The sequence below is a fragment of the Coptis chinensis genome, chromosome 1, assembly GCF_015680905.1.
Source record: "Coptis chinensis isolate HL-2020 chromosome 1, ASM1568090v1, whole genome shotgun sequence".
In the NCBI taxonomy this organism is placed as follows: Eukaryota; Viridiplantae; Streptophyta; class Magnoliopsida; order Ranunculales; family Ranunculaceae; genus Coptis; species Coptis chinensis.
The window spans coordinates 32,090,351-32,234,529 of NC_141456.1; the positions used below are offsets into that span (position 1 = coordinate 32,090,351).

The 144,179-nt window shown below is 36.6% G+C and overlaps 4 protein-coding genes and 1 long non-coding RNA gene across 11 annotated transcripts; 3 read left to right on the forward strand and 2 right to left on the reverse strand.

The window, feature by feature from the left end:
* The first annotated feature begins 12,984 nt into the window (after positions 1-12,984).
* On the forward strand, positions 12,985-28,235 carry LOC147523506 (TRAF-like family protein). Of its 3 annotated transcripts, none has more exons than XM_086598897.1 (11): positions 13,309-13,444; positions 13,859-14,592; positions 14,852-15,325; positions 15,466-15,767; positions 17,700-18,431; positions 18,990-19,268; positions 19,478-19,639; positions 19,775-20,713; positions 20,812-21,027; positions 24,149-24,409; positions 27,782-28,235. In XM_086598897.1, the coding sequence occupies exons 2-11, from the start codon at positions 13,887-13,889 to the stop codon at positions 28,124-28,126; spliced, it is 4,416 nt and encodes a 1,471-aa protein (XP_086455023.1). In that variant the 5' UTR covers positions 13,309-13,444; positions 13,859-13,886; the 3' UTR covers positions 28,127-28,235. The 3 variants fall into 3 exon arrangements, with proteins under 3 accessions (XP_086455017.1, XP_086455023.1, XP_086455020.1); XM_086598894.1 differs by having other exon boundaries at positions 13,417-13,542; XM_086598891.1 differs by having other exon boundaries at positions 12,985-14,592.
* Positions 28,236-28,377: 142 nt separating this feature from the next.
* Positions 28,378-32,117, forward strand: LOC147523507 (uncharacterized). Its single transcript, XM_086598903.1, has 4 exons — positions 28,378-29,873; positions 30,680-30,787; positions 30,870-31,471; positions 31,561-32,117. Exons 3-4 carry the CDS (start codon positions 31,184-31,186, stop codon positions 31,642-31,644), a joined length of 372 nt encoding a protein of 123 aa, XP_086455029.1. The 5' UTR covers positions 28,378-29,873; positions 30,680-30,787; positions 30,870-31,183; the 3' UTR covers positions 31,645-32,117.
* Positions 32,118-32,368: 251 nt separating this feature from the next.
* LOC147523508 (uncharacterized) lies at positions 32,369-33,471 on the forward strand. The gene is made up of 3 exons (XR_015196513.1): positions 32,369-32,535; positions 32,630-33,041; positions 33,138-33,471. It is a non-coding gene; the product is annotated as an uncharacterized LOC147523508 (long non-coding RNA).
* Positions 33,472-40,845: 7,374 nt separating this feature from the next.
* Positions 40,846-56,183, reverse strand: LOC147523509 (ENTH/ANTH/VHS superfamily protein). 5 transcript variants are annotated; one of them, XM_086598923.1, is made up of 16 exons: positions 55,983-56,183; positions 55,378-55,503; positions 55,227-55,296; positions 46,459-46,556; positions 45,913-46,054; positions 45,736-45,836; positions 45,337-45,420; positions 45,124-45,174; positions 44,956-45,021; positions 44,743-44,808; positions 44,511-44,591; positions 44,306-44,383; positions 43,432-43,587; positions 43,232-43,307; positions 42,743-42,861; positions 40,846-41,479 (listed from the first exon to the last, which is right to left on the reverse strand). In XM_086598923.1, exons 2-16 carry the CDS (start codon positions 55,474-55,476, stop codon positions 41,123-41,125), a joined length of 1,644 nt encoding a protein of 547 aa, XP_086455049.1. In that variant the 5' UTR covers positions 55,477-55,503; positions 55,983-56,183; the 3' UTR covers positions 40,846-41,122. The 5 variants fall into 5 exon arrangements, with proteins under 5 accessions (XP_086455049.1, XP_086455041.1, XP_086455048.1 ...); XM_086598915.1 differs by having other exon boundaries at positions 43,432-43,590; positions 55,983-56,079; XM_086598922.1 differs by lacking the exon at positions 55,983-56,183 and adding an exon at positions 55,894-55,958.
* Positions 56,184-96,152: 39,969 nt separating this feature from the next.
* LOC147523510 (large ribosomal subunit protein uL2) lies at positions 96,153-100,574 on the reverse strand. The gene is made up of 2 exons (XM_086598928.1): positions 100,030-100,574; positions 96,153-96,658 (listed from the first exon to the last, which is right to left on the reverse strand). The coding sequence occupies exons 1-2, from the start codon at positions 100,467-100,469 to the stop codon at positions 96,319-96,321; spliced, it is 780 nt and encodes a 259-aa protein (XP_086455054.1). The 5' UTR covers positions 100,470-100,574; the 3' UTR covers positions 96,153-96,318.
* Positions 100,575-144,179: the final 43,605 nt, after the last annotated feature.

Sequence of the window (144,179 nt, forward strand, 5' to 3'; positions counted from 1 at the left end):
TGGATCCAAATCGCAGTCATCCCCTCCACCACACCAGCCACCACCAGTTCTCCTCCTCTACTTCTATTCCAACGGTTTGACTCCTATTGAAAAACCCTATAGCTTTAATTCACACCAACACCGATTTTGGCAACTGTCGAGATCCCTCTCCAACAGATCTCGACCGCCATTGATGGCTGTTCAAGCTCCCCACAGCCCTCATTCGACAGCCCTCATCCCCTTAACCAAACCTCATAATCCCATCACCAACAATCCATTCAAATTCACAACCAAAACCCCAACAACAAAGTTTAAATAAAAACTGGGCGATTTCTTGTCGGCTGCCATTAACACCCTCTCAAAGCTTCGATAGCACCCATTCTCCAACACCAAATCATCCCCAATCATCAATCAACCAATGCACTTCACCCATACACCCCGACAGCACCCATACCAACCACTCACCCTCCACCAAATTGCGAAGACGCCATTACTGAATATTTCAAGCTTCACAGCCACACCCCATAACCCAACAATCCACAATCAATCAAAAACGAGAAAGCGCATCTACAATACATAGGTCGACCACGAAATTTACAGTAACCTTTAATCAATGGATTTCTCGCATTTTATCAATAACTTTGGACAAGTTTTCCGGAGACAGAGTTGGTTCTTCAAACAATAATCAATATGGTAAACGTAGTTAACCCAAAATAACATGCCGTACTAAAACAGAACCATAACACACCAAAACAGAATCCTAATACAGTATCTCAACAGAAACGAAATCGACAGTAACAATAATTTTATAAAATAAAAATCCATCAAAATATCTACTCACCTGTATTAAAAACTACATCAATTCTTCATAGTCCGAATCGTTGCGCTCCAACTCTCTAGCAAGCGAGCCGCCTCCATTTTATTTTATTTTTATCTAAAAACCCTATTCTCTGGAAAAATATGTATATATACCTGGGTTTGAAACCTAAGCCCAACACAAACTCGAACCCAGAAATCAGGCACACGTATCCCAAATCCAATCCAACAAATTTTAAATAAATTAATTAATTAATAAATAAATAAATATGTATTTTAAATACGGGCATTACATGCCTACATTCTTAACTATTGGGGAATTGGACCCATACTGCCAAGGGCACCACCAGTCAACTCACTATGCAAATGGCTACCACCATCTCTATTTTAATTAAAATGAACATTGATGGTGCTGTGAAGGAAGCCCAGGACTTGCACGCATTAGAGTTGTGTAGAGGGATAATGTAGGTCAAGTTCTAGGGGCCTTGAGCATGAAAATTTAGAACACAGCCAACTAACAAACTGAATATTGCGCCATATTGTAGGGAGTTGAATGGGCAGAGACTAATGAATGACTTGATCTTTGGATTGATTCGACTGCACTACAGCAATGCATCATTTTGGCATTGAAATGGTATCTGCAGGTGCCGACTAGCAAAGTCGGTAAATCCTTTGGATTATGATACCAGAGGTCTGGGGGTCGAACCCCGCCAGCATCAAAGAGTTACTGACCTCATTTAAAACAGGCTTGCCAATCAAAAAAAAAATGGTATCTTGGCAACTGAACAACAGGTGGCGGAATAGGCTTGGAGCATTGAACCACGTAGTTATCTCCTCAACTCGGTGTTTCAGTTGGTGTTGATGCCATTTAGACTTTTGTTGGTTGGCCTCTGCTTCGTACTTGAGATTTAAACACTCTTAGAACTTAATGATAAAAATATACATCAAATCTTTATGGGTGCGCTGTAGCAATCCCAAGTTAGGTTCTCCTTTTTTTTTTCTTTATAAGTGCATTGTTGATTGGAGACAGTAGTTATCCTCTCAGGTTTTAATGTGGAATTTTTTATTTTAATGTGGAATTTTTTATTAGAGACAGTTGTTATACCAAGTACATACCCTTTCATTTCGATTATCACAATTTTTATAATAAATGTTAAATTTTATTATAAAATTTTTCGGTTTTTTTTTAGGGATAGTAGGTTGTTTAAGGTTCCTGTTTATGCACCTGCAGATTTTTTTACGTTACTTCACGACCTATGTTTCTTTATCTTAATGTTGTATGATGCAAGAACAATGAAATTTATTACATCCTCCATGGGTGAATGTATAGCATTGACGAAGCTCCAAATAAATGGTGGAGGTGACTATGGGTAGATTCCAACTATGTGGCAGCAGTAACCATCAAGGATCTCCTTGACAACCATACCACTTCAAGGGTTTAGATATATTGAATGTAAGATGCACGACAAACAGTTAAACAAGTCATTCAATTAATAGAGTTGCTAGAGTACGTGGGATTATGGGTGCACTGGCATCTAGAGCCTTGGTTATAGACTCTTCCATGCAATACACCCTCACCCATTGCCTGAGGGAGGGCCCAGATGTCATAGCGCAGGTACAGCCTACGGACTTTAGAAATTTGGTTTCAATTAAATTACCTAACACAAATGTACTTCACTGTTTACTATTTTTTAGTTTTACTTCACTGCCTGTGGAACTATGTGCGTGAACTCCATTTGTAAGCTTTCTCTTCCAATCAAGAAATTAATTGATATCATATTCAAGTGCATTCCATTTCAATTTTAGTGTAGTGATTTGCGATACTCCGATAATGAAATGAAGCAATTTCCACTGATACTTTGATAATGAAATGAAGCAATTTCTATTGTCTTATCTAATGGTGGACACTTTGCTTTTATTTGTGGCTTAAGTTTTTTCAAATGAGAACCTTTACTAAAGATATTCTGCTAGCTATTTATAGTATGTGGTCACTTTGCCTTTTGGTCTTCCCTACCCAGGTAGCGTAACTTCAATGAAATTAGAATTTTTGGTTCAAGTTATGACCAATTCCTAAAGTTATTTGCTTAGATATGATTCTAAATCCAAAAACATGCACCTCGCACCAATTATGGTATTCTACATTGTGGCCAAATTCTCCCGTAGCTGCACTCGAAGCTTTCTTTGCACATTGGAGCACAAGATATCCATGCCTTTAAAATCACCTGCGTCTAATTGAGGACTATATGTAGATGGGGCCATCAGAACGTCTTAAGAAAATTGAGGAAAGGGAATACTAACTGTACGGATTTGTTAACATTAGTCTTATATCACTTAAAATACAAGGAACTACGATACTACACTCCCTGGAACCATTTGTTTGAACAAAAAACTGCTTCTACCCTGGATAACGAGTGTGGAGAACAAGTAGTAAGAATGGCAGATCAAAAAACAAGACGACCTACATTTCTTGCTATCTTAATTCTTATGTGCTCAAGGATTTTATTTTTCATTGGACACTACTTTCTATTTCTATTTGTATATGTAGACATGATCTTTAGAATTGCAAGTACACGTACTAACTAAGAACAATGAAAAACATTCGGCATGCTTGCATTCTTAACTGTTTGGGTATTGATCCCATACTGCCAAGGGCACCATCAATCATCTCACTTTGCAAATGGCTGCCACCATCTCTATTTTAATTAAAATGAACACTGATGGCGTTGTGAAGGGAACCTAGGACTTGAAAGCATTGGAGTTGTGTAAAGGGATAATACAGGTCAAGCTCTAAAGGCCTTGAGCATGAGAATGTTATTCACAACCAACTACCATACGGAATGTTGCGCCATAGTATAGGGGGATGAATGAGTGAATGGGCAAAGACTAATGAATGACTTGACTTTTGGATTGAGTCGACTCAACTGCAGAAATGCATTCTTTTGGCATCGAAATGGTATCTTGGTAACTTAGCAACAGGTTGCACAATAGGCTTGGAGTTTTGAACCATGTAGTTATCTCCTTAACTCGGTGTTTCAGTTGGTGTTGATGTCATTTAGACTTCTATTGGTTGGCATCCACTCCATAGTACTTGAGATTTAAACATACTTAGAAAACGTAATGATGAAACTATATATCAAATCCCAAGTTATTAGGTTCTCCTTTTCTTAATTTCTTACCTTTATACCTTCAATCTGGTTCTGTGTAACCTATACTTTTCGATCTTCTCTTTCTACTACAGATCTTATCTCTTTGTCACTTCTATATATATATATGTCGAATAAGTTTTGGCAAAATTGCTCTATTGCTGAGTTCATTTGCAGGTAATTAAGATTGAGACTCATCAATAACACTATATAGGGTTAACATTATATTGTGGCTACACTAAAATCCAACCAATGGTAGCAATATTGACAATTATATTTTGTAACTCGGTAAATGCACCTCTTATTTTTCGGTTGACTAGACATAGTTCCAACTTCCAATGTATTACAAAATTTAAACAACATGTAAACTATTGTTGATGAGCACATCATGAATATTTAAAAACACCGGGTAAATTATGACCTCATGTAAAACACTAACGATTGACATTAATCATCAGTCATTAATTCACAAATGTTATCCATTAGTGAGAATATAATTAATGTAATTGCCATCAACGTATAGCAGCACTATAAAAGAAAATGTGTACAAATTCCCACATAGGCCAACTATTTTAAAATACTTGGATGTATAACACACAAACAATATAATGAGCACCCCATAACCAACCGTGCCGTAGGCATGGGTAATACCTAGTATAAAACAAAACAACATTTAACTGCCAAAACTAGCATCCCAATGAGTACAAGCACAAATTCTCTCATTTGTTCATCTTTCATTGCAATCAAGTCTTCTCCAACATCTTCACACTCATCCACTATCACATGAATCCGTTTGAGAGAGATGGAAATAGAAGCATAGACATAGCCTGGATTATAAGCCAGGGGATGCGAGATTATGTGCACACCCCACCCCAAAAAAAAAATATGCAATTTTTTTTTTTTTGTCAGAATGTCTAAACAATAAAAATCAACAAAATTATACATTTATTCCAATTCACAAAACTAGAGTGCGTTGACTACTAAGAATTTAATATGGACTGGTAAAGTTAACTACTTAATTACTAAATCAACAAAATTATATATTTATTCCAATTCACAAAACTAGAGTGCGTTGACTACTAAGAATTTAATATGGACTGATGAAGTTAACTACTTAATTACTTAAGCCATTAATTGATACTATATATATATATATATATATTGTTTTTTTTTTTTTGAACTAACTAGGGGTTAAGGATACCCCGACCTTTTATTTAATGGCAACCTAAAGTCAGTTTCCCTTCTTTATCCCCCTTGATAGTTCATCAAGTTTTTATCCATAGGAGGAATAAAGTACATAGTTTCATTTACACGTTTCTACTTACTTTTGCTAGATAGTCACTTGATTTCCCTCCCTAAATACATGCTTAAAATTTACATATACAAACTTTGAGACCACTTTTTTTTGTAATCAAGAAACAATGATATACCAAGGAGGCTCTTCTTTGAAGCTCAAAATCTGAATGGTTCTCATAGAATCCGATTGCACTTGTAGCGGCTGAATGTTCAAATACCTTCCAACCCTTTCAAGGCCTCCAAGAAGCTCCGATAGAGCAATTTGTCTTGCGAATCGCCACCGAAAAGCCATCAAGACATCACCATTACGATCTCAAAGACGCGCCCCATAGCTAGCACTTCCCCGCTGCATGCGAACCATCTGCATTCAGTGTTGGTAGCTCTTCCTCTGCTCTGTTCCATTTTACCCATGTCTCCTCCACTTTCGGCGTGTAGTTTACTCCAATTCCTAACGATCTCAAAATCCTCTTTGTTGCCTCGTCTTTCCTTCATGTTTTCATCGACTTACCCAAATAGATTTTCATGTTATTCAATACCTTCAAACTCACATCATCACCGATCTAAACCTCTGTTTCTTTAGTCTCCGGTTCCTCTGTCGGATTAGTTGAGCGCGGCGCAAATCATAGCCCGTATGATCTCATTTGCCACCGTGGAGCTCACGACAAATCTGCATTAAGTAGTACCATTCATTGTGAGAAGATTTTACCTTTTCCGCAGCCCCATAGCTATTTTGAAGTTTCTCCATACCGGTGTGAATACTCGCAATCAAAGAAGAGATGGCCCGAGCTTTCCTCATATGCATCCGCGAGGCGAAGACTTTGATATTTCTATCACCTTCTTTTTTCATCGGTCGATTCTGCGTAGGTAAGGCCCCCCGAAACGAAGCCGGGGTAGTAAAGGAATGTTTAGGTAATCGAAAACTTCCCCATACAATCTTGTACCATTTTACCTTGTTTTGGGACATTTTTTTAGTGTCGCATATCTTTGAAGAAATAGAAATGATCTTGGTTGGAGTCCATGTGATCTGGTCTTTTTCAGTGTGAGAATTTATCTCAGTTTCCATAATCCATTTCTTAACTTCACAATCTGGAAGATCAGCTATAGTTCTCGCCCAACCCCCATCAGTGATCACTGCTGCGACCTTTGCATCGTCAGGTACTACATGGCCAAGGAGGTGTCTCGCCTGTTCATATTTGATAAGAGGCCCCGAGCACCATGGGTCATGCCAGAAGCTAGTCTCCTCTCCTTTAGCTATACAGTACCTTACAAACCTCCAAGCAACATCCCGATGCTCCATCACACCTCTCCAAACCCAAGAGCAATCTCGAGGGGTCTTCATGGTCCAAAAATTCTGTTTTTATATGATTATCCCATGACCATCTAACCCACAAACACTCATGTTTCTTTTGCAAATAAGCGGCTTTATTCCAAATGGGTCCAATATTATCCTCCTTGATCTTTATCAATCGATCATCCATGACTAGCATGATGCATCTTTCTAGCCATATTTGATCCCGCCCAAATGAATCTATTACACATCTTTGCTACTCTATCAAGTAATTGTCTTTGGAAGGATGAAGCGTTTGGGCCCAACGACAGAGGAAAGATGAAAGGACGGACTTAACCAATTTGAACTCCCCACCGCCTCTGTTTAGATCTTTGTTCTTCGGTTTGAAATGTGATCTTCTCTATGAGGGGCAAGCATTCCCGTATACCTAATCTCGAGGCCGTAAGAGGTAGCCCTAGGTAGGTAAGCAGGTGGAGTTACTAGAGATGTGCATGGCTGCATTTCGAGTCCTTCTTCCACGGACATACTTCCGATTGAAGTGTAGTCTTTTCATTGCTTAGATGTAATCCCATTTGTTTGAGAGAGCGTGTTCGGGATATCTTTGATAGCCATGACGGACTCCATGTTGCCTTTGCAGAAAGAAGGACATCGTCACGCGAAAACAGAGATGGGATATGGCCAGCTTCTTGCACTTTGAGTGGGCTTTTATTCTGTTCGACTCGAGCCCTTGATTTAGAGAAGCACTTAAAACCTCCATGACAAGCACAAAGAGGTATGGCGAAATAGGGTCCCCCTATCGCAGCCCTCTCTTACCTTCAAAATACCTTCAAAGGCCCCATTTACCATAACAGTAGTACCCGGAGATCGTAGCACATAAGCGACCATTCAATGAACATGTGGGGAACTGAAACTTTTGTAAAATGGCCTCAAGAGCATGCCACGACCAATGAATCATAGGCTTTCTTTATGTCCAAATTTTGATAGCACACCTCTTACGGCCTTGCTTTTCAAAGATAGCCCCTTAGTAGCTCATGAGCTATCGGAAGATTATCTTGATAGTTCTTCCCGGAATAAACGCTGATTGGGAGCAAGAAACCAATGAGGAGATACAAGTCTTCTTCGATACGTTGGTTAGCACTTTAGACACACATTTGTATATGGTATTACAAAGATGCAATGGGTCTAAAAGAGGCAACACTTCGATGCATTTCTCACTTTAGGAATAAGACAAAGGAAAGTGGAGTTTATACCTCCTGTCATCCTTTTATGGAGAAAAATGTGTTTGATCGCTCTTTTTGAAGTCTTCTCAATGGTAGCCCGGCTTTCCTTGAAGAAATAAGCATTAAACCCATCCGCCACGGTGCTTTGTTATCCTCGAACCCAAACAAGGCTTCTTTGATCTCAATATCGTTAATAGGTGATGCCAAGAACTGCCTCATCTCAAGAGAAACCTCCTCCATATTCAAACTATTTAGATATCCGGCATCACATGAAGCCGTGGGCGTAACCCAAGAAGCTCCGAAAGTAATATTCCACAAACGCCTCCGCTACTGTTCTTTTCTTCTCTTTTTACCCCCCAAAGATCGATAGTAATTTCCCAAACATGTTTTTGGTCATCCTCTCCTTTAGAGCATTGAAGAAGTATCCACTACATTTATCACCAAAGCATAACCACTCAATGTCGGTTTTGTGCAACATGTCGGCTTTCAAGTCCGATCGAAAAACAGAGTTTTCCTCTTATTTTTGGATTTTTATGTAAGTTCTCTTGAACTACCTTCGGCGCCTTTCTTGTCTCTTCCACCCTCCTATGGATGTTTGCAGACTTCAAAACCTTTTTGGAAGCGCCTTTCAAGCTCTTTAGCTTTCTTGTTAACATGTAATCGGGGTTTCCATGATCTTCTATTTCCCAAAGACACTTTTTAGCTTAACTCTCAAAGTCTTGATGGAGCATCCGAAGTTGCGAGAATCTAAAAGGTGGGTGGCTTCGATAGAGTTGTGGAAAGATATCACCATAGGGACGGTGATCGGATAGTCCTTGAAGTGAGCATTCCACCTTTGTAGCCAATCTTAACGAGGACCAAGCTGCATTGACAATTGTCGATTTTTGACCATTTCCTCATGTGGTCGTAAGCCTCATTTATTCCAAGTATAAAAGCATCCCATTCTTTGCATGATCAAAAGTCCGGCTACATTCGGGGCATGTTGCAAAAGGCTGCGTTTTCTCTCGGATGAACGGCTCTGTCTCCTATTCTCTCATGCGCCAAACAAAAGCGTTATTGAAGTCCCCATTACACACCATGGGCCATGAATTCCTATGTTTGCCTTTAACTCCTCCCACAAAATTAGTCTATCGACTATTATTACTTCCATAAACCATAGTTAAGCAAAAGGAAAGTCCATATTGCGAGAACGTAACTTTTTTGAATAAATTGGGAGCCTTCCACTTCCTTTTGGATGGCTACAAAGCTACTATCCCATAAGCCAAATTCTACCTCGTTCATTACTCGAGTAGTTGTGGGCGACCTCCCAATTTGGGGCGGGCTATATCAACAATTTTCAAGTACTTGTCCATCTTCACTTTAGTTTCCAAAACCCCATACACCTAATCTCGTTATCCAAAATAAACGGCACATCTGTTTGGCTTTTAACCCATCATTCATACCCCTTACATTCCGGTTTGCAAATTTTCATCATTAGCGAAGTCGATTAGGGTTATTCCGCTTACCACTCCCTTTTTGTCGACCATTCATTTCTCTTCCCATTATTTACTTGCGCTCTATAGTTTTCTTCCTTCGGGCTCTAGTTTGAGCAAATTGTTCCCTCTGTAATCACTTGTAAGTTCCTCGGAGAAACGTTTGAATCTCCAAAAGTTCGGGTTACGCATCCGACAAATCATCATCTTCAAGACCGCAAGTTTTCTTCAAAATATTCCTTTCAAAGACATTCTGGCCGCTTGTAATACGTGTCTACTCATTGGGTAGGGGTTTGGACCACTACCACCGGCCTTCGTCCTCATTGTTTATTTCAAAAGCCGCATTCCACCCTTCCCGGTGCGATCAAGTTTATGTTTCTTTGTCTTTGCCCTTCACTAGTGATTGCTTGGGCTTTTTTGCCATACCACTAGCTGCATACTAGTCGCCATATTTGCTCCCACTACCCCCGAAGTTCAATGGTCGCTGCTCTGTGATTGTTGTTCTTTGTTTCAATTTTTGCACCAAGCTGGCGCCTCGAGGATTCCCGGGTTCAACTTCTCTCATTTGTTTCTATACCTTCATTTGTTTCTCTCGATAATTCGCCCTTCGCCTTTGGGCGGGCCTTTGCACCCAAACTCTAGTGGTTCTATGGCAAACCTTCATGCCCAAATTTATTACAAGTAGTACATGACAGCGGCTTCCATGGATATTCTAGTGGGATAGTAACCTCACGGTTTCCTACTTTCACATTTATGACTTCCTTGTATTCATAGTTTACGGGAAACTCAATACAAAACCGGGCAAAGGACAGCCTTTTCCTTCTTGCAGTGGCATCATCCATAAACATTGGACTCCCACCCACCAAACTTGCAAGATATGACAACCCTTCAAAAGTCCACATCTCTTTGGGTACATCCATAAGTTTTACCCATAGAGGCACCGATGCTACCTTACTCTTTATTTGTCCACCTTTTCCACGGCTTTACAACAAATACTCTCCCTTTGATGAAAATAGGTCCTTCATCAAGGACCATTTGTCTATCCTCCGAGCTAGTAAAACTCATATAGAACAATTCTTTTGTCAATTAGTGATATCAAACTCACCTTTTAACTTCCATTTCTTTTGTAGATGTTCCTTCACGGACAAAAAAGGAGAGTCTTTTGTCCGAAAGTATCCTACAAGGTAGTCATCCCACTCTTTAATGCCTTGTTCTAATAAGTCGATTTGGCGGCGCCATCCACCACCATGACAGAGTGAATTCCTTGAAAGCAACCGTTGACTCAAGTGAGCCATTTCGTCCAAACAAAGCCCTCCAAGAGTTGTTTCTATTTTCCCCATTGATGTTTGTAGGACGGTGAGGGGAGGGTTACTTTCGAAGAAGAAGCCATCTTGTGCTTTTTGCCTTTAGGAACTCTCACCTGTTATCGAGAGGATTTTTTAGAAAAGCAAGAAAGCAAGGGTTTTGCAGATAAGCCTAGGAAGACAAGCTATTTTTAAACTAAAAGTGGTAAAAAAAGAAGACACTAGATCACTGATGAAGCTTAAGTTATGTCACATCCGTTTTCTCCAAACTTGGTCCCCATTGAAACACAAACACAATCATTGAAACACAATCTTTAGATGATTTAGTAATTAAGTAGTTAACTTCATCAGTCCATATTAAATTCTTAGTATATATATATATACATAATCTAGTCCACAAGTCTACAACAATTCAACAAATTATTAACTTCCTATAATGTTATAAGTCTATATAACTTTACTATTATTTAGAGAAAACTATAAAAGATTAACATTGAAAGTAAAAAATTACTTTGTTTTGTTTGTTTTGTTTTTAAGTGGAAATTTTATTGATAATGATAACGAATTTTACAAATAATTAGGGTTTCTGAATAATTGATAATGCAACAAGCTATGCCGCAAGTCCTTTCTGAATTTGTTTTTGTTTTTCATTTTTTCGTTTTTTCTATTTTTCGTTTGATTGTTGTTGTTGTTGTTGTTGTTTTTTTAGGTTGAAATCTGATGCTTGTTTAAGAATTGAGAGTGAAAGAAAAGAGGGAGAGCTTACGACTTTGTTATGGGTGATTAGAATTATACAAACTAATCGATTGGGCTTTGGGCCTTTAGCTATTTGTTTTAGTCTCATTGACCTATCAAACATTCAAAGACACATTTGTCCTTCTTTAATAGTTTTGGACTCAAAATAAATGATAAATGATAATTTTGTAAGGGCAAAATGAGAAATAAAAAAAACGTTGGTTTATTGGAATGTTTTTTATTAGTCTTTCTTTCATACTATTTTTTTTGTTGATTATATTGTATAGTTGTGAAAATTTTGGAGGTGCGGTATTAGAAGTTTGTTAAAAATAATTGGGGTGGGGGGGGGCCAGTCCTGATAGTTTGAAGATTTTTATAAACAGTTAGTTATGTGGTAATGGAGTTTTTCTAATCTCAATGGGTGCGACCGCCCCCACACGCACCCGCTTTATCAATGGAAGAGATGCATAAAAATGGAATTGCCATAAGGTTCAAAACATTCTTTGTATATATTTTTCATTAGCCACTTGAAATATAAAGCCACATTTTAGTATATTACCTAATCTTATATTTATCATTTCCTTATTGTGAACAGATGTGAAAGAGTGATGACGAGCGAAGAAGCAAGTGACACAGATATCGTGAGAGTTCACACTGAGGCACATTTGGACTTTATTAAAGATGTTAACTCTCAGGTTCTGTCGCCGCTGGCTCTGTTATTAAAGACATTAACAATTCCAGAATAACCCAACCCAGTACATTAATATTAATTCTCTTTATATTCCTTTGTTCTTCATTCGTTCTTTACTTGTCGTTTTATTCATTTTTTGTTTTTGTTTTTGGTTTTATTCTTATGTTGTGGAAGTGACGCACTACCTGGGAATTTAGAAGTTGGTACCTCAAAATCACATGATCCAGCTGAAGCAAAATGCGCCCCCTGTTACATTAGGAAATTACTAACTTTTTATAATGTTATAAGTCTATATAACCCTACTATAATATGGAGAAAACTATAAAAGATTAACATTGAAAGTGAAAAATTATCTTGCTTTGTTTTTTTTTAAGTGGAAAATTTATTGATAATGATAACAAGTTTTACAAATAATTAGGACAAGCGTGCAACAAGCTGCGCCGCAAGTCCTTTATAAATTTGTTTGTTTGTTTGTTTTGTTATTATTTTTATTTTGGTTGAGGTTTGATTCTTATTTAAGAATTGAGAGTGAAAGAAATGAGGGAAAGCTCACGAGTTTGTTATAGGTGATTAGAATTATACAAATTGATCGGTTGGGCTTTGGGTCTTCAGCTATTTGTTTTAGTCTCATTAACCTATCAAATATTCAAAAACACATTTGTCCATTTTTAATGGTTTTGGACTCAAAATAAATTATAAATGATAATTTTATAAGGACAAAATGAGAAGTAAAAAAAAATATTGGTTTATTTGAATGTTTTTTATTAGTGTTTTTTTTTATACTATTTTTTTTTGTTGATTATATTATCACTATAGTTGTGCAAATTTTGGGAGTCCAGTAAGTGGAAATTTGTTAAAATAATTTGGGGGTGTGAGTTCTTATAGTTTGAAAATTTTTATAGGCAATTAATTATGTAGTACTAGAGCTTTTCTAATATCAAACGGTGCAACCGGCACCATGTTATATCAACGAGAGAGAGAGGAAGAGTTGGGAGTTGGGGAGGGAATGATGATTTTTTGAGAGAAAGAAATGGGCCGGTGTATTTGAGTATTTGGTGAGGACAAAAGAAAAGATTGGAACCCTCTCCCCTAGCCCCTCCCAGTACGAGACCCCCCACATGTCCCAGTTCCCATACGCACACCCAGACCTCATTCTGTCATTCCCTTCTCTTGTTCATCACCCAACAGCTTACTAAAACCCCCACACGGAAGACGCAACAACAAATTATAAATATCTCACACACGGAAAAACAAAAAACCGGATAACCGGACGAAGACGAACAGAAAAATGAAACCCAACCAATCAGAAGTAGCTTCCCCCTCCACCACGGCCACGGCCACGGCCACGTCATCATACAACAACATCTCAAACCCACCTCAATCATCAAAATCAAGTAATACAACAATATCCCCACCCGAAGAACTAATCACCTCTCGAGACGGTGGTCAAGAATCAGTAACCATCACAAAGAAAAACGATTACTCGGCCACATGTAAATGGTCCGTAACTAATTTTTCCAAAATTAAAGCTAGGGCATTATGGTCACGTTATTTCCAAGTCGGTAATTACGACTGTCGTTTATTAATTTACCCTAAAGGTGATTCCCAAGCTTTACCTGGTTACTTTTCCATTTACATTCAAATTATGGATCCTAGAAACAGTTCTAATAACTCTAAATGGGAATGTTTCGCCTCCTATCGTTTGTCCTTACTTAATCATTTCGACGATTCCAAATCTGTTGTTAGAGATTCTTGGCATAGGTTTTCTAGTAAGAAGAAATCTCATGGCTGGTGTGACTTTACCCCGAGTTTACCTATTCTTGATTTTAAATCCGGTTTTTTGTCCAATGCCGATAACTGTTTACTCATTGTTGCTGATATTTTTGTTTTGAATGAGTCCGTTTCATTTTCCAGAGATAATAATGTTGAGTTAGGGGGTGCGATGACCCTGTCTTCGCCGGCATTGTCCTTGGCGGGTGTGGGGCCGATTGTTTCTTCCGATGTTTTGAGTGGGAAGTTTACTTGGAAAGTACATAATTTTAGTTTGTTTAGGGAAATGATTAAGACGCAGAAGATTATGAGTCCCGTTTTTCCGGCTGGGGATTGTAATTTGAGGATTAGTATTTATCAGAGTACGGTGAATGGGGTCGAATATTTGTCAATGTGTTTGGAGAGTAAGGATACGGAGAAGTGTGTTATGGTGGAGAGGAGTTGTTGGTGTTTGTTTCGGATGTCCGTGTTGAATCAGAAACCGGGGTCTAATCATGTGCACCGTGACTCGTATGGTCGTTTTGCTGCTGATAATAAGAGTGGAGATAATACAAGTCTTGGTTGGAATGATTATATGAAAATGTCGGATTTCATTGGACTGGATTCGGGGTTTTTGGTTGACGATACTGCGGTGTTCAGTGCTTCTTTTCATGTCATTAAGGAGTCCAGCAATTTTTCAAAGAGTGGTGGACTTCTTGGACTGAGGAGTGGAGGAGGGAGGAAATCGGATGGGCATTTTGGGAAGTTTACTTGGAGGATTGAGAATTTCACGAGGTTGAAGGATCTTTTGAAGAAGAGGAAGATTACGGGGCTTTGCGTCAAGAGCAGGAGGTTTCAGATTGGAAATCGTGATTGTCGCCTTATTGTATATCCCAGAGGTAACAACTATACTGCACTGCTTGTTTTATTCTTTCCATTGTTTGATACTTTATAATGGTTTCTATCGATATATCTGAAAAACTTAGATTAACAAGTCATCTATCTATGAAATAACTGGTTTGATCACAAAATTATGTTCGTAATTCATAGGCTCAAACCCACCACATTTTACTGAAACTAATTTAATTAGGTTCTGGAAGCTTAATCTGTGAGGCGGCGAAAAAAAGCTAATGGAACGTTCGCTTGTCCTTGATTCAGGGCAGTCTCAACCACCATGCCACCTTTCGGTATTTCTTGAAGTTACAGATTCCCGGAATACCTCCAGTGATTGGAGTTGTTTTGTGAGTCATCGGTTGTCAGTTGTGAACCAAAGGATGGAGGACAAGTCCGTCTCGAAGGAGTCGCAGAACCGTTACTCCAAAGCTGCTAAAGACTGGGGGTGGAGGGAGTTTGTGACGCTCACCAGTCTCTTTGACCAGGACTCTGGGTTTCTTGTTCAGGACACTGTTGTATTCTCTGCCGAGGTTCTTATCTTGAAGGAGACATCGGTAATGCAAGAGTTTTCTCTCCAGGATATGGTGCCAAGCAATGCAGGTACCCAAATTGAAGGAGTTGGGAAAAGAGGCTTATTTACTTGGAAGGTGGAGAACTTTTTGTCATTCAAGGAAATAATGGAAAGCAGGAAGATTTTTAGCAAATTCTTTCAAGCCGGTGGCTGTGAGCTTCGCATTGGTGAGTTGTTATTGTTGGTTTATTATGCCTAATCCTCAGTCAATGTGCAGTTTTACTTTGTAAGTTCTCTCATGGCCTATTCATGTGAAGGTTATGCATACCGTTCGGTAAATATTCATGCCGTGTTTCTTTCTGTGCAGGTGTGTATGAGTCCTTTGACACAATATGTATATACCTAGAGAGTGATCAATCATCTGGGAATGATCCAGATAAAAACTTTTGGGTCAAATACAGGATGGCTGTTGTGAACCAAAAGATTTCAGCCAAAACCGTGTGGAAGGAATCTTCTATCTGTACAAAGACCTGGAACAACTCTGTCCTCCAGTTCATGAAAGTATCTGATATGCTAGAAGCAGATGCAGGATTTCTGGTCCGAGACACAGTTGTTTTTGTTTGTGAGATCGTTGATTGCTGCCCATGGTTTGAATTTTCTGACCTAGAGGTTAGTATACATAATCTGATATATCTAATTCTTTTTCAGTTTTTCAGTTTTTCAGTTTTGCTTATTGGTTGAGTATCCGTCCTTATGTTTTGTGAAATACTTAATAAGTCATCAAGTCATTCATTAATGGGCTGTGGATAATTTTTGATGTCATTTGATCCGTTAGTCGTACTGAAAAACCTTCATCTCTACATCCGTGGTCATGTGCACTACATTTGATTCCTATGCACTATGAATGTCTGCAGAAATCTTGGATTTACTTGTTTCTAATTTGAGAGTTTTGCCCCAAGATTTTTAAATACTTTTGTTCTCAGATAAAATACAGGTTGCAGATACCCTTAATGCTTCTCTGTATTATGGTGATGTTAAAGGATGTTGAGCTCTTTTGAATGCGGTAATGCTAAAGGATGCTTCTCTTAATAAATTATTCAGATGGTATTCGAGTTTGGTAGCTTAGATGGGTTGGGTGGGGTGGTGTGACACTATAATAAATAAGTGGTGGTTTCATCCTATTTGGGATAACTTAATTCCACGTAAATGCTCACACCTTTCCTTTCTCTTGCAGCAAATACTCCTTATATTATTAATGAAAGTGCAATTCGATATATTATCTGGAGGAAGCAAACAATAGCAGTAAACTGTGATAAACTTATTCAAATACTAAGATACGATTTGCTTATTTTTTTTATCTAGAAAATGAATATCATTGATAGAGGAAAAGGCATGACACAATGCATCCTTAAGATTGATCATAACTAGGTTGCCACCCCTTAGCCCACTCATCATATGCCGTCCTACCCTATGAAGAACGTACACTAGCACGTGACACAAATTCCAATCACTTCTTGATCAGCTGTACAAGTTGGAATACCTTTCAATGGCCCCGTTAGTCCACACTTGTTGTCGTTGCGGTGCGTTCTCCTATAGGGAAGGTTTTTTGTAAAATGCTGCTGCGCGCTTTGTTTTCATCCTGGAAAGAATAGAAGGTTTTATGAAAGAAACATCTCCTGTAGATATATTCATACTTAATGTCAAGATCTGCGTGTGGGTTTGGGGCTTTGGGCTTCTGTAGATACTAGGTTGAGAGCGTTAGGCTAGAGGATCTCATCTTCTGGTGGTATTAAGTTCCTGTGTACTCGGATTTATACCATCTTAGGGAAAATAATACGAAATTTCGAAGAAAATGGACAGAGGATGAGTGTGACCTGAATCCATATTAGACATTCAGGGGGCGAAAAAGTTTACATTCAGTTTCCTCATCCTAATATTGTAAGTGCCTTATATTGGGCAGTGCACCCAACGAAGAAAGAGACCTCAGAAAGGACCTAGAAGGGATCGGGGATTGGTATGGATCGCTGAGGTACGGGGAGCTAATAACAATTGGAATAGTAATAGGAGCTTCATGAGGAGATAACGTTTTATAATGTTTTAATAGACTGCGTCAGCTATTCTTCTTCTTTTGTTTTTGATCAGCAAAACAATATATTATATTAATAATGATGATGTAGTGTGAGAGATTCCCACTACCAGAAGTACAAACATACATATACAGGCTAAGCCTCAACCAAAGAATCCCATCTAAATGTGAGATCTTCCAATTTTAAAACCCCTAACATATGGTAAGAAAGACAACCAAGCCTGCATAAGTGTTTAACATTTGACAATTAGCTGTTGGATATCTCTAGACTCATCATAGAAAGTTCGATGAGAGCGTTCCAGCCATATAGACCATGTAACCGCGTGAGATCTTTGCCAATAGGCGACCGGCGGTGGAGATCAAATCATCTGGCTTGCAGTTGAACCGCCCCATCAGACCTTGGGATGCGTCACCATTATTTTGACTATGGGCTCATATCTAGCAACTTCTGATGATGCTTTTGGGGTTATTATCTTCTCCCTCTTATAAATGTTTGTTTGTATTTTCTGTTTCAGGTTATGGCTTCTGAGGATGACCAGGATGCTTTGTCAACTGATCCTGATGAACTTATCGATTCTGAAGATAGTGAAGGAATAAGTGGAGATGAAGAAGACATCTTTAGAAATCTTCTTGCTAGGGCAGGGTTTCACCTTACGTATGGAGATAATTCTTCGCAGCCTCAGGTCACTCTAAGAGAAAAACTTCTTATGGATGCTGGAGCAATTGCTGGCTTTTTGACTGGGCTTCGTGTTTATCTCGATGATCCCGTGAAAGTCAAGCGCTTACTCCTTCCAACAAAGCTCTCTGGTAGTAATGATGGGAAGAAAGAGGTCACCAGCACTGATGAATCGTCCCCTAGTCTGATGAATTTGTTGATGGGAGTTAAAGTCTTGCAGCAGGCTATAGTTGACTTACTTTTGGACATTATGGTCGAGTGCTGCCAACCCTCTGAGGAAAAATCTGAAGAAGAATCTTCCGATAAATGTACAAAAGTATCTGTAGATAACAATGGAGCAATTAGTCCATCAGAGTCTGGTAGTGAAAATGGAGTAGTAGAATCTGTTCAAACTCCTATATGTGAGAGATTGGACTCTGGCGTTAATGAGAATACCACACATGCTGTGCAAAGTTCAGACATGAATGGAGCTGATATAGAAAGAAAGACAGTTCCTGGACAGCCTATTTCACCTCCAGAGACGTCTGCTGGCAGCCATGCTATAGACAATTGTTCCACTCGAGCCCCCAAGGTAAAATGAATTTGTTTATTTATTTTCAGCATTTGTTTTTTTGATCGGTAAATGATATTATATTGATATAATTAAGAGGAATATATTGAATACCCAAAACTGGCCGGTCTATTTTTTGCTGGACCAGTAGACCTACCCCAGCCTACAGGCTAATAAACCCAAGTAAAGAAAGATAACAAAAGTTACAAGTAGTTGAAAGCACAGAAAGCAAAAACAAACAAGTGGCAGAAGCCCAAAAAAACCGTCAAGCATCCATGCAGACTGCTTCCCATCCATATATTCTGCCTCCGTCTCTGTACCCCAATCTTCTTTACTTTTGTAGGCTATCATCAATATTCATCCTACACACCCACTTCTTCACCAGATTACTCGAGGCCAACTTGCGCGTCTTCTTGTCTTTTTCATTCACCAAACATCTTGCTTCAATTCATCATTCCATCCCCACCCCTTCATATTCATCTACTTAACCCTGTAGTTAACTAATCAACCTCTTAGTAATTATTTTTGAATTCTAATTAGTTACCCATTTACTAACTTGTTGAGCAAGTTGTATTGTAGGCCAAGTGGCCAGAGCAGTCAGAAGAACTCTTGGGATTGATTGTGAACTCACTGAGAGCCCTAGATGGTGCTGTACCACAAGGTTGTCCAGAACCAAGGCGAAGGCCTCATTCTGCACAAAAGATTGCACTTGTTCTAGATAAAGCTCCTAAACATCTACAGCCAGATCTTGTTGCTCTGGTGCCAAAATTGGTTGACCATTCAGAGCATTCACTTGCTGCTTGTGCTCTTTTAGATCGACTGCAAAAGCCTGATGCTGAGCCAGCACTGCAACTCCCTGTAAGATATTATTCTGTTGGATTGTCTGAGATACTATTCAGATGGACATTCTTTGTTTGAATAGATATGCAGTGTTTTTTCTGGTAGAGATAGGTTTTTTTTACTCAGAGCATCCATATATATTTATATTTTTTATGTTTTATATAGATATATTTTTTTTTCTGAGTTGCTGCTTCTCCAATTCATGTGAAAGTTACTTTGTTATCCAGGTTCTAGGTGCTCTGAGTCAATTAGAGTTTGGTAGTGAAGTTTGGGAGCGAGTTTTATTTCAAGCACTCAACCTGTTGACAGACTCAAATCAGAAGGCTGTTGCTGCAGCGTTAGGTTTTATATTTAAAGCTGCATCACAGTGCCAGCGTCTTCCTCAAGCCGTATGCATTAAGCTCAATTTTACATTTTAAGTTGGATCAGATTCCCAAGAAAATTTAATGAGTTAGCCACTTCCCTTGAGATGTTCAAATTTTATAGCTATATTTAATGCAAATCGTTTTGTTTCTTCTTTGCAGGTAACTGTTGTTCGTTCCAGGCTAAAAAGTTTGGGCGCTGAGGTTTCAGCATGTGTCCTGGATGTTTTAAGCAAAACTGTTAATACTTGGGCTGATGTTGCTGAAGTTATTCTAAGAGATATTGCTTGTGATTTTGAGCTTGGAGACAGTTGCTTGGAAGCACCTACTGGACTCTTTTTGCATAATGATAATGACACTATTGTTGAGAATCTGCATATGGTAGATGAGCAAGTCCTGCGCGCAAGTTACCATTTCTCTGATATTTATGTCCTGATAGAGATGTTGTCCATACCTTGCATTGCTGTCGAAGCTGCTCAAGCTTTTGAGAGAGGAGTTTCTCAAGGAGCCATTATGGATCAATGGGTGGCTACGGTATTGGAAAGGCGTCATTCCCAGAAATTGAGTATTAGTTCTAGGTCTGTAGCAGACAGTTCCAAACATAAAAATTTGGTAGGAGAGGGAATGTACAGTGATTCTTTGCCAGTCCTAAATGCTGATTTTACCCCACTTCTTGGTCTTACTGAGACACTGGCACTCTCTAGACACCCCAGAGTGCAGGGTCTTGTAAAAATGTTATATTCTTTATTGTTTAGAATTTACACTGATGAGGGTTATCGAGTGAGGATGTTGAAAGGACTTGTTGACCGAGCCACCAGCAGCACAGATAACTGTCGTGTAGCAGATCTGGATCTTGATATTTTGGTATTCCTGGTTTGTGAGGAAGAAGGGATTGCAAGACCAGCTCTGAGCATGATGAGGGAGGTTGCAGAACTTTCCAATGTTGACCGCGCAGCTCTTTGGCATCAGTTGTGTGCCAGTGAAGATGAGAATATTCGCATTCGTGAAGAAAGACGAGTTGAACTTTGCAATATGGTTGAAGAAAAAGATATATTGTCACAAAGGCTGTCCGAATCTGAGGCAAATACCAACCGTCTTAAGGTACCTAATAATTTATCTGAATTGCTGTTTTTGCTAATGAGAACTATCTTCGTGTATTGCCAATTGAGTAGCACAATTGACAATTTTAAAAATGGCAGGCTGACATGAGAGTTGAAATGGATCGTTTTTCACGAGAGAAGAAGGACCTTTCTGAACAGATACAAGAAGTAGAGAGCCAGCTTGAATGGCTTCGTTCAGAAAGAGACGATGAAAATGCAAAGCATATTTCAGAAAGAAAAGTTCTTCAGGATCGTCTTCATGATGCTGAGTCACAGCTCACACAGTTGAAGTCTAGGAAGCGGGATGAATTGAAGGTAAAATATTTTCTTTCTAATTGCTCTGAAACCTCTAGGTATTTAATTGTAGAATCACATGCCTTGTGTTTATTTGGAAATGCACAAACGTTTGGAATCACCATATTAAGTTTGGGAAAACTTATTTATTGTCTTGATTAGGCATGTAGTATGTTCACTCACTATTTAATTATACTTCTACTGGTTTTATGTGAAAGTTTTGCAAGTTATAACTGTTGTTTGCTACAAATTTCTACCAACAGATACATGTGTGTCATCCCTAATATTTTTGTGAAGTTCATAACTTCATACCAAATACTGCCTGATTTGTTCAAGTATAAATGCCATATTTGTTGTAATTGTTTCATATTAAATTTAGTGCACACTCTTATTCTTTTCTGTAAGTCCAGTTCCATGTTTTTTGTATCTTGCAGTTTGGAATTAGTTGAAGGCTCACATAGTTCAATTAGTTGAGTTTTTTAAAAATCAAACCCTTACCGTAGCAATTTAAAAGAAAACTGTATATTTATATTATGCATATATCCATAGATTTTTTTTAGTAAAACATGTAGTATATATTCTTGAACTGCATTTTACACCACCCCAATTGCAGCACAAACTAATATGGGGACAACTATATCTGAAATAGTCCTCGCCTCATTTCATTACAATAGAATGGATTATAATCAACATATATCTGAATGGGATACCAATGATACTCTGAACTTGCTAGGCATATCTGGAATTAGTTATTGAAAATCAAGTGGCTTGAGGGTTTGAACTTTCCAACTTTACAGGCTTATTGTACTTTGTTGCTTTCTCTCTTCTTATTCTAATTGCCATGTGCATCTTAGAGACTCAGTTTATAAATTCTAAGAACAAAAATTATAGAGTGGTCTTACTCATATTTTATGGTTGCAAGTGTTTGTATCTTAGATTTATTACTGGATATATTTATCGTATTGTTGATAGCTCCACCTTAAGATCATTATGTGAAACATGTACAAATATAACATATAGACTTGATGCAGAATCTGTTGTGCTTAACCATTATTTAATTGTGGTATGATAATGTGCTGTTATAATGGTTTGTGTGGGGTGACGAATCATGAACAGTTTGAGGTGCTATTATTAGCACTTACTGATGACTAAACCTGTAGATTTTACTGAGCGGTAGTAGTCATGTTCTCTTGTGTGCCTGCCACTGTTTACCCTGTGATACATCGTTTGGCCTCCCTATAGTAATGCTAGGTTTCTGCCCATGACTCTGAAATCTGCTCTTAGTCATTGGTGAGTGCTATCAGTAAATACTCCAATTATTATTTACTTAAGGGAGCGGTCATGGTGGTTGAGTTGGCGTTTTAATGTTTTTTAGAGCCTAGTTAAGTACACCCATCTCTCATTATAAAACAAGATGTTTATTGTTTAGTCCCACATGGGATATGTTAAGTCACGTATAAAAATACTTTAAGTCTTGGGCTTCTCTATTTATCACCAATTGGTTTTAAGTTGGATGTCCTTCTTCTACATGGTGTTAGAGCGGGCTATTATTGTTTGCCCAAAGGGCCTGTTGTTTACTCTGTCACCCAAATATGTTGTCCACGTGTTAGACTCAAGTAATGCCACACGTGAGGGGGCGTGTTGAGATGTTTAGTCCCACATGGAATATGTTATGCCACGCATAAAATGCATAAGTCTTGGGCCTCTCAACTTATCACGAATTGGTTTTAAATTGGATGTCCATCTTCTACATAAAGCAAGGGAATAAACTAAGAGAAAAATTATTTTCCTTCAAGCCGACAAAAGCTGATCGTTTACACCATTTGGGCACTATTACACTCGAGTATAGGGCACCTGTGTTCTCTGTCCTTGTCCCTTTCCATCACCGCTGTTACCTTCAAACCTAAGTCAATTGACACGGATACGCGTGTAGGTGTCTGACACAGATACGGAGTATCCGACATGGCAACCTATATAAGTAGGACATGGGGACACAACTAAATAAAACTGAGTTACATTGACACGGATACGTGTGTCCGTATCCAAGACAGATATAAAGTGTCTGACGCGGTGAAATATAAAAAATTAAGGTACATCACATCCAATGTGTCCGACATGAACATGTGGATACATATCAAAACTGATTATTTTTATAGTATGTCGTGTCCCTATAACATAGAAAAAGATAAATACTACGATTGTTTGGTTACACAACTAATTATTGGGCTCAAGTCCTTACGAAGTGATTATTTCAAGTAAATGACTGTGAGAGTGGCATATCATGGAGATGTAACTACAGTTTATCAATTGATTATTTTCTTAGGCTTTTAGGGTATAGAAGAAACCCTAGTTAGAAACAGTATGCACAAAGTGTCTGTGTGTCCGACACAAGTGATTTTATTGAGAATATGAAGTGTCCATGCTACTTAGCTTCAGACTTTCTTTGCCACCACCACCGTTGACCATCCTTTAACTATTGCGGTACTACTTTCTCACACACTCCACTTCCCCCTTTCCATCCTCTCTCTCTCTCTCTCTCTCTCTTTAAAGTTTCCTTGCCTTCACCCGCTTTGACCGTCCATAACTATAGTGGTAATATTTTCCCACTCTTCTTTTTCCTTTCCATCCTCCTTGTCTACAGAGTCTTTCTCTTTTGGCCACTCCCTGATTTCATAAGCAATCCTTCTTTCTCTCTGCGTGCCTACAGAATCAACAACAAAAATAATTTGTAATTATCTAAATAATACGAAGTGTCTACTCTGTGCAACCAGACAAATGTTGCTTGTTTGGCAAACACATGGTTTGGAAGCTATAGCTCTAGATAGAGTTGAAAGGCATAATATTTTGGCAATCTGTTGTCAGACAAGACGAGGATGATGACAATGTTTTATATAGCATATTTCTGTTTCTGGAATTATTTCACATTCTTGTTGTGAGGTGGGCAATGTCAGTCGAGCTCTTCTTCAAACTCCATTGCAAAATCCTTTTTTTTCATTGCAACAATTTACAGCCCCTTTTGACAGTATGACATCCAGCTTGATTTTCTTACAATCTGACAAAAAAGGATAAAAAAATGCATTATAATTTGGGTAACTGTATTTAAGTACAGACATGTATTGAGCTGAATCCTTCAATGGTGCAGAAAGTGGTGAAGGAGAAAAATGCTCTTGCTGAAAGGTTGAAGAGTGCAGAAGCTGCTAGAAAAAGATTTGACGAAGAAGTGAAACGTTATGCTACTGAGACTATGACCAGAGAAGAAGTCCGAAAGTCACTTGAGGATGAAGTTCGGCGTTTGACGCAAACAGTTGGACAAACTGCGGAAGAAAAGCTGGAAAAGGAAGAACAGGTTACTCGATGTGAAGCGTATATTGATGGGATGGAAGCAAAATTGCATGCTTGTCAGGTACTTATTCGCTCTTATCATAAGGAACTTTATTGGGTTATGTTAATTTGTTAAATGAGTTTGTGCTGTCTTTGCAATCTCTCTCTCTAAGACTTGTTTCTATTTCTTTTTTGTCATACATTATAACTCAGAGCGCACCTTGATCTTTATCATTTAGCTTTGAAGTACAATTTGATACAATTACTTCTAGTCGAATCAAATTGTTTTATAGCGACTGAAAAGGAATATGCTCTGAATTTACAAAATTTCTATTATTGTTCATTCATGTTTGTCAATTAACCAGAGCCTTGTACAGATATTTTTAAGAAGTGCTCCCATCATCACTTGTATTTACCAAGTGTTATGCACATCATTAACAGCCATCTTTTAGATATATAGTTGCTTGAGGAAGATCTTTGAATGCAATTAGCCTAGCAAAGTATTTTTTTCTTATGCAATTAACCTGTACTCACCCATTGCGATCGAGCTTTGTTGTTTACCTTGTTAGAATGCAACCATTTGTCACAGTTAATTAATATGTTGTTATATAGTAAAGAGAAGGAAAGAACAAGTGAGAGATGGAGAAGAAGAGAGAACAGAGAGTACAGTGTTTATCAATTTAGCCCTCTCACACAAATATTTATACGAAAAAAATAGGGTGTACATCTAGAGAAGTTTGGTCTTAACAACTTTCGGCCTTATTAGACTTTTCCTTTTCTGGCTTTGCCATTTTGGACACCTTTGGATTTTAAATGAAAGAATTTTAATTGTTAGATATATTCCGCTCGTCTTTGGTATTAGCAACAAACAAACAGATTATGTTTGCTATAAACTTATCCACAGGGGTAAGGAATAGACTAGGCTGAGGTGATCGGAATGTTGAAACTCATAGGAGTGACTCTTTACATTTTCTTTGTTCAGTTATTTGTAAGGGGAGATTCGTGTTGGTGTTAAAATCATAAGAGACAGCGCTTCATGATGATTTTGTTAGGGTTGTGTATTCTTAATCATGCTGAACTAGTTTAATCATGTTTAGAGAACTCATTGTGAGAGCAAAAAGTACAGTTTGTTTATTCTGAAACGGCTCTGAGATCTGTTAATTGGTGCCTTAAAGCGGTCTCTACTTTTATTATTCTTGCATATAGATTGAGAAGTGTAAAACTCAAAATACCATGGACATCGATATTGTGCTACATTTGCAAAGGATTTGGAAACTTCTCGAACGTTTGTGTTATGAAGAAAAGGACGATCAAATGGTTGTTTGTGCTTGTAACGTGTAAACAATGTAGTAAATGAACAAATGTGGCTAGAATGATTATAATGATCTCATGTTAGTTGAATCATCTGGTTAAACAAACTCAAACCCAGGAGGGAAATTTTGCTAAGCTTTACAAGTTGGATAGAGTTGCGATTTTTGTAAGGTGAAATGTTTGTTGATCTGTGCAGTTAAATCGCTACTCGCTTGAAGAGCGAGTAGCGAGTAGGTGTAATCGGTCGGGGATTAATCGGGATTAATCGGACGATTTTTCATGACACTATATTTTTTTACAAATAATTATTAAATATATTTAACTTTGAAATACCAACATAATGAAGCCAATTAATAACCCAATCAATCAATAAACAATTAAAACACTCAATCAACTAAAATAAATATGATTAAAGTGCAGAACTTTACAGAATTGAGGGTTGGTTGAATCGGTGAAATGTCAAGTTCAATGTTTAACATTGAAATAGTGAACACAATTACTCGGCTAATCGGGGGAGTTTTTTAGCCCAATTGTGATTGGGGATTAAATTGTTAGTTGGGTCGGCTAAGCAGCGAGTAGCGAGTACTCACCGATTACTCGGGGAGTACTCAACGATTTAATAGCCCAGTTGTTGATAGCCTGTTACATGGCGTTGCAAAGTAATGCAAGAACTAGACCAGTATGGCGAGTATGCCCAGATACCGGCAGGTTTTCAGTAAGACAAATTTGTTTTATTTATAACTTGTACCTAGTATTTAATATAGAAAAAAATACATCTAGTCAATATGTTTGATTGTAACATAATCTTCCATTTGATTTTAAGTTATTGTTGTTTATTATTTGTCTGGTCGTTGAATTTACTAATGCAACAACCTCTATGAGATATGATTAATACTTGTTTATACTGTTATTTGTTCTACCTAAATATGGTAGATGATGGTCATTTCTTAAAAAAAATCTGTGGAGTAGTCAAAGTGTGTTCTATTTATTTTTTTGCTCGGTGGTCAAAGAGTGTTTTTCATTAAGGAAAAGAGTAAATCTAACCATTCTGTAGAGTTCAATGTTCCGTATAAACAGAGGAGGCCTTGATTTTTTATATTTGTTTGAGAATCATTGAAAGTATGCCCAAATCCGGGTATGTGCATCACAGATTTGGAAGCTGCATATACATCTCCAGATCCATCTTAAAGGGAAAATATAGAAGAAGTATATAGTGTCTTGACGGACATGTTCGTGGACAGCTTATATAGTGTCTTGAACATCTTTTTAATTTACGCTTATTAACTTGTTTAACGGACGACACTATATAAGCTGCCTCAAGACACTATATAACATGTCCGTTTAAGAGAAAGCCTGAAGTACAGGCGTATATATGGGTATATATATTATACAGACTTCGTTCTCTAATGGAGATGTTAGTTTTGTAGAATGCCATTCCACTCTTCCCTTTTATTTCAAGCACACTTTTCTCGATTATCCAAGTGAGATGTTAGTTTCTGTTAATTGCATTAATTCTTCTCTCCCCATTTATTTCACGCACCTTTTCTCCATTCCATTGGTTTTTATTAATTATTTGAGGCTTTATAAATGGGGAGGTTAAGTCAAGCAGGAAAATCGTATATAGACTGTAAGTTGTAACCTTACTAGAAGGGAGGCGGGTTTTGATTAGGGTGGATCCATGTAATAAAACTGGGTCCGTCTTCGTCAATGTTTCTGAATAGCTGGAAGGCGTGATCTAGTTTTGGAGTATGGTAGGCTTGTATCCATATTATATATGCATCATGGTTATGAGCATGATATGGTTATACTGTTCCTTTCTTAGGGATGTGTACAGGCAGGAGAGGGTTTGAAGTAAGCTAAAGTGTATAAAGAGCTTTGGCGAAGGAAAACTTTCCTCCTTAAATTAGAATCTTTTTTTTAGGCATGCTGTTCAAGATGCAACAAAAGGGATTTGAAGCTTTGACCTATGATTTTCGTATTTCTTTATGGCTATAGACAATCGTAAAATTTGTTACTCGTGGATAGAATGTGGTTCAAAAGTTTGAACATCAGTTTTCTTCATCAATCAGTTTGTCTTAGATTACTTGTATAAGAATTATTGCCATGCACTAGACTAAACGTACGCATGTTTTTCTTTTGGCAGCAATACATCCACACCCTCGAGGGTTCACTTCAGGAAGAGATGTCTCGACATGCCCCTCTGTATGGTGCAGGCTTGGAAGCTCTCTCAATGAAGGAACTAGAAACACTATCCCGTATACACGAGGAAGGTCTCAGGCAGATACATGCACTCCAACAGCGAAAAGGAAGCAGTGGTGGCAACCCTCACGTGATCCCCAACACCCACCCCCATTCCCACGGGTTGTATTCCTCTGTACCACCCCCCATGGCCATGGATTTACCCCCTTCCCTCATTCCAAATGGTGTTGGTTCACACGGCAATGGGCATATGAATGGTGCAGTTGGACCTTGGTTCAACCCTTCTTAAATATAGAGCAATAGGTAGATAATCCATTTTCAATGAACATCTGGCTGGCCATTTGTTTTACCAGTAGAGCTCATTAAAAGTTCAATATGAAAGTTTTTTCTTTTTTATCTTTCTTTTTGTCTATCTTCTGAATCATTTAATGGCAAGTAATTGGTTGTAGGCTAGTAGCGCTTGATCCACAGTTAAATGAATAAGTTTTACAGGAAAAATAGGCAGTGCTGTTGTAACTGGAATGTGGAAGAGTGAAAATATAATGGACTAGAAGTTGGAAATGCCACGATTGTTCAGTTTAACAAATATGAAACTTGCGTTCCCTTTTTTGGCCTTCCAGACTATTCTTGTTTTGTTTCATTGCTCCGAGTTTTTTCTGGCCTTCCAGACTATTCTTGTTTTGTTTGGTGTTTTCCCTTTCTGTTTTGCTTTAGCTGTTGCATGTGCGGTTAAAGTTAAAGCATGTCTATGGCTGTTAGGGTCCTGGATAAGCAATTGACTTTTTATTCCTTGATAGCTCGGGTTTTCAAGGAATATTGGTCAGGTTTCTTAATGGTGGTCGTGAACTGCTGTATGTGCAGATCGAAGGGGCACAATTTTCAGGATATTCTATTTGGGTGGGTTGATGGCTTGATGCTGCCGACTTGCTGTTCTTAAGCGGACTGTGTAAGCTCATTTTGTGAGTTTTCTTGTTGACTACCTATTCTTAGGTAAGACGCTCATCAAGCATGCACGAGACCCACCCATGGATAGGAGACAAATAATGACTTGTGTTTTTAATCTATTCAATAGAAAAAGGAAGGCAAAGAATGCAAAATTGAGGAAGACGCAGGCAAACATTCGACTATAGTTGCTGCTCTTGCTTTACCTCGCTCTCACTGTACAAGGGTGAATCCTTCTCTAAACCTGTATAATTATGAAATCCTGCTACTAAAATTTGAAAATCAGTACCAGGAATATGAATGATAATCTCTGATTTTGTTGTTGCTTACTAGTACTTAAGATAGTTTACCAAGAAATGAGGCTCACCTCCCTCATTCAGAACCAGTTACACTAAACCACCCTCAAATCGTCCCAACCCACTAAACCCCCCACTTTTCAAACCGTTTATATATAATCTCTCTGTTTTTGTAAAAATAATTAGTCCTGTTATTGTTAGACCCCACACCCCACATTGTGTTGGGCCGGGGTCTGCCCATTGTGTTGGGCGCAACTTCGAACCATACACCTCCCAACCAAAACACAGAACAAACCGACAAACAGGCAATAGCCAGTCACCACCTTTCGTCAAATTCACAAAAAATCGCAAAAAAACCTACCAAAACCAAAACCAAAAAATTGTGCAAGGACAACTTCTCCAACAATAACGCCTTTTCAACGACAGCAGCAGCAACAACAGCAACAACAACATCAATCTTTACCTTCACATTTTCATCTCTTACATGTCGAACTTCTACTTTCTTCATATTGCCTAGTTTGTTAAAATAGTGTTTGGGGCAATGGTTAAAGTTCTATTTTTATTGATTATTGTCAGTTTTGATATGCCCCACTGTGTTCATATGCTGTTAATTGATCTTTTGAGGGTTAATATGTTGTAGTTGGTGGAGAATTTGGCGGATGTGATTGAAAACGGAACAAGGGAATATTATTTTTTATTTTTATTTATTTTTTGTAGATTAATGAGTCGACTAGCAATTTTGACAAGTGCCAACAACTTTTGAACTTGATTTCAGGATCCATTAGCTCAAAGGCTGTGGTAAGTTATCCTTGCACTAGTTTTTTGTCTTATAAAAATGTGAACTCGTTATGTTTTGATTCCAAGTGATCATGTTATCTCGTTTACTGACGGTTACAAGTGATCATGTTATGCCGTGTGCGTTCCATACTACAAAGATGTAGCGGCATTTCCTGCGACATATGCAGAAGTTTTGACACTTGGGAATCCAGAATATTCCCATCTTCCCAAGCCACCAAAGTGTGTTCACAAATATCATTTTATCAGCTATATTATTTATCTTCATCCTTATTGTCATCTTTTCGTCGAAACTTTTAGAATTTTTGTAAAAAATAGTTTTTCATGTAAGTAGAATGTTTTGAATGTAACTTAACATTGTGATATCTCGACTTGTCGAAATTAGAAATGCATCATATCATATGTTAGGAGCAGTTCAAGTCTTATTATCCACCAAACGGTATATTAGTAAAATGTGGTTGCAGGGCCCAATTGGTTTGGTTGGCACTTGTAAGTGTGAGCACACCATGAACGGGTAGAGAGAATATGATAAAGGAGACGAGTAAACTACCCTAGCCCACGTCCCCACCCCCACCCCTGGAAGGCAAGGCTTACTAGTTAACCCTTTTTCTATTTACCTTGACTGACAAAACAAAAAAGATCTCAGGATAGGAACTAGAATAAGTTCCTACGGCCACGGCCATACATGCTACATTGTGTGGGCTTGATATGATTAGGATCTAGCTATTTCTTTCAAAGTTTTCCATATCAATATTAAGTGAGGAGACATGAGATGTGAATTTATCATGAGTACTGTTTTGATTATCTAGGTTACATTTGTTTCAAGTGAGCCGCTTCCCCCTAAGTTTGCTCATTCCCTCAAGTACGAGAAGTTTACTTACAATCTCTACATCCACAGCTTGCTTCATTTTGGTCAAGTAATTATCATATCAAAATATTTTTATTTATTTATTTATTTTTCCAATTTACTTATTATTCATTTATTTGGATATTTTGTAGCAATGCCTCGAACAAAGAATGTGAATAATGTAGCAAAAAGTGTTTTCATGGGTGCTAAGAAGTTGTTAGGTGGGGGGAGTAGTAGTTCGAGTCGCGGTGACCCACCTGAGAAAAAAAGAGGAAGGGAAACAACCACCTCGGCATCAGTTCGTAGAGGAGATCGGAAAGCGGGATGATCCCAGTAATGTAGTTGTAAGTGGTGTAGAGTTAGAAAATCAAAAGAGAAGAAAGGAGACATTTCCAAGTGATGTAGATGTAGATGTAGATATAAATTTAGATTTAGAAATGTAGATATAGATGACGATGACATAAATATGGATCGTGGGAAGAGTGTAGTTGTAAGTCATGCTGATAGTGAAGAAGATGATGAAGAGGGTGTTGATGATGCAAAAGAGGAGAATGACGAGGATAAGGAGGACGCGGAGGATGAGGAGGAGGAGGATGACGAGGAAGTCCCTGTACCTGTACCTCTAGTGAATATTGTGAGAAAGTCTAACAATGATTTGGAGTTCCAGAGAGGTGTTTATGGAGGTGGCCCTCGTGTGCCACATCTGTTGTATGACTATGCGGTGCACGTGGCTCGCGATGTTTGGAAGGGGCAGGTAATATTATCATATAGTGTCTATTAGTATTTAAATTTTTTATTACGAAACCTTGTGCATACATTAATACTGAGTTTTTGTTGTTTTAGGCGGAGCGAGGGGTGTTGAAGTGTCATGGGCACCTAAACAAGTTAGTACAATGGGATATCGTCGGAGAGTGTCGATTGTTCTAATTTTCACTTGGAGCTTCAAAGGACCAGCTTATGTGCTCTGGTCTTAGGTGTATACAGGCATCAGGATCCTGTGTTGGTCTCTACGTTTGTGGAGAGGTGGCATCCAGAGACCAACACGTTTCATATGCCGTGGGGTGAGATGACAATCACGTTAGACGATGTTTCCCAACTCTTAGGAGTTCCGATCAAAGGCAAAGCAATGACTGGGGACACTGATTTGACCCTGGAACAGACAAAAAGACTCCTCCACAAAGGTCTTGGCACCATGGACAAGATAGATGCGGAGATGAAATCCAATAAGTTCACTTCCAAAGTTAGGATGGATTTCTTGATTAAGCAATTTGCTGGGAAGGTAACGGATGAAGATTTACGTAATGAAAATGGGGTTGTTGTGAAGAAGGCGTCAACCCAAAAAGAGTTGCAGTTTGTTGTGAGAGCTTATCTGTTATTTTTCTTTAGATGTACCACCTTCACCGACATCGCCCTGAACTGCAGTTCCGTTTGTTATCCGAGATCGCTTTTGAAATTTACCGAGATCGAGACTACGCGATGGGGTCTTTGCCTTCACCGGGCTTACTTGTGCGGGTCTTGGGACTGCCACAAGTGCCAAGGTGAAGGGTGTTTCGGCTATTTCACTCTCCTACGGTATTAGTTTTTTGTTTTTCTTTTCAATGTCAATTTTATTTATCTATTACAATGTTAGCGGGTGTCTATATTAATCTAGGCATGGATTTATGAGTACTTCCGGTGTTCGCCATTCCCAAACTTGGACTATCGGTTGAGTATGTGCGTGCTCATAGGTACTTAGTTACTTTCGATCTTTTTTATGCTAGCACAACAGCTGCATTGAAGCATACCCGAGCGGTAATTTATAATATGACTTGTATTGATGTAAGCATTTTTGTTTGTAAATAGTTTTATTTATTAATTGATATTATAGTATGTGGTTAATGATTAATTTCCTCGATCATATGCTTTTTGACAGGTTTTAATGGTATCCCTATGCTGAAGTCCGAGCTACACGCCCGATGGATGAAATAACATTTTTCGAGGGATTTATATGCTTTCTTGATGATGTCGAGCAATACAATGTTTCAAGGGTTGTGCGTCAGTTGGGTCATATGCAGTTTGTACCCTCAGATCCCCCAAGACCAAAGACCTCGACACGAACTACTTCCGGACGCGGGTACGATGTGAAATTTAATATTGCATCTTCCTACTGGAGTAAATGGCAGAATCACTTGATACAACTTGAACATCGAAGACCCATTGCGTCTTATCCATGGGAGTGTGTGAGTAGATACATGAGTTGGTACGAAAACAATAGTCATATTCAAATGATAAACCATGATCATCCTAATCACTACTCCCTACAGAGTCTTCCATATCATAATTTGGTGAGTTAATACGTTACAACGTTAGTTTTTGTTATTTTTTGTTTTATTATTTTATAAATGTATATACTAATGTATTTTTCGTTTTAATTTTGACAGCACCCCATTGTCGATGAAATTTCTCGCTTGCTCGATCAAGGCCTACAATTGGGTGGGACTGCGATTCCAGACGATGCACGGAACGAGTTCATGGAGACATACAATTTGACCCGGTGCAAGTTCATTGGCGGACGATATCGTGAAGGAGCATAGGTGAAGAAGCAGCATATTCTTGAGCATTGATCCCAACTCTTGGAGTTCTAGTAGTATAGGGATGTTTAGGTTTGTTGCTTTTGTTGTAAAGAGTGATGTTGTGATATTTGTACCCAACTTTATGAATACTTGATTTTGTCGTATGTTATTTCAAAATATTATTTGATATTATGTGATTCTCCATTTTATGTGTTTGGTTTTGAATTTGGAAGTGTTAGAATTGTTGGAATATGGAAGTTGAATTTGGAAGTGTTAGAATTGTTGGAAGAGTCCTTGTTGGAATATGGAAGTTAAGAAAAAAAGAAATTGAGGTTCGCCAAATTTCAGTCCCAAACGACTTGGCCACACCGTTTGGGAGACCACACCGGTCAAGAGGCCAAAAAATAGAACTCTATGTTTTTCAAAGTTCAAATCCCAAACAACATGATCACACCGTTTGGGACTTTAGTCCAAATGGTGTGGCCAAGTCGTTTGGGACTTAGTCCAAATGGTGTGGCCATGCCGTTTGGGATTTGAACTTGGAAAAAAATATGAAGTTCTATTTTTTGGCCTCTTGACCGGTGTGGCCAAGTCCCAAACGACTTGGCCACACCATTTGGACTAAGTCCCAAACGACTTGGCCACACCATTTGGACTAAGTCCCAAACGGTGTGGCCATGTCGTTTGGGATTTGAACTTTGAAAAACATAGAGTTCTGTTTTTTGACCTCTTGACTGGTGTGGCCACATCGTTTGGACTAAGTCCCAAACGGTGTGGCCAAGTCGTTTGGGACTTAGTCCAAACGGTGTGGCCACACCGGTCAAGATGCCAAAAAACAGAACTTCATATTTTTTTCCAAGTTCAAGTCCCAAACGACATGGCTACACCGTTTAGACTAAGTCCAAAAAGACACGTTTGAACATCCAAATCTGGTGGTGGTGTTGGGTTACAATCAGACTCTTCTCAAACGTACCTCTAATCTCAGACAGCTGGATCTCTAAAATCGGGTAGATCAAGTAAAACATACTTAGAAAATCATGTCTGTTTGTGTTTCCTAGAACACGTTTCACCTGAGCATGAGACCCTTCGACTCTATTGGTCGTTGTATTCCCAAAGTGAATGTGTTGATCTGTCTAACAACATACGAATTGATCCTTGTAAGGCAACCAAGTCTCTCGCAGATAACTAACAAAATTGGAGCCCTCAACCCTATAGTGTTTTTCCAAAGTAGCAATTTTACAGTTGAAGATATCCTCAGTCCTCAATTTCACTATAGTATTCCACGAGAACTGGCCTTTATCTACAAGTTCTATGGTGGGAAAAAAATCATTGCATTTCTGAAGGACGCACATAGAGATATGCCATCTACAGAGATGCTTGTGCGCGTCAGGAAACACAATATCAGCAGCACTCATCAAGGCCAAGTCTCTGTCAGACACGATCACAGATGGCTTTTCTTCACCCAGCAAGTCGTTAAACTGATGCAAAGCCCACTCATAGTCTATCATTGTTTCGGACTGAAGAAACACTTGACAGACCATGAAAGACTTCCAGGTTGAAGTCACCCCCACAAACTGTACATAAGGCCATCGATACTTATTGGTTTTGTAGGTGGCGTCTATGATGAAAACTTTTGGAAAAGTCCGGGCCATTTTAACACCATCCGGATGGGCCCATAACAATCCCGTTATCTCATCCGTATTTGTATCCTCTCTCACCTCCTTGAAATAATGGTTTTCTGCTAACAACTCACGCAATCTCTGCATTTGCGAGCGATCGTTCATATCCAATGTCCTCACTTTGTGCTTGGCATTATAGACTTGACATATGCTAGATAGGTTATCAGGAAACCTATATCTGATGGACTTCAAAACTTCTTTAGGCTTAACTCTATTTTGAGTCATCTCTGACAAGAACTCGAATTATGGAACGGTCAGTCGAGTAGCAAATACATGTCCTTCAAGGGTCTTCGCCAATGGATAGTTGTGAACACCATTAAGAACGACAATTTTCCAACTATCGACAGTGCCGCATTGGAAAATACATCTTAACTTAAATGGATATCCACGTTTCTTAGTTCCCGTATTTCTCTTATTAGCCTTGGACCTTTTTGTGTGAACGATACACGCCCGAACTCTCGCAAGCTAAATCTAGCCTTGGTACTCGGTTCCCGTTAGCATTCTGCGACTTCCCAATTACCACAACCACATTACATTATTTTCTCCGAGCAGTTGCCAAACCAATTATGTCATTACATGTATGAAATACCTAAAGATATGAAAGAAAACAACAATCAATAAACTAATATAATTTCATTTAGAAAATAAAAGCAAGTGAAAACAATGCCTACTATGTAAATATTTCTATTGTATCCATTGAAAGTGGTTGAATATCATCCACGTCATTCGAGTTTCCAAAGTTCTCGAAACACACCGAAGGATCCTAAATGAAGAACAGTTGTTAATTGATGTATTATGGACCCCGTAAAGACATATCCACACTGTTTGGCTTAAGTACCAAATGCCACAAACACATCGTTTACCACTGTTTGTGTTTTTCTATGTTCAAATCCTAAAACGACATGGCCACACCATTTGGAATAAGTCCTAAACGGTGTGGACACACCGGTAAAGAGGCCAAAAAACAGAACTCTATGTTTTTCCAAGTTCAAATCCCAAATGACTTGGCCACACTGTTTGGGACTTAGTCCAAACGGTGTGGCCACACCAGTCACGAGGCCAAAAAACAGAACTTTATATTTTTTCAAAGTTCAAATCCCAAACGACATGGCCACACCGTTTGAACTAAGTCGCAAACGGTGTGGCCAAGTCGTTTGGGACAGTCCAAACGGTGTGACCACACCGGTAAGTTTTTTTTTTTAAGTCCAAATCCCAAACGACATAGCCACATTGTTTTGGACTTAGTCCAGACGGTGTGACCAGACCGTTTGGTGTGCAATATGAACGACCTAGCCGGGTCGTTTAAGCCTTGGGTGTTCGAATTTTCTCTTTCAGTCCTATATATTACTATACACATGCATAATTACTACTTGTATAATTACTACATGTATAATTACTACATGCATAATTACGTTTAATTTAGATTTACCTTATTCTTATTAAATGCATCATCATCCATTCCTCTATTTTCTTCACTTTGAACTTGTTCTACATTTTCTTCCTGAATGGGGTCACTTGGAACTTGTTCTACATTTTCTTCTTGAATGGGATCACTTGGAACTTGTTCTACATTTTCTTCTTAAATGGGGTCATGATGCATTACATTTTCTTCTTAAATGGGGTCATGATGCATTACATTTTCTTCTTCATCTTCATGTTCTAAAATGGGGTTGGGCTCTTCCATTAGTGTTTAGTGTTTGTGTTAGGATATAGTTTTCTTTATGGTTTAAGGGTTTAAGGGTTTAAGATTTTTGATGGTGGAAGAGAAGAGAATAGAAGAGAAGGGCTGAAAATGTTGCAACAAGTCAAATTCACATTAGTTTGGGAGGTGCCCAACACAAAACAACTTTTGGGGCCAATGACACATTTGTAATAATTGTTTTTGTTTTTGGGGTCTGCCCAACACAATATGGGGTCCGGCAGTAACGAATACCAATAATTAAACCCGGTCTAATTTTAATCTCTTCACCAAAATTGTTTCCTTTTCTACCTTTTCATATATGGGGGAATATGAAAATAAAGATTTAAGATTGAAGAACACTGAGGATTACGAGAAAAAAATAAAAATGAAGAGCACCGATTGAATAACATCGAAACAGTGATGTTCTTGTTTCGCCATTAAAGAAACAAGCTTCCATTTTCAATCTCTCTCTCAATTACCTTCGATTTTTATCAGTAATCAATTTCGATAGGTTTGGTTCGATCTCTCTCTCAATCACCTTCAATTTTTTTCTAGACAGGAGCTTGGTTTGTTTGAAAGATTTGATTTTGAATCTATTAACTAAATTTCTTCAACTGTTTTAGATCTTCTTCAATTTCATCTTATTATTGGGTCTCAATCTTCTTCAAATTAATTTAATAGATTTATTGATGTCATCTCAACTTGTGGGTTTGAAAAAATAGTTCCATTTTTTCTCTTCTTCTATATTTTTTTCTTTCTTCCTTCAATTTTTCAGTGTGCAAATGTATTCTCACTATAAATTCTACTATGTAAATATATTTTTACATATGAGTTTTTCTATGTAAATTTATTTTTGCATACTCGTTTTTCTATGTAAATATATTTTTGCATACAAATTTTTCTATGTAAATTTATTTTTGCGTAGTATGCAAATTTAATTTTTCAAACTAATTTTTTATGCAAATCTATTTTTGCATAGTAGTTTTATATGAAAAGTTGTTTTTGCATAAGAATTTTATGTTGTGGCTTCTTAATTCATGAAAAGTACTATGAACTCTGCTAATGTCAAAATGCATGACATCCTTCACGATAATCTTCTATAAGTGGTTGGTGAGAAGATGGCTACAGGAGAATTACTGAGACTTTGGACGATGCTGATGTTATAAAGGCCAGCAATCTTAATAACTCTTAATAACTCTTCAGACGACTTTGCAGCTTGGGATAAAAGTTTTCAAGTGGTTGAGATGCTTGGCATGAAAGTGGGTTTTTTACGTGCCGAATGAAATTAGCCTGATATCTGACATAATATATGTAAATGTATTTTTACATAGTCATTATATATGTAAATCTATATTTACATAGTAACTTGACCTATGAAAACTTAAATTTACATAGTAAATTTTTGGTAAAAAAATTTCCCAACACCTGACAGAATATATGTAAATGTAAAGTATAAAAGTTGTTCTCTATGAAAATGTAAGATGTAGACACAATCACTGAAGTTTATCTTGTATCGGTGGCATCTAGAATGAAGCAGAATAACACAAGTTCACTATTATATTTAGGAATTATGGCACAAATAACCCAGGAACACAAATTGCATAAATTTATATAATTGGGCATAAGCGGCAAGGTTATCTGGCTTCCTGATTCTTTCACCATATTTAGCACAACCTTTAACCTTTCTGCAAAGGTCACCGGGATTTGATTCATTAAATGCGTCAGCTATGTCGAGCTCCAATTTTAAACTACTCATTGCAAAAAAACACACTCAAGGAAACTAAAACTTCATATTAACCACTTGTATAGATACAACTTGGTTCTACTTGTAGATCAATAATAAACAAGCAAATGTACCCCATTCAAGGCATGGAATATGTTTACGCTAACAAAGTTTCTAATCTAATCAAAACTAAACCAAGCTCAGAGACGACGATTATTTCCCAAGGCATGGAATTCACTTAGGATTAGGTGGGCGGCAGTTAGCAGCGGAGACCCTGGAACCCCATTCAAGCAGCCTTGTGGCAGATAATCTCAATGAAGCACAAACCATCCTTCTTTGCTCTTGTTGCTGTCTCAATTGCTTCCACAAGCTCTTCCTCATATCGAAGATCTAAATGTCTTGTATAGCCTATTCTCGTTTACATTCTGTTATAATGACAGAAAACCAATTAATAACAAAGATCATCTATGCAAAATTTAAAATACAAAATTGTATTACTATACAAATTTAAGAATGCAGAGTATAAATATTATGCAAATCTAAGAATGCAAAGTAAAAGTATTATACAAAGTTGAGAATGCAAAGTAAAATTACAACCACACATTACATAAACATGAAAAAACAAATAAAAAATACTGTGTAAATTTAAGAACGCAGAGTACAAATACTATGCAAATCTAAGAATGCAGAGTAAAATTTAAGAATGCAGAGTAAAAATACTATGCAAAGTTAAGAATGCAGAGTAAAATTACCACCACACATTACACAAACATGAAAAAGCAAATAAAAAATACTATGCAAATTTAAGAATGCAAAGTAAAAACAACTACGAAAATATAAAAATGCATAGTAAAACTACTACATACACAAACATAAAAATCTAAAGTTGAAATTGCAAAACTATGAAAACTTTAACTAATTTTAACAAGATTTGGTTTGTTCGTAGTTTTTGGAGCAGCCATTTTCTCAATTTTATCTCCATCTCTTCTAGAACTTGAAGGTTTGATTTTAAGAATGCAGACTAAAACTACTACTCAAATATAAGAATGTAGAGTAACCACAGACTACATCTTTAGAGATTTTGTGAATTCAGTCTGCAAATATAAGAATGCAGACTAACCACAGACTACACATTCAACTTCAAGACTAAAACTACTGTGCAAATATAAGAATACAGAGTAACCACAAACTACATCTTTAGAGATTTTGTGAATTTAGTCTGCAAATATAAGAATGCAGACTAACCACAGACTACACATTCAACTTCAAGACTAAAACTACTATACAAATATAAAAATGCAGAGTAACCACATACTACATCTTCAGAGATTTTGTGAATTTAGTCTGCAAATATAAGAATGCAGACTAACCATATACTACACATTCAACTTCAAGACTAAAAGTAATATGCAAATATAAGAATGCAGAGTAACCACAAACTACACATTCAACTTCAAGACTAAAACTACTACGCAAATATAAAAATGCAGAGTAACTACTAACTACATCTTCAGAGATTTTGTGAATTTAGTCTGCAAATATAAGAATGTAGACTAACCACAGATTACATATTCAACTTCAGTAATTAAATTACATTAAAGATGCTTATCCATGCAAATGATGAGAAATATAGACACTTTGGTGGAGAACATCCAATTAGTTTCATCACTTCTTTGGGGAGGTGGAAGAACACGTACCAATCAATAATCTACCATAAACAGTAAGAAAAATAAGTAAATTGCAAGTTTTTTCATTTCAAAAGATTTGAGTAATCTTTTGTCAGGAAATAAAGAGAGAGTAAAAAAAGTTTATGGTGGTGTCGGGAAATAGAGAGAGAGAGAGAGAGAGTAAAGAGAGGTGAGGGTTGTTTAGGGTGGTGTTGGGATAGTTTTCGAGAATATTTTTGTCAATTTATTTTGTTATGAAGAATAAGAGGTTCAACTTGCCTACTGTGGTAACTCCAAAAGCTAGTCAGTACTCTTTTCGGAACCTACAACAATAGAAAGAGGAAAGGTAGGAGGCAACAGACCGGATATTTCACGACTTGCAGTCAGGTCAGACAGTGAGGGCAGTATAAGCACCATGGCACTGTAGCGGCGACACTTCTTTGCACACATTTAGAGAAGGAAATCAAACTGCCTCTTCAAAGCAAAGCATGCAGATTAGTGCAGGCTATCTGTGTTAGTGTTCAAAGAAAGCGAAACTTTGTGGACAGGGAAAAACTTGCATTTATAAATTTGAATCAAAACTGGTTCAGATTTTTTTTTCCGCAGTAAACTAGAAAAATCAAATAGGAAGAAAGGAGAACTTCACACATGAAACTGGACAATTTTTTTTTTTTTTTTTTTTTTTTTTTTGCACGCAAATAAGGACTGAACAAAAATCAAGATCTATTAAAGGAAGAAATACAAACTTGACACAACCGGAGTTTAACACTAACTATAAATAAATTAATAAATACAAAAACGTGTAAACAAGAATGAATAAACACGGTTCACAATAAATGGAACAATGTTATAAGTTCCAGCCTGAACACTAACAATAAAAAACCAGGTCCAAAAATTTCCCGTGATCATAGTAACATCATTATTACAAGAAATTGTTCACAAATAATCAATGATACAAAGCTCCTTTCCCACTCCCATTTAAACAATATACTCATCTAATGACTGCACATACACGAAACATATGGTACATAAGTAAGTTCTGTCCTTGGCTTTCTCGTATCCTCTATATGAACAGGTTTGCCAATTTAGGTTTCTCCAGGCTTCTAAATAAGGCCTGTGTGAGGATTGTAAGCTTGAACAGGCACACCTGCTCCATATGGATAGGCTGCAGCTCCATATGGATTCCCAAAAGGATTTAAAGACTGCTGTTGCTGTGGTACCATCATCACCATCTGTTGTTGAAACATGAAAGCTTGCTGTTGGTGCACCATTGCTGACATTTGCACGGAAGAAGGTGCAGCAACTGCATTGGAGGCAAGAAATGGGTCATGCGCTACTGGTTGCATCACAGGACCTGTCATGGGCATTGGCTCCCAGGGATTGTAGCTCACATTCTGGTTAGGTCTTCGCAGAGCATCGTCATATAAGCTGTCTAATGTCATCTTGTCCAGTCCACCAGCCTTCATTTTAATTAGTCAAAAAGCATTAGGGCTGAAATATTTTCTCCAGGAGATCCAACAATTAACAGACTTTAGAAATCAAGAATAGAGATGGGGATCAAACTTCCTATCCAATCAGTGCTTCAACAGTGAATGCACATGGAAGCAAGAAAATGGACGAATAAATTTGTTCTATACACATACTGCTTGCTGTTATAGTTCTTTTTTGGTTTGGGTGTGGTTATCATCATGGGTGTGCATTAGATTTTTGAGCGACATTTTGAACAGTGGGCTAATAACAATGGATATAGCAGCCTAATTCTCACAGTATATCCGCATAGGTGAAGACACAACAACACCCATCTCTCTTGAAGAGACTGAACCCCTAGCAGATATGAAATCGGGTAAGCCATAGCCCTATAGTCTGCCTCAGCACTCAAACGAGCCACAAGGCTTTCATTAAAAAACTATGCCTACTCAAGACGTTGTCCCCGTTACGTTCAATATAACCGATGCTCCTTACACTGGGCCAATAACATTGAATATAGCAGCCGGATTATACAAGATCTGATTTTGAACAAGTGGATAATTGCTACTTGTGTCAAATCTACAGACTAGAATACTGTGCTCAAGCTGGGTATGTTTATTACCTATGTTCCAGTGTCAACATTCTTTATCTGTTTATGTTTGGACGTGATTATCAATATGTGGGTGTATTACTGTGTTAAGGTGTAGTATGTAAGTTGGTACATATTCTTATGCAAGTTGCCCACAGCTTAATTATACTAATATACAAGTATGAGGAGAAAAGACCAAACATAGAACAGGCCAAACATCATTCATCTCTCTGTTCTCTCCATTTTCTTCATTTTGTACAACTTCACTTATACTGAAAAAAGAATGATATGGATGGATGCACGTATTTAAATACTGGTCATATGCTTTTGACCAGTGTGAGCAATCAGATGGGAATTACGGATGTATGAGTACCTTCTTATTGTTTGGTAATACTACTACCCATGAACAGAAAATAAAATATAAAATGACAAGCACAAAGGGAAGAAGTATTCTAGCTTGCTTTATACTTGAGAATTTTTGAAAGTAATGCAACTATTGACAATGCATTTTTGTTCACGGGAAAGTTAATTTTAAAGATCAATATGGAATTAAACGAATAGAAGATACACAGGAATTGTAATTTGGCAGAATCTAGTTATACTTGGAAGGTGGATGTAGGAAAAACCAAATTCTAGAAAAATACAATGGAGAAATTGAGACACTTACCAGTTTATTTGCAGATGCAGCACTCTCATTTGAGCTTGGGGCAGTAACAAGTGCCAACTCCCAGCCTGCTCCACTAGCAGAATTGTAACCAGTAGAGGGGGCATCAGCTGAAGGAGTAGCTACAGCAGCAAAAGAAATTTTAATTTAGTTGAGCTGCAACTTGACTCATCCAAAATTTCAAATATTATGAGAAGAAACTTTAATGTAGTTGAGACTCGAGCAGACCTGCCAAGTCGAATTTAAACCCAACGGTTTCAACGTGGTGACCGAGATATGGATATCACAAAAGGGTAAAGGAAAACTTATTTCCTCACTCAAGTAAAACCTATAGGGGGTTATAAGTATAATTACTCTTGCAACTTCCCCAAAATAATCTTTCAAATCTTTCTATATACCCTGTAACTTATTTATTTCTCTTCATCTTCTTTAGTTGAAATCTTAAGTTAATTGTAGATTTTGCACTATCAATAATAAGATGACAGAGATTACCAACTGGAACAATGGCAAGAGCCAAAGCATTTTTCTCATCAAGATCCGAAGCATATGGAGTAGCATCATTCAATCCCTGGAAGCCATGTGATTTTCAGAATTTTCAGCAAGGATCACAAATTCCAACTAATATACAAATTGGTAAGAGACAAGCATACCACCGTAAATCATGAAAGATGTAAACTGGTTTGACTAGTTACCAATAGGTCAGGCGGTTCAGAAACCCGAGTTTGAATTTCCACTTCAACTGTTTCTGCTGGAGGGGGAGATAGTGGGCATTTGGTCTCCTCTTCTGAAGTTTTATTGTACTCAATGGCTAAGATCTTTTTAGGAGCAGCAATTTTGTCAACAGAAACCTGCTTAATGATATGAAAAAATCACAGATGAGGGGAGATTATTTTATTCAAAAAAAAAAAAAACATTGCAGGGCAGGGCAGTATGGCAAAGACTTCCTTATTGGATAGAAGATGGATTTGGGTGAGATACATAATAGGAATATAGCATCAGTTAGTGACCAACTTCAACATTGACCAATCAAACCAGTAATTCTTAATCATAAGAAATTCCCACAAGTCAATATCCCCATGTTTTTAATACTTCTACTCACAAGACCATTTTCCTTATTAAAAAAAAAACATTTGTTAACAGTTAAGACCATTTGTCCATTTGTTGACACCCATATCTGTCCAAACTCATCACCTCTGTGACGAACAAAGACAGCTAGCATGAACACCATGTAGATGAAATTATAAGTATTGCAAATGTTTCAAGCTGTATAGCCACAAGAAAATGACATCTCCATGTACAGCTGAAAGCAATTATCACCATGTTACTCTATTCTAATCAATAAAATGGAGATTTTACCCTCTGTCTCAGATATACTAATAAACATTTTCTTTTAAATGAAACGGTGTTTTTAACAAATTAACATGATGTTACTAAGAGCAGAAAAGCAGGATTTCAATTTTTGGTCAGCAACAATTAAGGACGGTCAATTTTAATTTCGTATAATGATGACGCATTTATACATCTCAACAAGTTTTCCTGGCATTTAAGAATAGTAACTGTCCCTACCTGATTACTGTAAACTGATGAGGCTCGTGGAGCATCTCTCACATACTCTTCCATAGCTGTTAAAAATGATGCTGGGGCCTGCATTGTTGATAAGCAAAATAGTTTAGTAAGGTCTTGTATAATAGCAACAAATAGCCTAAGCTGTTCACTTGTTCAGGTATCCATTAAAAAAACATTCAAAAGGCACCAGTAGAAAATCAGAAACCTGTTCAATCTTGATAAACCTCTCTCCACGACCAAGATCGATGCTTTTGCATATTTCGTAAAACTCAGACAGTCTCTCCGCCTGGAACTCGAGGGGAAAAGAAAAGGAAATGTTATGAGGCTAAGACAGTTACATCATAACATAGCAGAGCCCATATAAGATATCTCCCTAGAGAAAAGAATACAAGGATATAGGAATTAACAATATAAATAAATATTGTGACAAATGATACCTGCTGACCCGCCCTCCGGTATATATCAAGTGCTCTGACAGCATCATGGCGTGGCATCTCAAAGAACTACCACAATCCCATTAAAGAAAGCATTAAATTGCAGAACGGCATACTAAACATCCATTACCAAATAATTGACTACAGCGCCACTAATAGCAGCATAGCATGCCACAATGAATTGCAAACTTTAAGTTTAAAGGGGAAGGACTATACCTTATCAACCATATTAACTGTACCCTCACTAATAGCACTGTAAATTTTCTTGCTTTCTGCAGCAACCTATTTGACATTACCGAAAAGGAAAAAAAGAACTGAAGTTACATTTTGCAAGAATATCATCCTAGAGAAATAACAGAGATACATCACATGTTGGTCAACTACCATTGAAAGTGCTAGCTGAATAACAAAATTATAAACCGCTGCTCCTTGTGGCTGCACATCAAAAATCATAAACAAATTTTAATCTTCCACTTATTTACTTGGAGAAATTATGTAGTTGTGTGAATCTATTAGGTTCTATATAGTTCTAAGACATGGAAGAAGTATTTAATTTGGTATCCCTTGACACTTGAATGGAAAATCGTCAATGTGTACCTGGCAACCAAGAACGCGAAAAAGAAGTTGTTGCAAAGCTGGTATTTGCTCAAGTAACTCAGCAGTATCCAGATCCCTTGTTCTCTGGAGATAATATCCAAACCATACATCATCATCAACTACTACAGATAAGAATATGTATGGATTTAAACAAATGTAAAAGGAAGAAGCAAAAGGGTAGAAGATTAAGTTGATTCAGAGAATGGTCTGTTAAACTGAAGAAGATTTGGAATAAAAATAAGAGAACCAACACAAAGGAACAAAAGGAAACATCAATCTTCATTTTCTTTATGTTTGGTATGAATAGAGATGAATTATTTTGTGGAAGATATTCACTCAAGCAAATATCCAGAACAAAAGTAGAGTTTGAGAAAGACAACGTTAAAATGAAATGCTTACTGGGGGATCTGTCTCAACATCATACTGCAGTATACGGAAACATTCGAGCCTCTCCTCCAAAAACAAAGCATAAGTACGCACCCATGTAGAATACTCCCAAGCTGAACATTAAGCAACAGATATTAGACCAGATATATTCCTTTCTCAAAACAAAAGCATTTTCAGAGAGACTAGTACCATTAGGACTGGAGTCATCCTTGAAATGTGCAAGGTTGAGCATGTGGCTGCGACTCCTGCCATAATTAATGAGTTCCTCACGGAATGTTGGATCGACTTCCCTCAATGCACGATGGATGACAATTAAAGTTTTCAATGCAACCTGAAGAAAAAGATAACAGAGTAAGCTGGAAGTTAAAATACACATCAAACAAGTATATAACCCTACCAACATATGCAAGGAAAAATCATGAAATGTGATCATGTTTCAATGGTTCTGAAACTTTATCCACACTTTTTCTGTCAACAAGATAAACCTAGCTACCACTTGATTGATATAGGAACACTGCCACTGCCATTAAGGCCATTTCAGTTAATTCTCATTTCTTTTAACTGTTTCAAGCAATTCGTTTTTCCTGCACCTAATATCTCATGAATCCAGCACCATCTACTTCTATGTTAAGCTCTCTTCACTATTCACTACTGAATTCCAATAGAGACGAATGAAAAAATAATTAAACAAATAAAAAATAGAAAATAGAAAAGCCACTTTCATGATTAACATACCGCCCAATTATGAGTCTTGGCAAGACGCCTGGACAGAGCATGTATGCAGTATGCAACATCTGCACGAGGCCTTGCAGCAGAAACAGCCAAGAATATAGCTGGAAAGCACCCCCCAAAAAAAGTATAAGATTGTGTTGCAGTTATATGTAAGAAGTAAGAATAGTGGACATGATTACATAATAAATTTGCACTATTAACTCATCAGGCAGTAAACCAACCAAATATACCGATGCGTAAAAACTATATTACAACACTAGCGGGAGTGTGTGATTAGCTCATTTTCCTTACTCAATTAATGATGTAATTTGTTGGCAGAAGCTTCAGCAATGGTTAAACATCAATTAAGTTTAATGAAAGAAACACCTAAAACTAAAGTTTAAATCTTCAACAAGAAGAACAATTCTCTTTAAATTAATATTCAACAAAAAACCACTTCAATGAAAGCTAACATGACTTTAAATAATAAATCATATTTCTAATTTTAATTGGAATCCAAATAGGAAATCTTACTAAATTACCTAGATCTAATACAAGTAGGAATCTCCACTAACATATTAATTCATTGAAAATAATCAAAATACTAATTTAGTCTAATTTAGTATTCATGCTCATGCATCAGTTAAGTTATTTAAGAAATTAATATTTATACATTATAAGAACTTGTCCGTTTCTACGTAATTGATTTTAGAACTCTTTTATTTGCTTATTCATTGAGGCAAGTAAAAAGAGTAACCTAAGGTTTTCAACTGCGTTCACATTATGCGAAATTGTGGCACTTCTGATGTACCTACCAAAACTTTTGGCATTTAGTCATTTATACATTTTTTTCTTTTGTTTTTCTACTTGCTAAAGGTAGATATCTAATACATATAAATAAGGAGAAGAAAAAGAGAAAACTATGTAGGATGAGATATCCTACATTACAAGAACACGAAAACAAGTAGGTGGACCCCAAAGGAACACAAGGAAACCTACCATCAAATCCCTTTACTTGTCCCAAACTTTCAGCCAAAGGAATATATGCCCTTTAATCGAAATAACCTCCTCCAGTGATAGGTATGTGTTGGAAATAAGGCTGGGTCAGACCTGATATGGATAAACGCCCACCAAGATAAGGATAAACCAAAGAGATAAGGATAACCACTAGGTATTGGGATGAGTGTAGGACTCCTAGCCTACATTAGATGAGTATAGGACTCTATCCTTAGCTGATTTTGGATAAGTATGGGACTCTATCCTATCCAATTTTGAGGAGGTGGGAGAGTTCTATAAATAGACCCCACCCCCTCACATATTGATCATCCCAAAAACAAGCAGAGCTCTCTCTCCCTTTAATGGTGGCCTCCAACGTTTTCTAAAGTAGAAGCTAGTTTTTCGTGGAGATTCCATAGGTGGTAACCTCCATTGCTAGCCATTGTCAGTTCTTGGTTCTTGGTTCGTGAACAAAGGTTGCTTCCCGTTCGTGGTTGGAACTTGACTCTAGCTAAGTTGAGAAGAAGAAGATCTTGAGTGTGCGAAGAACATCATCTTCTCCGGTAGATCAAAGCTTGAAACTTCGAATTGAAAGCTATGACCAAGGTACGATCTTCTGTTTCCGCTGCGCTATTTTATGCATGTGATATAGCGTAATTGTACAAATCGTAGGAATCATGCATGAGATATCGATAAAAACTCTACATTGGCATCGAGCTAGGTTTTCTATGGTTTGCATGTTTTTGTTTGTAGTTTTGATCTTGTGATCTACATTTTTTTTGAAAAACTGAGTTTTTTTTCAAAATCTTTTAATTAATTTTTAAATAATTAGGTTGTTTAAAATTAATTAGAAATTGCTTAATTTTTTTTTTGCAAAATAAATTATTTATGGGAAATAATTTGGCTATTTTTAATTAAATTTTTAGTGGAAATTTTTTCTAGGAAATTTTTTTTTCCTTAGAAATTTTTACATGGAAATTTATTTTCTGAGATTATTTCTCTAGAAATTTTAGGATTTTTCACATGTATTTTTTTCACGATTAAAAATTGACATTAGGATGTTTATTTTTACCATGCAGTAATTATTTAAATCTGGATTTTTACTATTGCATGTAAATAAAATTGAAGTAGTAGATTTTTTGTATATTCTATGTTATTGATAGTCAAATGCATTGATTTTATTTAATGGCTAGAATCATGCTAGTAGATTATCATGATTATCTCATATGTGAAAATGTGGATTACTTAGATTTATTTTAAGAGATGATTCTTATTCGTAGTATCTTTTTTTTGGAATTCAAACTTGATAGAATGGCACCCAATGGAAAATCCCCGTTTACCATGCTACCTGAAAAGGACTTATTAAACGATAAGAATTACAAACTTTGTTCTAGGAAAGTTAGGCTAATTTCGCGGATATAGGAAGGTCATTGACGTAATAACGAGACGATAGTAGCGTAACCTCGTAGAAGGATTAACCCAAGCTATTTATACTGCCGCACTTAAGAAGTACAATGAGTATATAAGCAAAGACACTGTTGCCCGAATTGCCATACTTGGCACCATGAGGAATGATTTCATGATGCAGTATGATGGCCTTGGATCGGCTAAAGAGCTTTGGGAAGCGATAAAAGGCGAACCTCGGGGTACGACCTCGCGCGGTGTGAGGAGGCTACAAATGAGCTTTGACAAATTTATCAAGTCGCCCCATATACCTCATGACCACAACATTGCGGTGATGAGGAACATGGTTGCCGAGTTAGCCCAAGCAGGACAGGTCCTGTCAAATGAACAGCAAATTCAAGCTGTCATTAGGTCTTTACCTAAAACTTGGGAACAATTTCGTCTTATCTTGACACATGACAACAGTATCACAAACTTTGCACAAGTGCAGAGGAAATGTGAGCTTGAGGAACAAGGCTTCTCAATGAAAAGCTTGTTGTTCAAACTGAAACAATGTTGTCAACTCCAAAAAGAGGAAGGCTCCTTGGAACAAGAAAAGTGGAAAAGGGAAAGACAAGGAAAAGGCCAAGCCTGACCCACAGCAAAAGAAACCTAAAAAGTCGATAGACATGACTAGTGTTGAATGCTTCCGTTGTCATCAGATAGGACACTATGCTAGGGCATGTCCTTCTCCTGTGATAAGTTTTACTTTAAGTACTGTCAATGTGATAAGTATTGTCATGCTGTCTGATTCATCACAATATTGGATTGATTAGATTCAAAGAACGGAGACCAAAAGCCGAGATAGGTCCCTGTTTGAAGATTTCCAAAAACTTCCACAAGGAACTCGAAGAGTCCACATGGGAAACCAAAGTGTAGCTGATGTTTTGGGCACAATCACTTGTAGGTTGGATTTTGCGAGTGGGAGATCCATCCTTATTGAAAAAGTACTCTTTGTACCCTCAATTAGGAGAAATCTTTTATCAGTTTTGAAATTACTTCAATAATCATATGTGTTTAATTTTTTCCAGAACTCGCTTGAGATATCTTTGAATAACAGTTTGATAAGTCATGCTTATTTAATGGATTCTTTTATGACATTACACTTAGCACAAACTGAAGTTTTTATGTCTAAAATGGTTGGTTGCCAATTGTGCCATGCAAGACTAGGACATATTGGACACAGTAGAATAGACCGCTTAGCAAGGGGAGGGTTGTTAGGTAACTTAACCTCGTTTAAAATGGAAAACACGGAAAGTTGTCTTCTTTGGAAAGGCCACTAAGAAACCATTTGGGAAAACCCAAAAGGCAACTTATCCTCTATAACTTATTCACTCGGACATCGTGGACCAATGAATGTAACAAAGAAGGCATGGGGTTTTGTATTTCATTACCTTCACGGATGACTATACACGCGCATGGACCGTATACTTGATGTCTCACAAATCGAGGCCTTGGATTGTTTTAAAAAAGTACAAGAACCTTGTTGAGAATCAACTTGATAGACAATAAAAGGCCTTAAGAACTCGACCGCGGACGTGAGTATCTTTCGATGAATTTAAGAAACTCGTGAAAATAAGGGTATAGTTAAACGACTAACTATTCCTTATACCCCTCAATGAGAGAATGGTGTCTCGAGAGAAGGAATAGAACCCTGTTGGACATGGTTAGGTCTATGATGGCTTAGGCTAACTTACCCATCTCATTTTGGGGTGATGCATTGTTAACGGCTGCGCACATACTTAACCTAGTTCCTTCAAAATCTGTGGACAAAACACCCTATGAACTATGGACTGGTAGACCACCCATTTTGAACTACCTTAGACCATGGGGGTGTACAGCCTTTGTCACTTCTCAAAATCGAGAATTTGGAAAGTTGAGTGCTCCTGGAAAGAAATGTCTTTATAAGATACAGTGAGACTTCTAAAGGGTATGTCTTCCTAGGGGAGCATACTCAAGGGCATGTCACAGAAATAGAAGCACGTAACGTCAGATTCTTAGATGATCAATACCCAATGAGGGGTGAGGTTGATAAGGATCTACAACTTTACGAAGTTGATAACCTTATAACTGCTGTTGAACAAGGCGAAAATGAAACTTTCATCAACCCTGATTCCAGTGACAATGGCATTGGTCAGCTGATTGGTCAATCCCAACCTCGTAAGAGTGTTAGAGGCCATATCCCCAAACGCCGGTTTGAGATTGAAGGGAGATAAATATGACCAATGCACTTACAAAAAAATATCGATGAATCTAAAACGTTCAGGAGGCTATTTCGGGTCCAATACAAGTAAGTGGATGGAAGCTATGAAGGAAGAATTAGAGTCGATGAAGAAAAACAAAGTATGGGACTTAGTTGATCTTCCTCCAAACAGGGAGATCTCTATCGGGGAACAAAGTGGGTTCTCAAGATCAAGAAAAATGCGGAAGGAACATAGACAAATTCAAAGCCGGGCTTGTTGCAAAAGGTTACACCCAAAAAGAAGGAATAGACTATGAGGACACCTTCTCACCAAGAGTGAGATTTGCCTCCACGTCTCCCTCTTGTCAATGGTTGCCCACTTAGATTTAGAGTTTTACCAGATGGATGTCAAAACTGCTTTTCTCAATGGAGAATTGTAAGAGAAAATCTATATGGATCAACCCACTAGTTTTTCAATCAAGGGTCAGGAACACAAAGTGTGTAAACTGAACAGATCCATATATGGTTTAAAACAGGGCCTCTGGCGATTGGAATCGAGATTCCATGAAGCTATACTTCAAGACAAATTCGAAATGGTAAATGAGGACCATTGCGTATATGTCAAGACATCTAAAAATGGTTTTGTGATTCTATCTCGATATGTGGATGACATTTTGTTAGCAGGTAACAACAAGGCATTGATAAATTCCATTAAGGAGTGGTTGTCATTAAACTTCGAAATGAAAGACATGGGTGAAACTAGTTATGTCTTAGGAGTTAAAATAATTCGGGATCGACCCAAACGCTTGTTGTCTTTGTCTCAGGAGACATACATCAAGAAAGTTTTGGAAAAATTCAACATGACTGATTACAAGCAAATGGATCTCCCAGTAAGTCTAGGAGAGTCTTTGAGTCTGAAATGTCTCCCAAGAATCCTACTGAAACTCAGGCTATGAAAAATGTACCATACTCAAGCACAGTCGGAAGCCTTATATATGCAATGTTGTGTACAAGGCCAGACATTTGCTATGCAGTTGGGTTAGTATCAAGGTTCCAAACAAATCATGGGGTCGCACACTGGAAGGCTGTCAAGAAGATAATGAGGTATCTCAAAGGCACCGTGGACTACTCGCTTGTCTACCAAGAGAAAGATCTTAAGCTGATTGGGTACTCCGATGCCGACTGGGCTGGAGACTTTGATGAGAGGAAGTCAACTTCAAAATATACCTACATAATGAATGGAGGTGGTATATCCTGGAGCAGCAAGAAGCAAACTTCCATAGCACTTTCAACTATGGAAGCCGAAATATATCATCTTTGCCGCCACATGGGAGGTCGTGTGGCTCGACGATTCATCAAACACTTGTCGGTGTTCTCAAGAGTCTTGAACCGGTTCACATCCGATCGACAAAGATGGTTGCTCTGCGATATGCTAAAGATCCAAAGTACCATGGAAGAACCAAACATATAGAGTTAAAATACCACTCACGCACGACAAATGATTGAAGAAGAAAGTGGTTCTACAACATATATCCACCGATCAAATGGTTTGGATCCATTGACCAAACCTATTCCAAAGGAACTCTTCCTTGCACATGTAAAAATGCTTGGGTTAAAGAGGATGTGATTATGCTAAGAACACTTTGATGGTTTAATGAATAAACGCGTGCATTCTTTTCGGATCGATTGCATTCTCATTTATCGTTAATCATCTCATATATATGTCGGTAGGGTTATTTGGTTTCACTCACATGAGCGGTCACTTCCATTTTAAACAATTGGGAGTTTTAGCTTGACAAGTCACTAAACCTTATGGGAAGGGTGGACCTAGTGCCAAGTCATGCCCCTTCTTATAATTGGATAAGAAGAAACAGACTTCATAGGGAAGATTCTGTCTAAACCTACAAACGGTTGTTGCCAAGTGAGAGCAAAGTATCCTTGGAATTGTCATTAGGGATGACAACACCAATATCTATTGTTGAGTAAACAAATTAGATACTCTTGCCATGACATGTTTTCACACAACATGTGTATAGTTGACCACCTGAGAGCAAGAAAATAAATATTCCTAAAAATTCTTGCTATGTGAGCTAAATTGATAGGTTTTTTGTTTAAAACATATCGAATGGTACCCTCCTTGAACTTTTGACCTTGTCAAAAAAATAAGAGGACTACTCATAACTTTGGTTTGCTCCTCACAAGCTCTTACTATAAAGCTGACCCGCATACTGGGAAGTTGGTAGAACTCTGACGATAATGACTTGCGTGCAAAGGGTAAAAGAACTGAAGGTTTATCACACAATCACTGGGATTCTACCTAGCCAGGACAATTGATGATAATTGTGAATCATGTGATACGTTTTTGACTTTATAGTGTAGACTCATAAGGATGAGTGCTATTTGTCAAAGTGATGAAACAAACAGATCTTGGGGTATACACACACTCTCCGGATATTAGGTTTTCGGATTCGTTTTCTTTAAGATCACTTTCATGGTAGATCATTATGTCGTGTTTTTCATTGCGACTTGCTACTTCACAGATATCATGATACGTGTGCTAGGGTCACACGAACCATTTGCCGTGTGAGACACACAAATGGCTGAGCATTCTACTTAAATGCTTCTCTTAGAAACCTTCTTCGCCGTTGTGGGCGAGTGGGAGATGTTGGAAATAAGACTGGGTCAGACCTGATATAGATAAACGGCCACCAAAATAAGGATAAACCACAGAGATAAGGATAACCACCAGGTATTGGGATAAATGTAAGACTCTATCCTAGCCTACATTAGATGAGTATAGGACTCTATCCTTAGCTAATTTTGGATAAGTATAGGACTCTATCCTATCCAATTTTGAGGAGGTAGGAAAGTTTTATAAATAGACCCCCACCCCCTCACATATTGATCATCCTAAAAACAAGCAAAGCTCTCTCCCCCTTTAATGGTGGCCTACAACGTTTTCTAAAGTAGAAGCTAGTTTTTCATGGAGATTCCATAGGTGGTAACCTCCATTGCTAGCCATTGTCAGTTCTTGGTTCTTGGTTCGTGAACAAAGGTTGCTTCCCGTTCGTGGTTGGAACTTGACTCTAGCTAAGTTGAGAAGAAGAAAATCTTGAGTGTGCAAAGAACATCATCTTCTCGGTAGATCAAAGCTTGGAACTTCGAATTGAAAGCTGTGACCAAGATACGATTTTCACATTTCATTTACTTATTTATTTTATGCATGTGATATAGCGTAATTGTATATATCGTAGGAATCATGCATGAAATATCGGTAAAAACCCTACAGTATGTATCATCAAAACGTCACTTTTTTCTCTACAGCCAGAGTCCCCACATACTGACAAAGAGTATGCTACTCTACAACATACTCATTTCCAAGGAATGAACTCTCTGGATCCAGGACCGAGAAGGACCACAGACTGATAGATTTACAATGACAACACACCTTCCACATTGACTACCCATATCATTCAATCTCACAGTTTTAACGGTCAGACACAATCTCGGTCAATGCTCCTGTTGTTAGAGTAGTTCATTACCCTTTCCATTTTATATTGATTCGTTGTTTTCAATGGAGTTTTAAAAAGAAACAGAGAATAGGAAAGGTGAAGCAGGAGAAACTTGAAGAGAGCGAGTTAAGGGATTGTATTTTTGGCAAATATGGGAGGTATGAGGGGTAGTATAAACAAGAAGAAACAGTATTTTGAGCCTCATGAAGAATTATTGTCACTCGTTCAGGTTTTCCTATAGAGGCATGATTTCAAATTAACCATGGGGACAAATGACATGCGCAGTTAGAGTTGTTTAGTGTTTAGGTTTCTTAGGTTTCAAGAAAGTAGAAATGATATTTGTTGTGTCTTATAGCCTCATATTAGAGACTAGAGAGATTGATTTTTGGAAAGTAAAGGAATTAAGTATATGAAAATCGCCACTGACGTCTCTTAACTCTTAAGCTTTCGATCCCTTTTGCTATTATTTACTATAGATTGTTTAGTGATTATTACTCGCTTCTGTTCCTTTAGTGATATTAAAGTGGAATTAGAGGCACATTCCTAATAATCAACGGCAAGTAAAGACAGATGGTACAAGTTCAGAAAACGTTATGCATGTTGGATAGAGTGGAAAGTACAAGTAATATATATACAGTGAGAGATTCAGATCCACTTACCCCTTATATGTTTTTCCTTAGCTGGGCGTTCGACATGGTTTGTAGCTCTAACAATTGCAATATCCAATTCCTACAAAACCTCTTACTCCTCAAAAAATGTAAAACAAATTTGAAAAAACATGGATGGTACAGGCCATGAAACGTATTTCACCTTGTAATCGCTGTTAACTTTTGCCAATCCAACAGTTGTGGAGTCCTTGATGGCTCCCAAAGCTTTTCTCAAGCTATTCTGTGAACCTCCCACAGACATCCTCTCTTCCAGTTATAAGAGTCTAGACTGATAAGAGAAGCATTGTTATCGCAAATTAGAGTATATAAAACACCATATCATTTACCGATGAATACAAAGTTGTGGTTGACTGACATACTTGTGGGTAAGCAAATAAAATCAAACTAAAATACTCCAGATTATAGGTAATTTACTAGTTCCATTTATCAAACCACCATTCAAACGAGAAACTATATATGATCATTAACTATATACATTAAAAGCATTTAATTTCATTAGTCTGTAAGATTTTCCATGTAAAATTATTGAGCTAGCTAGAACAACTAATAATTAAGTTGAGACATACAAATAAACATCATCATCATCATCACGATCATGTATAAGTAGTAATAATTAACATGCAAGCAAGCTAAGATCTATTCATTTTGGAGGACTTACAAGTTGGAGAGAGATCGATCTATAAAGTCAAACTAAACTATTCAAATTCCATAAAGAAGAAAGTTTATATATAAAACAAATATGTATACCTTTTCAGAGAAAAGAGGAGGAGTCGGGTTCGGTGGGAAGTTTGAGACGACCAAAAGGGAAAAGTTCAATAAATAAAGTGAAGAATAGTCTAGTCTTGGCTGAGTAGTACGTACTTGGTTGTTATATAGTAATGAGAGACAGTAAAAAAAAAAAAAAAAACAACAACAACAACAACTTGTTCTTTTTGGAATTCTATGTGTACTGTGTCCAAAGTCCAAAACTCTTTTTGGTTTGGTGTGTTGTTGCGGTACATAATTTAGCATCCGGTTTGACGTCTTCCTTGGTGGGCGCTTTGTGAGTTGGACATGCCACCTCACTAGAAGCATCATTTTTTGTCTTGATATGTTATATATTTCAAATTCTAGAGAGAGGTAGTTAGCATTCGCTAATCGGCACAATTGTGTTATGCCCAATTGTTCTCAAAATGGGGGGTATAAACCGTATAGAGTAAAGTTTCCACCCCAAATATTAAAAAACTCTATTTAATGGGTGCTAAACTGTAGGTCATAGACTATTAGTTAATAGAAGGGGTGGGAAATTCTCTATCTCGCTATTAGTTGATAAATAGCCCGAGCCACACTCGAACACACATCTAAACAAAATAAATGTTTGGAGTGACGTCCCTATCTATTTCTAAAGTCACAATTTGAAAATTTTAAATTCGGACGACACTTGAAGTGACGTCCCTCTTTAAATTAAACTCACAATTTTAAACTCCAACGACACTTGGAACAACGTCCCTATTTATTTCTAAAGTCACAATTTGAAAATTTTAAACTCGAACGACACTTGAAGAGGGACGTCACTTCAAGTGTCTTCCGAGTTTAAAACCAAACTTGTTTACACTTCTCCATTGGGAACAATAGAGAGTGGATATTTATGGGTTATACAATAATTTGCAATTGGAGTTGTAAAATCCTAATGGCACCTAGGTGGAGCCTATGTGGAGGTGTAATTTTACACCCCCATTGGAGATGCCCTTAGGAATCCCTCATTTGTAATAATGAATGGCGGTTAAGATGCCAAATGAGCTTGCACATACTAGTTTTGTTTTGACATTTTAGGTGCCACGAATGTGCTTAGCTGGCAAAGTGGGTCTGCACTAGTGCCAAGTAGTTACGTAGTTGGCAGAATGGTTTAACACAACTTACAATATTTAAAGGTCGCGGTATTGACACCCCATAAAATGGAATTGGCACCCTTTTGACCAATTCAAAAGTACTAGCAGCCCTCCATTAATTACATAAAAAACACTCACGGCAAGAATTTGCCGCGAGATCACACAATCCATGGCATCGGGTTGCCGCGAGATCCCATATCCCACAGAAGGTGGTTGCCGTGGGTCCTTTTTTCTTTTAAAGTTTTTTTAATAGCCACCGTAAAAAAAGTTAGTTATCCGCGAGATGGTTGTGTTCACTAAAATGGAGTCTTTGCTTGTGTTAATTATCAAAACTATTCTTCATTAATTTGATCACAAAATTTTTTATAGCATATGAAAATATTTGCCGCGAGATAGCAAAATTATGCCTTGATTGTACATTTTTTTGTCATGGTTTTGGTGTTGTTCTTGGAGTGTATAAAGTAGTTTTAAAGAAGAAAATGAGGTATCTATATGTCGTGTGTATTCAATACGCAAAATTTGAAGTGAAAAAAAAAACAAAAAACAAAAAAAAAAAAATGTTCCACGGCAATTACCTGCCGTGGGATATGGGATCTTGCGGTAACCCGATGCCGTGGATTGTGCAATCTCGCAGCAACTGCCTATCGTGGGATATGAGATCTCGTGGCAATCCGATGTCGTAAAACTATAGGCATGTGGGGTGTAAAAGGACATATAAGAAATAATCATTATTGTTTTACTTTTTGCCAAAGGGGTGCCAATCCCATAAAGTGGGATACCAATACCGCGCCCCATATTTAATTATTATTATAAAGGTATCCGCCCCAACCTAACCAAAAGAAATCTGCTACTTGTGGTCTCTACGGGCTATAACTTACAAGCATTATTACTAGATATAAAACAGAGCCGAGAATAGGAAGGCTCATTAACCAGTTATTTCTAAAATACCTCGAAATGTTGATATATCTCGAAAATATCGTCCAAAAGGTGAGTTTGCATGATATGTCATATGTATCTATATATGCAAATATTTATTTAGACACGATTTGTTAAAGGTTTAAATCATAATGGACTAGCACTTACAGAAGAATAGGTATGTGGTGGGCTTAAATAATATATGCCCCAATTGTAGAGGTAATCTTAAATACACTCTACATTTCTAAGAGGGCACTCTCCGACCGTAAATTTGTTAATACATTTGTGTCCCAACTTAAAACCCATGTTTTCTAAGAGGGCACTCCCCATAAAAAATAGTGGTAACCTCCTATTGCTCTTAACTAACTAATTTGCACTATGCAATTCTATACACTATCAAAATACACTCTCCTTCTCCAATTATCTGCATCCAACTCAATTTTTTTTTACTCAACTCAACTCAATTTTTCTCCACTTCTCAATTCTCAATACCTCTACATTTTAACTCTCAAATGGAGTATGTATCATTACCCAACTCTCAAATGAGCGATTTATCACAATATAACTACTCATATCTCAATGTCGAATAAATTGAAGATTATATAATGTTAGAATAACCAATTGAACATGAAAAAAAGGAAATTAGATATTAATGTAATTAAAATTGTTTAATGTAATTGAAACTAAATGGATTACAATAGTTTGAATCCTCGATTTCAAAATAAATTGTGTGTAATCTTGATGTATGTGCTATTTTGAGGAACGGTAGCACATTGCCGTAAAATACAATAAATCATGGTAACGGGTTGCCGAAACATAACTGTAAATTACAACATTGAGGTACCATTTACAAAGTAAAGATACAACAAATAGACACTAAAAAATCTTAAACCATTCGGTATCTTGTTGATGTGTTGTCAAATTCCAATATTTAAATTTTTCATCATCTATTTGATAATAATTTGATTAATAATTAGTATATTTTAACTTATCTGTAGTTATTTTAGGTGATAACTTAGTTCCAACAAATAGATCGAAAATATTTAATTAGGTTATAATTTATTATTTTCGAATTGGTAGCAATTGTACATGTATCTATGGTTTAGGGTTTGAATAAATACAGTTCTAATTATAACTAGACTTTGAATCTAACATCTAAATTTTTACCAACAAATTAAAATTGGATTATAATATATAATTTAAACCCGTTCTCCAATCTATAATAAAACATTTAGGTTATAATTTTTTATTTCGAAATTGGTAGCAATTGTACTTGTGTCTAGGGTTTAGGGTTTGAATTAGTACAATTCTAACTACACTTTGAATCTAATAACTAAATTTTTACCAACATATTAAAATTGGATTAGACGATATAATTATATAAATTAACCCATTTTCCAATCAATAATAAAACGTTTGGGTTACAATTTTTTTTATTTCAGAATTAGCAGCAACTTTACTTATGTCTAGGGTTTAGGGTTTGAAACAATACAGTTTTAACTAGACTTTATTTGAATCTAACATCTAAATTTTTACCAACAAATTAAAGTTTGATTAGATGATATAATTTAAACCCATTTTCCATTCTATAATAAAATATTTTGGTTATTATTTATGATTTCAGAATTGGTATGCATTAACTGTACATATGTTTAGGGTTTAGACCAATACAGTTCTAACTATATTTTGAATCTAGCATTTAACATCTAGTATAATTGGAACTTAATATTCATTATCTAATCTAACACCTATTTTATTATATGTTTTATTATTATTATTATTATTATTATTATTATTATTTAATTTGGAATGGTATCAAATTTTGAGATTCCTCGATATTCCCAATTTAGAGTTTAGGGTTTAGGGTTAGACATATCAATATTTCACCCAATTATTTCAATATAAATTCAATATTTTACCCAATGATTTCAATAAAAATTCAATATTTCACCATATTATCCTTAATTAATATACACTATCAAAATACATAACCTTAAAATACAACTACACGCCATCAAAATACACACCCTAAATACAACTACACTCTCCTCCTTCTCCAATCATCAACATCCGTACTCTTAACTCAACTCAACTTTCCACTATTTCTCAATTCTCAATACATTCACCTCTTACCTAATCTCAAATAGAAGATTCATCATTACCCAACTCTCATATGGGTGATTCATCACAATATAACAACCTATATCTCAATGTTGAAGCAACTATGTACCATGTTTTTATGGCATTTTCAGCAATGGGATACCAAGTTTAAGTTTTCATTTCGGTGACTGGTTACCACTTTACAAAAAAAAAAAAAAAACCAAACTAACTAACAACTTTCATCAATTGAGCACCAAATGTTTGAGAAATTTTAGCAACTAGATACCCTTCATCAAAATAGCAACGGGATACCGAATTTGAGTTTTCATTTCAACCAATTATTTCAATATTTCAAAACAATTTTGATATTTCGACCAATTATTCAATAATTCAATACTATTTTAATATTTTGCCTAATTGTTTTTCTGAAATTTTGAAATCAATTTATTCTCTTTATAGGTTGATTTGAATTTCCCTCTCAAAATCAAACTCAAAACTCATTTTCAACTTTTTGATTTCCCCCTCAAATTCAAACCCAAATTTTAGCCCTTTTTCTACTCTCTTTCTTTCCCCACCCTCAAATCTACTTCTCTTCAAACACTTCTTCTCCATTCCTAATATAGAAACTTACCAAAACTCAAAACTATGGGAGGTGGTGAGCATGGAAACTCACCCAATCCACACACTTGCAAGGTAATTTGTTTCAAACACTTATTTTCTCCACTTGTTTTGTTTTCTTTGGTTTGGGTATGTCTAAATATCATGTTGTTATTGAATTTTATTTAGTCTAATTTAAGCACACCGCCAATAACAAATAAAGGTGGGTGCTTTTGTTGTGGTCGCATAGATTAATGGGTTGACAGTTGCCCATTGAGAACTTGTAAGAGGTGTTGTACTAAAAGACTCATTCATACGTCCCTCCAACCACATAGCAAATTTGAAAAGTTTTTGAAGTGTCCAAATTGTGGACACTTTGAATGGCTCAAAAGTGCATTGCTCAACATTGCTCAAGAAGATAATGGGTGCTCTAGTTCAGGCAAGGCGAATGAGAAGGTTAAGTTTATATTGGAATTGAAAGTGGAAGTTGACAACATATGTCATGGGTTTAGGACAAAAGTTATTGTGAAAGGGAAGGGGAAACAAGAGGAATCGTAGAATGTTGTAATCTTCTCAATCTTAGGTTAGTTTATGTGTTTTAGCAATGTTGTAATATTCTCAATCATTTTAACATATGTCATTTGATTTTCACATATTATGATTATGCGATAATTCACCTAACATAATATAGTTCAGTAACTGAATACTGAAATTTTGAGCAATTTTCAGTAACTTACCACCGAATGTTTAAGCAATTTTCAACAACTAGATACCATTTATCAAATTAGCAACTGGATACTGAAATTCAGTTTTAATTTCGGTAACTAGTTACCGCTTTACAAATATAATTTTCAGCAATTGAATTCCAAAATTTTGAGCAATTTTCAGCAACTAAATACCATTTATCAAATTAGCAACTGGATACCGAACCGAAATTTAGTTTTAATTTCGGTAGCTGGTTACCACTTTACAAATATAATTTTCAGCAACTGAACACCAAAATTTTGAGCAATTTTCAGCAACTAGATACCATTTATCAAATTAGCAACTGAATATCGAAATTAAGTTTTAATTTCGGTAACTGGTTACCACTTTACTATGCTTGCAATCACCTTCTGTAGAGATATTGTGTGTTTTTCCTATTTCAAGGCATGAGTGATAGAGATATTCAACCAAACGCGGCAAAAATGTGCACCCTATGCATATTTTCATCCTCAATCATGTTCCTAACTTATTCTGGCCTCCATGTTTCTCTCTGGTTTCAACATGACACTTATATATTCTAGAATGAATAACACATTTCTCTTCGGTTTCTAACTTATCCCTAAAGCTAATTTTGATTTTTCGGAAGAAGATTAGCAGAAGGGATAAGTTATATTAGTCCCATTTTACAATGTTATTTAGTCCCCATTTTTTCAAAGTTTGTAAGTTTTAACCATATTTGCAACTAAAACCTAACAACCAAAGCACAGTGCTGAACACCAAGAAATACCTTACTTTGCACATGAGATCAACATTCTCAAAATGCAAAACATGAAGATTTTGAGCCAGTTCAGAGGTTCAGGTACCTATAATGAAACAGATCTTGATGCTGGAGGTAGTTAGTATATCCTTAATAGCTAGAAGCAAAACGACTAAAGATGATACATAAAACAAAGGGAGACATCTCTAGATAAACATGACTGCATGTCACTGCAAGTGGAATAAGTAAATCAAGAATAATCAAAACCAATAATACACTGAACATCGCAAAAAGTGCACTTGGGAAATTTATAGCAGCAGCAACAAAAGCCTCTTCAGAAACATATCCATTTTCTAAACTAGGCTACAAAACATATCAATTTTTAAAACTTAGATCCAACAAAAAGAAACTACAAAAAAAGTTTCATAAGACAACTTTGAAATAGCACAAAGTCCTATAAGCTACACTTCTCTGATAAATGTAGAAGAGTTGTACCAATTTTTCCTTCAGTACACAATTCTGTTGTTCAAATTATGCACATGGAGAGGTACTTCACTGCAGGGTCCAGAGATTTGAACTGTGTTTTTGAAGGATGGCAAACCTGTTAGTCTCAAGCAAGGTCAAGAGATCACCATTTCCACTAACTAATTGATGCTTAGAACGAGCTCATCTAGCCGAAAAGTGAGAAGATCGTCCAGCCATGTGAAGAAAGTATGATTATAAGAATCAGAAACAACTAGCATTCTTGGTTCCAACACGCCAAAATACCCTTCTCATTCATCTGCAAAGATTTTCTCATACAAACTCTGATAAGGTTATCATCATCATGTCATTATAAGCTTTTTTTTCCCCTCAATAAACAAATTTCTAGTAGAGGAAAAACTGAAATGACTATCCCACCAAGATTTCTAACAAATGTATACACTTAAAATGAAATTGAATTATAGTTGATGACAAAAAAGCTTTAAAGAAATAGAAACATGGCATCACCATCACTCCAACAAATGAAAGAATCCCCAAAACATTCTTGAGTAACTTATATACAATACATCACACCCTAGAATGCGCTTGAAGAAATAACAATCTGTACACATTGATAACTACATGGCCCTCTAACAGTCACTAGGAAATCCCAGAAAACATACCAATTCTCACTATTTTAGATTGAATGATACCACATCAAAAATAATAATAGGCACACATTCAAAATAACTGTCCATTTTAATCTCTAGAAATGTATATTAGAGAATGTTGCATTAAAATCGCTATAAATTGGAAGAAACATAATCAAAGATCTCCCACAAAAGAGAAACCAACCATTATAAAGCTTACATCAAATCCTATGCAACTGCTGTCTTGCTTACAACACGAACCTAGACAAACCGAAGCCAGAAGAGCAATCCCATGAATAATTTGTTAGCCCCAAAATGAAAATAGCAAAATCCCTCTATGTTTCTTACTCTAAGTCGCAAAATTCCCCCAAGACTTTTTTTTACAGGTAGACATTATGATAAAAATGTTCTTGTGGAATTATAGTGAGAGGGGTAACTCCCCAAGCCTTTATCTGCAAATTGGAAGTGAGAGGTGCTAATACTATCTATTCCTACCTTTAAACCATACATAGTTCACTCTCCCTTATGTGTAAACCTGCTAAGAGAAATGTGGATGCATACCTAAAGACTCAAATCACCACTACCAAAATCCAATTTCTCCAAAAAACAAAGCGAAAACTCCAAACACTTGTCCACAACCGTAACAACTAGTTTCTCCGTTTGCTCAATTGTTTCACCAAAAACAAAATCACAAAACTTCAATTCCACATATACAATCACACTAAAAGAAATTATCATGAAAATGAAATAAAAAAAGAGTTTACGTACATGTAAGAGATCGAGTAACAAATAGAAAAGAGTTGATGATGAAAAGCAAAATATGAATCTGTGAAAAATTCCACCTCTCGAAACCTAACTTATTATTATTATTATTAATTCGAAAAAGAAAAAGAGAGATTATGAAGGTGCGATTATAAGTTGGGTTTTTTGTTTCTTTGATGAGAATATGATGAGGGGCGTGGGAGGAGGAAAGTGGTCGTGAGTTTTTTCTAGTGGAGGACAGTGCGAAGGGTTTTTTAGTGAACCAACTGGTTTTTGCTAACCCTTGACCGATATAACAAAAAAAAACCAATATAACCAGTCACCCAGTTACATGGAACGTGCCCTCTTAGGAACCGGGCGTGTATTTAACAGGACCCGACCTATTGTAGTCGGCTTCTAATTTGGTTCCACTTTTTCTTTGACGCCCTTTCGCACAACCCACACAATTTCACCACATGGCCCTTCATTAAAAATCTAGGGGAAGGACAAAAAAGAACCAATCACATAACTCTTTTATATTGTTTCAATTTGCCCATTTTTTTTAGATCTAAGATTTGTTGTTTCTAGATTCAATCTTTGTTATCTTTCTTTTTCTTCTCTTTATTTTCGTCTTTGTTAACTATCTTTCATGGCAATCCACTATAAGATACAACTTCTGCTTATTTCAAGGTTTCAAACAAAATTTTTTGTTATGTGTGTATCTAATTGAATGATATATTTGATAAATATTGTTATATTTTAGTAGAAACATAAAATTTTGCGATATCTTGTGATAAATGGCTAGTAAGATGAATTCCCCTTACCAAGAATATAACACAATAATTTTGGTGTCAGTTTCATAAAAAATCAATATATTTTGTGAAATCCACGATATATCATTGCATTTTGTATTATGCCTAAGAGACTATCAAAATGCTAATTGGGGGTTTTGATAAGTGCTAAAAAGTAAGGATTTATATCCCCAATCATTGTATCCCATCATAACCAAACAATACAATCGGATAATAATAATATAATGTTACTGCGACAACCACAAGTCAAGTTACATTACATATGTCAATTTTAAAGTTAGCCCACCAAAATACTAGATCACAAAAGTTTCCAAAATAACAACACTATAACACAAGTGTTGTGTTCAAGCTAATTGCAACATTCACAAAAATTTACATCTTCTAGTTTCAAAATATTGAGCCAATAAAAGAGACATATGATGATAACACTTTGTGGTGTAAAGAATTGATGTTCTTATCCGTTCGGTGTTAACTCAACTTCATTCCTTACTCACGGTTCTTCGTTTGTTTAGTTAGAGTAGGGATTTGTTCCAACCTAAATTCTAGGATAACATTACAACTTTATTATGTTATTTAGGAAACTAATGAGTAAGGTTTTTATGCTAAGTCTTGATTTGTTTTAATTCCTAATGGAAACTTATCATACAAGACACGAAAACGGATCAAAGTTGATATTTAACAAGATAAATCAAGAGAGAGAAAAGGTAGAGGCTTATACTACTCATGCAAGGTCTCACTATATTTCTTCTAGAATCAGATTACTATAATCTCTAATCCATTTTGGGTTCATTAACAAACCCCAAACGGATTAAGAATCGATCCCTAGCGAGATAAACTCATCTCTAAGTCCATCTTACTATCATGAGGAGTTGAACTGATATTTCATCTCTGAAATACCATCTCAACTCCTGGACTCATAAAATATGCTCCTGTCAATTAGTGGAATATGAGGTCAAATAGGACTCGCACACGCAGCTAGCCCAGGCGTGAAAAGGGTGGCGCACGCGAGTCATTCTCAACCTCCAGGACTCAAGTTTGGCCGGACACTACCATTTTGGGGTAGGGTGCTAAATGGGTCCTAAGATCTAAGCAGTTAATCCTATTTCTAAAAAACATATAAGAATCCTCACATGAGCATCATTAACCCTCCACCTTGGAGGGTTTTAGCTCATGATCCTTGGATTATTGAAAAACTACAAGTTTATATATGCTAATGAGAAAGGGGAAAAAGAAGAAGATGAAGAATATTCAATCTTTACCTAAATGAATGAAATTTTATTTCAAGAACTAGTGAAAGGTTCCACCATTAAAATGTTACACAAGCTTTTTAACATAAAACAAAAACAAAAGATAAAAGACAAGACAAGGAATGAAAAAGAGTCAAGTGAGTGAATGCTCTCTTTTTTTCTTCTTTGATACATATGAGAGCATTCCCCCTCTCAATCCCATGTGAAACCACCTCCCACATTAACTTTCATCTTATCTAAAAAGCAAAGCAAATTGACACCTTACATTTTTTTCACTATTAGCACCTAAATCTATCTAACTCAATTAATGTCATGCAAGGTGTCCACTTTGTGCCAATTATTTGCACCTTTTGTCTTGACTTGCATGATGACTCATCAAATCTTATGGGCCCATATAGTGGGTCCACGTGCTGTGTCAAGTAGCGGGCCGATCTTTTGGCATTTTTACAACTTCCCGCCTTTGCATAGAGTTCGTCGCACTGATCGTCTGAGCAGCTCAGTTGCTAAATTTGGAGTCCTGGTTCAAGAGATATGAGCTCTGGAAGTTTGATGCTTCTGTGCATATAATCCCATTTCTGACTTGATTTTGTCCTGTTTGAGTCTTTGGGCTTTAGTCTGGCTTTATTGGGCTTATCATGTGCCTGATCAGAAAGCTTTATGTATACTCTCTATTCCGTGCTTAAATACTGGTTTTATCATCATTTTTACGTTGGTTGCACCAATCTACAAAAGCACGAAAATGTGATTATTTTCTGATTATTAAGACGTACATAATTAACCGAAAGGTTACATCTCTACGAGGTTTTATAATATAGTTTTGGGTGTTTATCAACGTGCAAACTTTTTGAATCATATGCTCTCAATCTATGGGCGTAATTTGTTTAGTTTCAACATTCCCATTGAGACATACGACATTGTGTTGTCGGAGATAAGGTATATCCTCCTGCAAGTTCACATACAAATCCATGGTTAGTCAAAATGAAGATGCAAGGTAACCGTACTATAGAGAATTTGGACGGTGAGAAAGAGACTAGATTGTGCGAGATAGGTACCTATGAAAACCCTCACACTAACTTCTGCTGCTTGTCCCAAAGCTCTATGAACTTCATCATGCACACCCCACAGTTGAAGCTATGCAGAGAAAGTTCCTTAGTTAGTCCAATTTCTAAGTTGCGCACTAAACTAAAATTTGAAACTATAAGTTAGCCAGCCCATTGTATTGTTGTGGCACATCTATCTTGATATTTCTCAACAACCCAGTCTTTCACAATGTAATTTTTGGCATATTCATCTCCAATAACAAACAAAGTGAAGTGTATTTTGGTAACCTAAGTAAACACAAAAGTCAGTTCTAGTGCCAAAACATGAAGTGTAGAGTGTATATAAAAACAAACTTTATTGACTTCATCCCTCTAGAAATTTAGGATGCGCTACTTGCAACAGAGTCCAATATCATAACTTTTCGAGCACTATGATCAAAGACATAACCACCATTAATTATCCTAGATGTCGGGCACAAACCACTACACAACCACAACCAAAAGTAGTTCAAGGTTGTGCTTTCTACCAAAGTTGGGAACTACATTATAAAACCATTTAACGGTGCAATTATCTTACCCTTTGGTATTCGTTAATATCATTGTCCAAGTGAATTGCCCGAGATGCAGAAGTTATTTACATCTCATTAATGTTTTTGTAGGATAATGTCATACAGAAACAACATTGGATACTAAAAACTATATTTTATTAATAAAATTATGTTTATGCCATAGAACAAAACCATTTGCACTTCATATATACCTTACTCCCACCCATAAGCATTGGGAAGTAATAGTGCATATTGTTGTTCTAGACATGTTGTTTTGCATTGAGTTCAGATACATGCACCAAGCAAACACAAGCTACAACAAATATAACAAGTAGCAACCAAAATTATTTTGTATGAGAAAATAATTAGAAATTTTAAATGTTTGAACCCCACAATGATTGTAACATACGAAGCTAGATGGAAGAGGTTGTACCCAAATAAAGATTGTCTAAAAGACAAAACCATTTACCCGGCTTTTCCAGAAGGTGAGTATATTGACCCTAATACATTTGCTTCCTTGTGCTTCAACATTACATTAGGTTGTACACATTTTGCTTATATATCTTTGAATGGAAAATGTTCAACTTTGCCGTCCATTTCAATCTAGAAGAAATCATAATCATAAGGTGTTATTATAGTAAGAGTAAGTAAGGTATTCACACAATTACATCTTCTATTATCTTCTACTTTTGAAAATGAGTGTTTGGTGAAGGGAAGCGATTGCCTCTTTTGACAACATAAGGTGTCTTAAAGACTTCTATTTTGTAGGTGTCGGCATCAATTATCTCAATCCCCTCATCCATTTATTTCATTGTGGGTTTCTTCAATTCAGATAAAAACTTACTTAGTGTTGTAAAGGTAGCTCAAAGTAATCATAAGACACGTCATGCTCTAAATTAAGGATAAACACCCAATGCACCCACCACCGAGTAAGCCTAATGTGCCTCTCACTGAACTCCCTTTGTCTGTGGAGAAAAGCATATTGCTAGCCTGCATTAGATCATTTCCTAAGGGCACTTCTTGTGGACATGGTCTCCATTCCCAACATTTGCTAAATGTTATGAGTGTTGTTGCTACTGCTACTGTCATGACTACAAATCTTATAGAAGTCTTGATGCTAGTGGTTAATCCTTGGTTGTGAGGATGATATGTCCTCATGTTTTGCCAGAGTCTATAGCCAATGCACTGCTTACTCCACAAATCAAGCTAGATAACATCATCTATCCTATAGCAGTAGGCATGGTTTGGCATCCTCTTATGTCTAAGATTGCTATGAAAGGAGTAGTGTCAGATATAGTACAGTACCTCAAAGATTTTCAGTTTGGTGTTGGTGTGTCTAGTGGAGCTGAGGCAATTTTGCATGTCGTTAACAGGTTTGTTTGTAATAACAGTGATAACTCATCTTTCACTATGTTACTTGTGGATTTTAAAAATGTCTTTAACCTTGTGGACCGAACAACTATGTTGAGAGAGGTTCATATCCGATGCCCATTTATTGCTCCATAGGTCAGTTTCTTGTACAACAAGTCTGCGAGACTATACTTGGGGCATGATTACATATGGTCAGCAGCAGGAATCTAGCAAGGTAGCCTTTTAGGTCATCTTCTTTTTGCACTTGTCTTACATCCACTTGAATTGCATATAGTATACAGTCAAAATGTCAACTAGAACTCCAGGCTTGGTATTTAGATGATGAGACTTTGATTGGTAACACTAAGAAGGTAGCGACAGCTTTATGCTTTATTCATGATACAGGACCGTCACTTAGGTTAGTCCTTAATGTGGCTAAGACAAAGATCTTTTGGCTATCGGTGGATCCTCGGTGTTCAATTTTTAGTCTATTCCCACTAGATATATCTCATCCCTAGTTGGGTGTCAGGCTGCTTGGAAGGGTAGTTAGTACAGATGCATATTTTGTTATGGGCCTTGTTTGTAAGACTTTAAAACTAATGAGTTTATTAGCTTAGCCAGCAATGTGAACAAACTCTTTTGCTAGCGTGTGTGGGTTCTTCAAAACTCAAAATTGGTGTTTGCTCTTTGTACATGTCCACCGACATACTTTAACTTGGCAGCTCGACTTTTTCATTACGAACTCAGCTCGAGTCTTTAAAGCATTATCATGTCTGACGGCCCCGGTTTTAGGGATCTCTAATGGCGCTTGTTTACTCTTCATTTGTGACATGGTGGTCTTGGCATCTATTGTGCATCAGATCTCATCAGTTTTGCTTTTGTAGCATCCGAGTGCAGTCTAGGGAGCTTTAAAACCACATTTTTAGAACCCAGCCACAGTGGTACTCCGCCCATGGGTGTTGATTATAACAGTGCCTTTGCTGAACTACAACTTTGTCTTCTTGATGTTGATCTTAATACTATTTCCTTAAACATTTCTGCCCTATTTAAACCACAATGTGTTGGCAGAAACATACTTTGGTAAGATTATTAGAGAATTTGAGTTGTCAGCTAGTCAGAAAGTTGTTGTTGATTACTTGAGGTTTGAGCATGCAAATGACTTCTTCCTGGTTATTTCTATGGAAGGTTTGGGACAACTTATGTCTCCGGTTGAATATCATACCATCCTCCGTTATCAGCTCCTGATTCCTTTGTATACCGATGGTGACTGTTGTCTTGTGTGCAAAAGGAGCTGCCTTGATGATGCATTTGGAGACCATCCAGCTCAATGCAGGTATTTTTCTGGGTTTAAATACAGATGATAAGCACCCAAAACTGTAATATAAAACCACGTAGAGACATAATATTTTGGTTAATTATGTGTTTAATAATCATAAATTAATTATATTTTTGTGCTTCTACAGGTTTTTGCGATGAACGTAAAAATGAGGATAAAGCCAGTAATTAAGCATGGAATAATGTGTCTACATGAAGTATTCCGATTTAACCCATGCGAAGCTCCATGAAGCCTGACCAAAGCCCAGGACTCAAACAGGACGGTTCCAGGTTAGAATAGGGTTAACATGCCAAAACGCATCAAACTTCCGACGAACATATCTTTTGAACCTGGACTCCAATTTTGGCAAATGAACCATCAGAACGATCAGTGCGACGAGCTCTAGCCAATGCCAGATTGTAGAAAATTAATTGTTCGTTATTCAAGTGATGGTTAGAGTACGTGAGCCTACTATGCGGACCCATAAAATTTGGTTATTCAAGCTCACACGTCAAGCTTCATTATTGATTTAGCACAAGTCAAAATGCATGCATTAAGATGATGAAGGACTTTTGAGCACACTTTTGCATAAACGTCTTGATTAGGTGGCAAGTAAAAGTCTTGATCAAGAAAATCAAATGGAGCATTTAATCATGCAAAGTCTTGATCAAGGAAATCAAAATTGAGAAATTAATGAAATGGTTGGTTCATGGGTGGTTGATTCACATGGGTGGAGGAAGAAAATGAAGCATTCCCTTTTTTCCTTTTTTCCTTTACTCCATAGTTAGCATTCATTTTCCAAGTTTCCATTTTTAGTTTGTAAGAAAAAATTATGTGCTAGCTTTGATACAAAACATTTTAATAAAAATATTTTCTTGTAAAATTAGAATTTCTCTATCTTATTCTATTTCAGATTTTATCTCTTGATTCATAAAATTATGAACATGAGCTAAAATCCTCCCTTGTGGAGGGTTAATGACACTCATGTAAAGATCAAACTCCGTTTTAGGAGACTTGGATCATTACTAAGGAACTTATGTTATATTTAACATCCTATCACAAAATGACAGTGATCATTCAAGATTGGAGTTTGGAGCTCTAGATAAGGTCGCGTGCGTGACGCAGATGACACTAGGGTTGGTCGCGTGCGCGACACTTTAGTGCATCTAGGTTTTGAAATTTAAGAGGTTGGTGTAGAATAGAACTAGGGATTGAAATGGTATTTTAGAAATGAAATATCAGTTCAATCTCGGATGCTAGCAAGATGAGCTTAGAGATAGGTTCGTGTTGTTAGAAATCGACGTCTTAACTTGTTTTGGGTTTGTCTATGAACCCAAAATAGGTTAGAGACAACATGATACAGATTTCTTAATTATGGAACTAGTTTAACATGAGTCGAATTAACTCTCCACCCTTCTTTCTCTCTATCACTTTTGTATTAAGTAAATCGGTTTTTGTAAGTTTTAGTAACTTAAACTTCACGAAACATAGTAGAGTAGTCAAAATAACCACCATTCAAATCCTTCTCACAAGTTCCCTAGTGTGATAAATTCCAGTGAATTGCGAACAAGTATTCTAGTCTTTAGGAGTAGAACGAAACCCTTGCTCGGAGTGTATTCCAACATGCACGTGAGTAAGGTACTTGAATGAATCGTGTTTGAGCGTGTGTACAATCTACACATCATGTATACACACAAAAGTCCGAACAACAGACATGACCACATGTGAGATGTTCTATATGACGTGGTTTGGCAAGCTGGTATACAGGTTGAGAAGGCTCCAATGAACTTCCTTACAAACCCTAGAGAGGGTAGATCAATGCTCCGACCAGCAGATGTGTTGATTTATAATTGGTTTGAGGGTAAGCATGGATGTGTTGACATTACTGGAGTGTCCTCAATGGTGGGGTTTGGGAATGGAGATTTATTTGTAGGAGAAGCAGCTAATAACGCAACTGTAGCTAAGGTGGAGAAACACGAAGGAGCATGTGTTGCCAACCAACACTATTTCGTCCCATGTCCCTTTGATACATTTGGTTTTTAGCGTCAAAAGTAGTTGAGCTGCTTAAAAGGGTGCATAAAGTAATAGACAACAATGTGATGATGGATGGAAGTGTTTAGAAGGATTGGTTGTGCCATTTAGAAAGGTCTTTGTTTCAGCAAGATTTGCCAAAACACACCAGTTGGGTCGGAAGTGATCTTTTCGGAGGAGATTGCAAAGGAGATGGTGTTTGGGAGAGTTGAGACTAGACTTTAGTGTGAAGTTGCATATGTACCCAAATGTATTGCTTGGGATTTGTGTGGACCAATTGTTCCCCTCTAATTATGCCACACGACACACATCAAAAGGGTAAGTACAAGACCATCGAACATCCGCATAGCAACGAAGTTACATTCAATTCACAACGTTATCAACATATGGCTAATAACCTTACTAGGTTCATTGGCACATATGAGATTGAAGTAGATAAGAAAAGATACCAGTAATAAAGCTTAAATCAAGGAGGGCAATTATGAACTTCCAGTGTTTTATAAATAAAACTCTAACTCACCATGAGTAGGTGAGGGAAAATAAGAGAAACCCTAGCTCACCATTAATGGGGGGCTTGAATGTGTAAAAAGAGAAGTTCATGTAAAAGAGAGTACAATTCTATTATCAATGGAATCAGTGTGGATGTAGGCATCATTATTTTGGCTGAACCACGATAAAACCTCGTCTTTCTTTTCAATTTAACCTTGTCTTTCTTTTCAATTTTTGCACTTCATCATTACTCATTTATTGTGTGGGGAAGGGTGTCAATGGGTAGAAAAAATGTAGGTTCCGGATCCCTTTCTTAAGAATCGTTTGGAAGTGGGTCTCTAAAAAACCGACCGTATAGAACCGGAACCAAATGGTTATTAACTGATTGGTACCCGGGACCGGAACTGGAACCACAAAAATCGTATAATTTTAATAAAATTATTAGAACATTATGGTTTACAATATGCTATACAAATGTAAATCAAAAGCCATATAGTCCTATCACAAAAGTACTCATAACAAAATATGAGTCTTGTGCTCCAAATCAATGTTGCTAGATATTCATTTCCATCATATCTCTTTCCCATAAACTTGTGTGGTGTTGCTTCACCCGCGTGACCAAGAAGGGGTGTTTTCGATCTCTCACATGTTCTCAACTACTATTGGTACTACCGAGAAAAAAAAACACTCAACCGCTAACATAGTCTCACTCCCTTACTACACTCCTTTAGTCCTTTTTCCATCTTTGATATGTAGCCAATTTATGCTATGTGAAGTAAGATTCTAACAATGTATTGATTATAAAAATCTCTTTCTACCTTGATCATTTATCTCAAATTACAAAAAAAAATCCTTCTTCCTTGATCATTAGAGAAAGGACAACAATTTAATAACAGTGAGCAATTTTCTTTTTCTTTTTACTCTTTATTTATACACTCCATATTTGAATGAATGTATTTTTTGTATTTCTTTCTTTATCCTTTGCTTTTTTGAAATTTTTCTGGAAGCAAATTAAGATCCATCTTTTCATAATAATTTATCTGAATCTTCATTTCACTTCACTTAAGAAAAATCATTTTTTTTTCCTTATATATAGCTACTGCTCAAAGTTTCAAATGTCACAAGAGAATGATGAAGAGGTTGTTATTACTATTTCTGAGGAAGATAATGACATCTCTACGAAGCAGCAAACTGGAACGAAAACCTCTAATGTTTGGGATCATTTTGACCAGATTGAAATAGTTGGGATAACTAAAGCTAAATGTAAACACTATAATAGGAAACTTGTTGGCGGTAGTACTAATGGGACTAGTACTCTACTCAAACATATTAACATATCATGTAAGGTTTTCAAGAAGAAGCAAAGGTTGTTTAACCAAGCACATCTGATGGTTGAAGAAGAGAATTGTAAAGGTTCTGTGACTTTCTAGAATTTTAATTTTAATCCAGAAGTTACTCGCGAAGCAATTACCGAGATGATGATTCTACATGAGTATCCTTTTTCAATGGTACAACATGTTGGGTTTAATAGGATGTTACGTATAATGCAGCCAACATTTAAGACAATATCGCACAATATTGTGAGAGTTGATTGTATGAAGATATATGAAAGGGAAAAACTGATTTTATATGGGAACATCGACAAACTCAAATGTTGAGTGAGCTTAACTATAGACATATGGCCTTCTAACCAAAATGTTGGTTACATGGCAGTCACGGTTCATTACATTGATGATATATGGAAGCTGCAGAAGAGAATCATATGTTTTTGTACTGTCAAAGGCCGACATACTGGAGAGAATGTTGCAAATCGAATAATGGATAAGTTGTATGACTAGAATTTCGATAAGAAGCTAACAACCATCACATTAGATATAACGCTTTTTCAAACAACATTATGGTTCGTTGGTTCTCTAAAAAGCTCAAATTAAAGGGGTCTCTTCTTCTTGATGGGAAGTTGTTTCAAGTTCGTTGTTGCGCACACATTCTGAATTTGATTGTGCAAGATGGACTTAAAGCCATTGAACAAGAGATTGAAAAGATACGTGGTGCTGTAAATTACTTCAAACATTCGCCACTTCGACAATCAAGATTTGAAGCCATTTGCATGCAAGTTAGAATCACCCCTAGAAAGTTGGTTCAAGATGTTGTCACAAGGTGGAACTCCATAAGTGACATGATTGAGGTTGCATTGGAGTTAAAAGACGCCATAAATCTCTTTGCTGAAGTATGTTGATCCTGATTTTGATTATGGTCCTATTGAGCTAAATTGAGTGGAGCAATGCAAGAATTGTAGGTAATTGCTTGAGGGTTTTTAATGAAGCTACAAAAATCTTGTCTGGGACTACGTATGTGACTGTGTCTCGGTACTTTGGTCTATCTTGTGGTATTTATGTCCATCTTTTGGAGTGCTATGCGAGTCCGAATTGTTTCATTGCATCTATGACAACAAAAATGATGGAAAAGATTTTTTTTGAAGTATAAGACCCTTAACAGAAAATGAAAACAATCAAGTTCTACTTTCCTAAAGTGTACAATGCAAAGTTTGAGACCGAGGTAACAAGGATTCAAATTGAATTGTCAAACCTTTATAACAGTTATGATGTGACAAGTGACATTTTGATACTAGTGTTGCTACTTCAAATGGTCACTCCACTTCAAATCTTAGGAGTTTTGAATCATTCCTTGAAGAGACATCAGGTAATGCACAATTTAAAAATGACTTGGAGTCTTACTTGGAAGAAGCTACCTATCCTCTCAAAAAGGGAAAAGGGTTGGATGATGAGACATTTGATATTTTAGGTTGGTGCATGGATATATAATTCACCGAAGTTCCCTATCTTGGCAAAAGTTGCTCGTGATATCTTGGTGATTCCTGTATCTAGTGTCACTTTTGAATCGGCCTTTAGCACTAGTGGTAGAGTAATAGGTAGATATCGATCTACGATGCTCCCAGAAATGGTTGAGGTGTTAGTATCCACACAAGATTGGATCAGAAAGAGGATAGAAAGTGAGTCAATAGACTTAGTTTTTTATTCTATTTTATATATACTTAAATTTAAGTTCAATACTACCAATAATTTATTTATTTTTGTGTGTATTATGTTTTGATGAAGGAGTTGTTACGAACAAAGTTGCACTAGAAACCGTGGCGAATGCAGTTGACAGGGTTAATATGAATGAGGATTGGAGTCTAACTAAAGATTTTATTATGGAAGAAAATGAAATAGTGGATGATTTAGGCTTGGCAAAGACAATGAAGAGGAGCTGTATATTCTTGAATTTTGTTCAAATTGGAAGTATATCAGTAGGATGATACCTTGATCAAGAAAAAATAGTACATTATAGATGATACATACATTTTGGTATTTTGGTCTTTTGTTAAATATCTTATATTTCCATGTATCAAAAACTATGACTCATATGCTAGTGGAAATACTGTAAATAATAAGTAGTAGCTTTATCTAGATGGTTTCATTTTTCGTCATTAAGTTTCCTCTTTCTTATAATCAACATAGTTTCGTTATTGTTATAGATAGGCTGGCAATGGGTCGGGTAAGAACCGATACCCGATTCGGTCCGAACCAATAAAAGCGGGTCTGGGACAGATAGTTAGCATATTGGATCGGTTTTGAATCTTGAAAATCATAACCGGACTCTTATTGGATTGGTTTTGGATTAAGTATGTAACAAACCGTTATGAGCCTAATCTAGTTAAAAAATTGAGTCTTATTCTTCCTAATTTTCCTCCACCATATATTCCTATTACCTCATGAAAATATTGCAACATTTGAAGTTCCAAAATAAGATATGCAAAATACATATGTAATATTACTATATTTTTTTACATAATAAAAAGATGGTTTCTATCTAAAGGAAAATCCTCCTTTACAAATTTGAATTTCAAATCATCCATTATGCCTTTTGGATTTGTGTTCCTTGTTTGTGTTTATCAAAAAAAATATTTAATATTTATATAAGGAAAATTAAGATCCAATTATAGAAGACTAGGTTCACCGGGTCCAAATTGAGGTTATTGGTTCAGAATAGATTGGATTCGGAATTAAAAAAAAAGTTTTCGGTTCGGTTTTGGTTCGATCTTCAACTCAAATATCTGTTCGGGTTGGTCCGGTTCTGGGCTTGTGAAGTCATATAAGTGGTTGAGTATGTTATGAAGTTCGCATTAGAAAGATAAGAAGGTTGAATGGAAGAGGTAGAGGAAGAAGAGAAGGTGGTGGTTCTTGAGTTTGATGTTTTTCTAATTTCCTAAAGTGTAATGAAAAAGGACTTGTTGATGAATTAAATGACTTGAAGAGTAAATGAAGATTGTAAAATGAACTTGATTGAAGACTTGATTGATAAAATAACTTGATTTAAAAGAAACTTGAAGAACAACAATGGAAAATAAAATAAATTAAAGTAAATAAAAGAGTTAAATAAAAATGACTTGAATGAAATTTACTTTACTCCTAATGACACTAGACTAGCTCTAGGTGTTATGATCTTAACCTTTAGGTTGTCAAGTGATAAGTGCTCAAAAAGTGCAATTTAATCCTCGATTATGCCTCTTGTTTAGCCATCTTAGTGGACTAATAGTGTTTGTAAGTTATGTTTTATGATTCTACAGGTGAAAGAGAGAGTTTTGTGGAATATTAGAGAAAAAGGGGTAAATCAGAGCAATTCAGAGCATTAAGGATCACCTGGGATGCCCGTGGACAATCATGGAGAAAGCTAAGGAATTGAAGATATTAAAGATGCGACTTGGACCTATTTTAAAGCCTATTTGGAAGCCCAAGTCCAAAGGATTCGTTGCTTGGACCAAAGCCTGCAAAAGAATATAGAAAGATAGAGCAAAAGAGGGAAAATAGATTTCCGCGTCTGGGACGCATGGATCGTGTGTCCAGACGCAAAGATCGTACGTCCAGACACATGAAACGACACTGTAGCCACTTCCTTATCAGTTTTGGAGATGAAGTTGGACTCTGAAAGAAGTTGATTTGTATTATGAAACAAATGGCGGTTTGGAATGCTTCTAGAACTCATTGTAACCCCTATAAATAGAGGACCTAAGTGCCTCATGTAATTTGCCAATTCACTTATACTCTTATCTCCAGAACCTGAGGCAGAGAGAGATTAATAATAAAAGATTCGGTTTTAACTAGTCGAGTCTTAATAAATTAGTCTTTCTAGTCTTATGTTCTTTGACTCTTTTTCTTCTCGTTCTTCGTGTTCTTCCTTCTTTATGGAAGACTAATCTTCTCCTTCAAGGGAGAAGATGAAGTCGGTGCTTAGGGTTTGATGATTCTTCTAGTTCATGGTGTTCTTCAATCAGGTTAGTTATTTATGTTTTTAGTTATTAGTTCCATTGCCCAGACCAGGGGATGGAAGTATAGATTAAGGTTTTTATTTATTGCAATCGAATATCATGCTAGTTTAGGGTTTTATTTATTGCAATTAAATATTTGCTAGTGACATGCTTTTATTTATTGCAATTGAATATAATGCTAGAATAGGGTTTTATTTATTGTAATTGAATATTATACTATTATTCTCTACTTTTCTTCTAGTTGTGTAGTGTTTTAGAGTAAGGGAAGTATTCCTTGTGTTTGCCTTAGATGGTGATTCATTGAATAGCTACCCAAGCTCACATAAAAGGAAAAAAGATATTAATAGCATAAACATAGGAACAACCTTAAGTAGAGTTAATTGTTAACGATGTTTCGTCCAAGAGGGCATCGACACTCTCTCGATTGCCTAATTGTAGTCTACCTGTGAGAAAAACCATGAAGCAAAAGGTCACAAATCAAAGGTATTGGTGGATTCTAATCTCTTGAATTCCCTCTCTTATAAATTCTCGATAGTTTAGTTAGTTTAGTTTAGTTTAGCATTAGAATCTACAATATCTATAATCATAGTTTTTAATCCCTCAAACCCTTTTTCCAGTCCTATCCTTCATATAAACATACACTTAAAAGTGAACGATACCCTACTCATCCTTTACTTATTGAGGGATAATTAGGTTTTGATACGCTTCTATTTTGTTCAACAACCATCATCTATCTACATCATCCATATACCATCTCAACACGCAAAAAGAAATGCGTGTCAAAATGGTGCCACTACCGTTTTAAGTTGTTTATGTTTAACGTTTTCTTTCAAGATTAGAACTTTGGATCTTGAGGTAATTTTAGCCGCATCATCCATCCTTTTGAGAAAGAGAGAAGCTTGAAGGACATCTCGAAGACAAGATCTACTATCCAGGTTAGTCGAATCTTCATTCTTTTTATTTCATTCTTAGTATAGTTGCATCGAAGTTTAGTTTTATTGCTTTCTTAGTATAGTTGCATCGTAGTTTAGTTTTATTGCTTTCTTAGTATAGTTGCATCATAGTTTAGTTTTATTGTTTTCTAGTATAATTGCATTTAGGACCTTTTCAACAATTGAAGTTGTAAGCCAACACAACAAAACATCAAACTCTAGTGTTTCTTGTCTGAATCTTGAAAAACGGACCATCGTCTGTGGGCCGTGGTACTTAAGCAATCCAAGTGATTCACCATAACCCTCGAAGAGACAGCTTTAGACCATGGGCGAGATACTAGCTACAAAGCCCAACCCAGTTGAAGGAAAGTAGTTTTATATTTTAGTATAATTTAGAATAGTTGCATATTATTCAAGCATTGTAGGATAGTTTTTCGCATAGCATTTTCTAGTGTATGCCCCGTCGTCCATATCATTGTCCAATAAGAACACAACAGTGGACAAGGTTTAACAACCAGCTCACAAGAATATTAGACGAGATTGATACAATAGCCGCACGCAATGATGGAGGTGTTATGGACACCAATAATCCTGAAGCTATCCCACCCATTCAAGCACAACAGAGGAAGAAGTTGAGCGATTTCTATTTGCCAATCATTAGAGACCCACCCAGCAGTATTATTTTTCCAGAGATAGAATCTAACCAGTTTGAACTTGGAGGCATCAGTAATCTCTATGCTTCCAAAGTTCAATGGTTCAAACAATGTTCAGCCATATGTTCACATGAACAAATTTCTATCAGTCTTCAGAACTTTTAAGAACCAGAATATCAAAGATGAGAGTATCAAGTTGATTCTTTTTCAGCTCTCACTCGAAGGTAAAGCCTCCGAATGGTTAACTGCACAGCTGATCAATTCAATAGACAACTGGGAGAAGTTGAAAACGAAGTTTATGAACAAGTTTTACCCACCCCAGAAGACTGATGCCATGTAACAAGCTATCAGCAATTTCAAAGAAAAGCGACTGAAGAATATCATTATAGTTGGGAGCGATTCAACAATCTGCTAGTCTCGTGTCCACATCATGGATACGACAAGAGCACACTAGCTCATTTTTTCTAATGAGGACTCTCAATGATGAACAAGCAGATGATACAGTCAATGCACAAAGGCAAGTTTACATCAATGGATGGAGAGAAAGCTTACAACTTTCTCGAGAATTTAGCTGAAGAAACACAACAATGGACTACTAGCAACGAGGATGTAGCTAGAATAGAGGGGGAGCCAAAGCAATTTGGTTACCAAGCACATGAACAATCAAATCAAGAACTGAAGTCTACATTGACCAGCCTGGCCACCAGCATTGAAACTCTGAGTAAGAAATTTAACCAGTTCTCCATGAATCCCTCCAAGATCAACAAGGCTCAAGCTAAATCTCTCCCAGTCATGCAAGCTAGCCGATATTGTGAAGTATGTTTTGACAATTCCCATGCAACTCTAGAATGTCCTAGCTACTATCAACATGCATTAGTCAGAGAGTATATATGAACTCATGTCAGAGGACCAACCAACGTGGTAATAACTTTCAAGGTAATTATTGGAGATAGAACATTGGACCCCTAGGTTCTCAAGATCAAAGTTATATTCCACAGACAAGTCAAGCTTCACAGTTGATTCCTCAACAACAATTATACTCTCAGCAGAATTCCAAAACAAGTGGAGAGTTAGTGACTAATCCTAGGAGAAATTATGCCACACCTGCCAACCTGGAGAATGCTATTACTTTGCTATCACAGAAAAATTAGAAGTTTGAAAGTGTTCTAAAGCTTATTGCAGTCTCATTTCAATCTCCAAACAATCTCGGGCAAGTCAATGTTCTAGAATGGAGTCTCTAGAGGCTAAGGTTGACCAACTCACTACTGCTTTGTCTGTAAAGACACAAGCCACTTAACCTAGCTTATTGGAACCAATATTGAGGAGTGAAGATGTATGCCACATTGGGACAACTTCTAGTACTGATCACCTCCGTGATCATGTCAGCTTAGTTACTACTTTCAGATCAGGATTGAAAATAGACAACAAGGTTGACTTACCTTCTCATGATAACATTGCTACAGACTAATCGGTCAAGATTTCAAATGAAGTTCAAAAGGAAGTGGGGGAAATCCTTTCCACTCCCATTTGTCAAGATGGCCAAGACAAGATATGCAAGAATGCCGAAGAGAAAGAAGAGCAGACACATGTTGATGTGTTTGTACCAAAAGAACCTTTTCTTATGTTTTTTGCTCAAAGCAAAAAGGACAAGCAATTTTTACAGATGAAGGAGGCATTTGAGAAAGATAACATCAATATCCCCTTTCTCAAAGCGATCAAGCAGTTGCCATCATATGCCAAATTCTTGAAGGATGCATGCAACATAAAGAGAAGTATTCATGTTCCAAAGCGAGCGTTTCTAGCTGGACAAACATTTGTTATCCATCAGCAAGCTCCAGTCAAGCTCAAAGATCCAGGAAGTCCTACAATATCATGCAAGATGGGAGAAAAATTCACAGGTAATGCTCTTTTAGACCTTGGTACTAGTGTTAATCTCTTGCCATATCATGTGTACCGTTGGGTTGGGCCCGGAGAACCTAAAGCCTACAAAAGTCAAATTGAAGTTAGCTGACCGTTCTACCAAGATTCCCAGAGGCATAGTTGAGGATGTTCTTGTTCAAGTAGCCAATTTCTACTATCCAGTGGATTTCATTGTGATAGACACCAAGGAGGCCTTTGATCAAATTCCAATTATTCTAGGCCGACCTTTCCTCGCTACTGCAAAAGCTTTGATAAATTGTCACAACGGTAAAATGAAGATCAACTTTGGTAAGATGTCCATGGACATAAATATCTTTCACCTGTTGCATAAGGATTGTGATGACACCGAAGGTGAAGAGGTGTACTTCCTTGATAACATGATACAAGAATCCTTCCCATTCGAAGATACAATTGAGAGTGCTCAATCTACAGAAAACTGTGATGAACCTGATAACCCCACCATAGGGCGTTGCTAGCCATGTTCTTGGAATCTCTACAGAAAATTCAGGATTTAAGTGAGCAAAATGGAAAATTGGCAGAGAGAGTATCATACCTTGAGAAGATGAACTCTACATTTAAGGATGAACAATAGACTTCTACCCAGAAAAATCAAATGCTAGAGAATCAGCTTAAAGAAATTTTGGAAAAACAACAGAATCTAGAAACTGAAATGAGTCTTCTAAAGCAGAAAATGGACCATATTGATAAGAAGAATGACACTGCTAAAGCTTCTTGTACACCATCATTGCTTGAACGAGAGAAGTATGTGAACCAGTCTACCGCCCACCTTGAGCGCAGACAGCCAGACATCCATTATCATTATTGTGGAGGTAAAGGGCATATCAGATACATTTGTCCTGTTAGAAAGAAAGATTTCCGTCAATCTTCTACACAGAGGAACCACAAGGCCTATCACACAATCATCAGACCTGAAATAGTTCAAGGTAGAAAAGCAACTTCACCAAAGAATCTTTTCAAAGATATCAAGGAGTATTTTTGACAACCCATAAGGTGATACCTCCTCGTCCTCCAAACATTCGTCAGATTTGGGTAAGAAAATCTGATCTCCTCACTCCAAATTGATAATGCATGATATATAGTCTTAGGGATCTGACTTAAAAAGACCTAAAAAAAAAATCTTGGTAAAAGGAAATGTTCTTATTTTTGGAATTAATTTTGATATTCGGCATCAATGATAACATCTTCCCTTTTTCTCATTCATTTCATTTACTTAATTTCTATACATTGAGGACAATACATATGTTAAGTTGGGGGAGGGTGTACTTAAGAAATGAATTTCGAAAATTAGTTTTCAAAAACAAAAATATTTTTGTTTCTATATCAGTAGCATGAGAAAAATGAATTTTAATGATGAGTCTGGGATATAGATTCTATACTGCTTAGTGTTGAGTTTGATAAATAGTTGATATTGTTGATTTCATTACTGCTTAGACTATTTATTATGCTCAGACATAGTTCTTGTTGATGGAATTCTTTATCAAGGCACCACTGATAAGAGCCCAAAACTGTAGTTTTAACCCTGTAATAATCATACTTTTAGACCAATTATGTGAGTAATAATTAAGAGTTAATACTGATCACGTGTTTTTATGCGTTTCAGGCTTCAAAGTCAATTATGTGCAGAACTGTGCCACTTTGATGAGATAAAGGAGCAATGGTTGGTTGCTAAGGAGTTCTGTGATTAAAGGCTAAGATTCAAGAAGACAAAGGCTTTCTAAATCCCGGTCAAAGCTGAAAAGTCAAAGTCAACGCGGGCAGAAACAGCACACAAAGTCAGCAGAACTTCCGAAGACCATATCTTTGGACTCAGACCTCGGAATTGGGTCTACCTTATGTCAAAACGACCGGCTCGGAAAGAGCTTTCCAATGGTCCAAGCCTTGGCCCAATCAGAGGAGCAAAATTGGACGAAAAGTCTGTCGAAGTCAACTGCAGCTGAAGAGGCCTTTTTGGACTGAAAGTATTGGGTTTTGGGCCTGATTCTCTGGGCCAAAACATGGCTCCAAGCCCATACACAATTTTTGGATCTGAACATATAAAAACAAAAGCTTAGCTCTTTGTTAATGGTAGCTAGTTAGACCTAAAACTATAGATAATTCTAGATCTAGTTTTCATTAAATAAAAATTAAGTTTAGTTCATTTCAATTCTAGTTTTAGATTAATCTTTAGAATCATTGTTCTTCATTAGTTGATAAATAAAATAGCTAGTTTGTCAATTTCGTTTTTGTCATTTACAATTGTTTAGATCTAAATTCCCTTATTACTTGTTATTAATTTCCTAGTTATTACTGGAGATTTAAATTATTGTTTAGATAAATTGCATAAAGATAGAATTTTCATATGATGTCTAGTTTTAAATCAATGGAAAATGATAGTGGTATGAATCAAGGCTAAACCTCCATTAGAGGGGTTGAAGAAGCCTTGATGACGCTTGATCTTTGTTAAACTTAGGAATCATCGTGATAATTATTCCACTCTATAAACGATTAATTCACCATGAGAATGGGTTTAATCGCTCACATGCTAGTTATGAATTAGTAGAAATGCCATGTATAATTAGGGATTATAATTACTATTTTGATATGCAAAGCATTCAATTTGGATCACGACGAGTCTTTGTTAGTAGGATTAAGTCGAGTTAAGATGGATTCAATTCCCTTTAATTCTATATCTAGATTCAAACCCTTAGCATTCTCTCATTTCGTTATTCGTAACTTATTAATTGTTTTCCCCTCGTAGTATAGAATTCCCTTCGTAAATCTCTCACTAGACTTAAGACCAATTAATTATACTAGAAATCATCGCATGCTAAAGAACTAGGAGTGAAACGAATTTGTTACTCCACTTTATTTCGATAGAATTGAGAGTAGAAAACTTGATAAATTAAGCACCTATTTAAGTTTTAGTTTATTTACGTTTTGAGTTTTATCGTTCATTTCGTAGGTAAACTATCATTTTTATGTTTATCAACCACCATAGTACTTGGTCAGTTTTGTGTACTTTTGCTAAAAGAGAGATTTAAACCCCTAGTAAACTGGAAGTAGAATTTTTAGACTTAACCCGTGAGACTTGAGCTTTATACCCATTCTTTGGAGAGTTCTTACGAAAAATCCAAGTCTTAGTGACTCAACATCTTTCAGTTCTTTATGTCGTTGTAATATAGTCTCATTATTTGTTAATTTGGTTAATCATGAAGTGACATCAACTGGGGAGATAGCCATTAGGTCTTGTAGTCTATTCAAAACAGAGTATCATACTGATAAGTCAAGTAGTGAACCCATTCAGCCTTTATCCCACCTAGAAGGACCATCATGTTAAACCCTTTTGAGCCTTACATCAAGTCATTCCTTCCAAAAAACTTTACCCTTGATCCAACTCCAGACAAGGAGTATAGCCAAAAACATTTATCAGCTATACCCATATGTTTCTGAGAATACGAGGGGCACAAGGAGGAAGAAAGAGCACAAAATGAAGATTACAAGAAAATATCAGAGAGATACAATGAAGACCATCATTCTATTCTAAGTGAAAGAAGCTAGTGGAAAACAAGCATATCCAGTACTCATCAAGGATATACCACTGAGCTAAAGAAAAAAAAAAGTTAAACAGAATTGATGGAAAAGCTAAGACAAAGGAAGAATTTTCTTTGCAATATAGAATTTGAAGAAATCTTCTAAAGAAAGAAGCAAAACCCATAGTGTTTTTAGAAACAACCTTTGAACCCTTTTTAACTTTCCTTCATAAACCAATACCTAAGCCAAGTTACAACCCATGACTTATCACTATAGTATGGTACAAAGTTTAGAATAGGTGAGAGGATACTAAAGTGAAGGACCCGACATTTCAAATGTGATTGACATTCTTTCCTTAAGACTACTTTCATTCAGAAGTTCGTTTTTCAAGGTAGTATGTGGGATGTTTGTAATCATTATTCTCTCCCCCACATACATGAGGTAAAATAGTATACCATCTTCTGAGAAATTCTTTTCTGAGAGTATGACCGGTGAGGATTGAAAGTCGAGATTATCTGCCTATGGTAAACTAGGGATTCCATTTCTTGGATAGGAGAGTATAGGAGATTGACTGAGTACACACATAAGCCTTGATTGAGAATTTTGTCAATTTTTACTATCTCCCATCATAATCTATGAGTCTTTGCAGCAATGTAATTAGTAATGGAGACCGTCTGTTGGAGTAAGCACTAAGTGGGTAAGAAATTTCTCTCTCTGAAAAATGCCATCATTATTGAACATGCTATTGATTGATTTTGTGGGTATATCACCTGAAAACCCTCACGAGACTATAACTCGTCCTTTTTGGGGGAACTTAAAGGTTTAAAGCCTTGTTGCATATGGTAAATGCAATCGCGATGCCTGCGAAAGTGAGTTAGTATTTTATTTTTGTTATTAGGATGTGATTTTGATCACTTATCTATATTTTTTTTATCTTATTTACTAAGAGACTAGCAAAAGGCTAGTTGAGAGTTGTGATAAGTGCTCAAAAAGTGAAATTTAACCCTCGATTATGCCTCTTGTTTAGCCATCTTAGTATACTAATATTATTTGTAAGTTATGTTTTATGATTCTATAGGTGAAAGAGAGAGTTTTGTGGAATATTAGAGAAAAAGGGGTAAATCAGAGCAATTCATAGCATTAAGGATCACCTGGGATGCCCGTGGACAATCATGGATAAGGCCAAGGAATTGAAGCTATTAAAGATGTGACTTGGACCTATTTTAAAGCCTATTTGGAAGCCCAAGGACAAATGATTCGTTGCTTGGACCAAAGCCCGTAAAAGAGGATAAAATGATAGAGCAAAAGAGGGAAAATAGACTTCCGCGTCTGGGATGCAAGGATCGTGCGTCCAGACACATGAAACGACAGTGTAGCCACTTCCTTCTCAGTTTTGGAGACGAAGTTGGACTCTGAAAGAAGTTGATTTGTATTAGGAAACAAATGGCGGTTTGGAATGCTTCTAGAACTCATTGTAACCCCTATAAATAGAGGACCTAAGTGCCTCATGTAATTTGCCAATTCACTTTTACTCTTGTATCCAGAACTTGAGGCAGAGAGAGATTAATAATAAAAGATTCGGTTTTAACTAGTCAAGTCTTAATAAATTAGTCTTTCTACTCTTATGTTCTTTGACTCTTCTTCTTCTCGTTCATCGTGTTCTTCCTTCTTTATGGAAGGGTAATCTTCTCCTTCAAGGGAGAAGATGAAGTCGGTGCTTAGGGTTTGATGATTCTTCTGGTTCATAGTGTTTTTCAATTAGGTTAGTTATTTATGTTTTTTGTTATTAGTTCCATTGCCTAGACCAGGGGATGGAAGTATAGATTAAGATTTTTATTTATTGCAATCGAATATCATGTTAGTTTAGGGTTTTATTTATTGCAATTGAATATTTGTTAGTGACATGTTTTTATTTATTGTAATTGAATATAATGCTAGAATAGGGTTTTATTTATTGTAATTGAATATTATACTATTATTCTCTACTTTTCTTCTAGTTGTGTAGTGTTTTAGAGTAAGGGAAGTATTCCTTGTGTTTGTCTTAGATGGTGATTCATTGAATAGCTGCCCAAGCTCATATAAAAGGAAAGAAGATATTAATAGCATAAACATAGGAACAACTTTAATTAGAGTTAATTGTTAACGATGTTTCGTCCAAGAAGGCATCGGCACTTGCTCGATTGCCTAATTGTAGTCTACTTGTGAGAACAACCATGAAGCAAAATGTCACAAATCAAAGGTATTGGTGGATTCTAATCTCTTGAATTCCCTCTCTTATAAATTCTCGATAGTTTAGTTAGTTTAGTTTAGTTTAGCATTAGAATCTACAATATATATAATCATAGTTTTTAATCTCTCAAACCCCCTTTCCAGTCCTGTCCTTCATATAAACATACACTTAAAAGTGGAACGATACCCTACTCATCCTTTACTTATTGAGGGATAATTAGGTTTTGATACGCTTCTATTTTGTTCAACGACCATCATCTATCTACATCATCCATATATCATCTCAACACGCAAAAAAAGTGCGTATCATCAAGCCAAGAATTGGATAATGATTTTTCTCTACACTTTTTGTTTATGTACCCCTACTTGTACATTTATAGATTTGCCCTCCTCCTCTAGATGTAGGACACCTCATACAATTGCTTTTTTACTTTTTCTTTTTGTTTTATGCTTTTGCTTTAGGTTTTTTCTTGAGCAAGCTAGGGTTAAGCAAGGCTACTTTTAAGATAAGGACATCATTTTCAGTCTTTTGAGCTAAAGACATAATCTTCAGTCATTTGGGTTTGAGTCCTTGATCGTTGACCCTTGACTTTGACTTTGACTTTTTAACACTTTCTCATATAAGCTTGAGTCTTCCTAAGCAGCGTTAATAGAGCTCCTTTTGGTGCTAAAATGCATCTTTTACGACAAGTAGTCTAAAATGGCATATAACCTACAAATGATAGTAAAAGATATGAGTTGTCTATTTATTATGCGTAAGAATGGCTGTAATGCAGTAATGTAAGGGGATAAAAACCTACATTTGGGGTCTGATCAGTCTGTATTGTTGAAAAGTGAATCGGTTTTGGATTTGCAAATATCCAGACTAATCCAACCCATTGCCAGCTCTAGTTATAGATATTGATGATTGAAGTTTATAAGAACCGAATCGGTGGGTACCTAGTGGTTCTAGGTAAGGTTTACCCAGAACCATTAAGAACCGGAATTGTAAAAAGAAATGGTTCATGGTTCTTATATCACTAGGAATCGGACCATCGGACCATTGACACCCCTAGTGGGGATCGATTTCCTATAGTCCTTACAATGGCGTTGTTTGTGGGAAAGAAACAAAAAGTTGTTGTTCTCTACACCACAGTTATACTGATGGTATAAAGAGTTATATCTATCCACAATCGGTAATCTGGTCATGATACACAAGTTCCATAAATTTGTGCAAAGCCGCCAAGTTATGGATGTTATATTGATTGAACCAAACATGGATGCGTGATCATACCCCAAATGTGCATATTTATCCCTTTACATTATTGTATTACAACATTTCTTACACTTAATAAACAGACAACTCATAGCTTTTACTTCATTTTGTAGGTTACAAGCCATTTTAGACTACTTATCATAAAAGATGCATTTTAGCGCCAAAATGAGCTCTATTAACGTTTCTTAGGAAGACTCGAGCCTATAGGAGAAAATGCTGAAAAGTCAAAGTCAATGGTCAACGGTCAAAGACTCAAACCCAAAAGACTAAAGATTATGTCTTTAGCTCAGAAGACTGAAGATGATGGCCTTAGCTCAAAATTAGCCTTGCTTAAACCCTAGCTTGCTCAAGAAGAAAGAAGAAAGGAAAAGTATAAAGCATAAAGAAAAAAGAAAAAGTAAAAAGCAAGTGTGTCAGCTGAGGTGTATTAATTGTAGAGGAAAAGGGCAAATCAGTAATTGTAAAAGTAGGAGTATAAAAGAAAAAAGTGTAGAGAGAAAGCATTATCCAATTCTTGGTTTGACAACCCAATAATTGAGATCATTTTATCATGTTTTCTTAGATACATTTATATTATTGCAATTTATTTTCTTATATTATATTGTTATTTTCTTTTATTCAATCTTATTGCTTTCCTTTACTTTCAAATTCTTCATTTCATTCAATACTTGTTTTCAATCTTGTCATTTCAATCAAACTTGTTTCTAAGCTTTCTTTGTCATTTAAATCCAAAGAAAACAAGTTACACTTATTTGAAGACATCAAATGAGTGTGACTTGTTAACAAAGTCATCTACTTTTCTTCCCCTTTTTCATTTCATGTTTTAATCCACAACCAACTTCAATGTTTTTCCCTTCCTAAACAATTTGTTTTTCAATACCTTTAGAGCTAGAACAATGAATAAGAAAAGTTGAAGAAGTTCTTGTTTTTAGTCAACATCCATTTTTCCCATCTCAAGATTTAGGATTGAAACTTCAAACTCACCACTAAAACATCATTTACATCAATGTGTGTTTTACCTTCTTTGGGGTCTAGTAAGGCGTGGATGAGAGTTTCATGCCGGAAGAATCTATTTGACAAAGTAAGCAATCTGAAGGACTTATCTAGTACTCCTATCTTCCTAATATGGTGCTTATAGATCTTGATAAAAGAAATCACAGTTTATGAACTCAGATAAGTTTAAACAACTTATCATTTTACTTTATTATACATCTAGGACCTCCTAATTAAATTGGAAAAGATTCTATTAATGTACACACTCATTCATGTTACTGTTTCATCTCCTTGTGTTGACATACGACCCCATCTATCAACTATATTAATCTTGCAAGGATTATTAGCATTGATTTTCTTGGACATTTATTTATTGATTTTTGCTCCTTGTATATATCATTCATGTACATTAGTAAAGCAAAATCTATGTCTTAACCAATGGTTTTCAAAACTACATGAAGACTCTTCTAGTCATATATGGACTAATACCGAATCAATCTTGGGTGTTTGCTCAGTGCTCACTCATTGGACTTTGGGTCTAATTCTAGAGGCATGTTTCAAAACATCGATTTTGGCTAGATTTATTCTATATATTTCTTTTTTGTTGATGGTCTTCTAACATTTTGCAGAGATAACCTCTTTTAAGGATCACATTCTCATAGTCGAGCAAACTCAAAAGAATCTCATGCAAGCAACAAGCAGAGACAAAAAAGAGCAATGAAATGCCTCGGTCTACATTATTAGGCTAGCTTACAAGCACATATCTTGATTGCGCTTTTCTACGTCGTGAAAGAGAAACTAGGGAATGTCCTAGGCCTAATAAGGTGCTCTCTCCACAAGACTCACTTATGTTGTTAAATCACTGGGAGTTTGACCAGAGACACCTCCTACACCCCATGAGTTAATAAATGGCTCTCGGCTCATGACTTGCCCACTCCTCCAAGGTACACGGGGGTCTAACCGAAAACACTTTTTACACTCTACGCGGGCTCACCTGAGGTTCTATGCACATGACTCACCCATGTTGCTAAAGCACATATATAGATATCTAAGTTGAGATACATTTTACTCAATATAGGCTCAACCCTTTATCTTTCCATGCTGCGAAGGCTCAAAATCACACTAGGGGCTAACAACTACATGATAGATCAGAATTTTTCTTGAACACTCCAATCATAAATAACTCCAGTATCCAAGAAGAGGGCTATCTGTGGACCTCTTTTAAGGATCACATTCTCATAGTCGAGCAAACTCAAAAGAATCTCATGCAAGCAACAAGCAGAGACAAAAAAGTGCAATGGAATGCCTCGGTCTACATTATTAGGCTAGCTTACAAGCACATATCTTGATTGCGCTTTTCTACGTCGTGAAAGAGAAACTAGGGAATGTCCTAGGCCTAATAAGGTGCTCTCTCCACAAGACTCACTTATGTTGTTAAAGCACTGGGAGTCTGACCATAGACACCTCCTACACCTCATGAGTTAATAAATGGCTCTCGGCTCATGACTTGCCCACTCCTCCAAGGTACATGGGTCTAACCGAAAACACTTTTTACACTCTACGCGGGCTCACCTGAGGTTCTATGCACATGATTCACCCATGTTGCTAAAGCACATATATAGATATCTAAGTTGAGATACATTTTACTTAATACAGGCTCAACCCTTTATCTTTCCATCCTGCGAAGGCTTAAAATCACACTGGGGGCTAACAACTACATGATAGATCAGAATTTTTCTTGAACACTCCAATCATAAATAACTCCAGTATCCAAGAAGAAGGCTATCTGTGGACCAATTGTTCACCCCCCCCCCTAATTATGCCGCATGGCAGGCCTCAAAAGGGTAAGTACAAGACCATCGATCATCCGCATAGCAACGGAGTTACATTCACAACCTTATCAACATGTGGCTAATAACATTACTAGGTTCATTGGCACATATGAGATTGAAGTAGATAAGGAAAGATACCAGTATTAAAGCTTAAATCAAGGAGGGCAGTTCTGGACTTCTAGTGTTTTATAAATAAAACTCTAACTCACCATGAGTAGGGGAGGAAAAATAGGAGAAGCCGTAGCTCACAATTAATGGGGTTTGGAGGCTTGAATGTGTAAAAAGATAAGTTCATGTAAAAGAGAGTGCAATGCTACAATCAATGGAATCAGTGTGGATGTAGGCATCATTACTTTGGCCGAACCTAACCACGATAAAACCTCATCTTTCTTTTCAAATTTTTCACTTCATTTTCACTCATTTATTGTGTAGGGATCGATTTTCTATGGTCCATACAGGATCAAGTCTCGATACGTAGCTTTGGAGAATGACGAAGATTGTTACTTTCTCATTCTCCAATATTTCAATCGTGGGATGAAGTTAGAGAACTGTCACACGTTAAGAAGTGGATGGAAGTCTTGTGAATGAATCTTGAATGTGGACGAAGTTCTGGAAGTTGTTTGACTTCCTCGCAAGTGTTCAAGGCGTGTTTTTAATTGAATAAACTTTGCATTGTGTATGTAGGTAGGCTATAAATTGGGCTCTGAAGATGGGTTTTATTGTTGGTAGGTAAGTAGGTATGTTCTGAGCATGGGTTTGTATTGAATTGGGTTTTTATTATGCCACATTTGTGGGGACTGAAATAGTCTTGCAGCTCAATTTGTTGCGCGCTTGACCGCCAAATCCTTTCTATGATTTATTACAAAAATTTAATAAAATATATTCTTGAAAAAAAAAATACGTCACTAACTCTACTCATATGTGAAGAATTAGTAAGTTTATATAGTCCACTCTAGTAAGTAACCCAATGCCCACACTTCAGTTCCACTTTTCTAACTCTATATGTTATGAATGTTTTGAAGATAAGCAAACCAATATGTAATTAATCATGTACTGTAGTCATCTTGAGCAAATTGAAGTGAATAGCTACTTACTTTACAATTTGTTTACTCTAGCTTCGCTACACAATAATCTAAAAACCAATTTAGTTGATTAGGTATTATATATTCCTTCATCAATAATTTGCGACCATTATGCTTTTTTTAATATAAATATTGTGGTGTGGCGGTGGTGTGGTGCCCCCCCCCCCCCCCAAGAGAGTTTTTGGCTCCGCCACTACCTACAACTACAACAGACTTGCCAACATATAGGAGGCTTATACAACTACATTAACCTCGTGTCCTCTCATCACTCCAACAACCATCACTGCATCACTAATGCTTATAGAAAACATCTTAAGCTCAGTAACCATCCCTTCAACTTCTTAGATTCCTTTTATGAAGGAGGAGAGTGCCAGCAGCTATAAGCATTCAAGGATTTCTATTTTCTAATTTTTATTTTTTATTTAGAATAATTCAAAGATAATCAAAGGTTGACATCCCTCAATTGATTTTTCTTTCACATAAATCCCACTTTTCAGCAACATTAATTTTTTTGACTTTCACTACGGACACCTTGCATTTCGTGTTGGGTAGACCAAAAAAAAATTATTACAAATTTGTCATTGACCTAAAAAATATGTTTTGTGTTGGCAACCTCTGATATCCCTTCTCCCCCACTTTTACTCCTAATATTTAAAACTCATGAGTCCTAACTAAAGCAGTCCTAAACCTTAATCCAAAAAAAAAACTATACCCTAAGTCCTAAACAATTCAATCAAACATAATCAAAACAATAAAATGAAAGACCTTAACTTTTTAGAACATGAAGATCCCCTCTATAGACGGATGCCGACGTGTTTGTTCCCCTTCCTCTATTTTTCTCAGGCGCGCCACCACGACCCGAACTACTCCTCTATTACAAGCAACATTGCCGCACAATGATCACAACACTTCACCTACACTTTATACTATCTTAATACAATTTACGTACACTGCATATAAACTTAACAATGTTCTTCATTCAACTAACAATGTAATACAGAGAACTAATACAAAACTCAATAAACAAAACTGCTGCTAAAACATAAAGCAAACTCAATATTTTATTGCAGTTTTAATATACCAAAAAATATGATCATCTCAAGCATTTTTAATATACAAACCTAGATTTCTATCCATTCAAAAAACTGATTATGGAAACAATTTGAACATCCACTCTATCTAACATTTTTTGTCTACAATTTACACACACTGCACATTAAAAGCAAAATACTCACTTACTGAAGTATTGACCAGAAGGAGAGAAATGCTACCGAGAGCTCGAGTGAAATGGCGTCAACCAGACTTATTTCAAATTTGTTCTATTTTAGAACAAAATAAGTTAACCCTTAAGTATGAAATTGAATGCGGTTCTTACACACTTTTAGGGAAGGGAATAGTGTTGCCGATTTTTTAGCTAAACAGGGTGCTGAGACTCAATAGGATGTTAATCTTGATACCGTTCCGCTTCTTCCGAGCAAAGTAAGAGGATATTATGTGCTTGACAAGTTGGGTGTCGGGAATTTTAGAAAATGTAGAGGTCGAATGAGTTGTAATAGACTACTTCCATAATTTATAAATGGAAGTAGCTTATCATGCATTTAGCAAACTAGGTTGCATTTTTGCGTCTGAATGGGGTACGACTTATTACGTCTCCCTTTTTTTCCACTTCCCTTCACGAGACTTTCATTAAAAAAAAAAAAAAAAAGGTTAACCCTTATGTTATTATATTCTATTTCGATTTCTATATGCTGACTTTCATAAAAAAAAAAAAAAAAGTTAACCCTTATGTTATTATACTCTATTTCGATTTCTATATGCTAATTTAGTGAATGCGGTTAGAAAGTGGTCAAAGAGAGAAGAAAGACACAAAGGCTAAAACAGGTTAGTATCGATTTCTCGGTTTTTGGTGAATTGGTTGGGGATATACTATTTGTTTTGGGCAATGTTGTTTCCTTTATAAAGAATTCTAGTAGTGGTCACCCGGGTAATCAATGGTTTTGTGCACTTATGTACTTTGTTTAAGACTAGTATTTGCCCGTGCCGAACGGCACACATACGCACACCTTCGGCCCCCTCCCCCATGTTTCCAGATACATATAGATACGCGTATTTGTGACGTACGGCACAGATACACGCGCCTTCAACGCCCCCGACGCACATCCCCTCATTTTCCAGAGCCCACCAACCTATAAAAGTTTAGCCCAAAAACAATTTAGACTTTTTTGTGTGGGGTGGGTGAAGTAAAAAAAAATTTTAAACTCACCCCAAAAAACTTGTCAACTCATTCCAAGAAAACAATCTAGTAGTTATGGTGAGGGGGTGGCACGACCAAATATCACCTTATCAGGTAGAATTTGTCATCCCACTCCACCCTTTTTTGTTATATAGATTTATATACTAACAAAAAAAACTTGAAATTGTAGTGCCCAACATAAATAGGACTCATTTTTTTTTTGGCGTGGTGGTCTGCCAACACAATTTGGGGGTCTCAATAGTAAGACCCATTTTTTTTTTGGCACCACTATGTTTTCGTTATCTAGTTTTCTAACACATAATACTGTGCGAAAATCTTGTAGTATTATCCTACGCATTGAACCTAAATGCACTTCCTAAATGGTAAAAACTGAAGAGAAACAGCTCCTTTTTCATTTGAGAAAAATTCAAAAAAACCAACTTACAGTCGAAATGAAAAATATTTAAAAAATCCCAGCTTACAATCGAAGAACCCAAAATTTTGCATTTCTAACAATCAAATTCTTTTATTTTAAAACTCCCAAAGGTCCCCAACACAGGAATCTTTCAGGTAGCAAGATGATCTTATTTGGCCTGGCAGGTATCTCACATCAATTAAATGCAACTCAACATAAATTAAAAGCATATGAAAACATTAAGCAAAGACTAGGAACGCAATTAAGAATATCATTTTATCACAGTAAAAATAGTTGTGACTGCAGAGTAAAGAATAGTCGCGACTCAGTGAGCAAGATGATCTTATTTTGCTTGGTAGGTATCTCACATCAATTAAATGCAACTCAACGTAAATTAAAAGCATATGAAAACAATAAGCAGGGACTGGAGACGTAATTAAGAATATCATTTTATCACAGTAAAAATAGTCCTAACTGCAGAGTAAAGAATAGTCATGACTCAGATACCATTCTGTAGGCACAACGCATATTGTAAGCTTATAACAGAAGTCCTACAACAAGATAAAAGTCCCTTACAGTCTTCTGTCATTCTTTACAACGACCAACTCAATCACTAATCATGGCTACATCACATCGCAAATTTGTGCAGCTATTTTACACCCCAAACCATGGCTACAATCTCATCAGAGTTGTTTTTAATTTTTATTTGCAGACTCAAGGATGTTTGAAAACCTTTTAGATGTGTACTTGACGTGCATGCATTCAATTTTTCTCATCAAGACATCCACTCGGGCATATAATTGCAGAAAAAGCAGCATTACTCCACACTCCACACTATGGAATTACGCACGCACTACTATGAAAGAATAAAAACAAGAAATCAAAAGAATTCGAAAGAAGAAAAAATAACAATTAAGAATCATAGCTGCCATCCTAATTATAAAACAAAACATAGCAAGTCTTCTCTTGTCTTTTCTCAAAATGTGAATAACAAATGTCTGACACAGATCACTTCGAAAGAAAAAGTGAAAAAGTTGAGAACGAACCGATAATATCTAAGCCTTCTCTTTAGCAGCAGTGGCAGCAGCTTGACCGCGGAGACGACCAGTCCTCCTAGCAGCAATGAGCCCAACTTTCTGTCCTGGAGGGGCATCACGACGAACAGTACTAGCATGCCCAATGTGCTGGTGATTACCACCACCATGAGGATGCTCAACTGGATTCATGGCAACACCACGAACCTTGGGCCAACAGTTCCTCTTCACCCTGTATTTGTGATAAGCGTTTCCTGCCTTCAGCATAGGTTTCTCAGTCCTACCTCCACCAGCGACCTGACCAATCATGGCACGACATCCGCTTGGAACAATCTTCTTGGCACCAGAAGGTAGTTTAATCCTGAAAACACCATAATATTGCATCTCAAACAGGTCAGTTGGACAGTAAAATATGTTCAAGTAAACAGTTCACAGCTAAATCCCAGATTCCCAGCTAAAGATAAACATCAACTCTTGTGAAAACAATAAGCTGCACACAAAGTTCAATTCTTTGTTCAGAAAAGCCATGTTCACAGAGGCCCTAGCTATGGTAAGCTTCAATCCACTATATCAAGTTATCAAAACATGAATTTAACAACTTCGCAAATGACTTTAACATAATAAAACTATACTAGATCAAGACAAAAACAACTTAATAGAATTGTTGCAATGGATCTGAATAACCTAACTAAAATGCATTGGTAACATACAGATACGAAAAAGAAAAAAGTGTACCTACCCAGCTTTAAGATTCAAGTAGTTTTTGCATATTATTCTACTAACATAGATAACTCAATGACGTGCAATGTGGAATGATTTGATAAAAATAGATATGTGGCTAAGATATACAGCTTAGCCAACCACAGCACCCAAAATTATTGAGTAAAACCATCAAAGACACTAGTTTTCAATTAACAGACTTGAAGCAGACGTTCTATTGTCAGCATTATTCACTACTAACCAAATATGAATAGGATTTGAACAGTCAAACAGATTAAAAATTGAACTATTCAAAGAAACTTTTTGAAATCAAGATCATATTTTCCGCATCCTGATTGATATCCTAACCAATGTGTGGACTGCAACACATTTACTTCTTACAATGAGTAACAAGCCATAAAAAACTATCCAAAACATCCAACTTCAAGCTCATTATGACTAAAGATCGTCAAGAGGTTATCATTATGAAGTGAATCCGCAATGCAGAACCTTCTTGTTCATTTATTACCCAATAAAGAAATCTTAGCAAATGTAAAGAAAAACCATCTAGGAAGCATTTCTCAATAAACTTGCAAAATCAAACAACCAAAAAACTTACCAATGTTTACATGAGGTGCACAAAAATTTGTTCACTACTTCATTCTATAAAGGTCAATTGAGTGATTGCCATGCCACATAATTAAGTAGATCAAACTTTTGAAAAGTACTTCAATTCAGGGAAATGATGTGAATCATTGATAACTCTTCTCTAAATTTAGTACAAATCATTAACTTAAAAAATAAATGTAAGAGAACTAACTGGTTAGGGTCAATCTCATGATAAAGTTGTTCACCAACATGAGCTTCAGTAGAAATGCTATAGTTATGTACATTGATGATAATACATAATCCTAATAAGTATATTACAAATGCAATTTATAGTTTATAATAGTAAATTGCCACCCCTATCTTCTGCACTAGCGCACAAATTTGGGTCTATGTAAATCAATAAAACTCTAAAGCATGGTTAGAACTCAAAACAGAACCATTGTTTTGCTTAATTTTTTACTATAGTCTGACAAGTAAAGGAGAAAATCAAAGGAGTGTTGCCAGACGGGGACCAAGGACTTACCAAAGCACATTAAGAGCTTCCTGTCACAAGTTATGTGCATGACTGTCTTACAAGTAGAAAAGTTTTGTTAACAATCCTTTATTGTTAATTATTAATTCAAACAAGTCAATGATAATCTGAAGCATCAGTGGTTCACAAAATATGGTCACATACTACATGACCATCAGCTTGAAAGGGTATAACAGTGAAAATGTCTAATGATTAAAGATTTCACTTCAAAATGCATTAACAGACACAGCCTAAACATCTATCAAACAATTCTGTTAGGTGACACTAGTCATGACTTTTATTTTACCTGAAAATGTATAAAGCCAATTGAGGTGCAACTTTGATACTTCATGCAGGCAGCTAAAAACGCAACAAACACTGCTCAAGCACAGCCTTCTCTACACCATGGATAATTTACCATGGGCCAAAGGCTTGGGCACTCACTAGCGTTAAGTAATAATGGATGCACGAGACTCCAGCACAAAGTAACTTTGTTATGCAGCATCACAAAATCTTGCGCCTAACTTTGTTGAGTTTTTTTTACTAAATGCTAAAAGTACAAAATTGCCACTATACAGGTTTCATAAATTAGAGATCAAGATTCAAGCTAAAATAAACACATATTCGGGGGGATTGGTGCTTCACCAAATCATTTAAAAGGCCAAGCAAGGCTACTAAATAGCATTTGCTACACCATGGGCATACTTACTATAGGTCAGAGGCCTGCCCACCCACAATTTCATAGCACTGAGACAAAGTAAACCAGCCTGTGACCTAGCGGAAGCAACCTTTATTGACATTTTAATTTCAAAGTAAAAACTAAAAGTACAAAATTGCCCCCAAAAACGGTTTCAACAAGTCAGAGCTAAAAATTTAAGCTGAAGCAAACACCCGAGGGGACAATTTTGATACTCCGCCATGTCAGTTGCAAAGACAACAAAGGTTACTCAAAGCCTGGCCTTTTGCTATTCCATAAGCTTACCACGGGTCAAAGGTCTGCCCACTCACTAGTTTTTAGCACTAATGAATGCACAAGTCCCTAACACAGTAATACAGGCTGTGGTGTGGCCAAAAAAAAACTTTTATTGACATTAAAAGTAAAAAAGTAAATGTGTACAATTGCCCCCAAAAAGGTTCAACAAATCAGTGCTCAGGATCTGAGCTGAAGTAACCACCAATAAAGGGGGCAATTTTGATACTACAAGCCAGTTGCAGAGAAAGACAACTTCAAGCATAGTCTATTGCTACACCATTGGCACACTTACCATGGGCCAGAGGCCTGCTCACCCACTAGTTTTTAGTACTAATGGATACACAGGACTCCAAGATAAAGTAAACCAACCAGAGGCGTGGCAAAAAGCAACCTTTATTGACATTGAAAGAAGACACTAAAAGCACCAAACTGGCCCCGAAAAAGGGTTCAACAAATCAGCGCTAATGACTTGAGCTGAAGAGAACGCCTATTAAGGGGGTGATTTTGATACTACAAGTCAGTTGCAAAGACAACAAAGGCTACTTAAAGCATAGTCTGTTGCTACGCCATGGGCACACTTACCATGGTCAGAGGACTGCTCACACACTAGTTTTTAGTACCAATGGATGCACAATACTCCAAGACAAAGTAAACCGGCCTGTGGCATGGCAAAAGCAACCTTTATTGACATTCAAAGTAAATACATTTACCCACACTAAAATACCCACATTTATGCTGCACTCAATTAATAATCAAACAACTTTAAACTTAAGAAGCAAATGACATAATTCCACCCATCGAAAAACACCATGACTAAATACCCGTTTCTACCCATCACATAAAACAACCAAAATAGTACATCACTCAAAAAAACAAACATTTCAACATTACACCTGTATGACATAAAACAATTAAAAAGAAAAGTGTTATATTTTTATACCTGCTCGTCCCATTGTCAGGATTATGACTAATAACAATAGCATAATCACCGGAAGCTCTAGCAAGGACACCACGATCACCAACATGATGTTCGACATTACAAACAACAGCTCCTTCAGGTATACTTCTCAATGGTAAAACATTCCCCACCATTAAATTAGCTTTCTTCCCACAATAAACAAATTGTCCTGTATACATTCCTTCAGCAGCAACAAACAGTTCTTTCTGATGCTTGTAACGAAATGGATGACGGAATGTTACTCGGGCTAATGGAGCTCCACGACCCGGATCATGGACTATTTCAGTTACTACTCCTTTCAGGTACCCGTTACGTTCACCAAAGTCGAGTGACCGGAAACGGGCGGGTCCTTTGCGGTGGTGGGTGTGGGATTTGAATACGGACCCGGCTCCTTTACGCTGTGCTCGAATCACACGTCCCATTTTTTCGGTTTTCGTCTGTGTTTTGTGGAAGCGGCTGGGAGAGAGGTTGAAGAGAATAGGGTTTTGATATGAGGGTTTATATAGTGATGGGACTGGGCTGGGTATGGTGGACTAAGCCCAATCGCAAAACGAAAGACTGCGTTAGTTTGTTCAAGAAACTAGCCATTAGGCCCTGCCTATGGCAGGACTTGCTACATCTTACTTGTTCAAGAAACTAGCTATTTTGGCCCATTGAGATTATCTTTTGCCCTTTTTATACTAGATAACTGCAAGCAATGGGGGCGTGAGCGGAGGTGGAGAAGAGAGAGAGAGTTGGGTTTGGTTGAGAAGGAAAGAGGGAGAGGGAGAGGGAGAAGAGAAATTGCTCGTGAATGAGGACAGACAGAAAGAAACCAAATTACTTTTTGGGCCACATAACCCCGTCGCCTGTGAGCGTTAAGCTCGCTCAAGTTGGTTTTGTCCAGAATTCAAAACATGCTTGTTTCCATATGTTGGAAAATTAGGCTAAATCTATATGGTGCGAGATGTAGGGTGCATACGACATCTCGACCCACTCATACCAAGGGGTGCGTATGTATTTAATGGCAAAAGTATCGATCCAATGACCCATATGACTGCGCAAGACCATACACGACATGCGACCGAAGACATGCTCGAAAATTAATCCATTCAAGTTTTCTTTACCTTTCACATTTGATGACCAACGGATTACTAACCATCGATCCTAGACAAATGACACGTCGAAATGCTAACAATCAAAATTATCGTACCCATCATCTCAAATCACCAAAAATTCTAAAAACTAAAACTTTCACTTTAAAATTGCATATATACCTTATGGAGTTTCAATCTCGGGGTATTCAACCATTTGAGGAGGAACCTCGGGCTCTTCTTCAACGAGAGGCGCCTTTATCTAGTGAGACCAAGAGAAGAGAGTGAGTGAAGTGTGGAGATAAGGTAGTTGTGCTGTCAAAATGCACTTCAACTGTGTGTGCGGATCATTATTGAGGAGAACGAGAAAGAATTGTGGGTTACCTTGGAATAGTTTAGGGATAGAGTAGTTGAGGGAGGAGTTACTGGAAAGTTGAGTCGAGCGAGGGGAATTCTGAGTTTGAGAACGCGGGTTGTAATGCATTCGGGTCCTGTTACTGACGGACCCCATATTGTGTTGGGCAGACCAAAAAAAAAACAATTATTACAAGTGTGCCATTGGTCAAAAAAAAAAAAAAAACAATTACTATCATACTGCGTGGCAGTGGGGAGTGAGCGGAGCTGCGGCGGAGAGAGAGAGAGTTGGGTGATGCGGGGGGGAGAGAGAGAGAGATGGGTGAAGGAGAAAGGTATTTGGGAGAAAAAAAATAAGAGAGAAGATGAGGACAGACAGACAGAAACCAACCAAGTTGGTTTTTGTCTCGCATAGCCCCCCCCCCTGCCAAAATCGTTCGCTCCGCTCACTCGATTATGAGTTGCCATAATTGGATTAGTTCTTTTGCTGCTAGTAAATTAATCATGTATAATTTCATCTCTAACACATTCAATTGTTAACATAAACCAAAAAAGGAGTTACGCAAGCTATCATCCATTGCGTCGTTAGAGATTTTAAAAGAGTTCAGTACCAGCATAAAGTAAACTTTTGTTGTGAGAGCCTCCTCAAGCACCTCCAACACTAAGAATGAGTACAAACTACAAAATATACAGTGTAGATAAGGTTCAAATGAGATGCGTCATTCAAGGGAAATTGAATTTTTAGAGGTGAAGGACAACAAGTTTGGCCCACAACTTTGTGGCAACCACTTTTGATATATGGTACAATCTTTGTATGGAAGGTGCGCTTCTATTGAGTTGATGTCCCCTACCTCAGTTAATTTCCCGACTTTTTCCTCTTGCGTTTTTGAGAGTAAATAGTATTGAACAGTATTGTTAAGATTTCTATTGTTGTGGATGTATTGTTAATACGTGCATCGCACGTGCATGATGCTAGTAGATAGTTAATGGCTCAAAAGCCTAAAGTCCACTTGAATAAATAATATATGTATATTGATAGCTAATGATTCATTGCTTATAATATATGTATACTTTGTTTGAAGGGTTTATGTTTTTCTAATTTTTTTTGAAGGGTTTTGACGAAAGGTTTTATTTCTAGTTTTGGGTTATTATTGTTCCTGTTGCAATAAGTTGTCAAGTTGACGATGAAGGAGTATGGGACCTAGTAGCACCTTCTGGCGAATGCTTGCGTCGTGGGTTTTCTCTAGACCTAAAGATTAGGAGTTGCACTGATCCCATCAATTACTGTTCAAATGTTGTTGGTTCTAGCAACATGACATTTTGGCCATACAAAAAATTTATGTTGCAGACATACAAAAAAATGCTCAAATTTAAGACCCTTTTAGCAGTCCCATTGGAATGACATTTTTGTGGTTGAGGTGTTATATTTGCCTTTAGCAGCCCATATAGTCTTCCATTGGACTTGCTCTTATAGATACATATATTAATATAAAAGAATAATACTACAACCTTAACACAACAATATCAAGAGGCGAGTACCAATTTAAACTAACTAACATAAGAATGTTTTCTACTATGTATTTTATTTTTCCCAAGCCATGTGTTCATTCCACTTCTTTCTTTATAGTTGAATGTGTTCCGCAGTTGTTGGCTTGTTGGCTTCAATATTGCCAAAGAAACTTGAAGTTTCCTTCAATGTCATGTCTTACAGCAATCAGTGGCCAATGCCACCCGTATCAGGTTTCAACTTCTCTCCATTTTGAAGGGAAATCAATCAATTACAGAGTATCTCCAATATGCCTAGTCCTTGGCTGATTCCCTGGCCTCCCTTAACAAACTTGTTAACAAAGATCTTATCACTGCAAGATTAAAGTTGCCTATTCTACAATTGTGATGACTATTCTGAATTTTCTTTGTCTTTCAGAATTCCAAGATTTGGTAGCTTACCTTCTGTCTATGAGACTCAAATTGCAACACTGGTCAGATAGAGCAAGTTGCTCACACCGCTCTTATATATGCTTACTCAGTCTCGCGATTACGATAAGAAATTTAATCTTTGTGCTTGATTCCCATGAACTACCTATAATTTTTCATAAGAGAGACATTGACTATACTTCCATTGAACAAAAAAAATCATAATTGTTGTGATCATGGCGCTCAATTATCGGACAAAAAAAATGGTCATGACGCTCTATAATCATATTCCTTATCATCTCCTCATCATGATCTCTACAAAATGCTTTATAGGATGTTTCTTTGGATCTATGGTCATATTGCAGTACACCACATTAACATTTCGAAAGATAAGCTCTTCATCAATTGTTACATATCCAACATGCACGATGGAAATGCATTGCAGAAGTATGGGTCCGCTTGTTTAGCTCGGAAAATAGGACAAAAGTTTGTTTTAGAAAGTTTTACACGTGTTTGCATCTTTCGGGGTGCTTGGTTGAGTTGTAATAGGGTGGGACCCATAGAAATATTTCTAAAATAATTAAAATTTGGGGATATTTTTTTCCACTTTGAAACTGGCGACAAAACTTTCCAAAAAAAACTTGCCAGGTCTTCTTCTCCGTCTTCTTCCCTCACTTGATTTCCATCTCGCGCAAATGAAGTTTTATCTCGCGAAATTTAAACTTCCTCCCTCTCGAATTTGCCTTCCTCCTCTCCCACTCTTATCATGTTTTCACTATTAAAGTTCTAAACTCAAATTGAAAGAACCCTAATACATTAAAAAAAATTCAACCACGCATGAACAAAAACTTCTTTAGTACAACTTTCCAAAACAAAAGTTTCTAAAACAATAATTTCCAAATTTGCTATCTTTTACATTCAACCAAGTGAACCTTATATGTTCCTCTTGCAACTTGCAAGGAAAGAATAAAATTGTAAATTACGTACACTTAAGTCCTGGTCGTCTTAGTTAGTATTTCAATTGTTTCTTTTGCGTGTGGGTGAGATTGATCTTGTGTAATGAGTTGCTCACTTCAATAAAGCTAACACCGAGTAAAACAAACAAAAGAAGTAGAATTGTAGTCTAGAACTCGACTTTATATGCTTTACCTATTCATGTTATAAAATTATTCTAATAGTGAAATCTCTTGGTGCTCTAAGGTCGGACAAACCACTAAAAAGCATCTTCTTCATAATTAACCATGGTTTATACAGCTTGAAATCATAGCTAACATAACTTATTTGCTTAAATCACAACAATAAACCTGGTTATATGCAATAAGTTTAAAGAAGTTTCTGATTTCTTTAGAATTAATACATGTTAAATAAGAAAGTCATGCGAATAAATGATTTTTTTTTTAGAAAGAAATGTTAAGGTGAAAAAACTATTTTGCACAAAACACTTAGCATTCCTTATAATTAGCCATGTTGTTATTCATAGTGCCCTTAGATAATATTGCCAAGATTGAAATAAGTACCTCTAAGAATCAACTACTTGACTTGTACATGTATTAAGCATTCATCTCTAAACAATATTTGTTCCAACATCTCCAAACTTGCCCTATCAAATGAATGCATGTTGCTGTCCAGAAAGCATCTTGAAATTAGTGACTATCACCATCCATAATCAAGTGATTTACTTGCTTAGGTTTTAAGGAATGCTTCCTTTTGTTAGTCATAATATAAGGAAGTGTTATCAACAAATGCATCTTACCAGTGCCTTAATATGTGACCAATTGTTATAGCCCAACTTCCAAAGTCAGAATGCATATGCTATGTGCCTATGTTGATCCTTTTAATCTGTAGCAATATACATATCAAGTCGTCATAGAATTTTTAATGGTCTATCATACACCCATTTCAGTATTAGAATAAATTTCTATGTCACACTAAATTCAGGCGTCACTAACTCATTTAACAATTAAATGTGTGCAAGTGCCTCAATCTCCCTTGGTGTAAAAGTTAATAATAGTATACTTACACTTACAATAATACTTGCTGCCTTCCTTTGTCTTACTTTTTTTTTGAACAGTGATTCTTCCTCTGGGGCATTGCTTCCATCTAATATTATTGCACTGCTTGCTAAACAAATGAGGTTTTAGAACTCACCCATGTAACGCCCAACCTACCAGACTTGATCGTCACTAATGATATGCTCAGATCTGAAATCACAGAGAATAATGGAATGAAAACCATGGTCTGTCATAGCCCTTTAATAATTCAAATAAAGCTTAATTGGTAACTGGTAAAATATTATGCCATCATTTACTCCAACCATTCTTAAACATCCCATATTAACTACTTTTGATACTTTTTTTTTATGCCTATAGAAGCTGCTACCAATGACACCCTACAACTTTCAATTTCATCCACCTTTAAGGTAGTTACTTGCTTAAACATACTCCAAAGTTCAAAAAGTCTGTAGATAAGCCAACTAAAACAATTTGATGTAACATGGTATTCAATAAACTTATTTGAGAAAATGGTGGTGAACCATTTTTCTACACATAATACTCCCAATCCAGTTGATCATGTCAACTGTATTCTTGGAAGGATGGGGATAAAAAACTTTCAAATCCCACTTCGAACAAACCAACCAAAGCAATTGACTTTGAAAAAAGATAACTACGATAAAATCCCCCACATTCAAATTTTCTTCAACCTAATAGAAAAACAATGCAATTAAAAAAATTCATTGTAGATCTATATACCAATCCAGTCACTACCAACAATGCACATCAATCTTCACATCTCTTTTATAAAGAAGCAAGTTCAACAATACCACACAACATGTACATATAACCGTAAGAATTCATGTGAGAAAACTATAAGTTGAAGAGATTGCCTATACCATTTTAGAATATAATATAACATAAAAGCATGAATAATCTAGGAATAATGCTAAGCAAGTGCACACACCTACTCGATATATTATCATCCTCATGCATCATCAGTATCTTGTTTTTCCTTTAAATATTATAGACTGACTATTTTTGTCGAGCTTGTGTGTAACAAAATTGATTCCAATTTAGATTTAAATGAGAAGTCATAAATAATTAATATAAGGGATATGCAAAAATCAGAATATAGACTGCATACATTAAAGAAAGAAATGCAAATGTCTCTATATGTCTACATTTGGCAAGTAAATATAGACAAAACATTATATATATGTAAACCAAATAAATTGTGTTACGTTGTAATTCACTGGGATAGATTTCATATTGGGAAATTCCATTGTAAATGATGTTCATAACTACATATGTTTAGACACTAAATTTTGCTATTGCCTGAAATAATCCAAGGAATGCTTCAATGCATCATGTACTTGAAGCGACTTAGAAAAATACTGCAAAACCATATGTCATTTTGGGATATGACATGCAATACAATCACTACTAATAATGCCATGATTTACATACTAATTGTCCAATTTTTTATTTTTTTTTTTTTTTTTATCAATTTGAAGAAATAAAATAGAATAATGTCATAGCAAATGTTCCTCCCTTTGAAATCCTAACAAAACTCTTTGACACAATTGTATGAAGACTTCATATATATCACTAAATGGAGTTTTAAAATGGTCTCAATTACAAAATAATAAGATAATAATAATAATATCATTCTAGAAAGATTTGATATGTGATATAATTCCAATGGTCGCGAACTTGAAAATACAGTGATTACTGATGGCATGCCAAGTATTTCTTAGCATTACAGACCCTCAATTGCTAGACAACAACTCTTCATAAAAACAGTTTGAGTGGTCTTTGCTAGCCAAAAATTCCTCAACTTTAAAGTCAACAGGATCCATCTCAAATATTTGACCTGAAAATTTATAGTTGAAGAAATCAATAATTTGAGTTTTTCATCGCTTTGAAGGTATCAATGTATCATCTCAACATTAACAAAAAGTAATATAAAATAGAAGAACAAAGAGCTAAAACCCTATTGCAGAGACATACTTTTCGAAAAAGATATATGACAACCAAATAAATAGGAAAAAAAAAAGCAAAAGAAAAAAAAGTTTTAAAAAAAGTAAAAGAATAGGGAACCGGGTGGGTAGTCCCTTATCTTCAATGCTAACCAAAGATAAAATATCTTGATACTGTTGAAAGGACCATCGGTCCAACAAATTCAACAAATGTTGTTATTCTATATTTTACCTATTTGTCAAACATTTGTTAGCTTTTACCTTTCTTCAAACATGGAGAATAAATCATGAAAAACCATAAGATAAGGTTTTGCAATAGTGATTGTTCATCTTACATACTATAAAGTAATGTTAGATTAACATAGATAGGTTCAAGTACCTCAAATTGGTGCAATTATGAAATTCTTAATGTGATGACGATCTTTTTCATAAAGGAGTCATGATGGTTAATGTAGAGAAAAAAGGAGTTTTTTTTCTTTCCCTAATCCAATGGAAGTAGTTAGGTTCTTCCTAATCCTAATTATCACATGGCTATGTAATAACTAATGGACTTTTAAACCCAAATGCATCATGCTCTCTTTGGCTATGAACAGGTTGTTAAGGCGTTAAAATACAATTTTTTCAATAACCCTCTTACATTTGGAGAAAAAAAGGAGTTTTTGAAATTAGATCTAGAAATTTCCATTTAAATTAAAACTACAAATAATAATATTGGCAAAAAACAAATACTAATTTAAATCAATTTGAAATCTAAATTAATGACTAAAATAAATAAGAACAAGACTTGCTATTTTTGTTTTGGAAATAGTATAAATATAAGTTTTTTTTTGTAAAAACTTAACCTAACCAAAAGAAAGAAAGATAGAGAGATTGTAAGAGAGATATTCTTAGTGAGTTGAGTGTTCATTCTTTGTGAGTGAATTGAGAGCTCTTGTAATCTGTTACTCTGGGCATCTAGTAAAGCTTGGAACTCGCCAGTGTGGACGTAGGCAAATTACCGAACCACGATATATCCTTGTCTTGTGGTTGGTTCTCTTTTGCATTATTATCTTTACTTTATATGTTTGTTAAATTGTTAATGAGAAGTGTTGTGATAGTACTTGGAGGGTGTTGAAGTCTTGTCTAGTGAGAAAGATCAATCCTTGTATAGGGTTGATCTATTTGAAGTGGATAACGATATTGTTTCAAGTGTTCATTCTTTGTGAGTGAATTGTTTATTCACAATAGTTAAAACAAAAGCACATTCTTGCATTATTATCTTGACTTTATATGTTTGCTAAAAGCACTTCCCATGAGATATCTTTTGGTGAGAACCATGCATGTTCTTTTCCATTATATGGTGTCGCTTGCGTTATTAGGTAAAAGAAAATATGCATTGAGCTATTTTGAGCATACCGAGGACATGGGGACATGCGTTAAACAAAGAAACGTGAGCTATTTGAGGATAGACCATCGAAACAAAGAAAAGGTGTCAATCTACAAAAGTTCTTCATTATATATATATAAAGTCACTCGGTAGAGTTAGTAAATAGAAGTTTAACAATACAAAAAAGAGTATAAATGGAATGAGCAGTTTATAGAATACCCCGTGAACCAATTTGCAATATAATCACTCAAAAAGTTTAGCCAACATACCTTATCACCAAAACAGATAGGAACTTTGGACGTTAAATGTGCCAAAATATAGGTAAAGAGGAACACCTTGTCAGCTGCATTCAATGACTTGTATCATAAATACCCCAGAGAGGTTTTTCCACTATACATTCAGTGGAGGGGCAAAGTTCAAAATAGCATCATCAACCACACTAAAAAACATTGCTAGCATGATGAATCATGTAACTGCTAGCCTCCTACTTATATATTTTACCATATTAAGACAATACCAAGGTGCATGTCATCTGCCATCAATTATGTGACGCCCCAAATTTCATAATGACTGATTACCAAAGACACATGGCATCTACAATCATTATGAAACTCGGGACGTGATCGGACCAACTAAGCAAAACCCAAACTAAACAAAGACAGAATAATCTTACAAAAATTTCGACAAAGTCTCCTCTATATTTTCAATATTTCATAAACTTAAATCCTGTCATAACTTGAAAATCATAACAATATAGATATCTCATTATTTAACCCAGTTACTTACCCATCTCGACGAATGCCAGAACAGTTAAATAACCTTACGCCTTGAGACAATTTAGTTCCTTCTCTAAGAAGGCATTAGTTTCTTTAGCGCATCTAAAATGTACTAAAAACATTGTATAATTTACATCATGACTGTTAGTTCATCTATACAGTGTGAGGCGTCATTTTATCAAAGTTATTCAATAAATAAAATAGATTTACCTTGTCCAAAAAAACTTTATATGGTAATCCAACCCTACAAAAAGGTTAGTATACTTACCATCCTGCAAAGCATATTTATATTGAGTGTGAACTAACCTCCACATTAGTGCAAATCACCTTCAAACAACCATTAGTGCAAGCTTCCCTTGCTTATAGTTCTCCAAGTGAAAGCATGAATTTCATGAATCCTTGTCAATCTGAAGAAGCTTATATACTTAAGGTCATAGGATCAAAATCAAAGCCATCTACATGTATGCAATTTCAAATTGGAACCAAAATAAATGTAAATGATCGAAATAGTAGATGAAAATGGTGAAGGAAAATTATCACAAGAAAATATTTAGAAAGGTAACTTTCAAGCGAAGAGCAAAGTACTTAAACATTTAAGTTAAAGAAATTAAAGTTGGTTTGAAGTAAAATGACAATGAAACAAAACTCAAAGTCTATAAAAGTTCTGAGTATCCAAAATCCTTAACTTAACCAAGTATTCCTTAACCAAGTATCAAAAGCTTTGTAGAGTTTTGGTATGCATTGGGGGTTACATTAAAATTACAAAAATTAGGTGTTTCCACAATGAATTAATCATATACCTTATAATAATACATGTGATTTCCATAGAATATGTACTTAATGAAACATCAAATAACTACACAAATTAGTATTTAACTCAAACAACATGCAATGAAGCATTGCTTTCTCAACGGTGGGAGCATACTTGCCAGTGTAGTATGCCGGTGATTCTAGGCCCTTTTGAACACCTTCACACAATGAACTGTTTGTTTACCAGCAAAAAAGAGGTGAGAGCACAAATTATATTTGTAATAAAGCATTTGACATTTTATACCTGGACCTTTTCACTTTCTTCAATAATTCTTGCAACAAAAGATTTGTAATCATGAGTTCGATGAAGAATAGCTCAATCAATATACATTTGATTGTGTTTGGACTTTCAGGTGAAAACAAAATGCATAAGAGGAGATTACTTACTTGTGAGTACATACCTTCTATCGATGGATTGAGATGAATTGCAAAAAATATGTTTGACTAAACTTTGTCTTCTATGGGAGAGAGAAGAAATTGATACTTGCTCTTTAACTACGGGAGAGGTAAGTTTCAACGCTAAACCTTTGAGTTCTATCCGTTAAATAGTGATTTATATTTTATTGTTCGAAGGATTTTGACAATTAAGACCCCAATTATTTTCTAATCCTACTAACACAGTGATTGATGCATTACACATAAATGATCATATGACCTTGGTACACCTACAATGTGGTAACTAAGTTTCCACTGCAACTATTCCCTTGAAATTGGACGAATCCAAATCAAGATACAGAAAGTCAAATATGAACACAATTGAGGTTTACAAAGATCAATGAGTACCTTGAAATACAACTAAATGGTGGTCAAACTCTTACAAAGAAAATAACACTAACTATAGCAAGTAATAATTTTTTCAAACTCTTTCTATAGGCTGGCTCTCTGAAGACTTTACTATCATCCATTTCTATAGCCATTTGAATCACAAAACACGTAACTCCTTGAAATTAAAAATTAGCTATTACCTTTTTATGTACGTTTGGCTAGCATGTAATGATATGTCCCAAGTTTACTCAATAAGGAAATGAGTAGTGGCCTAAAGAAAGTGTCACGGTTTACACCCTACTTCCAATTTCATCTATAAGCATATGAGCAACCTTTAAAAAATAAGTTGGTGAAATGAATATTTAAATAAATTTGATATAGGATTACTGATTTATATTAGTTAGATCTCATGATTTAGTTACAATACAAATATAGCTAATAGCGAAAGTACATAAACAGTCTTACCGATTTTCTGAGGAATGATCACACATTAAATCCCACTGCCTTCGGAACCTACATCCTTCAAAAATATATAAAAACAGACCTATATTAGTGAGCCAACAAAAAAAATTGAAGTATTAAACATGTTAAGATATGCGTAAATGAATTTTTTTGCATGTACTGATGTTTATATACAAAATTTCTCAGAGCAATGTAATGCAAAATTAACAGAATAATTGAGAGATGCAAACCTCAACTGCAAAAAGAATGGAAAACGTTTAATAACAATGAAAATCGTTCAATGTGTTTAAGAACTTGACAAACAATTCTAATTAACATTTAGATGAAGATCGCCCTCCTTAAGTCGTGACATACATTGTTTGGCATCGATATAGTGCTAGAGGAACAATACTTGCAGGAACTTGGTAGTGAAGCTGGACTTGAGTTGTTTGAGAGTTGTTCGCTCGATGCTCTAAGAACTATTTGTAATTATTTGGCACTATTAATTATAAGTAGCTAACTACCAGGGGTGAGATATATGTGATGTAACAAAAACATATTGAACTAACACACATTCAATATTTTAATGCTAAAAATACACTTAATTTAATTTTTATTATAACCATAGTTTCATTCAAAACCTATAGATCAGAGATTTTTTTTATTTTCTTTTTTATAGTCAACAGTAAAAACCAAATAAACGTATCCATATTGAAAATTGTGTGAAATACTCAACGTACCTGTGTTTCATTAACAACATGAGGTCAGATTTGCAAATCCAACATTCCTCATTCAGCATGTACGGATGGCTGTTGTTGCCAAAAAAATAATAATTTAATAAAAAAACATCAAGACGTGATAGCATTGCATTACAGGAACATTTCCCACAAAAATAAATCACATGAACCTCATCTTCATTCTGAAATTTCTTACGCACCCTTCCCCCATGAATTCCTATGTTCGACTGCAAATGGGAAAAGTAGACAATACATACTCAATTATAGCTTAGAAAATGTAAAATGAGTTTTTATAAGAAAGAGAAGTGAAAATGACAGTGGAAAAGATTACACGCACGCATACATCAGGTTCAGTAACAATGTCAGCTCAAAATTGTTGTCACTGGCTTGGTCGCAAAGGTCTCACATCCCCCTGCAAGAAGGAAAATTCTCTTTGTTAAGGATGCGTCTAGGAAATTGTGTTTGATAATAATAATAATAAAAAGGATTGCATACCTCAGCTTGATCCACCCTTTGAACTCAAGTTTGTCCTCGCACTATAGCTCAATGAGTTGGTACATCCTCTTGGTCTGCCATGATTTCTTTCAAAGCAAAAGAGTGTTTGCTAAACTACAAAGGCCTACATTCGAAATAGTATCAAAAGAATAAAAAATATAGATAAAATCCAAATAAGTAGATGGGCAAAGCATCTTGAACAGACTAATGGAAAATATATATTATCTAGAAGCACTTCAAATTTAGACTGTAAGAAACGTTGTTATGCAGCATTAAGCTTTTGAATAGATGCGTGTTACAAAAGATAATGCGCTTACCATTGTTTAGCTTTGTAAAAATTTCGCAGCACACCGACCGAACACGTGTGTAAATTCACCTGATTGAGATCTATATATTAGGGTGCTGGCATTTTTTTTTTTTGCTCGGTATTTCTTCAAACGACATATATGCATGTATTCACATAAATTATGATCAGAAGTCATTAAACTAACACCCACATTTTGTATTATCTTTTTCTCCAAATAGGTTACTAATTAGCATTGATTGTTTCCTCGGTAGGATTTGCAATCGAATGGTTCTTTAGGCAATATAGCAAACATGTACATAATAAGAATAACGGAAGTTCAAGTCACCATTTTAAAAAAAAATCAAAGCAAATATGCATAGATCAAATTATCAGCTTTTAGCATTGTAAATATAGTAAACTACTAACCAAGAATTCAAATATCTCGAAGCTTGAAGCCTTGATGTCGAAATTAGTTCATATGGTGTGAAATTTACCTTTTGAGTTGATATTGAGCTAGAATGTAGTTCTTATCAGCAGCACATTTATTGGTACCCGTCAAAGCATTCAACCAAATTAGCCTAACTTTGGATGAATTCAAATGCAAGCAATGATGAAATTAAAAGAAATTTGAAGTTACAGAGACACCGGAAGAGGGAGAGATAAAGTATTAAAAATAAGTAGTAGCGTAGGAGAAAACTTAAAGTTCCATAGACTCCCAAAGTGCTTAAAAATGCAACAAAACTACCAAGTTCAAAAGACCAATCGAATTTGATAAAAAAATTAGTCGTTCATAAGTCATAACTACTTTACTCGCGAATCTTACCCCTCATTATTAGTGATCATGTAAAGGTATATCTGTTATCTTTTTCGGGGTTTTGTTTTTTTATCTTTTGTTTGGGTATTGAAACCATTTACCATTTACAGGAAATCCACACAATTCTAAATGCAAAGCAAAGGAGCTCACAAATCAAGAAGAGTAGAAAAATAAATTCTACATGTTGGAAATAAATAGAATTGAATTCAAAAGTTGTAAAGCTTGGAAAAATACCTGTTGGATTTTACAAACAGTCTCTTCAATTAAGAAAGTGATTTAATGGTGTCGGAGTGCTCGAGATGATTGGTACCATCTGAAAGATAACATGCTGGCAATGGCAATAGGGCAGTGAAATTAAGAAACCGAATAGAGAATGGTTTGAGAGAGGCGAGAGGATGAATTGACAGAGGGTTGTTTTGTTAAAATTTCAACCTTTTTATCACTAATCCAAAAAATTGATATGATTTTAGAGAGAATCAATGAAAAGCCACGTACAGAATATCAAAGGTCGGGTGGGGTTTTGAGTTTTGACGAAGGTTTTTTAATTTTTTCTTTTATTTTAGATTGTTATGCGAACAGTTCCAAAACTGGGCGTACAAAATCGTTCTTAGAAACCTCATTATTCTTTTTGATTATTTATTTTTTTAATGTGTATAGGCGTTGTCAATTAAATTGTTGATTGTTGACGACGGTTTAATATAAAGAAACAGGTCAAGATAATCTTTGTTTCGAGATTACTACCGAGCTTGATTACCTTCACATGATTATTCATCAAATCTTTAGCATTGTAATTCAACAATAAACGAATACATAAAAAAAATAAAATAAAAGTACACAAAAAATATTCTTTTAAACGAAGGTATTCGTGCTTAGATGGTGCCTTAGGATCAGCCTCATGAAAACCTTATATTCCCCGAGGAGGTTCTACCCCGTGGAAACGCTCTTTAATGGAACTTTAACTTTAGTTGATCGTGACCAAGAAACTACCGACTTTGCTTGGTGGGCAGGGAACGCCCGACTTAACAATTTGTCCGGTAAACTACTCGGGGCTCACATAGCCCATATTGGATTAATCGTATTCTGGGTTGGAACAATGAACCTATTTGAAGTGGATCATTTCATACTAGAGAAACCCAAGGATTGATTTTACTTCCCCACCTAGAGTACCTAGCTACTCTAGGTTGGCGGGTAGGTCCTGGCAATAGGTTTGGAATTTTCTACATGATACAATGGTAGCTTAACAAAATAATAATAAGCTAGATAAGACACCAATAAATAAGCATATGGCTCAAAAGTAGAATCATGATATTGGAAATTAGACATTGTGAGCATATGAAAAATTAACATTTACCTATAGCTGGATTCACTTTAGAGCTATAAGAAAAGAAGGGACTCCACGCTACGTTTCACTGCAAATAGCAAACAAACTCATACATTACACAAAGGTGCCAACCTAAAGACTAAAATAAAATAAAATATGTTTTTTAGTTCTTATCATGTCTAATTTGAATGGGAACGTAACAGAATTTTCATTTACAAATCTCACCTAAACAGAGGGATGAAGAAGACCAGACGAATACATTTCAACAGTGGGGATAGCGTAAATGAAAGTTTGAGTATAAGTATAACTGAGATAGGGTTTGTGTTTTATGACATAAGGGTTTTTTAGCAATTAATATAAACTTGATGGACTTATACCTAGGCATTCTTTGTAACAAATTTCAACTTGGAGTATGAAGTATAACATAAACTAATTTCTAGGTATTGACAATACATACAATTCCCAATTGTAGGAGTCAAACACACTTCCTCATCAATCTTAAGGCATCACAACTAATATATCTATAGAGCTAATGTGATCAATAAACACTCAATACCTCATCCGTATGCTAATATCTTGATAATCGGTGTGTCTGCTCATGATCCACTTGCCATAGCTTAATACCAACAATCAACCACGCCACTGAACAAACAAAATTAAACAATCACGCATCATATTACTAATTGCAGAACAACTATTATATAGTGCCACCTTATCTAATAACACAATCAAAACCTTACAAACGCCATTGTTGAGTGCCATCAACATATTAATTTTGACACAGTGTCGTGAATTGATAACAAAACTAAATTATTAAAAGTAATAAGATGAAAATAGAATGTCATTTGAGAAGGTCTCTAGCAAGAATAATTGTAAACTGGCCAAAACAAAAAGTAAATTGGAAAAAAATAAAATAAAATGACTGTAGCATCAATATCAATCATCAAATTAGGTTTGCCTAAATCTATGATCAAAACAATTCGATACTATATTTATTTATCGTTGGGGTTTCATTAATTAATTTATTCTCACAAAAAATTAATACCAACCGTCGTTAAGAAAACTAAGACACCAAATTGGTAAACTACCTGAGTAAGCAAAGCTAACCAAATTCATCATCATCCAAATATTGTACTCAAAAATAGAATATGGCAATTGATATAGGTTGTTATTTTTTTTTTTCAGTTTGTACTTCCATTGTACTTAAAGACAAAACTGTCATATGGAATATAGGGCTATTGCAGGGGTATATAAGATTTGTATTGAAGCGAGCACTTAAAGTTGAAAGAAACTACCCTTATTTAAAATAGTTTTTGATATTGAGTAACAACTATTTCCTGGATTCCAGAAACACTAATGGCTGTTGCAGTTTGATCAGAACATGTTAAGCGCCTAGTGTAACAAAACATAATCCATAAGTAACAATTATGATTGAGGAACTTTGCATATTCTTGCTCCCCCTGCTCTTACTATGGCAAGAAAACTTGAACTAAATAGCATATCTACAATACTAAATGCTCCAAAAGCTAGTAACAAAAAAAAACCATGCAAATTAATAATTAAAAATTGAATGATGAAATTTATGTTATCTCGGCAAACTCTTAAATGTAACCATCAGAAAAATTTGTTACAATTTTTACGGAGTAATAAGATAGCATTATGGTAAAAGACTTAACCAATATAGAAACTGTCAACATACCCGCTTAGTTCAGTGCAATTGGGAACAAAATATAATCCTTTCATATAGATAAATTAACAACTAATGACACAAAAAAAAGGTTTAAGTAAATGAACCTACAGATTAGTAAAGTAACCTCCCATGATACACTGCACAATGAAGTGATGTCCTTCCGTGTCCATCTATGAAATTGGGACTTACGCTTACAACAATCATTTTATCCATACCCATTCAAATCCAAGAGCCTTCATCCTTCAGAATACATGGTTCTTCAGCAATGAATGCAAGCCATTCATACAACCTATCCTTTAAGAACTTCTTGATCAGTGAATAATCAACATGAATTGAATCAAAGATGATTCTCTCTACAAATTACAATTTTAGATAAACACAAACAAAATAATAATAAGTCGAAAGGAATGTCAAACTCACCTTATACTTAATTCATAGGTATGTCGTATCCTGCTCACCACATTGGTCCAATTAAGTAACATGAACCATGAACATCTGTTTATTGCATCTCTGTCTTTCTTTAACAAAGAGTATTACCATGCCCTGCCATTACAACAAATTTTTTTCTTGTTTCAGTAGCTTGAGCAAAAACTTTCTACCCCATTTATGAAGATGCAAAAAATAAAAAGGAAGAAATTCATTAGTCATTGAGCATGGTCAACATAGAAACAGGACCTTAAGGTTTGTTTCTATAAGAGAGAGAGATCAAAGTTCCTGTAATTAGAACTTGATTGTTTAACTTATACTTCATCTCGGTCATGTAGCCTAGAATTAGAGACGTTAAAGAAATAGAACGGTACCAATAGCACCACCGATCAAGAAGCTTTATGGATGCTTTACTAACGGAACAAAAAAGTAGCAAAAAATCGGAAAATTGTCAAATTAAGCAACTCGAGATGTAAACTGAACATCCAATTGAAACCATTAAAAAACACTAATCAAAATTAATACGATTACAAATAAAAATCGAATTACAACTAATTCATAAACGATAAATACCTCATAAATAGAAAATCATGCCTTCAGTTTCATAATAAAACCCCACTGATCAATTTTTCCAAATAAAACATCAATTCAATCAATATGATACCCTATTCAATCAATACATAATAATATGTTAATTATTAATTACATGTTATCTTGGTTGAAAGAGGCACATAGAATTCGCGTAAAAGATGCCGAAGAAGAAGAAGAGACCTTAGTTCAATTTTGGAAGAAGAATAAGAGAGAGGGTTTGAAGAGGCTTTTTTTTTTTGCAGAGTTGGGGTGTTTTATTTTTATGTTTTTTTGTAGCCGAACAATTGAAAAGAGAGAATGGAGCTAGGTTTTTATTTTTTTCCGGTAAAGGTCGGGGTGGGGTTTTGAGTTTTGACTAAGGTTTCTTTTATCTTTTTCTTTTATTTCATATTGTTACGCGTATAGTTCCCAAAATCAGGAGTGAGTCTATTTTTTTCTTCCAAACTTTTGTAAAGCTGATGTCTCCGACTCAGAGAAAAAAGGGGGCTGAGGTGGTTTCTGGGAGCATTCTTGATTCTCGACTGTTTAGTATTAATGGTATTTGATATTTAGTTGAAGGTTTTTTTTTTAGGGTTGGACACTTGGACCTGCATTAGATTCTAACAAAAACCGTTCCTCTGACATCTGCAACAGTAATCTGCATAATCAATAGGTGGTAAATTACAGACATATTAAGTTATGGTTAGACTAGACTTTATAAATACTTAAATGGATGATTTTTTAGGTTTTGGTCTTACTTATTAGTTGGTTTATTAGGATTTGGTCTAGAAAAATTTAAATATTAGTCTGTTAGTTCTACTTCCGCTACTTGACCATCAGTCAACTCAATTGACTATCACTCTATATAAAAAAACAATTAGTTTGACCACGGTCAATTGGGTGGACTGGCGAGCAAGTACCAGAAGTAGGACTAAAGACTAATATTTAAGCTACCAAAGCCAAATTACCATACTAATAGAAGGACCAAAACCTAAAAACCCTACTTAAATAGATGACAATATATGTAATAATTAATAAGGGCTGTGTTTGATTGCTCTGAAATTTTTTGGTGTTTGACACCTAGGGGTACGGTTCCTAGTGATGTAAGAACCAAGAACCATTTAATTTTGTGGTTCTGGTTGTGGTTTTGGTTCCAGTTTTTAGCAATTCTTAAAATCGTGGAACCATATCCATAACCACGGTTCTTTATTTCGGTTCTTAAGAGACTTTTTTTAAAAAAAAAAAAAAAAAAAAAAAAAATCAGCAAGTGAGGTTGTTAACGGGGTCCCCTACCCCTTCTCATTAATAATAAAAATATAGTGAGTTACAATCGGATATATGTTTTTCCTATAGCATCGTCGTATACAATTTTCTTTATATCCTCAGAAAACGAGATAGGGATAACTTCTATGAACCTAACAGTTGGAATATTACAAGCTAAAGCATCTGCTAACTTATTACATTCCCTATAAATATGCTTAATAGCAAACATTTCTAGTTGATCTATTATCTCGAACACATCTGCTAACAGTTTTCTTGTTGGCCAAGGCACTTTACTCCATTTTTGTATGAACGAAAAAACATTGGTCGAGTCAATCCTAGCTTCCACCTTGCTGCATCGATACTGCTGAGCTAACTTTAAACCCTTGTATACTCCTTCTAGTTCTATAAGGGCAATAGTGTAGAACCTTGATAACCCTTTTGCTACAGACTTGACATGCCCTTCATGGTCTCGTAGTGCTGCTGCCCACCCTCCATTGATACCTTGCAGCGTACCATAAGAATTCAGCATTGTGATGCCTTCCTCTGCTTGTTCCCATTTGCACCTAATGGGTTCCTTGGTACTGACTTGGACATCAAGATTCCACAGTTTCATAAACCTCATTCTATCGGGCTCATCCTCCATCTTCAGCTCCATAGTATGTAGCTTGATCTTAACAAATTGAATGATCAGCTCAACCACCTGCTGGGCAATGCAGTACTTATTCTAAAAAATTCTTGAATTTCTCTCCTGCCAAACCCAATAGAAAAAACGTATTTGTGCATAGCCGAATCGTGTCCTTTTTACATCCCTTTCCTTTACAAAATCCAATGATCCATTCCAGCTCATCTTCCTATTCTACAACCATCGTTCTCCAATACCCTGCCCTCAGAAGCATTTCGTTCCACACATACTGTGCAAAACAGCATTCGTAGAATAGATGGCACTCTGTTTCCTCCTTCTGTCCACATATTACACACAACACCGATTCCACAACCTTCTGCTTCTTCAGTTTAACAAGGGTTTTAATTCCATCTTGAAACAACATCCACATAATAAACGAGTGTCGGGAAATTTTGTTAGAAAACCATACCAGATTTCTCCATGCTATTGGTTGCCTCTTTCTCCTGATCGAGTGATAAGTTTCCTTGAGTTGGAAATCTCCATGCGATGTGGCAGTCCAAATCACTTTGTCTGACCCCCCCAAACACTTCCACTTCATCTTCTACTTGCTGTATAATCTCAGGCATATGTCTCTTTAGTGTCTGCGACACTTGCTAGTCCCCATTATGTATCAAGTTCTCAACTTTAGCATTTAGACTGACATAAGAAACATAGGTGAGCCCAGACGAAAAGTAACCTTTCAGAATACACACTGGGTGCCAGGGGTCCATCCATAGGCTTATATCCTTGCCGGTCCCAACTTGATAGCAAACTAACTCTTTGGCATCATCTCTTCCCTGCAGAATACTCCTCTAGCTCCATGAGGAGTCATTAGGAATTTTCATGTCCCAAAAAAACTTATTCTTGATTAAGTTCTTCCATACCCACTGAGCCCATAGTGTATCTTTGCTACTGACAATGTTCCATACATGCTTCATATTGGCTGCTCTGTTCATTACCTCCAAATTCCTTATACCCAAGCCCCCTTCTTCATATGGATAACAGACATCCTTCCACCCAATGAGAGCATGTGATGTAGTACAATCCAGCCCTTTCCACAAAAAATTTCGAAACAACTTTTGAATCTCATCCACTATTCCTTTAGGGAGCCTAAATGATGAAATCCAATAAATGTTTAAGTTACATAACACAGACTTGATCAACTGTACTCTCCCCGCATACGACAGACTTTTCCCTTTCCAGCTTTGAATTCTCTTTGCCACTTTAGAAACCAATGGTAAACAATCAGAATATGAAAATTTCATTGTTATAAGAGGTAGCCCAAGATACTTAACTGGTAAAATACCAATTGGAAATTGTAATACTCCCTTAACTTCTTCACACATATCCTTATTCATTCCTGCCAAAAATAGCTGACTCTTGCCTACATTCACTTCAAGTCCTGAACAAGTTCTGAATTTCCCCAGAGTATTTACTAGACTTCTAATCGTAGCAACATCCCCATTCATAAATGCAATTAGATCATCTGCAAATGAAAGATGAGTAATTACAGGCTCCTTACATTTATAATACAATTTAAATTATCCCCTTGTAGTCGCTTGCATCATAAGTTTAGAAAACAATTCCATAACCAAAACAAACAAGTATGGTGATATATGGTTCCCCTGCCTTATTCCTCTCTTCCCCTTAAAATACCCATACGGAGTCCCATTCACCATGATAGAAAATAAAGCAGTTCCAATAAATTCTCTCACCCAGCCTATAAATTTTTCTGGTATTCCAATCCTTCTAAGCGTGAAAACAACAACCTCCCATCTCATTGAGTCATATGCCTTCTTCAGATCAATCTTAGCTGCACACCGTGGTGGGTAAGCATCTCTGTGATAGTTGTGAAGCAATTCCTAGGACAATAAGATGTTATCCTGTATACTCCTTCCTAGTATAAATGCTGATTGGTTAAGCGACACCACATCATGCATGATAGGTTTCATTCTCAGTGTCATAATCTTAGTAATACACTTGTATATCACATTGCAGCAAGCAATAGGCCTATAGTCATTCAAACTTGTGACTTCTGTCTCACACACTCCTCTTCTAATTTTGCAGCTTTGACATACTCTCTAATATATGTCCTCTCTTCATCAATCCAGTCCCTGTTCAAAGGCTATGCTTGCAACTTTGTTTGAATAACATCCATCTCTTCTTTTTTTGTTTGTGCTCTTGTCTTGATATTACCAATCCTCTCTCTGTTCCATTCAATCAATGCACCTTTCATAATCTTGAGTTTTCTCATAAAGACATACATAGGGTTTCCTACAACTTCACTCACCCAAGCCTGCTGGACGGTCTCCAAGAACCCCTCCTCTCGAGTCCAAAAATTAAAAACCGAAAAGACTTTTTATTCTGGCCCTTTTGTTTAGAATAATAAGTTACCATTGAGGAGTGGTCTGATATAGTTCCCGGGTTCAAGAATTCAGCTGCTACTTCCTCAAACTCATCTAGCCATTCTGAATTCACAAGAACTCTATCAAGTTTTCACCAAATTCTAACACCTCTCCTGTTGTTCCATGTTAATACATTCCCCTTATATTTCATATCTGTCAATCCAGCCATAGTAACACATTGTAAGAAATCAGTATAATGGATTGGATGGGTCGGTCTCCCTCTAACTTTCTCCTCTGAGCTCAAAACTGAATTAAAATCCCCTAATACCACCCATGGCCCATGATACACACACGAAAAGGTAACCAACCTATGCCAAAGCTCTCTTCGAGTGACCAAATCAGTACTCGCATAGACAAACATTTTTTTATTAAAAGATTCACTTTTACACTCATTTTTTTTATTAGTTTTATTAAGAAAACCTTGAGGAGTAGCACACTGATCCGGCCTTGAGGCAGTACCTGATCGAATTTCCAACCAGGGCCGGGATTAGTCGAGGTGAGACTAAGCTGGCCCGGACACCCGATTAGCAAAAAAAAATGTACTAGAAACACAATAATACCACATGAACGAGTCACTTTTCAAAAAATGCATATTGTTTGCACTTATAAGTGATAACACTAAAAAATCACTGTGTAAAATCAATACAATTTAATTTTACCTGTTGAAGGTGGAGAAAACCCTTAAATTTCTAGTGGACGAACAAGAGTCATCCTTTTTTCTCGGTTGAAAACCCTTAAGTTTTTGGAGGGCAGAGAGTTTGGGTTTTTGATATTGAAAAATCTTAGTTAATTTGCTTTTTACTGGTTTTTATTATTTTATTTTTAAGGGGATTCTATTTCAATATTGAAAACCCTTGATATACCATCATTAGATAAAAAATGTTTTCTCATAGACCGCTTGATATAAAAGGTTAAGAAAACCAGGTTGTTTATATATATTTGTTTGTTTCATCAGGAATTTATTGTAGGAACCGTTATTTCAGAATGCAAATTTCTACAAACCGCGAAAACCCACGCACAGCGGAATTAATGGGGTTCAAGGTTTTGGATAGAAAAACATACCTCTGAATTAGCTTCTTGATAACTCTGAGAATCCAATAGCTATGAATTCGAATCAACAATCAACCCCTTGATCTTCTGTTATATTCCTTTCAATAGATTGGACGTTATGTGGGCAACGATCTACCAACCCCCTTCTTTCTCACAAAGCTAGATCCAATTTTGGATCTATCTTTCCTTGCGTCTCTTTTCAATTCAGAGAATAGTGAATAGTTAATTTCGGCCAGGAGAGAAGGGATCTATTTATAGGATACAACAGGGACCATGAGGAGAAATTAGGGTTGAGCCTCCTGACGGGCATGGGCTTTTCATGTTCGCCCAAAACACACGGCCCAAGTCCGTAAACAAATGGCTTATTCCACTAAAGGCCATTGTTGCACTACTGCCCTAATCCCAAATTACGTGTCAGCGTTTATGGGCTCCATATTATATGCTCGTTGATCTCCCCGTGTTTAAGATATCGAATGTCCGTTGATTAAGTCAAGTTACTGACAACAATATCAATCAACTTCTTATGTCCTTGAGTAGTACCACTCAACCTCATTGTCATGTCGGAATAAATCCACCTGCAGGGTTTACATGACAATCTTTTTGAGCTCCTTAAGGGGACATCATCAACCTGACTTCCTGCGGGTCACGGATTCCTTCTATAATCAACATCACACTTTACATACAATGTCATTAACCAATCCATCGAGTTTGTTAATTCATAAATGAATCTCACTCATTGATGATTTAAAGCAATGTACAATGCACATAAGTGCCCGTTATTATATCCGGATTAAGAGGACAAATATCCATAATAATAGAGGTATTTGTTCTCTTATATAGTCAGTATAAAGAGAAACAACCTCAGTTGGTCCTGTTCAATACACACAAAGTGTACTAGTGTAATCCTATAGTCGAGATAGACTAATACCAGATTATACTACAACCGTACCAATGGTTTGTCCAAATCCATCTAGGTTATGAACGATTACTTATACTTTATAAGGTACTGATGATATGATCTTCTGTGTGTTCACACTATATCATTTACAACATAAAGTATTAGACACATGCATATAACTAATAACATATATAATATGCATAACATTTGCCCATATGATTCTCATTCAAAATATAAAGAATTATAGTTAATACAAAAGTAATACTTTTAGTATATAACCCTATCAATCTCCCGCTGGTGACATTTTTCTTGCTTTAGCTGAGGGACGTCGCCGATATGACATTCCCCGCGTATTAGTGGCTAGTCTTAAGAGAGCCCAAAGCATGCGATATAAGTATCTTCTTATGCTTGTTTTGGTTTGCCGCATCATGCTCAGTTGTCTACCTGAATTCAGTACCCAGTTCACGGATTGGAAAAGAGTTGAAGTCATGAGACCCACCAATTGGGTGGTTCGCTCATTTCAAGTAATGACTTGGCCGGGATGGCAGGTGCAACCTCATTTGGTTGCTCCTTACACCCCATTAGACATAGTAACACTTGACAGGTTAGCACAAGCTGACGACACACGGCGGCGGGCTTGGCAAGTTATCATGGCATGGCAGGATGCGAAGGAACCTCCTCTCTTTGGAGAAGGAAATGAGGAAAATGCTTAAATGGGAGTTAAGGTTAGTTTTTATTTTAGTTAGTGTCTGCTTATGTCCCAAGCAATTTGTTTCTCATTAAACCATTACGGGTGGAACTCTTATAGAGTTGCATCAGTTTTTCTTTTCTTTATTAGTATATTTAACCTTGTTTTGCAGATGTTCCAGAATTTCACGCGTTTCAATGGTATTTCTCTAACCTAACCTATTTATTTAAATACTTTGAGGACAAAGCATGCTTCTTGTTTGGGGGGGGGGGGGGCATAGAAACACGTGTAATTAAGGTATCTGTTAGGATATAGATATGTATAATATGCACTTGTTTTCTAGTTAAAAAATTCAAAAATTTTAAAAAATATAAATAAAAAGTATGCTATACACTTAGGAATATTGGTATTGCGATCTCTTATAATTTTGATACAACATTATCAATATAGGTAGCCTAAGATAAGCACAACATCATTTTCTTGCGATCTCTTATAATTTTGATCCTAAGGATGTGACCCGCTTCTCCCAAGTCCTTCATATCAAATTGCTTTGATAACCATACCCTTATGTTTGACAATACTTTCACATTATGTCCAATGAGTAAGATGTCATCCACATAAAGCACAAGAATTACCACTACGTTTCCATCAATTTCTTGTACAAAACAAGATGCTATTGACCTTTTTCAATGAATCCTTCTGGTTACTCCATATAGAAGGTTTCCTCAAGACTTCCATTAAGGAAAGCTGTCTTGACATCCATTTTATAGACCCACTTGCATCCAATGGGTTTTACACCATTAGGTGGCTCTACAAGCTCCCAGATCTGATTAGAATCCATAGATTCCATCTCAGTATTTATTGCCTTTTGCCAAGATATTACATCTCTATCTTGGAGTGCTTCATTGTAGGTCTAGGGATCAGGATCTTTGTTATCAGTGGTTATGTCTATAGACATTCCCAAACCAATCCACCTGTCAGGTTGTCTAACAACCCTCCCACTACGACGAAGCACCTCTTGTTCTTGTACGTCATTGGTGACACGTCGTGGTTCCTATTCTTGTACAACTGGTACTGAAGTAGTTTAATGTCTCTCCTCTCAATACTTCTAGAATAATACTACTTGGTGTAAAATTTAATGCACTGTGGGTGGAATAAGATTAATGATTTATAAATTGCCTTCTAATGCACCAGAACAGATAAAAGGTTTATTTTTCTTAATGACGATCTTGTCATCTAAAAGAAATAGAATATCCATCCTTAATTAACATAGAAACTAAAATCAAGTTCTTTCTAAAATTAGGCACATAAAGACAATTCTTTAACACCATAGTCTTATTTCTACCAAAAGATAAACAAACATCTCCCACTGCAATAGCTACTACTCTGGTAGCATCCCCAAAGATAAGGCAATCTCTCCAGCACTAAGTTTCTGGTTTCCTGGAACCTCTACAATGAAATGCAGACATGGTTAGTGGCTTTCATATCTACACACTAGGTACTGGTAGATAACACCACTAAACATGTTAAACAACTAGTGCTTAAACAACTAGGTACCTCCATTATTCTCTTTGTTGAGAAGAGGACAATTTGGCTTCCAGTGTCATGACTACTTGCACTTGTAGCACTTGCCCTTAGGCTTTTGCACAGCTCCTTGAGGTCCCATGCCCTTCTTTGCCATGTTCCTATGCTTATGAGCATTATTCTTCTTCTTACCTCCATTAGGCGTAGGTCGATATCATTCTCATGACGCTGCCTGAGAGGTTTGAACCGTTCCACCTTAATGGAGTCCCTTCAGTCATAGTTGTGGTCATCAAAGTTTTTCATGGCAGTTTGCCTAGCAGCCCTATTCTGGTGTCCGAAGAGTTCCGTGAGATTATCTATCATGTCATAAGCCGTGGTCATGGCTTGATGCTGATGTTAGCACACCTGACATAGATGCCAGAATGTAACACCGCGACATCTCATCTGCCTTGATCCACTTCTTATATGTTCCTTTCTCCTCTTCTCCAGCAATATCGTCAGGCTTAGGTGGGCATTCCTCATTGAGTACATATTTGTACTCTTCATCAGTCAACACGATATCCAAGTTGCATTTCCAGTCTATGTAATTAGGGCCAAGAAGTTTGTTTTCCTTAAGAATAGTTGCTAATGGGTTGAAAGTAACCATTTTGAAAACCTGAGAATCACATAAAATAACTATTATGTAGGGCAAAAACTTCTTGAGTTAATAACAAAAATTAATTAATTAATCAACCCATCACTTGCACCCTCCACACCGAGAAGTAGTAAGCCACGATAGTGTGTGATAGGGTTATATACTAAAAGCATTACTTTTGTATTAACTCTAATTCTTTATATTTTGAATGAGAATCATATGGCCAAATGTTATGCATATTATATATGTTATTAGTTATATGCATGTGTCTAATACTTTATGTTGTAGATGATATGGTGTGAACACACAGAAGATCATATCATCAGTACCTTATAAAGTATAAGTAATCGTTCACAACCTAGATGGATTTGGACAAACCATTAGTACGGTTGTAGTATAATCTGGTATTAGTCTATCTTGACTATAGGATTACACTAGTACACTTTGTGTGTATTGAACAGGACCAAGTGAGGTTGTTTCTCCTTATACTGACTATATAAGAGAACAAACGCCTCTGTTATTATGGATGCTTGTCCTCCTAATCCGGATATAATAATGGGCACTTACATGCATTGTACATTGCTTTAAATCATCAATGAGTGAGATTCATTTGTGAATCAACAAACTCGATGGATTGGGTAATGACATTGTATGTAAGGTGTCTGTTGATTATAGAAGGAATCCGTGTCCATAAAGAAGTCGGGTTGATGATGTCCCCTTGAGGAGCTCAAAAAAAATTGTCATGTAAACCCCGCAGTGGATTTATTCCGACATGACAATAAGGTTGAGTGGTACTACTCAAGGACATAAGAAGTTGATTAATGTAGTTGTCGAAGAACTTGACTTAATCAATGGACATTCGATATCTTAAACGGGGAGATTAACGAGCATATAATATGGAGCCCATAAATGCGACACGTAATTTGGGATTAGGGCGGTAGTGCAACAATGGCCTTTTGTGGAATAAGCCATTTGTTGACGGACTTGGGCCGTGTGTTCGGGGTGAACATGGGAAGCCCAAGCCCGTCAGGAGGCCCAACCCTAATTTCTCCTAATGGTCCCTATTGTAGCCTATAAATAGAATACTCTCTCTCTGGCCGAAATTCACTATTTCATTGTTCTGAAAAAGAGGCAAGAAAAGTAGATCTGAATTCGTTTATGATCTTGAGAGAAAGAAGGGGGTTGGTAGATCGTTGTCCACATAACGTCCAATCTATTCTAAAGGAATACAATAGAAGATCAAAAGGTTGATTTCGAATTTCATAAAGCTTGGAATCTCAGAGTTATCTAAACCGATTATCAAAGGTATGTTTTCCAATCACAAATCGTGGACACCCATTAATTCTGCTGCGCGTGGTGTTCGCGGTTTGTAGAAATAGTCATTTTGAAATAACGGTTCCTACAGTGTGGACGTTTACCATGCTACATTCGTGGAAATACTTTTGGAGTTAACTTAAAAAATTAATTAATTAACCCGTCAGCACCCTACACACCGAGATGTAGTAAGCCACGATAGTGTGGACGTTTACCATATCTACATTCATGTAGAGAGGTTTTTCCTATTAGTTCTACTTCTCGTCAACTTAACATCACACCACTCGTTAAAGTGGATACATGCCATCTAGACAAGTAAAACTAAAATGCTGACCCTCTTTGGTCCTACAAATAATAGCAGTGACTCCGATAGGGAGGATACCATTACTTGCATCTAAGTGTATACCATTACTCAACTTGTTAGTCTATTATTTGTAATGAATCCCTTTAGATGGAGAAGTGAATCTATACATTAATAACTTCATATAGTTGTCCTTTAGAAGTTTGTTCTGGTGATCCGTAATTAGACTCATCCGATATAGAGGAAAGCACTAAAACCGACACGAAAGTATAATTACATCACTAACAAACCAGTAATGGAGACCGTGGGATTTATACGAAACTAAATTCCCGCTCCCACTTAGTTATTTAGAACTGAGGATCTTTCTGTTTACTGGTCATGTTTATGTTCATGTTATCTATTATTCATGTGGGCTTAGTTTTTAACAAACATCCACAAATAAAAACATGCATGTAGAATAAGCAAATATGAACAATAAAATGGAAAACAAATTCCTAACTGTTATGGGCACATCTTCATTGCTCCTTCTTGTTCGCCGAACTCTTTTAGTTGCTTTCGCAAAATTCGACCGGGTTCGACCTGCCCGGTCAGATCGCGAGGTATATATATATATATATATATTGTGACCTGTTTCCTTCACTGGTGATAAGAGCCTAAAACTGTAGTTTTAACCCCTTAACAATAATACTTTTAGACCAATTATGCGAGTAATAAATAAGAGTTAATGCTAATTACTTGCTTTTCTGTATTTCAGGCATTGAAGTTAATTATGTGCAGAAATGTATCACTTTGGCGATATAAAGGAGCGAAGGGTTGGTTGCTAAGAAGTTCTGGGATTAAAGGCCAAGACGGGCAGAAACAACACACAAAAGTCAGCAGAACTTCTGAAAATCGTATCTTTGGACTCAGGCCTCAGAATCGGGCGTAACTTATGTCAAAACGACCGGCTCGGGAAGAGCTTTCCAATGGTCTAAAACTTGACCCAATCAAAAGAGTAAAAGTGGATGAAAAGCATATTGAAGTCAAAGCCAGCTGAAAAAGGCCCTGTGGACTGAAGAAATTGGGCTTTGGGCTCGATTTTCTGGCCCAAAACATGGACCCTCAGCCCATGCAGGAAAATATGGATCTGGACTCCTCCATTTCCACACACAAGACTTAGCTCTTAAGGATCAATTAGCTTAGGTTAGAAAGTAGCCATTAGAGTAGCCATTAAACCTTAGTTTTAGATTTAGTTTTGAGAAATTTTAATTAGCTTTCTTCCTTGTTTTAATTTAGATTATTGAATGATTGTTATTATTCATTGGATTAAATAAAATAGTTAGTCTTGATAATTTTGGTTTTGACTTATTGAAGTACTTAGATCTAAATTCAGTTATTAGTTGTTATTCATTTCTTAGTTGTTTAATTTAGTTTTGAATTATTGATTAGAATCTTTATATTAATAAAGTTAGAATATTTATGTTATGACTTATTCAATTTCATTTGGAAATGATAGTTTGATGAATCGAGGCTAAACCTCCATTAGAGGGGTTTGATGAAGCCTTGATGAAAACTTGATTTTGTTAGCTTAGAATTGTTGTAAGAGTCTATTCCACTCTAGAAGGTCGTTGATTCACCATGAGAATGGGTGGACGTCCTCACATGCTAGTTATGAATTGGTAGAGATGCCATGTATAATTAGGGATTAGAATGACCAATTCTTACTGTAAGAATGTAAGAATTGGATTACAACAATCTATGTTAGTTTCTTAAGTTGGATTCAAGGTAGATTCAATTCTCCCCTAATTCTTATTCTAGATTCAAACTTAGTATTCCGTAGCATTTCGTAGTATAATTCGTAATTCTCTCATTGACTTTGGTAGGATTGATAGTCGTAGGAAACTTGAATGCTAAAGAACTAGGAGTGGAACTAATCTTCTATTCCAACTCTACTTCAATAGTATAGAGAGTAGAAATTTTTGATAAATCTAGTACAAGTTCAGTTTTAGTTTTACTTGTGTTTAGAGTTTTATCGCTTTATTCATTAGTAAAACTATTCAATTTCATATTATCAAATGGCGCCGCTGCCATCTTAGTTGCCTTTAGCATTGTTTTCTTTAGAATTGTTAATTTTCCAAATTCCTATAACCCACCCACCCTTGTTTGATTCTCACTGTGGTTGTCCATTTCAACACTAAAAATTTTCCTCGAAAAATTACACGGAGCGCGACCCGCGCCCAAGCGCCTGGAACTCCACTCTTTGGCTAAGCGCGACCCACGCCTTGCCAAGGCAAAACATGAGCGCCGCCACCCGCGCTGAAGCGCCTGGACCTCGAGGTTTTCCCTGAGCGCTACCTGCGCCCTACTTAGGCCTACTCTGAGCGCTCCCTTCGGCCTCTACTGAAACTGCCCGATTTCCACAAGTTTGTTTCAAATTTCCATTTCTTCATAGTTTTCAGTGTTTTAACTTGTTATACACACTGAGCACGCATAAACAAGACGTTATTTATAAGCGAAGCAAGGAGGCATTCAGATACTCTTTTCTTCCACACCTCGCATCTCTTGTTAGAGGTTGATACTAGCATATCAGGATTGTTTGGAGTGTTGTTGTGTTTTGTTAATATTGGCTTAGCCTTGCATGAGATTAAGGTCAGGCCGAAGAAAAACGCTTAACGTAATCAACCGGCAACATCAACAAACACGCAATTCTAGTATACCACTCACTACACCTCTAACTAATATACCACACACACCACCTGAAGTAATGGCTGAAGAAAGAGAGTCTCCTCTCTCTGACTTTTACAAAGCCTTGAACGATAGCCCTAAATCTTGCATCGTTCTATCAGACCCAGTGGGGGATTTCCAAATATATTTAATTTGTTACCCATTTTTCATGGGTTAGACCATGAAAAGCCTTATCAGCATATGTGTAGAATTGACCAAGTCCTTACTACATTCCACCATCCTACGGTTGGTGCTGAACAAATTAAACTAAGGGTATTTCCCTTCACTTTAGCTGATAAGGCAGCGTCCTGGTTAACTGTGATAGGGTTATATACTAAAAGCATTACTTTTGTATTAACTCTAATTCTTTATATTTTGAATGAGAATCATATGGGCAAATGTTATGCATATTATATATGCTATTAGTTATATGCATATGTCTAATACTTTATGTTGTAGATGATATGGTGTGAACACACAAAAGATCATATCATCAGTACCTTATAAAGTATAAGTAATCGTTCACAACCTAGATGGATTTGGACAAACCATTAGTACGGTTGTAGTATAATCTGGTATTAGTCTATCTTGACTATAGGATTACATTAGTACACTTTGTGTGTATTGAACATGACCAAGTGAGGTTGTTTCTCCTTATACTAACTATATAAGAGAACAAACGCCTCTGTTATTATGGATGTTTGTCCTTCTAATCCGGATATAATAACGGGCACTTACATGCATTGTACATTGCTTTAAATCATCAATGAGTGAGATTCATTTGTGAATAAAAAAACTCGATGGATTGGGTAATGACATTGTATGTAAGCTGTGCTGTTGATTATAGAAGGAATCCGTGTCCCATAAGAAGTCGGGTTGATAATGTCCCCTTGAGGAGCTCAGAAAGATTGTCATTTAAACCCTGCAGGTGGATTTATTCCGACATGACAATGAGGTTGAGTGGTACTACTCAAGGACATAAGAAGTTGATTAATGTAGTTGTCAGTAACTTGACTTAATCAACGGACATTCGATATCTTAAACACGGGGAGATCCACAAGCATATAATATGGAGCCCATAAACGCTGACACGTAATTTGGGATTAGGGCGGTAGTGCAACAATGACCTATAGTGGAATAAGCCATTTGTTGATAGACTTGGGCCGTGTGTTCGGGGCGAACATGGGAAGCCCAAGCCCGTCGGGAGGCCCAACCCTAATTTCTCTTCATGGTCCCTGTTGTAGCCTATAAATAGAATAATCTCTCTCTGGCCGAAATTAACTATTCACTAGTTCAGAAAAAGAGGCAAGAAAAGTAGATCTAAATTTGTTTCTGATCTTGAGAGAAAGAAGAGGATTGGTAGATCGTTGTCCACACAACGTCCAATCTATTCTAAATGAATACAATAGAAGATCAAGGGGTTGATTGTTGATTTCGGATTTGATAAAGCTTGGATTCTCAGAGTTATCTAAATCGGACTCAAAGGTATGTTTTCCAATCACAAATCGTGGACACCCATTAATTTCGCTGCGCGTGGTGTTCGCTGTTTGTAGAAATAGTCATTCTGAAATAACGGTTCCTACAAACTGCCCAAGCGCCAAATTCTGTGGACTCGTGGGCTAAACTTGTTCAACTATTTATGGAACATTTTTACCCACCACTGAAGACCGATGAAATGCTTTCCAAGATTCATTTCTATCGACAGAATCCTCATGAATCATTTTCAGAGGCTTGGAATCATTTCACCGATCTACTTATAGAGTGTCCACACCATAACCTCGTGAAAGACACGCTAGTTCGTGCCTTTTTCAAGGGACTATTACACCACCACAAGGAGGTGCTTGACATAATGAATGGAGGTAGTTTCCAAAGTAAGGGAGCCTCAGAGGCTTATAAATTTTTAGAAGATCAAACTAAGCGTAATAATAACTGGGGGGGAGGGGTAGTGACGATTTCTCTCGTTCCGCTAGTTCTTCTACAACAGTTAAAGCCGCCGGTATGTTTGAGATGAAAGCCGATCCAGAACTTAAAAATTTAACCGAATCTCTAACTAAAAAGGTAGAGGCTATTTCTGTTCAACAAACGCCGATCTCGGTCATGAATGTCAACTCCAATTCATGTAATTTATGTTTGAGTCCAGAGCATCTCGACTCCTATTGTTCTTTCGCCTATGAACAACAACAGTCACAACAAGATAATGTTTGTTCAATTAATAGTTTTCCTATTCCTAACGCCCCTTGGAGACAACATCCTAATTTCAGTTGGAGAAATAATCAACAAGTAACACCTCCAGGGTTTAATAATCAAAATGTTAGGCCAGTGATAGAACATAAAATTTAATAGTTTACCTACGAAATGAACAATGAAACTCAAAACGTAAGTAAACTAAAACTAAGTTATGTGCCTAGTTTTTATCAAAGATTTCTACTCTCAATCCTATGAGATATAGTGGAGTAGAGTGATTCGTTCCACTCCTAGTCCTTCCGCATGCTGTGTTCTCTACGTATAAGTATTCTTAACTCTAAAGTCTAATAAGAGATTTACGAAGTGGCAACTAGACTATGATGCAACTACCCACAAGATGCAACTAGTCGATTATTAGAACAACTATGGGAATGCTACGTTGATTCGATGATAAGGAGTTAGAGGGGGGATTGATTCCACCTTAACTCGACTTAATCCTATTAACAACGAATCGTCGTAATCCGAATTTGAATTGCTTCGCAGAACAATATGGTTTCTCCTAATCCCTAATTACACATGGCATTTCTATCAATTCATAACTAGTATGTGAACGATTAAACCCATTCTCATGGTGAACTAATCGTTTCTAGATTGGAAAGGAAATTACGACGACTCTACGATAATCGGAGTCAAGCTTTCATCAAGGCTTCTCAACCCTCTCAATGGAGGTTTAGCCGAGAATCATTACGCAATCATTTCCGATTAAATTAAAACTAAACATAATACAAAGAATTGAAATTTACTAATCTAAATTAAACAATAATTAAAATCTAATTAATAACTAAGAATTGAATAACAAGTAATAAATGAAATCAGGTCTAACACAATGTAAATGACAAGAATCAAAATTGATAAATAGCTATTTTATTTATCAAACTAATTAAGAACAATTGATTCTAAGAGTTTAATCTAAAACAAGAACTGAATTGAAGCTAAACTAAATTAAAAACACTTAAATCTAGATCTAGAATTATCTATAGGTTTAGGTCTAACTAGCTACCTTAACTATCTACCATTAACCAAGAGTTAAGCTTTGGTTTTTATACTTTCAGATCCAAAAATCGTGCATGGGCTTGGAGCCATGTTTTGGGCCAGAGAATTAGGCCCAAAACCCAATTCTTTCAGTCCAAAAAGGCCTCTTCAGCTGCAGTTGGCTTTAATAGAATTTTCATCCACTTCTGCTCTTCTGATTGGATCAAGGCTTAGACCATTGGAAAGCTCTTTCTGAGCCGGTCGTTTTGACATAAGGTAGGCCCCATTCCGAGGTCTGAGTCCAAAGATACGACCGGAAGTTCTGCTAACCGGTGTTGTTTTACGCCCAGCCGACTTTTCAGCTTTTGACCGGGCTTTAGAAAGACTTTGTCTTCTTGAATCTTGGCCTTTAATCACGGAACTCCTTAGTAACCGACCTTTGCTCCTTTATCTCGCTAAAAGTGGCACATTTACGCACATAATGAACTTTGAAGCCTGAAATGCATAAAACATGTCGGTGTTAACTCTTAATTATTACTCACATAATTGGTCTAAAAGTATGACTGTTATAGGGTTAAAACTACAGTTTTGGGCTCTTATCAAACCACCCCAAACAGCATTTTGCTTGTCCTCAAGCAAAGATGAGAAATTAGAATAAGTGACCAAAAATGGAGTTCTAACTACTCTCGTTTATTTGAGTCGCGATTGCATTGACCATATGCAACAAGGCCTTAAACCACTAGGAATTCCTAGTGGACCGAGTTATAGCCCTCGTAAGAGTTTTTCAGTGAAGGTACTCACAAACTTCATCTCTACTACTGCGACTAAGAAATAAAACTATTGTTTCCTTATTCATGCTCTAAATTAACTATACCTCTCACTAGCAATGCATATAGAGTAATCAAGTTGAAACCTAAGCTAATATATACATAATAATTAATCATCTACAATAAACATATATACAATGAGTAATACTATGAAATGCCTAGCAGGTTAGTTTTAAAACTTCGGGATAAGCGTCCTTAAGTAGGTTCTCACAAATTAGTCAAGATACAACACTCGATTTTTCCACTCAAGTTCATACTCCGATTAATGCGGTGGGCACACTTTACCTTACAATCTCAATAACAACAAGGGGTAGGAATCGATCAAACACATCTGCCACTTACTATCACACTAACCTATTCCTAATTGAGCTAGAGGTCTTTATTAGGTGTTGCGGGGATTAGGAGATGGTTTAAGAAGGAAAGAAATGGATATTCAAAAGGGACAAGTCTGAGATAATAGAGTCTTCATATTATGTAACTTAGAGAAAACCTTGTTATTTTCTTTTGCTTCTATACTTTGTTTCCATCCTTAGCCATATTTTTCTTTTTTTTTTCTTTAGCTTTTGACTCTCTTTTATTCTATTTTTGGAGTTTTTATTTATTTATATTTTTTTTTTCTTTTCCTTGGATGGAAGCTTCTTTTCTTTTTTCTGAAGGAACTAACTAATTTTTGTTTACACAGGTTTTTCTCTTCTTCTTTTTCACTCATTCTATTCTCAGACTTATTCTAGATTGGGTAAGTTGAATTTTTTTTATTTTGTTTTGTTTTTGTAACAGGGTAAATGAATTGTGGTTTATGGAAGGCTAAAGAAAGGTTCAGAGGGGCGACTAGCGGAAAATAATTCATAGGTTTGAATTTTTGGCTATATCGATCCAAAGAGGGCCTAAATTCTCGCTTAGGATATGGTTTAGTGATCAAGCAAGTGGACGTGTGATATCTCTATCCGGATTTTACTTCTCCCTTGTGTCATTTCTCAAATGTTTCGCTCATATAAGGCTTTAGGCTATATTCTCATAGGATTTGTAGAAGAAGTACTCTAGCCTAGATTTCAGAAACTTACTGCTAACAATCATCGATACTCATGTAATATATTTATAGATAGATGCAAAGATTATTACCTACATATTAACCCAAGTTTCTAAAAATTATTCTGATGTAAAAGCTACGTGAGACTTCTAGATTGTTAAGAGCATAGAGAAAGAAAACAATACCACTATTCCTAAGTGTATAACATAACTTATTTATTTATATTTTTGAATTTTTGAAATTTTAACTAGAAAACAAATGCATATTATACATATCTATATCCTAACGGATGCCTTAATTATTACCGTGTTTCTATGCCCCCAAACAAGAAGCATGCTTTGTCCTCAAAGCATATAAATAAAAGAGGGTAGGAAAATTACCATTGGTAGCGTGAAATTCAGGAACATCTGCAAAACAAAGTTAGAACGTACTAATATAGGAAATAAAAACTGACTCAACTCTATAAGAGTTCTACCCATTATGGGGTTAACAAGAATGAAATTGCTTGGGACATAAGCAGACACTAAATAGAATGAAAACTTACCTTATCTCCCGCATTACTCATCATCTTCCTTATCCTCTTCTTCCATAAAGAAGTGAGGTTCCTTCGCGTCCTGCCATGCCATGATAATTTGCCAGGCTTCCCGCCATTTATCATCTATTATTGCTAACCTATTAAGAGCCACTTGGTCTGACGGGGTGTAGGGTGCAACCTGATGAGGTTGTATCCTCCACCCTTGCCAAGTCATTGCACGGAAAGATCGAATAATACTATTGGTGGGTCATACAGTGTCGATCGTAATCCAATCCGTGAAACGTGTACAAAAAATAGGAAAGAAACATAGCATAATACGGGAAATTAGAACAGGCATAAGAAGGTACTTATGCCTCATGCTATGGGATTGAGCTAAACTAGACATCAAGGTTAGGGAAGGTCATGACACATACGTCCCGTGGCTAAAAAGCAAGGAAGACGCGGCGCAAGTGGCATCATTCACGTAAGAAAACGCCATTCTCCTAAAATGTTTAGCATGATCCAAAACATAACAGTTCCTATGTTCATGGACATGCTACCAAAGGCGACGTTATATTCCCCTTGGTCCTCGATCTGACAGAAAATGCCAGCGCCATACGACTCATGCAAAAACTTCGTAAGTGTAGATATACATATTATCTACCCAATAGCACCATGGGTCTTGTATTTCAGCGGGCATAGCAAGTCCAAGAACAAATGCTAGCAAGAACCTGGTAATTTCCATTGGTTCATTATCAATGTTGATGGAGAACACTTGTTCTCCATCTGGTCTTTCAAAGAAAATGCAGTTATCGTAAAAATAAGATGCTAGTGTTGGAGAATAAAGTGCATCGGTCTTACCATAAGCGGTTCCCAGCCTACATATGTGATAAACCCGTGAAACCAAGCACCGTAAGTAGTGCTTTGGAACAAATCTTCGAAAGACTGTTCCGGTATCAATGTTGGAGATGTCATCTCAAAATTACGCTCTGGAATAGCTGCGAATGATCCGGAAACTACTCGCAGAAAACTGGAATTTTTCAAGTCCACGGAAGTCAGGGCGTGAGTGCGCTCTGAAGATTTGGAATTCCAGTGTTTGGCGAATTGGTCGCTCACCTTGAAGCGAAGGTGTGCTCGACAAAAATCTGAAAAAAATTGCGAGCGCTTGAAAGTGCTCCTCTAGAAGCGGAGTTCTTTCCGGAGTTGAAACTTCGGAAAATGAAACTAAAGCGTGGGAATCGTGGGAGTGAAAGGTGAGTGATGGAGGTTAGGTGTAGTGTGAGTTGTGAGTGTAGAATGTATGAAGTTTATATAGGTTTTAAGTTGCTAAACCGGATCGGGGAAGTTGCCAAAAGGTTTTACGGCAGTTTCGAAAATACCAAATTTTCAAAACCGTAAAAACGGAAACAACTCATTTTCTTGATTCTAAAACAAACCTAGTATCTTTTAGGTTAAATTTATGATAGAATCTACCTATTTAATCGAGATTTCATCCTACCATGATACTTATTCATAGATATGCCTAAACGGCCATATTTTCACCTTGACTCCGCAATAAATTCTAAGACGAGGGTCATATAAAAATCATGCTGGAATAGATAAAACCACCCCCAAACAATTTGGGAAGGTGGGATCAATATTAAACAACCACGCATAATGAAAATAACCACATTATATTAAAATTTTCATTCGAAGTACATTTCACTACAAAATTCAAATTACGGAAATAAAACTTACATTAAAATAAATGGCAATAATGAAACTACAAATAAAAATAGAAACATCAAACGATACTATCCCTAATCACTCGGTGCATTGGTAGCGGAGGGCACACGGTCGGGGATGGCTCCTGAGCTCCCGATGGGCCAGCACCATTCGTCCTTCGGCGACGACGCTCGTGCCTCGATGGTGTGTCCTCAGAAGGAGAATCCCCGTGAGGTGGGAATCGTGCAAGCATGTCGGCCCGGAACTGACGCTGAGCTTCTAGCTCGGCCCTTATCTGTTCCACCTCTCATCCTCTCTCGGGTGCGGATCACCGAAGTTATGATGGATAGTTACCTGTCGAGTCCGGAGGTCTTCACAGATAGTGTTGAGTTTAACGCATGCCCGCGATGAATTACGGCCATGCGTTCGCATCGACCAACACCTCTCCGGGGCATCCGCATCAAAACAAGTCAAGTCCTCCTCATCCTCCGAGGCATTCTCATTTCCACCATCCTCCTCGGCGTTCTCGTTTCCCCCATCCTCCTCGTCCTCTACCCTATCCTCAGGCAACCTCCAAATTTGTTGGACACACTCCTTATAGATGCGAGGATTTTGGTGTAGGGTGATGTAAGACCTATCAGACGCCGGAGCTGCTCTCAACTTCAGCATGATCTTGGTTATCAACACAGGGAGAGGTGCAACAGCCTTCCCTACTCCCCTAATTATGCTAAGCAAAAACTCCAAGATCTGAGAACTTCGTACTTACGCTCTGGAGTATCCATAAAATGTGGAGGCGATTTCAGGCCGATGTCGCCGACCTTCTCCTTGCCGGGGCGTTCGACCAATCCAGCGAAGCTGGCTAGCTGGTTGGTTCTTAGGGATGCTTGGCGAACACATCGCGATCTCGCATTGTAGTTCCCTTCGTAAAGCTATCACGCGTTCATCGGTGGCTCTACCCCATTATATTGGGACTCTGCAGCGTGACATCGGATGGATTCTAGGCGGAATGCCTAGAATCTCCGCCAATAACCCGATGGTTACTTCCTTTCTCCTCTTCGCCACCATTTCAAAAATTCTAGTCCCTCCACCTCCTTCGTGTTTTAAAACCGTCGGACTAAGTCTTCGTGGTAAAAGGCTTCGGTCGAGTACCACAAGCTAGTTCTATCTCTCTATCGATCATTTCGTCACCGTAAAGCGGTAGCGAAGTGGTCGCCGATAAAAGCTTGCTCTGGCAAAATTCGACGTTGTTGAGCCATTTTAGTGTTTGGAATGTAGTGGGGGTTTAAATGGGATGTGGTGGTGGAATTTGAATCTACCGACTGAAGCAAACCGTGGTGGTGGTGCGATGGTGGCGCGACAGTTTAAATTTTTTTTTAAATTTTCGTGGGTTTTGGTGATGTAAGTTGGTGGATTTGGTGGGCATTTGGTTTTTGAGAAGATTGGAAGTGGATTTGAACAGTGGGCGTGGGTTAATTTGGTTTTCTTTTTATTTTTTTATTTTTTATTTTTTAGGTTTTTGGAGCTTGGTGGGCGTTAATGGTGGTTTGGAAGATGAAGTACTGTTGGGGCAAAGGTAAGGGCACGGGTGCGCTACCGGTGGGCGCGGGTTGGGCCCAAGCCCAATTCGAAAATTTTCAATTTTTCGATTTTTCGCGAAACTTCAAATCAAAATTGCCGCTTCGTTACCGGTCCGATTTTTGTGAATGAAATATGGAAATGATCAGGAGAGAATTTCCAATCTAATGATCCATAAAACACTCTATTCCGACCGTGGATGACATATAAGATAGTGGAAAACACCTCGAAGTGCGTGCATGACGTACGTTATGCGAACAATTGAACTCTAAATTCATGGATTATGTCAACCCGAATCGTAATACAATTCAACGGCCTAAGCAATTCTAATGGGACATAAAACATTCTAGTACGGAAACACGAACACCCCACCCCCAAACAAATTTTTTACAACAAAGCTTAGAAAATTTGTTTTTTAGCAGTGGGTCTTTTAAAGTCAGATTTCTGAGACTTCCTAGATTTTTATGTTTATTTTTTATATTATATATATATATATATATATATATATATATATATTGTTACTTTTTAAAAAGAAAAACAATAAACAAGAAAGACATAATTCACCCCATAGAGAAACATGACTTAAAAATCCGAGAAAACATGTAAGAGTGGAAAACGTGAATTATGCCAAACGTGGACTTAGGATCAGGTACTTACAGCCACATACTCTATAGGGAGGGCCCGGTTACCTTAATGGTGCACTCACCAATATATGAAAATGAAAGGAAATGCACCAAACACAAAAGTTGAGTCGTTTATAGTCGGATACTTTCGAGACTTTATCTAAACATATGTATGAACATGCAGTTTATCATATATCAACAACCGAAATAGTTGTGGATCATTCCATAAATAAATATCACAGAAAACATATCCAAATACAATCAAGCACCAAGATTTCCTATGACGCAACCTAGTGAAATGAAAGCAAAGTCGGATAACCCTATTATGTAACCTAGCATGCACCTTCTTTTTCATTTTTGAACGAGTGGGTGTTCTAGTAAATAAGTGTGGAAAAGTGAATGGTTGTGGAGAATATGGTGGATATGGATAAGCTGTAGAAGGACAGCATGTAAACAATGAGGATGTGGGTTTAGCACAAAACTCATTCATGGTGTGTGTAGGGACTGTTTCAAGTCTGAAAATGAAGGTGTCAAATGCTTTTGTCTTCTGAATTATTTGTTTACTAGGTGGATTTAAAAAATTATGAAGCACAGAAGAAACAAAAGGATCGAGTGCAAACTCGAGATTCCTTTGAAAGGGTGGAAGGAGGGAAGTCGAGGTGTATGTTGTGCAAAGTAGTTCTTGATAGGGTGATTCATCACCTGCTCTAAGAAACTCATCGACTTCCTCATCTAGATTGGTCATATCCTCGTTACTATGATAGTCCTCTACATCTTTGAGAAAGTCATCTATCTCATCCTCATCCGTAATATGTGTATCGACTAGTGTAGGGATGGAAATGTTGGAGTCTGAACTTCCAAAGGAAAGAAATTTGGGCATATGATTATCATGGAACATGTTGTTGAAATAATCTCGAGCAAAGCTCTCGATCATGCTAACCTCTCCATCCATAGGCTAATCGGGATGGCTGTGTCTTTGTTTTAAAAACATTGACTTCAACAGCAAGATGGCCAAAAGACATGGACATTGAACCATCGCGGCAATTAATGAGCGCATTGGCAGTTGCCAGGAAAGGATGCCCTAAGATGATCGGGACAGAGTCGTTAACGACTTCTATATCGAGGATGACAAAATCAGCCGGATAGTAAAAATCCGAACTTTACGAGAACATTTTTCGGCGACACCCTTAGGATACTTAATAGACAGATAGCTAATTGCAACGCGTCATTTTAGTGGGTTGCATCTCGTCTAGACCTATTTGTCTATACAAATAAAAGCGGGAGTAAGTTAACACTAGCCCCCAAGTCTAATAAGCGGTCGTCGTATAAGAATCTCCTAAGGTGCATTATGCAGATGGGGCGACTAGGGGTCCTTGTACTTAACAATTCCATTATGTAAGGATAGAGTTGGGAATTGTTACATTAAAAAGGCATCTTTTGGTATATTGGTCTTACGCCTTGTAGTACACAACTCCTTAAGAAACTTAGCATGGTGTGGTAGCTTTTTAATAGCTTCGAGGAAAGGAAGGTTTATAGTTAGATTCTTGAAAACGTCCCTAATCTTCTCATAATTAGTATCCCTAGTTAACACGGCTAATTTTTATGGAAACGGTGGTTTCTTTCTATATTTAGCAATAGTATCACCTGGATGTTTAACCGTGGCTTTATGTTTCTTAGGTTGTGTTGTAACTGGTACCTCTACAGTGGTAGGCTCTTCAGTTTCTATTTCGGTATCTAGTAAAATAGTAGGTGTAGGGGCTACTGGTGGGGTACCTATAGGCATAGTTACTTTGTTATCAACCACTCTGCCGTAAAACGAGAGTGGTGGTGATGGCCTTTAGCTCACCTACATTTTCATATTCATTACTAGTATTATCGGTTACCTCAAAGGCTATACTTGTTGTTTTAGGATTAGGTATTTCGTGACCTGGAAGCACACCTTTGGGTTGGGCTTTATCTTGAGCCAACTGTTGGGCTAAATTATTAACGGATTGTAGAAGCTGTTGGTTAGATTGAGCCATGGTTTGGAAAAGTTTTTGGCTCACTTGTATGAAGGTGTCAAGACGATCCGGTTGTGTGGTAGTAGTCACGGGTGGTGTGGTGGAACTATTTCCGTGAATTATTTATGGGTGGATTTTGATAGTTATTATTTACCGGAACGATACCTCTATTAGCATTATAATTATTATAACTACCTTGACTTTGTGCTTGACCTTGTCGAGGTTGCACTTGGTTGTTATAATTATTAAAATTGCCCTGACCCTGTCCGTGTCGTGGTGGAGCTTGGTTAAAACTTTGTGTTGGCCTAACATATTGATTATTGTACCCTGGAGGTGTGACGTGTTGGTTATTTCTCCAACCGAAGTTGGGATTTTGTCTCCAAGGGGCATTAGGTTCACTATTAATGGAACAAGCCTGTTCATAGGCTATAGGACAGTGGAAGTCGGGATGCTCGGGGCTCAATGAAACTACATGGATTTGAATTTACATTCATGGCGGGGATAGGCTTTTGTTGAACCGAAATGGCCTCTACCTTTTTAGTGAGTGATTCAATTAGAGTTTTAAGCTCGGGATCGTGTTTAATTTCAAACATACCCGGCCTTAAGCGTATTATAAGAACTAGCGAGGCGGTGGATATTGTCACTACCCCCGTTGTTATTTAAGCTTAGTTTGATCCTCTAAAATTTATAAGCCTCGAGGGCTCCTTTGCTTAAGAAACTACCCCATTCATTATGTCTAGGACTTCTTTATGGTGGTGTAGAAGTCCGTTGAAAAAGGCACGAACTAACGTGTCTTTCGCTAAGTTATGATGTGGACACTCTATAAGGAGATCGGTTAAATGATTCCAAGCCTCTGAAAATGATTCATGAGGATTTTGTCGAAAGAAATGAATCTTGGAAAGCATCTCATCCGTCTTTAGGGGTGGGTAAAAATGTTCTATAAACAGTTGAACAAGTTTAGCCCATGAGTCCACAGAATTAGGCGCTTGGGCAGTTAACCAAGACGCCGCCTTATCGGCTAAGGTGAAAGGGAATACCCTTAGTTTAATTTGTTCCGCACCAACCGTAGGATGGTGGAATATTGTTAGGACTTTTTCAATCCTACGCATGTGCTGATAAGGTTTTTCATGGTCTAATCCATGAAAAAGGGGTAACAAATTAAAAATATTTGGGGGGATTCGGAAATCCCCCACTGGGTCTGCTAGAACGATGCAAGATTTGGGGCTATTGCTCAAGGCTTTGTAGAAGTCAGAGAGAGGAGTCTCTTCTTTGTCGGGCATTGTGTTAGGTGATGTGTGTGAAATAGTAGCTAGAGGTGTAGTGGGTGGTATACTAGATAGACTTGTTTGTTGACATTGTTGTGTAATTACGTTCGGTGTTTTTGTTCGGCCAGA

Excerpts from the sequence above, each read along its gene's own strand:
- LOC147523506 (XM_086598891.1), top strand. The coding sequence starts at position 13,233 with ATGAAACCCAACCAATCAGAAGTAGCTTCCCCCTCCACCACGGCCACG. Across the intron at positions 15,768-17,699 it reads TTGAATTTTCTGACCTAGAG|GTTATGGCTTCTGAGGATGA; the intron begins GTTAGTATACAT and ends TTTCTGTTTCAG. Across the intron at positions 24,410-27,781 it reads CAAAATTGCATGCTTGTCAG|CAATACATCCACACCCTCGA; the intron begins GTACTTATTCGC and ends TTCTTTTGGCAG.
- LOC147523507 (XM_086598903.1), top strand. The coding sequence starts at position 31,184 with ATGGATCGTGGGAAGAGTGTAGTTGTAAGTCATGCTGATAGTGAAGAA. Across the intron at positions 31,472-31,560 it reads GCGATGTTTGGAAGGGGCAG|GCGGAGCGAGGGGTGTTGAA; the intron begins GTAATATTATCA and ends TTGTTGTTTTAG.
- LOC147523509 (XM_086598915.1), bottom strand. The coding sequence starts at position 55,476 with ATGTCTGTGGGAGGTTCACAGAATAGCTTGAGAAAAGCTTTGGGAGCC. Across the intron at positions 45,421-45,735 it reads ATGTTGAGACAGATCCCCCA|AGAACAAGGGATCTGGATAC; the intron begins GTAAGCATTTCA and ends TATTATCTCCAG. Across the intron at positions 44,809-44,955 it reads CAGTTAATATGGTTGATAAG|TTCTTTGAGATGCCACGCCA; the intron begins GTATAGTCCTTC and ends GGATTGTGGTAG.
- LOC147523510 (XM_086598928.1), bottom strand. The coding sequence starts at position 100,469 with ATGGGACGTGTGATTCGAGCACAGCGTAAAGGAGCCGGGTCCGTATTC. Across the intron at positions 96,659-100,029 it reads CCTGACAATGGGACGAGCAG|GATTAAACTACCTTCTGGTG; the intron begins GTATAAAAATAT and ends TGGTGTTTTCAG.